The 144179-nt window shown below is 44.8% G+C and overlaps 1 long non-coding RNA gene across 2 annotated transcripts; it reads left to right on the top strand.

The window, feature by feature from the left end:
• The first annotated feature begins 13484 nt into the window (after nucleotides 1-13484).
• LOC148149058 (uncharacterized) lies at nucleotides 13485-90671 on the top strand. 2 transcript variants are annotated; one of them, XR_015758318.1, is made up of 4 exons: nucleotides 13485-13602; nucleotides 15407-15577; nucleotides 89696-89755; nucleotides 90438-90671. It is a non-coding gene; the product is annotated as an uncharacterized LOC148149058 (long non-coding RNA). The 2 variants fall into 2 exon arrangements; XR_015758319.1 differs by lacking the exons at nucleotides 13485-13602; nucleotides 15407-15577 and adding an exon at nucleotides 67915-68313.
• Nucleotides 90672-144179: the final 53508 nt, after the last annotated feature.

Genomic DNA, 144179 nt, shown 5'->3' on the forward strand with positions numbered 1-144179 from the left:
GGAGAAGCAGCAGCCATGACCTGCCACCAAACCGGGAGCAAACCAGATGACGAGAGAGAGTAACCGGGACTGCGGCCCACATCGTCCTACCCACTCAGCCCAGACTGAATCCGAGGGAGGAGCCTGCAGGCACCACAAGGGAAAGCCTCCAGGGAAATACACGGGATACGTTTAAAAATGAATTAACACTAAATAAAAGTGGGACAATCCTTCCTATCAAGTTGCGAAACTTGAAAGGGTTCAGCAAAGATTTACAAAGACGTTGCCAGAGTTTGTTTCATCTTTGGATGAGAGTATCATTGCCCAGAGTCAACCACCTTGCTGTGGGTCTGGAGTCACACATAAGCCAGACCGGGTAAGGATGGCTGTCTTCTTCCCTAAAGGACATTAGTGAACCAGATAGCTTTTCTGACAATTGATTCACAGTCATCATTAGATTCTTAGTTCCAGATGTTAAATTGAATTCAAATTCCACCGTCCACCATGGCTGGATTCGCACCCAGGTGTCCAAAATGCTCGCAGGCCCTCAGGATTAACAGGCCAGCAATAAAACCACTCGCCATCACCTTCCCTTGAGGGGCTTATGTTATAGGGAGGGGCTGAACAGGCTGGGGCTTTCCCCCATGGACCAGCCTGTGACTGCTGTCTTCATTTATTTCAGCCACGACGTTAAGAAGCAATTGTGACCTCCTTATGACCCTGAGAAGTCAAAGTGCTTAGTGTGCGCTGATGTTGATGTCACTGCACATGGGATGTGGTGAAGTAAGCTATACATCCCAGTACACAGCCTTACATTCCATTGATGTCACTGGTCCGGTCTGTGCAGCAGACATTTTGGATAAAATCATAGAATTCCTACAGTGCAAAAAGGGGCCAGTTGGCCCATCGAATCTGCATGATACTCTGAAGAGCATCCCTTCCAGACTCACTCCCTCACCCTGCATCCCCGCATTTCCCATGGCTGACTCACGGAGAATTTAGCATGGCTAATCCACCAAACCTGCACATCTTTGGAACAGAACATAGAATCTTACAGTCTAGAAACAGGTTACTCAGCCCATCGAGTCCACACTGACCCGAATGAAGAGTTATTGCTCAGGAAAATAAATTGCTATTGAAGAGATTACCAAAGAATGTTTTCAACCTGAAACATGGATGATGCTGCACTGACGTTGCACTAAGTTCGAGAACATTTCACTGTCCTTGCAATTATACAATTAAATAGCTTTTATAACCCATTGCATATGCAAGTTGCATTTTAAATTAGTCTGTTGTATGAAAATTACACAGCACCATTCTTTCTGACTGACTCAAACAACCATTGCCCATTTATAACAGCCATTATAAACGTAATAAAAATGGGCAGCATTGACTGTAAAGCATTGGGGATGTGTTGAGATTCTAAAAGTTATTACTTAACATACAAGCCTGTCTTTGTTTCTCCTGTCTTTGATCAGCTGAGACCAAGGTGGTTTAATCAAACATAAAACTCGTACAGTAAATGTTCAAAATGTGAACTGTGTGCAAAGCCATCCAGTTAGATTGTTTTAAGTGGTTATTGTCTCTGAACTTAGTTACCAGACTGCAGTTCAGGCGACAAACCAAACAAATAGTGCTCAACTAATATTTCCAAACTGGTTCTCAGTTATCATGTTGAATGGTGACCCACTTGAACATGCAGAAGGACTGACATAATAAATGGAAATAAAAATCAAATTCTTTCACACTAGACCAACCTTTATTCTCTGTACATTAGCAATGTCGCCAAAACTTCTTTCCTGTGCACCAGCCTTTATTTCTCTGCTTAAGTTCTTCAGTTCATTCCACATGCTCTTCCTCATAGTTTTCCTCCATTTTGTAAAATTCCCTTCAGTGTGGAAGCAGGTCATTTGGTCCATAAAGGTCACACCAAGCCTCCCAGACCCTTCCCTGCATTTCCCATGGCTAACCCACATAGCCTCCACACCATGGGGGAACTTAAGCAAGGCCAACCCACTTAACTAACACATCATTGGACTGTGGACGAAACCAGAGCACCCCAAGGAAACCTCACACCAACACAGGGAGAGTGTGCAAACCCCAGACATACAGATACCTGGGGATGGAATTGAATCAGGGTCCTAGGTACTGTGAGGTGACAGTGCTAACCACTGAGCCACCGTGGATCCATTCTCTGATCGACTCATTTTGGGGAGGAAGGTCTGAACTGGTTTTCCTGACTTCTGAGACCTCTGAGAAATGAATCTGTGCTTTCAATTGTTCAGGAATTGGGAAGAAAAAAATTGTTCGGTAGATCAGGAGTAAGCCTGTAGTCAGAATTGCGCAAGTACAAGTTTGATTTCTCTTAAACAGTAAGAGACACAGTGGCTCTCGGAGAAGCAGAGTGTGAGCTAACTGAAAGGACTGAAACTAAAAAACAACGTTGTGCGAAGAGCTGAAATAAATATAGAGAAGGTTGGAGAAACTCAGCAGCATCTACAGAAAGAGGAAAACAGCGTTAGCATTCCAAGTGCAGTGCGACTCTTCTTCAGAAATAAAAAAAAAAGTTTCCCCAGTTTTCTCTGTGTTGTTTCAGATTTGAAGCCTGCATCCTATTTTACTTTTATTACCCTGATGAACTGGTTGGATGTTTTTAAACAGAACCGAGTATACTGTGTCCCAGGCTGTTATCAAGTGGTCAGATGAGTGATGAGTGCTGTTATTGAGTGTTGCTTGTGAAAGTTATCTGTGTTGTCTCAGCTATTTAAAGTGCAATTTATATTTCCTACTGAAAGCGGTTTGCCTGTTAGTTCATGTTTAACATATGTTGATTTTAGTTTGATTGCTACAGAGGTGAGATCATGATGTTGTGGCAGTCTCCCTGTCATGTAATCTAGAGTCCCAGACTGGGGGGGGGGGGGGGGGGGGCGTGATTCCAATTTAAATTCAATTTACAAATCCTGGAATTGAAAGCTAGTCTCTATGATGGATTGTGAAACCCATCTGGTTCAGGGAAGGAGATTTGCCCGCCCTCACCCGGTCTGATCTGTGTTACTCTGGATTCTCAGAAATGTAGTTGATTCTTAACTACCCTCTGAAATGGCCAATTAGGAATGGGCAACAAAGTCATGTTGAGATTGTACAGGACATTGGTGAAGCCTCTTAAGAGACATTGAGACCAACAGCGCAGAGACTGGCCCTTCGGCCCAAACTGGTCTATGCTGACCAAAGTGTCCATCCACGCTAACCCCATTTCCCTGCACCATCTTTCTAATCCTTTCCTATCCATGTATTTGTCCAAATGTCTTTTAAATGTTGTGAATGAACCTGCCTGAGCTACTGCCACTGGCAGTTCATTCCATATATGTACCACCCTCTGTGCAAAAAAGTTGCCCCTCAGGTTCCCTTTTATTCTTTCCCCTCTAACCCTAACCTGATGCCCTCTAGTCCTCGATTCCCCAACCCTGGGAAAAAGACTGAGAGCATTCACCCTATCCCTCCTTCTCATGATGTTCTGGAATACCATGCCCAGTTCTGGTCACCCAGTTATAGGAAGTTTATTATTAAGCTGGAGAAGATTCAGAAGAGATTTACCAGGATGTTGCCAAGTATGGAAGGTTTGAGTTATTGAAAAAAAAGCTGGATAGGTTGGAACCTTTTCTCACTGGAGAGTAGGAGGTTGAGAGGCGACCATATTGAAGTTCATAAAATAATGAGGGTTATAGATTGAATTAATGGCAATTGTCTTTTTCCTAGGGTGAGAGATTTCCAAACTGGGGGTCACATTTTTAAGGTGAGAGGAGAAAGATTTAAAAAAAGACCTGGGGGCATTTTTATTTTACACAGAGGGTGGTTTGCATGGTTTTCAACTCCCTGAGGAAATGCATACAATTACAACATTTCAAAGACACTTGAATCGATACATGAATAGGAAAGATTTGGAGAGATGTGGGTCAGGAGCAGGCAGGTGGGACTAGTTTAGTTTGGGATTACGTTCAGGATGGACTGGTTGAACCAATGGGTCTGTTTCTATGCTGTATGGCTCTATGACTCTAAATCTTGGTCTAGCTAGTGACAACAATGTTGCATGAAAGAATAAGAAAAAAATGAGCATTTTAAGAAAAGGATTTAGGCTCATTGGTTCCTGCAATTGGGGTTGTTTGGGAAGTTTAGTTTCATCCTTTATTGGAGGATTTTAACATTTTACATTCACTAAACTGTGAAAAAGAGTTTCTTTGCCAATCTGATCTTAACCTATCAATATTAGAATATTGATATTGATTTCGACCTACAATGTGGAAACAGGCCCTTTGGCCCAACAAGCCCACACTAAAGAGTACCCCACCCAGACCCATTCCCCAACCTTGTTAATCTACATTTCCTGACTACTGCACCGAACGAAAGGAGAGAGTGAGGACTGCAGATGCTGGAGATCAAAGCTGAAAATGTGTTGCTGGAAAAACGCAGCAGGTCAGGCAGCATCCAAGGAGCAGGAGAATCGACGTTCCTGAAGAAGGGCTCATGCCCGAAACATCGATTCTCCTGCTCCTTGGATGCTGCCTGACCTGCTGCGCTTTTCCAGCAACACATTTTCAGCTACTGCATCAAACCTACACATCCCTGAACACTTAGGGCAATGTAGCATGACCAATTCACCTAACCTGCACATCTTTGGACTGTGGGAAGAAACACGCAGACACGGGGAGAACTCCACACAGACAGTCAGCCAAGGGTGGAATCAAACCCAAATCCCTATGACTACAAGGCAGCAGTGCTAACCACTGAGCCACCAAGCTGCCCAAGTAGCTTGCAGACGAGTATCAGAGCTCCAATTTGCAACCCCAGTTTCTCCAATCATGTCTCAAAGCTGAAATCACTCAACCCTGTGACTACACTGGGAAATGTCCTTTAAATACTGTAATATCCTTCGAAAAAGTTGATATAACATCTTGGCTCCAATCAGTTCTGTGGCAGATAACTCAAGTTGGAGCAAAATAACAGCCGGGTAAGAGAAAGTGTGGAGTTCAAAGTGCCAATGATTGTTCTTCCTGTTTGTTCAGCGGGATATCCTGAGAAAGAGTGAAGGAATTCCGAAAGCCAGTGGCTTTCCAAATATGAAATTCTGAGAAATGACAGCTGAAGCATGACCAGCATCAATCCATCCAGAGAAAGTAATTGCTGGTAAAGAAATGAAAAGTTTGACTGCTTTTAATCTGCCGACTTGTTTCAAAATACTTTCCAAAATTGGAGCGCTCAAAGTTTTGTCTTCCCCACAAATATGCCCTCTTGTGTTTGTCTATTCAACAACATGGAGGGGAAACTGGCAGATTTGAGAAGCTTGTTGCATATTCCACTTTCTCAAGGCAATTATGTTATTGTACAGGAGTTCAGATGTTTTATTAAAGAGAGATTGCTGGTGCCCAAGGTAAATGCTTATTCACATAACATTTAGCTCCATGCATTTCAATTTAACATACATTTAAATTACCTCGGAGGTAGTTAAGAATCTGTGTTCTCCAACTTTTTAGTTGCAGTCTGTGAATCATTGTCCCTTGTTCATGTTCTCTTCCAAGATGTCTGGATAACTAGTCCATCCTATTAATGACACAAAAACAGACATTGCTGGAAAACCTCAGCAGGTCTGGCCGTGTCTGTGGAGAGAAATCAGAGATAAATGTTTCGGGTTGAGTAACCTGTGTTCTGACGAAGGGTCACTGGACCCAAAACGCTAACTCTAATTTCTCTCCACAAAAGCTGCCAGATCTGCTGAGATTTTCCAGCAATTTCTGTTTCCATTTCTGATTTCTAGCATCCACAGTTCTTTCGGTTTCCAGCCTATAAATGATTTTCTTTTCATCGAAACTAATGCACATCCCTTTATCTTCTTCCTGTCTCCTCTCTCCAGTGAGAAGTGACATTATCTAACTGAGCTCATCTAATTGCTTGCTGTTTTCTTGCTGCTGCAGGCAACAATCTGAAAGCCTCTGTTTTATCAATAAAGTTCTCACCATCTTGCAGTTCATGTACTTTTGATATTTTTAACAACATAGTAATATGGTTTGGTTTGATAACTTCCTTGAATACATTCTGTGTGAGGCTTAATCTGAATCTGCTAACCTTTAGTAGCATTTTCACTATTTCCTTGGTGTTTAACAATGTTACTAATGGCTTATAATTTTAAAATGTTTGCAAGCCCATGTAGCGGCTAGTGTTTCTTTCTCAAATATAACGTACCATCATTCCATCTCTAGATGCGTGGCAAAATGGCTCTTGCAAATTTTCACCCATGTCCTCTTGTGGTACTATTGGCATATTTAACAATGTAGTGATTTGACTTGATCATTTCCCTGCATGCTTTCTGTTGAAGCACCGTCTCATTTTAGACCTGACCTGAATCTTCTATCGTCGGTGGCACTTGGAATAGCACCACCCCTCACCCATGGGGCAATGCATCAACCACTACTCTGAATGGTAGTTCAGGATCACAATGAGGTAGAATTCCTCACAAGATAAACATTTCTCTTATATTCTCATAAGGCTTCTGCTAAGTTTTGCTCCAGCTCTGCACTCAATCATCCCAATGGTCATTTTATTTGTGTGATGTGGTAAGAATTTGCCCAGTTGGTTGACCATTTCCAAGAACCCATGTAGCTCTGTAGATTTCTGAATGATTGGAACAGTTTGACCGCTGTTGCTGCTCTGAGGTTCGGCTGTAATGCCTGGTGCTTGAACAACAATATGTCCCAACAACTTGATAGTCAGCCTGGAGAATCCTCATTTCTTGTTCAAAATTGGTCTAACTGCCATCAAAGTTTTCAGGACTACTCTTACCCTCTCAAAATATTCATTTTGCATTCCATCATAGAATCCCTACAGTTGGGAAACAGGCCCTTTGGCCCACCTAGTCCACACCGACCCTCCAAAGAGCAACCCGCCCAGGCCCATTCCCCTCCCCTATTACACTACATTTACCCCTGACTAATGCACCTAACCCACGCATCCCTGAACACCATGAGCAATTTCCCATGGCCAATCCACCTAACATGCACACCTTGGACTGTGGGAGGAAGCAGGAGCACTCAGAGGAAGCCCACGCAGACACGGGGAGAATGTACAAACTCCACACAGATAGTCGCCCAAGGCTGGAATCGAATTTGAGTCCCTGGTCCTGTGACGGAGCAGTGCTAACCACTGAGCCACCATGCCGCCCTCAGATATCGTAGAATCCCTACAGTGTAAAAGCAGGCCATTCAGCCCATTGTGTCCACAATGACACTCTGAAGAACATACCGCCCAGACCCATCCCACCCCTGTGACCCTGCATTTCCCCTGGCTAACCCACACATCGCTGGACACTACAGATAGCTAGTCTATCCTATTAATGGCACAAAAACAGAAAGTCCTGGAAAACCCTCAGCAGGTTTCCAATGGGAGACAATTTCCCATGGTTAGTCCACCTAAGCTACACTGGACTGTGGGAGGAAACCCATGCAGACAGGAGGAGAATGGGCAAACTCCAGACAGACTGTAACCTAAGGGTAGGATCAAACCTGGGACCATGGTGCTATGAGGCAGCAGTGCTGACCACTGAGCCACTGAATTGCAGATTAGGGAGCAACCCATTTGGCAGATAACGCCTTTGAATTCCTCTAAGATATTTGACATTGTTCACTAGATTATTCCAGATACAGGAAAGATAAACGTGTAAAGCAATATTGTATAAATGGTATAATGAATGTCATTAAGTATTTAGATTCTACATTCAATGGTAAATTCCAGAAACCATTTTTAGCACTGGGTTTGGAGAAAATGGTCCTCTTTGTCAAACTGCGGTTGACATGGTGGCTCAGTGGTTAGTGCTGCTACCTCACAGTACCACGGACCTGGGTTCAATTCCAGCCTTAGGCAACTGTCTGTGTGGAGTTTGCACGCTCTCCCTGTGCCCGTGTAGACTTTTACCCACAGTCCAAAAGTGTGCCAGTTAGGTGAATGGGCCATGCTAAATTGTCCCATAGTATCCAGAGATGTGCAGGCTGGTTGAGTAAACCATGGGAAATGCAGAATTATAGGGTAGGAGGTGTGCTTTGGAAGGTTGGTGTGCACATGATGTGCTGAATGGCCTGCTTCCACACTGTAGGGATGTTATGAATCCTCCTGCTGATGTTCAGGAATGTCTCTCTCTCTCTCTCTTTTCAGCTTCACTTTGTTGTGTGAGGTTCAGACAAATTCTTAGGGAGCCATTTTGGAACTGGTACCAATCAGGAACAGCACATCTCTGGCTCGGTCATGAGCGAGATCCCTCCTTGTGAAGCGTTACCAGATATGTTTAGTCATGAATAGGCGAAGTGACTTGGCATCGGCTCTCTGGATTGTTTTACAAGCTGTCTTTGCCTTTCACTAGGCCACGAACAACTTTACAACTTCAGTTCTGAATTGACCTCTTTCTTTGCTGCACTGACCTTGGAAGTTTATCTCAGATTCATGCACACATTCCTGCCCAGTCAAGAACATCCTTGATTTTGAATCCCATGTAAAATCTCGATGACTGTTGTAGTGCTTGGTCAATCTATCTATCTGCTCTAACCATCTTGCATTTACATGTAGCTGAATCCAACTGGAACAGAAGAGTGGATGATGGAACTGTTCCTTGACTCAGGCGAAAGTCAGAACTGCAGAAGCTGGAGATTAGAGTCGAGAGTGTGGGGCTGGAGAAGCACAGCAGGTCAGGCAGCATCCGAGGAGCAGGAGCATCAACGTTTCGGGAAAATGCCGTTTCCTGACTCAGCCAATTGCTATATCTGACATCACTGATACACTTGCCCCTAATCATGATATAAGTTATCAACAAATGTATCTGTGCTCTGTTCTGACTTCTGCAACCACTCCTTAAGTTCTCTGACATTGTGTGCAGAACTGAATTAAGTATCGAAATCTCTCATGACCACCTTGGAAGCAGTTACCTCTTCATGGATCACCGGACTTGCAATGTTAGCTTTGCTGCTGGTTGCACTGAGTAGTTTACCAACCCGGTTCTTCTTCTGCCAAATCTGAATTGTTCTTGCTTTGACAAATTTGTCTGCATCAATTCTGCCATTTCTCAGCTTATCACAGGCCTTTCACCTGTTCAAAGGATCCCAGTTGGCCCTTGGAGCTGTTCCTTGGAGATGTGGTAAGAATTTGCCCAGTTGGTTGACCATTTCCAAGAACCCATGTAGCTCTGTAGATTTCTGAATGATTGGAACAGTTTGACCGCTGTTGCTGCTCTGAGGTTCGGCTGTAATGCCTGGTGCTTGAACAACAATATGTCCCAACAACTTGATAGTCGGCCTGGAGAATCCTCATTTCTTGTTCAAAATTGGTCTAACTGCCATCAAAGTTTTCAGGACTACTCTTACCTTCTCAAAATATTCATTTTGCATTCCATCATAGAATCCCTACAGTTGGGAAACAGGCCCTTTGGCCCAACTAATGCTATTGTAAGGACAGACTGACGGGCAGAGGTGGTGGGGTGGCCATGTTGGTAAGGGATGATATTCAGTCCCTTGCGCGGAGGGACCTAGAATCAGGGATGTAGAGTCAGTGTGGATAGAGCTGAGAAATACTAAGGGTAAAGAGACCTTCTTTGGGAGTTATCTACAGGCCCCCAAACAGTAGTCTGGTTGTCGGATGTAAGTTGAATCAGGAGCTGAAATTGGCCTGTCGCAAAGATGTTACTACAGTCTTTATGGGAGATTTCAACATGCAGGTAGACTGGGAGAATCAGGATGGTATTGGACCTCAAGAAAGAGACTTTGTGGAGTGCCTCAGAGATGGATTCTTAGAACAGCTGGAGCCGACCAGAGAGAAGGCAATTCTGGATCTGGTATTGTGCAACGAACCAGAATTGGTCAGGGACCTCGAAGTGAAGGAGCCATTGGGAAGTAGTGACCATAATACAATAAGCTTCAATCTGCAATTTGAGAGGGAGAGGGTACAATCGGAAGTGACAATATTTCTGTTGAATAAAAGGAACTATGGAGCTATGAGGGAGGAGCTGACCAAAGTTCAATGGTGTAATACCTTAGCAGGGATGACCGTGGAGGAACAATGGCGGATATTTCTGTGTATAATGCAGAAGTTGCAGGATCAGTTCATTCCAAAAAGGAAGAAAGATCCTAGGAGGAGGCATGGGCAGCTGTGGCTGACGAGGGAAGTTAAGAAACATATAAAGTTAAAAGAGAAAAAGTATAACATAGCAAAGGTAAGTGGGAAAACGGAGGACTGGGAAGCTTTTAAAGAACAACAGAGGATTATTAAGAAGGAAATACGCAGAGAAAAAATGAGGTACGAAGGTAAACTGGCCAATAATATAAAAGAGGATAGTAAAAGCTTGTTTAAGTATGTGAAAAGCAAAAAAATGGTGAAGACTAAAATTGGGCCCTTGAAGACAGAAACAGGGAAATATATTACAGGGAACAAAGAAGTGGCAGAAGAATTGAATAGGTACTTCAGATCTGTGTTCACCGGGGAAGACATAAGCAATCTCCCTGAGGTAACAGTGGCTGAAGGACCTGAACTTAAGGGAATCTATATTTGCCAGGAATTGGTGTTGGAGAGACTGTTAGGTCTGAAGGTTGATAAGTCCCCAGGGCCTGATGGCCTACATCCCAGGGTACTGAAGGAGGTGGCTCGAGAAATCGTGGATGCGTTGGTGATTATTTTCCAGAGTTCGATAGATTCGGGATCAGTTCCTGCGGATTGGCAGGTGGCTAATGTTATACCACTTTTTAAGAAAGGTGGGAGAGAGAAAGCAGGAAATTATAGACCAATTAGTCTGACCTCAGTGGTGGGAAAGATGCTGGAGTCTATTATAAAGGATGAAATTATGACACATCTGGATAGTAGTAACAGGATAGGTCAGAGTCAGCATGGATTTATGAAGGGGAAATCATGCTTGACTAATCTTCTGGAATCTTTTGAGGATGTAACTCTGAAGATGGACGAGGGAGATCCAGTAGATGTGGTGTACCTGGACTTTCAGAAAGCTTTTGATAAAGTCCCACATAGGAGGTTAGTGAGCAAATTTAGGACGCATGGTATTGGGGGCAAAATACTGACTTGGATTGAAAGTTGGTTGGCTGATAGGAAACAAAGAGTAATGATAAACGACTCCATTTCGGAATGGCAGGCAGTGACCAGTGGGGTACCGCAGGGATCAATGCTAGGACAGCAGCTTTTTACAATATATGTTAATGATATAGAAGATGGTATTAGTAATAACATTAGCAAATTTGCTGATGATACTAAGCTGGATGGCAGGGTGAAATGTGATGAGGATATTAGGAGATTACAGGGTGACCTGGACAAATTAGGTGAGTGGTCAGATGCATGGCAGATGCAGTTTAATGTGGATAAATGTATGGTTATTCACTTTGGTGGTAAGAACAGGAAGGCAGATTACTACCTAAATGGAATCAATTTAGGTAAAGGGGCAGTACAGAGAGATCTGGGTGTTCTTGTACACCAGTCAATGAAGGTAAGCATGCAGGTACAGCAGATAGTGAAGAAGGCTAATAGCATGCTGGCCTTCATAACAAGAGAGATTGAGTATAGAAGCAAAGAGGTTCTTCTGCAGCTGTACAGGGCCCCGGTGAGACCACACCTGGAGTACTGTGTGCAGTTCTGGTCTCCAAATTTGAGGAAAGACATTCTGGCTATTGAGGGAGTACAGCATAGGTTCACGAGGTCAATTCCTGGAATGGCGGGATTACCTTACACTGAAAGACTGGAGCGACTGGGCTTGTATACCCTTGAGTTTAGAAGACTGAGAGGGGATCTGATTGAGACATATAAGATTATTAAAGGATTGGACACTCTGGAGGCAGGAAACATGTTTCCGCTGATGGGTGAGTGCCGAACCAGAGGACACAGCTTAAAAATAAGGGGTAGACTATTTAGGACAGAGATGAGGAGAAACTTCTTCACCCAGAGAGTGGTGGCTGTGTGGAATGCTCTTCCCCAGAGGGCGGTGGAGGCCCAGTCTCTGGATTCATTTAAGAAAGTGTTGGATAGAGCTCTCAAGGATAGTGGAATCAAGGTTATGGAGATAAGGCAGGAACAGGATACTGATTAAGGATGATCAAGCATGATCATATTGAATGGTGGCGCAGGCTCGAAGGGCAGAATGGCCTACTCCTGCACCTATTGTCTATTGTCTATTGTCCCTTCATTGGATCTATCTTCCCAAGCCATTTGATTTTCAGTGTCTGCATGGCCAGCTCCTTCTCTTTCACTGAGCTAGTCCTTTGTGTGATTCTCCTGTTGCCTCATCCTGCTGCTGGGTCTCTCATCCACCATGACCATTTGCTTTTGGTGGGGGGGGGGAGTGGCTTGCCTCTGCTTCACAGAAGCTACTGGAAATGCATTCAGAATACATTTACCACATAAATGAATTGAGCAGCTTGCCTTAAGGAAAGTCTAGGTGGGCTCAACCTGTATCATAGAATTATAGAATCCCTGCAGTCTGGAAGGGATACACAGGCACACACGCTTGCTTATCAACCTGTAAAACCTTTCTGCGTACTATCGACAGGCCGTAAGCGTGGAAGAGCGTCCTGGACAGCTACCTGAAGTGGCAGCTTCAGGGCAACAGTCTCCCTACATTAAAAGACACCATCCATAGCTCTTGGTCATGTGTACCCTCAACCCGAGACACTACCTCACGTCATATGAGAAAATTCACTATTTTAAAAATAGTTAAAAATCACACAAACCAGGTTAAAGTCCGACAGGTTTACTTGGAAGCACTAGCTTTCGGAGTGCTGCTTCAACCACTTGTGCTCCAAAAGCTAGTGTGCTTTCAAATAAACCTGTTGGGCTCTAACCTGGTGTTGTGTGATTTTTAACTTTGTCCAGCCCAGTCCAACACAAAAGAAAATTAAAAATAGTCCTTTGTGCTCAGGGAATGAACTCTGATTTCTTGCAGAAGTCTTGTTTCTTTTACTTTGCATGGAGACGAAAATTGTCAGTCCCTAACTTCAGAGAGAAACAGAAGTCTGTTGATGCAAAGGTTTATTCTTCCACCAGCACCACACTTCCACCTCTCAGCCAAAGTAAAACCCAATTATGAGGACCAAACTTTAAAGTCAAAACGTTTAGAAAACAAAGTAAGGCAAAATGGAGCTGGTGTTGGTGAAATGAGGGTAAAATGTGAAACTGGCTAAAAGATTAAACACAAAATTGGCATTCGTGGCTGAAGGATTAAATACGAATCTGGCATTGGCGACTCAAGGGTTAAATTTGATTCCTTTTAACTAATGGTATGTCCTAGCCATCAGGTCAGCAACCTCACTCTCACACCCACTCTGTTTACACAGCTTCCAACAGTTCAAAAAGCCAAAGGCAGATCACAAGCAGAGAGCTGAGCCAAAAAAATCTCTGACACAGGGTTATAATCAGCGACGTCTGAAAGGTAAAACCTTTGCATCTGCTTTAAAACGTGTTCAGACTGGACCACTCAGAGCGACAGCAGAGCAAGCCTGCTTGTGAGGATGGGCAGATGCCCATTCTTGTGGGGTCATCAGGATTGACAAGCGAAAGGATCTAACTAAGCATGACGCAGATTGTGTGCCCATTGGGTTTAAGGTATGAGGGTGTGGAGTATGCAGGGATGGCTAGTGTGAGGCAGCTGTTTGCAGTCATTTAGCTCACGGCTATGAGTTACAACCCTGCCGGAAAATTACCACCAACTGACAGATCATACAGTGTGCCCCAGCTGTAATTTAGCCCTGAGAGGGAATTTTACATTGATCAGATGTAGAGATTTAAAATGACTCACATCCAAATGGGAGAATCTGGGCTGAAGGTTAAAAATCCACTGTTCAGCCTGTGCAAGCATTCTAGCCAAGACATTTAAAGACAGTGGAATGTTGATGAACCTGTGTGAAAACCCTTCATTTCTCTCCATTCATTACATCATGCTTCTGCTGCTTTGCAACTTCAAAGGGAACAAGTTACTCTTTGCACTGCCTTCTGATTTAAGGTGTTTAAAATCCACTTAGCTGAAGACATGGTATTATTTCTGCACACATCAGTCTCTGTGAGGTCAACGATGTGGGGGGAAGGGGGGACTACAAAGCAAGAGAAAAGTTTCTTTTTTTTTAAACAAGACAAACCCTCCTAGCGAACGCTGACAAACTGGCAAGAAACGTTCCGACATATCCGCTGTCACAAGGCGAGAACTGAGCAGACCCCAAATGGTGATGAGTCTGTAATTATAATTTTCCTTTACTTTTCCGAAGAATCAAACCCGTGGACAACTGCAGCTATGACTGGTAACATCCCCGAGCCATTTTCACAGGGCAGGAAGCGTTGGTAACCTCTGTTATGGTAAAGGCTGAGATGGCAAAGAAAGCATTAACTGTAACTAAAAGTAAAGCCTGTCCCACTGAGCTGCAAAAGTCCGGAAGAAGATGTGCGATTTTAAACAAGTACAGAGTAAAACATAAATATTACTGTAGAGAGTCAATATCCTGAAAGAAAAGGTATTTCCTTCACCACAATCACCGTGTATCAAGGCCCACTGTTTTTATATTTAAAGGGAACCATCGTGTTATGTTAGAGTTGAGCATGTGATGATAGTTTTGAACACTGAGACTAATTGTAGACCAGTGTCAGCACATGTTATGGGGCAGGAATTAGGGGTGAGTTGGGACACACAGGTAGAGGTATTAAACAGGATTGGACTTCCACTTGTTTAGTTTTCAACCACATTTCTGATGTTAGAAAATCGCCAGATTCATTCAAATAGCCAATCAGGAATTCATCCCCCCCCCCCAAAAAAAAAAGCCCCAAACAGCTGGGCATGCTAGAAATCAGAAACAAAATAGGAAATTGCTGGAGAAACACTGCAGCTCAGGCAGTGTCAGTGGAGAGAAAGCAGCGTCAACGTTTCGGGTCCAGTGATCCTACTTCAGAACAGAAGAAGAAGGGTGTTCTGAGGAAGGGTCACTGGACCCGAAACGTAACATCAGCTTTCTCTTTGCACAGATGCTTCCTGAGCTGCTGAGTTCTTCCAGCAATGTCTGGAATTGATCTCATCTTTTTCTCAGTGGGAGCAGCTATTGCAGAGGACGTTCAGCAGTTCACTGAATGCATTCACTAAGGTGTTGGGGGGTACACAGTTGATGGTATTTTTCAAAGTTTTGTTTCGAAAACGCGTATTTGAAATGTCTAATGAAGCACTGCCCCATTTTAAACACCTAGATCATCAGTGACTCCCAGATTAGGTGCAATGTGGATTGGGGGCAAAATATAACTTGGCATTAAAAAGAGCCAACCTTTTAAAAAGCACTCCCTGCTATGTTCTATTTCCTAAACTAACTGTTAATGTCTCTCCTAAATCTAACGTCTGGGATGCAGTACTAAAGCTCTACTTATTTTTTTACAGGATGTGGTGTGGCTGACCAAGCCAGCTCATCCCTAACTGCCCTTGAGAAAGTGCTGATGAGCTGCCTTCTTGAACAGTCCAGCTGCATCAACAGTACCATTAGGGAGGGAACTCCGGGACTTAAGACCCAACGGCAATGAAGGAATGGTGATGTAGTCTGAAGTCAGGGAGGTATGTGACTTGGAGTGGAACTTACAAAAAGTGGTGATTGACCCTGTACTTGGTAGAGGTCATGGGTTTATAAGGTGCTGTCTAAGGAGGCTTGGACAACTTCTGCCGTGCATCTTGTACATAGTACACACTGCGGCTACAGAGCATCGATGGTAGAGGAAGTGAATGATGAAGGTGCTGGATCAGCATTATCCAAGCGGGCTATTTTGTCCTGGATGATGTCAAGCTTCTTGAGTGTTGCAGCAGCTTGCCCATCCAGGCCAGTAGATGATGGTCAAGTTTTGATGAGCCAGTTGCCCCTTGTTATCCTTTAAAACAAAATCCCTAAACCTCTTTTCTGCACCACTCTTGACTTCTATTTATTCCCCCATTGCTTTCACTATCCATTCACTTATTCTGTGATGCATCTTGCAATGACCGTTTATTAACAGAGCGTTTTGGGAACATATTCAATAGGAACATAGGTAGGATTCCCAGCACCATTTCTGAAAGGTTAGAAATTTCCTTTTCATCAAGCTAGGCTGGGATTGAATCTAATTCCAAAATATCTGGACCATTGTGCTTGCATTTATGTTAGTATTTTGATTTACCTTTGCCTGTCAAAGTTATCAAGTCCAAGGTTTCCACTGGTTATGTTGAGCCCAATGCTTCAAACTATTCTTTGTATCCCTTCCCTGCTGCACCCACTCACCCTCTCCTAACTCCAATATCCAGAAAAAGGAGAAGACACGACCATGGAGACAATTCCGTGTCTCTACGATCCTAATCCAACTCCTCAGGAGTACTCAGTTCAACCTGGGGAGGCCTAAGATCCATCATCCAGACATGATATACTTCCTGTTGCTTCCAGAAGCTGTGTGAGATAGGAACAATCTCCTAAATAATTGGGATGAATTCAGTCAGAAGTCACCCGACTAGGAGAAACGGAGGCATTCCCGATGAAGGGCCTATGCTTGAAACGTCGATTCTCCTGCTCCTCAGATGCTGCCTGACCGGCTGTGCTTCTCCAGAAGTCACATGACACCAGGTTACAGTTCAATAGGTTCATTTGAAACCACAAGCTTTCGGAACGCTGCCCCTTCATCAGGTCTTCCAAAAGCTTGTGTGATTTCAAATAAACCTGTTGGGCTGTAACGCGATTTCATGTGACTTCTGACAATCTCCAGCTGCTGTAATGCTTTTACAGAAGGGTTTTTTTTCCCCCCAGGATAGGAGAGTCCAAAACTAGAGGTCGTAAGGTTAAGGTAAGAGAGGAAAGATTTAAAAGGGACCTAAGGGGCAACTTTTTCACACAGATGGTGGTGCGTGTATGGAATGAGGAAATTTTTGGTACAATTGTAACATTTAAAAGGAATCTGGATGGGTATAAGAATAGGAGGGGTTCAGAGGGATGTGCTGGTAAATGGGACTAGATTAATTTAGGGTGTCTGGTCAGCATGGGTGTATCGGACTGAAGGGTCTGTTTCTGTGCTGTACAACACTGACTCTAAAACTAATCGGTGCTGCCATGGTGAGGTATTTGGAAGACATTTTGCCCATGTACGTAAACGCAGACATCTGCAATGATGTGATCAGCATTGCTATGGTGTCACTTCACTGCAAACAGCATATTGCATTACAAGCGTTTTGTAATGCAAATACAAAAATGACGTTTCAAAGATTTAGGTAATTGCAGCAAAAACACCTGCTCACTGCAAATTGCCACTTATCCAACAGCAACTCTGCTTTGGATAGTTTCAGACCCAACTGCTCCTGAATTGCATTCATACTGAGAGAAAAAAGCCCTCTGAAATTTCACTACCCTCTTCAAACACTTAGATAGACATTCAATCAAGTTTAAACAGGCTCTTTCCTAGTTCTGTGATGCAGTCATCGCTACGTTCAGCAGTGCCTTGGTGGTAATGTTTGGCTGTTTAACATTCACGGCCTTCGGTAAGATTGAAATGTGTCTGTCCAGCCACAGGACTGAACAAGCAGGCAGGCAGAGCTCAGAGGTAATCTTCAAAGAGAAAGGAGCCTGCGCAGGTTGAACATAGGTTGGTTCCCATGAGATTGTTGCTTGTGTGCAGCAGTGCATGCGCCTTTAAAGACACTATGCATTTAAGTGAATCACCAGTGTACTCCAAAGAAAGTGGGAATGTTGCTCACAGGAGTTTTAGCAATCACGCAGTGGGACTGGAATGAGTCTGGAACCAATGAATTCCTATAGTGAAGAAAGAGGCCATTTGGCCCAGTTGGTCCACACTAGCCCTCTGAAGAGTGTCTCACCCTATCCCTGTGTTTCCCATGGTCAAACCACCACATCCCTGGACACAATGGGCAATTTAGCATGGTCGATCCACCCTAGCCTGAGCGCCTTTGGTCTGTGGGAGGAAACCTGGAGGAAACCCAAGAAGACACGAGGAGAATGTGCAAACTACACACAGACAGTTGCCCGAGGCTGGAATTGAACCTGCTTCCCTGGCGCTGTGAGGCAGCAGTGTGAACCACTAAGCTCAAGGTCGGGGGGGTTGGGGTTAGGAGGCTGGCTGACTGAAGTTGGAGTGATTGAAGTGGCTGAAGGGAAGGAGGGTAGTTGAAGGGGAAAAGGTGTCTGAGGGGGGTGTTGGTGGTATCTGAAGCAGAGGGGTCACTGAAGACGAGGGAAGGTGACTGTCAAAGTTAATGATTGAAGTGTAGGGCGATTGAAAGAAAGGGAATCCCTGGAAACAGCAGAATGACAGCTTACAGTAGTCTCCTGGAGTTACGTAGTGCAAGCAGCTGAGTGGAAGTGCCTGGAGTCACTATCAGCCACTCCTACCATAAAGTCTAAAGACCCCTGTTGGAGGGTGTAGGCCAACCCTGTGAGCACAGCCTCAGGGTGAAAGGATGATCCTTTCAAACTGAGATGAGGAGGAATTTCTTCAGCCAGAGGGATGGCGAATCTGTGGAACTCATTGCCATGGAGGGCTGTGGAGGCCACGTCAGTGATTGCATTTAAGATGGAGGTAGCTAGGTTCTTGATTAGTAAGGGGATCGAGATCGCAGGGAGAAGGCAGGAAAATGAGAAGTATATCGAATGGCAGAGCGGACTTGATGGGTTGAACGGCCTAATTCTGCTCCTATATTTTCTGGTCTTGTGACCACACTGAGCCACTTCTACCGTGTGGTAAATTTGCTGATCAGGATTGGGTTGTGGCAGAGTGACGCTAATGGCAGAGGCTCAACTCCCACACCTGCTGAGGTTACCGTGAGGGATTCTCCTTCTCAATGATACAAATACAAGTGGTACACCTGATCAGGTCCTAGGGATTTACCCACTTTTATGTGTTTCAAGCCATCCAGCATTTCTTCCTCTGTAATAGGGTCTTTTTTCAAGATGTCACCATCTATTTCCCTACATTCTATATCTTCCATGTCCTTTTCCACAGTAAACTCTGATGCAAAATACTCGTTTAGTATCTGCCCCATCTCCTGCAGCTCCACATAAAGGCCACCTTGCTGATCTTTGAGGGGAAAGTGAGGACTGCAGATGCTGAGAGATCAGAGCTGAAAAATGTGTTGCTGGAAAAGCGCAGCAGGTCAGGCAGCACCAAAGGAGCAGAAGGGCTTCCTGAAGAAGGGCTTATGCCCGAAACGGCGATTCTCCTGATCCTTGAGGGGCCCTATTCTCTCCCTAGTTACCCTTTTGTCCTTAATGTATTTGTAAAAACCCTTTGGATTCTCCTTAACTCTATTTGTCAAAGCTATCTTATCCCCTCTCTCCCCTCACTGAGGCACGGTGACCCTCAGGTTAAACCACCACCAATTGTTTGCCTCTCTGGAATGAGACAGCAGCATTCTGATCTGGTAGACCGTGGCAACTTTGACCTTAGATTTTCTGAACAATCAGGTCAATCCCAGCCATCAGGTCTTGGCTCTACATTTGGTCCTGAGGGCCTGTTGACATCAGAAAGTAAGATAGAAACAAGGGCTGGGGGATGCCAATCAACCACAGAAGCCAGTCCCTGCTTTCAATTCGATCTTGGCCAATCTGAGATGTTACCTGGATTAAAATAAACAGTTGACCTGCTAATTACTGATCTAAATGTCCTTAATAGGGCTTAAGTCATGTCTTTAAGGGGAGATGGTGGTCTAGTGGTACTGGACTGTTAATCCACAGAAGCTGGCCCATGCTCTGGGGGACCAGGTTCAATCACCACCACAGCAGATGGTGCCAGGAATAACCATCTGGTTCACATCAGCATCCCTTAGAAAAGGAAACCGCTACACCTTACCTGGTCTGGCCTACATGTGACTCCAGACCCACAGCAATGCGGTTGACTCACAACTGCCCTCTGGTGGGCAATAAATGCAGGCCTAACCAACAATACCCTCAGCCTATGAATCAGTAAACAAAAACCTTGTGTGATTAGCACCCATGAAGAAGTAAGCAGCTCTCCCCTTTTAGTTGACATAACTAGCTCAAAAATAAGGCCTCACGGTCACATACTGTAAAATTAGCACTTGCTCCATGTCTTATTTCCATGATGTGATTGTGAAACATGCTTCAGTGTTTGTTTTCAACATTTAGATTGCATGAGGAGTCGGATCTGAAAGACTGCGATTGTTCCTGGGATTGTACATGTCACACTTTTGCTGGTGTGCTTATCACACTAGCCAAAGCTCAGTCATATATCACAGCACACCTCCATCCAGCTCCCCCACACGTCAGCAAGTCTTATGCTGGCTCATATTACTTCAGCGTACAAGGCACTACCGGCACATCAAAGCAGACTGTCATTAATTACCCTGCCAAATTAGCCAGATGTCATGACAAAACTCCATTCCAGCATCCACCCTGTTCATTGACCGACTTGCGACCAACAAGAAGATCATTGGAAACGGGACCCCACAGCTTTCATACTAAGGGTTTCAGCCTTTGGACTTGCAGGCTCACTTTCCCCTTTACACACTCCGCAGCTCACACAGGCTACTGCTCACAGGCTCACTGCTGCTGGAGAGTTTAAAATAAATGTGGAAAGAGGTTTTGTGGAGTTGGCTCTTGCAATCATGTCATCATGGCGGCTCAGTGGTTAGCACTGCTGCCTCACAGTGCTTGGGACCTCAGTTCAATTCCACCCTCGGGCCACTGTCTGTGTGGAGTTTCTCCCCGTGTCTGGGTGGGTTTCCTCCGGGTGCTCTGGTTTCCTCCCCCAATCCGAAGACGTTCAGGTCAGGGTGAGTGGGCCATGGGAAATGCAGGGTTACAGGGATAGCAAAGAGGGATGGGATTGGGTGGGATGTTCTTTGGAGGGTTGGTGTGGACTCAATTGGCCTGCCCCACGGTATAGGGGTTCTATGAAGCGTGATTGTAAAGTATGACGGTGTAATTCACTCATCAGTTCCCCATCACCATCCTGCATTGCCTCACTGTCCACAAACACTTTGATCTTAAAGTTCTCGTTCTCATTGGCCCTGCTCTTTTCTGTCTTTGTGATGTCCACAGGCCGTAAAGTCGGCTGAGAACTCTGAAATAGTTCAGCTCGTTGTATCTTCCACACACTCTTCATCCAACTCTTGTCTTGTGCTTTGTGTAATGTTGATCCCAAACTGTAGCATTCCCCTTTTCTCGCCAGTTCTCCGTCTTGCTTTGTACCTGTTTCAAGAGATTTGAGTACCGGAGCAAGAAGCCTTACTGCTCTTGTACAGGACCTTAGTGAGAGTATACCCAGAGTGTTACGTGCACTTTTGTTTTAAATTTAAGAAAAGGTATACTCGCTTGAGAAAAAGTACTTTGAAGGTTCACCAAATTGATTCCTGGGGAGGCCACTGTTGGAATATTGCATGCAATTCCGGTCTCCTTCCTATCGGAAAGATGTTTGTGAAACTTGAAAGGGATCAGAAAAGATTTACAAGGATGTTGCCAGGGTTGGAGGATTTGAGCTATCGGGAGAGGCTGAATAGACTAGGGCTGTTTTCCCTGGAGTGTCGGAGGCTGAAGGGTGACCTTATAGAGGTTTACAAAATTATGAGGGGCATGGATAGGATGAATAGGCACAGTCTTTTCCCTGGGGTTGGGGAGTCCAGAACTAGAGGGCATAGGTTTTGGGTGAGAGGGGAAAGAAATAAAAGAGACCTAAGGGGCAACTTTTTCACACAGAGGGTGATACGTGTATGGAATGAGGAAGTGGTGGAGGCTGGTACAATTACAACATGTAAAAGACATCTGGATGGGTATATGAATAGGAGGGGTTTGGAGGGATATGGGCCGGGTGCTGGCAGGTGGGACTAGATTGGGTTGGGATATCTGGTCACCAAGGACAGGTTGGACCGAAGGGTCTATTTTCATGCTGTACATCTCTATAACTCTATGAATGGCAGAACAGTGGCTCACAGTTCTCCTTCATAGCGCCGGGGACCTGGGTTCAATTCCAGCCTCAGGTGATTAGATTGGATTACTTACAGTGTGGAAACAGGCCCTTCCACCCAACAAGCCCATACCGACCAGCCGAAGCGCACCCACCCAGACCCATTAACCTACATTTACCCCTGCACCTAATACTACGGGCAATTTTGCGTGGCCAGTTCACCTAACCTGTACGCTTTTGGACTGTGGGGGGAAACCGGAGCACACCCACACAGACACAGGGAGAATGTGCAAACTCAACACAGTCAGTCGCCTGAGGCGGGTATTGAATCCAGGTCTCTGGCGCTGTAACGCAGTAGTGCTAACCGCTGTGCCACCGTGCTGCCCACCGTGACTGTGCAAGCTCCACAGAGACATTCTCCCCGTGTCTATGTGGGTTTCCTCCAAGTGCTCTGGTTTCCTCCCATAGTCCAAAGATGTGCTGCTTAGGTGAATTAGCCATGGGAAATGCAGGGTTGTAGACGGGTGAGTCTGGGTGGGATGCTCTTCGGACTACTGGTATGGACTTGTTGGGCTGAATGGTCTGTTTCCACAATGTAGGGATTCTGATTCTAGAATGCAGGAGGAACTCAGCAGGTCTGGCAGCACCTGTGGGGATCAGAAAACAGAGTTAATCTTTCAAGCCTGACATGACTCTCCTTCAGAATTGAAGGAGCTGGAAAATGGGTGCATTTTATATTTATTTTATCAAGATGGAGATGGAACGAGGAGATCATTGGTGTAGAAGCCAGCACAGATGACAAAGGGGTTGATAATTTGGTGAAAGAGAAACAAAGATGTAAAAGAGGTGCAAGTGAAGGGGTCAGACGGGTCAGCATGGCTCCTCCCGGATGAGGGTTAAACACGACTCAAGCAACAGGGGGAGGAGAATGTAAGAAAAATGGAGAACAAAGGTCATGAGGTCAGGGTCTGAGCCAAGCAAATGTCCTACCTGCCCGGATGACAACTTCTCTGGTACTGGAGGTAAATATTTTGCTCCCAGTGGTGGTGGTGTAAGAGATAGAAGGAGCATTTAAGTAGACTGAGAGATAATGTACTCAAATCCCACTGCCTCCACCTCACTGCCAACTTCCTGAGAGCTGAGGGTCTCACATGGCCAAATAAGGATGACCCAAGATCCTCAGCCCATCACTGCTGGGATAAACCAGGTGTCCAGGTGGGTCTGACTCCATACAGCATTCCTGAAAGCGGGAAGCTTACCAGTTTGGAGACTGGGCCCTTGATCAAAGGGTTCCCAGCACCTGATTGAGGGACTGGAGATAAGGCTAGCAGGTACACACTGGGAGCCAGCCACCTGGCCTTGCTTTCAACCCCCTACTGTCCATGCTAATCCCCACCCCTCCCCCAATCTAAACCGCACCTTCTCCCTCCAACAGCCTGGACATTGGTGCTGGGTTTTCCCACAAGTTCTGAGACTCCAGGAATGATGTACTTCCAGCAGCAGCCTGGTCCTCCTCCGTGAAAGGGGTAGCCAAGTCCTGTTTGGCTGACAGCTCCCAGGAAGCTGAATGTTTACCCCGGCGACCACTGAGTTCACCTTCATCTGATTACACACCCCGAAGCACTTCAGGGTGTTTTAATGGCTTGAGGGGGCAATGTAAACTCAAGTTATTATGACTGTTGTTCCCCATTTGGCTATACATATGGATAATTACAGGACCCCCGATGTTGGTTCAAATCCACCTGCACGTTTGGGCGGTATGGTGGCTCAGTGGTTAGCACTGCTGCCTCACAGTACCAGGGACCCGGGTTCGATTCCAGCCTCAGGTGGCTGTCTGTGTGGAGCTTACATATTCTCCCTGTGTCTGGGTGATCCAAAGGTGTGTAGGTTAGGTGAATTGGTCATGCTAAATTGCCCATTGTGTTCAGGGTTGTGGAGGTTAGGTGCGCTAGTCAGGAATAAATGTACGGTAAGGGAATGGGTCTGGATGGGTTGCTCTTTGGAGGATTGGTGTGGACCTGTTGGGCCGAATGGCCTGTTTCCACGCTGTACGGATTCTAAGAAAATTACCATGATTCATTAAGGTGCCTGTTTTTGTTTCCCTGGGAATTTTATTCATTCTCGTCTCTAATTTATTTTATTGAAACACAGTCATCAGTTGTACCCAAAGAAAGGTAAAGGCGCCATTGTCTTCCCTGACGAGTCATAGAGATGTACAGCTTGGAAACAGACCCTGCGGTCCAGCCCGTCCATGCCGACCAGATATCCCAACCCAATCTAGCCCCACCTGTCAGCACCCGGCCCATATCCCTCCTATCCCTTCCTATTCATATACCCATCCAAATGCCTTTTAAAGATTGCAATTGTACCAGCCTCCACCACATCCTCTGGCAGCTCATTCCATACACGCTTCACCTTTGCGTGAAAAAGTTGCCCCTTAGATCTCTTTTATATTTTTCCCCTCTCACTCTAAACCAATGCACTCTAGTTCTGGACTCCCCGACCCCAGGGAAAAGACTTTGCCTATTTACCCTATCCATGCCCCTCATAATTTTGTAAACCTCTATAAGGTCACTCCTCAGCCTCCGACGCTCCAGGGAAAACAGCCCCAGCCTGTTCAGCCTCTCCCTGTAGCTCAAATCCTCCAACCCTGGCAACATCTTTGTAGATATTTTCTGAACCTTTTCAAGTTTCACAACATCTTTCTGATAGGAAGGAGCCCAGAATTGCATGCAATATTCCAACTTTGGCCTAACCAGTGTCCTGTACAGCCGCAACATGACCTCCCAACTTCTGTACTCAGTACTTTGACCAATAAAGGAAAGCGTACCAAATGCCTTCTTCACTATCTTATCTACTTGCGACTCCATTTTCAAGGAACTATAAACCTGCACTCCAAGGTCCCTTTGTTTAGCTCCCGAGGACCTTATCATTAAGTGTATAAGTCCTGCTAAGATTTGCTTTCCCAAAATGCAACACCTCGCATCTGAATTAAACTCCATCTGCCACTTCTCAGCCCATTGGCCCATCTGATCAAGATCCTTTTGTAATATGAGGTAACGTTCTTCGCTGTCCACTACACCTCCAAGTTTGGTGTCATCTGCAAAGATATTAACATTACCTCTTATGCTCACATAATCATTTATATACATGACGAAAAGAAGTGGACACAGCACTGATCCTTGTGGCACTCCACTGCTCAAAGGCCTCCAGTCTGAAAAACAACCCTCCACCACCACCCTGTGTCTTCTACCTTTGAGCCAGTTCTGTATCCAAATGGCTAGTTCTCCCTGTATTCCGTGAACTCTAACCTTGCTAATCAGTCTCCTATGGGGAACCTTGTCGAACACCTTACTGAAGTCCATATAGATCACGTCTACTGCTCTGCCCTCATCAATCCTCTTTGTTACTTCATCAAAAAACCCAATCAAGTTTGTGAGACATGATTTCTCGCACACAAAGCCATGTTGACTATTCCTAATCAGTCCTTGCCTTTCCAAATACATGTACATACTGTCTCTCAGGATTCCCTCCAACAACTTCCCCACCACCGAGGTCAGGCTCACTGGCTTGTCCTTACTACCCTTCTTAAATAGTGGCACCACGTTAGCCAACCTCTAGTCTTCCAGCACCTCACCTGTGACTATCGATGATACAACTATCTCAGCAAGGGGCCCAGCAATCACTTCTCTAGCTTCCCACAGAGTCCTAGGGTACACCTGACCAGGTCCTGGGGATTTATCCACCTTCATGTATTTCAAGACATCCAGCACTTCCTCCTCTGTAATCCTTCATGGTAACATCAGGAACTGAGCCCACGCTAAGCTGACCAACCTCTGGACTCAAATAGTGAAGAGTAGAATGCAGTTAAACATTTCTTCTAATATTTAAGAGAGGGAGCGCAAAGGAATTTACGGTGGTGTGCAGAGCCAGACAGTGTAAATAATGCTCTGTCATAATGACAACCTCCATCAGTCACAATTACTTCCAAATGAGACAACCATGTTAATTCGGCATTATGGCCGAGGGTCTTGCAGTGCCTTGTACTCTTATATATAGATCAGAAGATTCAAGTTCAAATCCCACATACCCCAAAGGTATCATATTGAGTCCAAGCCGTCTTTTTTACAAATTTAATTAAATTTACCTGACTCTTTAAACTGGATATGAATATGTGTAACAAAATATATCAATTTGGATCACTTCAGAACGGCACATACCTGACCTTTAAAGATATTAGTGGTTGCAATATCAAGATTCAGGATGTGTAAACCAGAGGCATAGACCAAAGCTCTACAACTCTAAACCCAACCATGATAACTGTTGAATTTATTTTTTCTAAGCCTGATCAGAGGTGTTATTACACAGCCAGTAGCAGGTGGACTTGAACCTGGACTCCTCGTCCAAGGGTGGGAACACTACCACTGCACCACAAGGGGGCCTCTAAGAAGGATTTTTTAAAACTTTTTTTTTCTAACCAACCTGCTCAGCGATGTTATTAAACACCTCCAGAGCAGTTGGGATTTGAACCCAGCTTCCTGGTCCAGGGGCAGGGACACTACCACTGTGTCACAAGAGGGCCAAACTGTTGAATTTAAATTTTATTAAACAAATTTGGAATATGTCAAGAATGATGACCATGATTGTTGCAGCGACCTACTTGCTTTACTGATGTCTTTTAGGAGACCTCCCATCCTTCTTTGGTCTGGCCTACAGTTGACTTTTAATTGCTCTCTGATATGGCCGAGTAATTCATGGAGTTGTACCAAAGCACAATTCTGTTCTACAGCAGGGTATAACCAGATGGAGCACACAGCATCGAATCAGAGTCTCTGGATCCCATTATAGTCTCATAGCCATCAGACTGAATATGTGTGAGATGGAATGTCTTCCTGATTTCGATGTACCATCCTTCCTCAATTAATCAATCAACAATCCCTCCTGGTTGCGGATCACTTGAAAAGCAAAAGCGCAGAGACAACTCTAGGGTTGGGACTTCCACATCCACCGGAAGAGGGGCTCAGTAATATTAGAGTAGCATTAAGGCTGCAAGCAGACTATCTCAAACTGTTGCTAGGGAATGAGTTGCTAAAGTGCAGAATTTGGAATGGGGACTAAAAGCAATGGCTTTCAGCTTCCCAATAATTAACTGGAAGAAATTTCTGCTTGTCCAGTCAGGAATTGCTGGAAAAGCTCAGCAGGTCTGGCAGCATCCAAGGAGAGAAATCAAAGTTAACGTTTCAGGTCGAATGAACCTTCCTCAGAGAAGCAAACTGACGATTGGACATTAGAGGAGCGATGGTGGCTGATGGAGGGCTGGGAGGTCCTCAGCGGACATGTGAAAGCGAACATAGTCTCACTGATTGATGAGAAATAGGAGGAGGCCACGGGTGGATCCTTGGGGTCAGCAGAGGTCAAGGAGTGGGAGCAGTACAAGAAGCCATTGCAAGTGTTTCTCTGATGACGCTTAGATAGAAAAGAATCGAATCATGCAAGAGCAGTCCCACCCAGTTGGATGACAGTCAACAGGCATCAGAGATTAATTATATTGTCAATCATGTCAAAGGCTGTGAATAGGGCAATGAGGGAAGCGTTAACCTTTGTGACTGCCACTTAGAATGTCAATTGTATCTTTGATAAGAGTCAGTCAGTACTGTGACAGGGCGTGAAACACACATCAGAGCCAAACACAACTATGAGTATTATTCTATCACCTAACACCACATTAAACAAGAATAATTGAATAATTCTGCAGTCAGCTCTGCTCTCCCTGCTGCAGGAAAGGTGTTGTCAAACTTGAAAAGGTTCAGAAAAGATTTACAAGGATGTTGCCAGGGTCAGAGGGTTTGAGCTACAGTAGAACCCTAGTATCTGCGGATTTGGTTTCCACGGTTTCAGTTATCCATCTACTGGGCCCAAAAATATTACACAGAACATTCCAGAAGTAATTCCATGGGCGGCTGGAGAGGTGGGTTTCCCAGTTAAATGACAGGGTTCGCTACTATCCGCGGTTTCAGGCTTCCACAGTAGGTCTTGGATATGGGGGGGGTCACCTGTATAGGGAGAGGCTAAATAAGCTGGGGCTGTTTTCCCTGGAGGATTGGAGGGTGAGGGGTGACCTTATAGAGACTAATAAAACCATGAGGGGCATGGATAGGATAAAGAGTCAAGATCGTTTCCCAGGGTAGGGGAGTCCAAAACTAGAGGGCATAGGTTTAAGGTGAAAGAGAAAAGATTTAAAAGAGACCTAAGGGGCAACTTTTTCACACAGAAGGTGGTGCATTTATGAAATGAGCTGCCAGTGGAAGTGATGGAGGCTGGTACAATTACAGCATTTAGAAGGTATCTGGATGGGTATATGAATAGGAAGGGTTTAGAGGGAAATGGGCCACCTCTCCAGCCGCCCATGGAATTACTTCTGGAATGTTCTGGAATGTTCTCCCTGGATGCTGCCAGACCTGCTGAGCTTTTCCAGCAATTCCTGACTGGACAAGCAGAAATTTCTTCCAGTTAATTATTGGGAAGCTGAAAGCCATTGCTTTTAGTCCCCATTCCAAACTCTGCACTTTAGCAACTCATTCCCTAGCAACAGTTTGAGATAATCTGCTTGCAGCCTTAATTTAGCCTATCTGGTCAGCATGGACGAGCTGGACCGAATGGTCTGTTTCCGTGCTTTACATCTCTATGACTTTATGACTCTATGACACTCCAGTGTCACCTCCAGGCAGTACAGGTAGCAGTGACTAATGACACAAGGAATGAGATTTGTCAATCTTCCTCGAGGTTCCCAAGATAAGAGTTGCAACTTTTTGCTTTCTTGATTGACTTGTGTAAATGTTTCATGTTCTTGCCAACAAAGAATGTGGAACAAGGAGTTTAACTTTGTTTTCCAAGACTTGCACATAATCAGAGACGAACAATTCCAGAGCAAATTTTGAAATTATATGAAGAAACAAAAAAAAAATTGCCATTCTCTTTAAATGTGAGATAGAACTACTAGATTTGAAGAACATGAGAATGGCAGTATAAAGAAACTTTTAAAAAGCACAGTGATGCATCCCTTACATTATACTTTGAACAAAGAGTTTAAATAAATCAATTGGTTGTCATTTTTAGTTATTCAAGTTGCCTTGTGTTGGACCTCCAGGAAGAATATTTTAGTTTTCTGGAAATAAAAACATCCAGGATTCTGTCAGGTTGGCGGGGGAGGGGCTCTCCAACAAGTTACAGATTGAGTGGGGAGTCCCTGTCATTTCCATTCGGGAGGTCTGACAGAATTTCAGGCACATAAGTGGCCACCTCAGAGATCTTACATGATTAGATTACTTACAGTGTGGAAACAGGCCCTTCAGCCCAGCAAGTCCACACCACCCCGCCAAAGCCCAACCCACCCATACCCCTACATTTACCCCTTACCTAACACTACGGGCAATTTAGCACGGCCAATTCACCATAACCTGCACATCTTTGGACTGTGGGAGGAAACCGGAGCACCCGGAGGAAACCCACGCAGACACGGGGAGAACGTGCAAACTCCACACAGTCAGTCGCCTGAGGCGGGAATTGAACCCGGGTCTCTGGCGCTGTGAGGCAGCAGTGCTAACCACTGTGCCACCGTGCCGCCCACAAAGGAGTGGAGGACCTGTTCGCTGACAGTGTCCAGCCAATCAGAGCGCAACAGCACCTCGCTGCCACCCAGTGCCAGCAGGAGCGATGGCAGATGCCAGCAACCCAACGAGGAGAGCCTCAGGGTGCCACACTCTGGGGGAATCCTATACTCAACTCCACCCCCTGGAGGCTGTTGGAAAGCCTGACCAAATTTGTTGGGTGGCTTTTGACAGGCACAGGAAAACCACAAAGAATGCATTTAATCCCTAAATAGTGTGCAGCAGTATACAGCCAGATTTGGTTTAGATTAGGAGACTGCCTAGGAAAAGGGAAAAGTATGAGGAAGGACAAGACATCTGAGTTGCCGTGGTCCATCTGTGCTGGCAAGCAAATTTCCTTCCCTCAAGAATAATAGAGTCATTAGGACATACATGCCTTCTTCTCCTGTATTTGAAATATTTTTCAAAGTACTAAATGCTCACAGCACCAGGGTCCCAGGTTCGATTCCAGCCTTAGGTATGGAGTTTGCACATTCTCCCTGTGTCTGTCTGGGTTTCCTCTGGGTGCTCCGGTTTCCTCCCACAGTCCAAAGATGTGCAGGTCAGGTGAATTGGCCATGCTAAATTGCCCGTAGGTTAGGTGTGTCAGTCAGAGGGTAATGGGTCTGGGTGGGTTACTCTTCAGAGGGTCGGTGTGGACTTGTTGGGCCAAAGGGCCTGTTTCCACACTGTAAGGGAATCTAATCATCTAAAAAAGTAATAAACGCAGTGTCATGTCCTCTAGTCACCATGGTACACAGGTTTACAGTAACATGCTGAATAATTAGAGGTGGAATGTAGGTTTGTTTCTTTAAACAGCAGGTCATTCTGATTTCGGATGCACTGGATGCAGCAGATTAAAATGTAACTTTTGAGAAGGATTCGGACAAATTTTTGCCATTGAAAAGTTTACTGAACCTTTCGGAAAGAACGCAGGACAAAGTGGATGGCTTGTCGAAAATGGTCAGCAAAGCATGATGGGTAGAAAAGCCTCAGCCTGTGCTGCCTGGCATGGAACTTCAACCCTTGACCTTTGAACTCAACTGTGGAAACACAATTGAGTCAAAGTTTGTGGGTTCCTGAAGGCATCTTCTGGCTTGCCTCCTCCATGCACTGTCGAAGGAATGCAACTCTAATTGTCAGAGATGCTATTTCTGGGGTGAAATATTAAACCAAGGCCCTCTTCATCTGTTCAGGGGAACATTGAAGATCTCAGAGCACTATCTAAAGAGGAGCAGAGAATTCAGCCAGTTTCCTGGCCAACATTCAATTCTTCATCCAACCATGTCATTCCTCTCACTGATGTTTGACAGTCTTTGATCTGGAGAAAGTGAGGACTACAGATACTGGAGATCAGAGTCGAAAAGTGTGGGGCTGGATCAGGCAGCATCCGAGGAGTAGGAGTATCAACATTTCAGGCATAAGCCCTTCATCAGGAAATGTCTTTGATCTGGGCCAACCAGTTGCCACATTGTTGTCTAAGACAATAGTGTCTCTACTACAAAAGTAATATATTGAGTCAGGAGTTGTAACTTTTAATGATCTTGTTGCTTCCATCCTCATTTCCATCAGTCCACAGTGATACTGTACTACCATGCTTTGTACTTCCCTTCTATGGGGTGGTTGACCAGAAGCTTCTCTTACTTTTACTGATTTTGTCTGAATTTACAACCTTGTTGGTCATTGCTCGAAAAGAAAGGTCTGACATAGGAATCAAATACGGAACTTTTGGTCATGAGGTAGGGATGATACAACTTATCCACAAGACTGTTTTTACTTTTGCACTAAATATGGCAAACGTTTCCTGACTTTCTTTGGCAATCTGACCTCTCCCAAGTATCTGGAAGGTGACTCTGTGAGACTTCCCATCATTAATACTGTCAGCTAAATGAGGAACCACAATCACAGGTCACAAATTAGAACTTCCTAAATCGGTGCTAAACGTTCAATAAAAACCCAAAAGAACTGCAGATACTGTAAATCAGACACAAAATCAGAAATGGCTGGAAGAGCTCAGCAGGTCTGGCAGCATCTGTGGAGAGAAATCAGAGTTAACATTCTGAGTCCAGTGACCCTTCTTAACCTGGGAGTGGGAAGGCGTGTGGAGGAAGGGAGAGTTCACTGCACAGATTCGGATTGCACTTTAGCAGTTTACGATGGAGATCTTGGGGCATTGTGGGGGGGGCATTTCTGTTCCTGAGACAGGTTACACTAACAGGACTCAATGACCGATGAAGGTGCATTCATAATGCAGCCTGGCACATCCCTCCAACACATGGCAGCGGCAAGTGAGAAGGGCAAGAGAGAATCCCAGGCAGCCACATGATGGAAAGGAAGTTGGGGTCTCTACTATCACAACCACAGCTCTGGACAACATGCATAAAAAGGTGCAGTGTTGCCTCAATAACTTGAACTCCTCAGTCGAGCTATAACATACCATCACAGTCTATTAAAATTACAGAGATATGACACTCTGTTCTCTCTCCACAGTTGCTGCCAGATCTGCTGAGTTTCGCCAGCATTTCTGTTTTTGTTTCAGATCTCCAGCGTCCACAGTTCTTTGTTTTATCTAAATTACTATTCCACACAGCATGACATCTCTCCTCTGTTGCAAACAGTAGTTGACATGTTTCTGGTCCACACAACCCAGTCTGCAGTTTTAAAGAAAATGCTGTTTTCTCTGTCCTTTCGTTGTTTTGCTATTGCATCAAGTGTTCACTGATATTCCTTGATGTAGAAAGTACAGCACAGAAATAGATCATTCAGCCCAACCAGTCCATGTTGGCTTTTATGCTCCACACCATCTTCCTGCCTTCAAGTCAGGAGTGTGATGGACTACTCCCCACTTGCCTGGATGAGTGCAGCTCCAACAACAAAGAAGCTTGACACCATCCTGGACAAAGCAACCCATTTGACTGGCAACACATCCACAAACATTCACTCCCTCCAATACCAATGCTCAGTAGTGGCAGTGTGTACCATCTCCAAGATGCACTGCAGAAACTTCATAGAATCCCTGCAGTGTGGAAACAGGCCATTTGGCCCAACATGTTCACACCTACCCTCCGAAGAATAACCCACCCAGACCCATTCCCCTACCCTATTTACCCCTGACTAATGCGCCTAACCTGCACAACCCTGGACACTATGTAGCATGGCAAAGTCAGCTAACCTGTACATCTTTGGATTGTGGGAGGAAACCGGAACACCCAGATACAGGGAAAATGTGCAAACCCCACACAGAGAGTCACCTGAGGTAGGAATTAAACCCAGGTCCCTGCAGATACAGGGAAAATGTGCAAACCCCACACAGAGAGTCACCTGAGGTAGGAATTAAACCCAGGTCCCTGGCGCGGTGAAGCAGCAGTGCTAACCACTGAGTCACCGTGCCACCCTCGGCCAGTACCTTTCAAACCCACAATCACTGCTACCTAGAAGGACAGTAGGACCTGCAAATTCCCCTCCAAGCCGTTCACTATCCTGACTTGGAACTATTCCTGCTCATTCAATGTTGCTGGGTTAAAATCCAAAGGAATTCCTTCCTAACAGCACTGTGGAAATACCTACATCAAATAGACTGCAGCAAATCAAGAAGGGTGCTCCCAACCACCCTCCCAAAGGTTAGCCAGTGAAACCCACCTCACCTGAATGAATTTTTAAAAAGTCATCCAAACCATCAGCCTGACATACTATTTCTAAAAAATACTTTCACAGAAGTAGTCATGAGTTGGAGGTGCCGGTGTTGGACTGGGGTGGACAAAGTTCAAAATCACACAACACCAGGTTATAGTCCAACAGGTTTATTTGGAAGCACCAGCTTTCGAGGCGCTGCCTGTTCATCAGCGGTGAAGAGGCACTGCTCCAAAAGCTAGTGCTTTGAAATAAACCTGTTAGACTATAACCTGTTGTCTGATGTTTAACTTCACAGATGTAGACGGGCTATCATTGGTTGTCCATCTTTAATTGCCATGGAGACAGAGGTGGGCAGCTGCTCTCTTCGACCACTGCAATTCCAATGCCTTTTCTCCCCTGCCATTCCTTTCTGGATTCTCTTAAATGCATCTGCGCAGTTTGCCTCAAATATTCCCAAGTTTCACATTCTAACTACTGTCTGTTCAAAGAAGTTTCCATCAAACTTGCTGTTGGATTTCTTAGTGCACTTCTCATAGCTATGGGCCCTGATGTTGCAACTACCAAAACCAGCAGCTTTGTTCCAGTTCTATATTTTCTGTCACTTTGTCCCTCAGTAAGAAAGTCGCGTTGCTTTGATTTAGCAATGTGAACAAAGAAATTTCAAAGGAGAAAAGGCTTTATTTCCTCCCCAGTCTCTGCTTTTCAATCTCAGCTGTATGTAGACGAGTACAAGATGTTACTTTCCATTAACAGCCTCAGGATATTAAATAAAGAAGAAATATGGCCTGAGCAGTTATTGCAACAGAAGCCATTTAATGCCAAGTAACTTCCTGAACTCTGAAGTAGATCATGATTATAAATTATGATGATGTTGTTTAAGTATCTAAAAGGGTACTGTCACAATAAAAAGTTGACAGAAAACACACTGGTGTTCAAAACAGCGAAGAGCCTGTGTTTTTTTCCCCCGGTACGCAGATGCCACCTGCAAGTTATACAATGGCACATGTTGATGCAAACTGCATCTTTGCAAATAAAATTATAGAATTGCACAGCCCGGCCCATCATATCTGTAATATCTTACCGAATCAGCAACTCTCCTTATACTGTTCCCCTCCCTTCCACCTGAAACACTGCACATTGGTGCCTTAGTATTACAGTGGGAGGAAAACATTTGCAAAGTAATTCATCGTGAGGATAAAATTTCTTTTAAAAACTAACAGCATCATTGCAGTTTTCCAGCCATACTTTACAAGGGTTTTGATGGTGATTATCTGCAGTGGAGTTATTTAGTTAATGTATCACAATTCTTTTGACTACCATCTAGGGGGGAAGAATTCAGATTTGATTTGATTTGTTACGGTAACGTGTACCAAGGTACAGTGAAAAATGCTATCTTCCATGCTTTACAGGCAGATAATTCTATAAAAGTTCATCAGCGTAACAGAATAGAGTGTAGGATGCAGTGTTATAGCTCTGAGACGGTGCAGAGAGAGGGATCAACATTAGCATTAAAGAGGTTGATTCCAGAGTCTGCTAAGTTTCTTTGTGAACCTCCTGTGCAGTGTAACCTTGTATGACTTGCTCTGTCTAAGCACCCTATGATATGTATGTTTTTGTTTGCTATGATCTTCACAAAGCTTTTCACTGTGACTACAATAAATCAAATCAAATCAAATCTTCATTCAGAGCCTATATCAACCCCCAACTTGCAGCTTTTAATTCATTTTGATGGATACTCATGATTTCAGAGTGCCTCCTGTTGTGTTATGCCTCATGATCAGTGTGTTAATGTGCCTTAAAGAGACATGCTCAAGTCATGACTATAGCATGTGACCTGAAGGTGTAAAACCTCATACTTCATCTTACCCCTGGATCATGACACACCACCGGAATCACGATCCTCTGTTGTAAGCCAATGGCTTAATATATGCACAAACAATTACGTGCTTGAGGAAGGTAATACTCGTACATAATACTTAATTGTAACAAACATCTATTGGATTCTACAATACCATGATATCCGAGACCAAGTTGCTAATTTTACAGGACTAGCAAAAAGTTGCCAGTTTTAACATAAACACTGCTGCAATCTGCAAACCCATGCCATGGTAGTGACAGGGGCATCAATAAAAGACTCCAGTATCTTGGTGGTAGGCATTCGGAACATTACTTGAAGACCAACTGTTTTGGACAATGGTGAATTTCAACAAAGCAGGAGTTCCTCAGATGTAAGCAGTATCTGTTCATGTTTGATTCTCTCAAGCAGTTTTTTGCAGCAAAATCATGCTTACTGTAATACTACAACCATTAGAAAGTCATAATTCACAAATGGTTACATGTAAAAAGGCAAGGAGGTTGTCTCTTGCAAGAAAAAGAAAGTTTATTGCTCTTGGTTCAAAACCCTGGCACCTCTACAATGCCCTGATGTTAAAACTCTCACCCTTTATTCAAGTACCATTGTGGCTTCGCACTCTGTCTATCGTCACAGCCTCCTCCAGCTGCACAATATCCACACTGCTCTAATCCTCACCTATTCAGCATCCCCTCTTGTAATAACTTCACCTTGTGCTGAGACCATCAGGCTCTGGCACCCCTTTTTGAAGCCTTCTTTAAGACCTCATCACTCCGATGTTCATGGAGGAAGTGAGGACTGCAGATGCTGAAGCGTCAGAGTCAAAATGTGTGGCACTGAAAAAGCACAGCAGGTCAGGCAGCATCCGAGAAGCAACAGAGTCGATGTTTCGGACATAAGCCCTTCATTCGTCTAACCACCCACTATCCTTTCTATCTACAGGTAAGTGGGAAAACTGCAAATAATTCAAGCAAAATGCCTATTGATTCCCTATGATTAGCAAAGTTCAAGTCAGGATAGTTGGCATTACGTATCATAATGAGGATGAACCGACAATCTTCCTTTCCCTCCTCTCACAACTCACCTGCCTATTCTAAAGGAAGACTTGCAATTACATAGCACCCATCACATCCCCAGGGTGTCTCAAAGTGTTTCACAACAAATTGCATTCTCTTCTTGCTGCCAACTTACTCTGCCCACTCTTCTGGGGATAATTTGGCCGATCAATTTTGATGTTTTGGTTCGTAATATTTAAACGCCAACTGGATCGTTTGAATATCGCCTCTTTCTTTTCCCCTCAATTTCCTGAAACTTTCCTCACAACCGATTTGCAAAATCATAATCCCGCCCACTGTCAAGACCAATTCCTTTTTATATAGCTCCCTGCTGTCATTATTCTCTTTGAAATCATTGCCGGCTCTCTGTTCTGCTTTTCTCCAATATTTCCAGAGCGTCTGAAAATATTAACCAATGATTTCATGTTCCATTCTCTTTGGAGTCATAGGACATATCTGAATGGCTCCAAGACCTTTGTAAATATTTAATTCCGTGTCTTCTTTTATAACACAAGACCCTTTGACAGCGGAATGTGGAACTTGCTACCACATGGAGTAGTTAGGAGGAATAACATAGAGGCCTTTAAGGGGAAGCTCAGTAAAGTACTTTAGGGAGAATGGAATGGAATGAAATACAGAAAGGTTCAGAAGAAGTACAGTAAAAAAAAGACTAATTTGGCAGTTATCTGCCAGCACAGGATTTGGGCTGAATGGTCTGTTTCTATGCTGTAAATTCTACTTAAGTACTTTTGAAATGCAATTATTTTAAGCCAAGTAAGTGTGGCAAGAAACATTACCCACCACGAAGGCACCTAAATCACTAAATGACCAGATAGTCTATTTCTCAATAACCTTCTAAAGGACAGCAGTGACTCCATATCCAACACAAATTTAGCAATTCCAAAGTGCACTGGTTTCTGATAAAAATACTTCCTGGGAACATACCTATCACATTCCTGTGTAATTTTTGTGTATTATTCACCTATTGAACTTCCATAAATAATTTTAATAATCTTATTTATTAGTAAATGTCTAACGAAGTAGAAAAGTAAGGGGTAATCCAATAGTAGATCCTAAGGTAATTAAACAGTATGAAAGGATGAATAGAAAGAAACTATTCCAATTGGTGGTAAGTCTAGAACAAGGGCCTTAAATTAGAGTTGAAACTTTATTGCTGGAACAGCACAGCAGGTCAGGCAGCATCCAGGGAACAGGAGATTCGACGTTTCGGGCACAGGCCCTTCGTCGAATCTCCTGTTCCCTGGATGCTGCCTGACCTGCTGTGCTGTTCCAGCAATAAAGTTTCAACTTTGATCTCCAGCATCTGCAGACCTCACTTTCTCCTTAAATTAGAGCCCTTTAAAGTGCATTTTTTCACAGAACTGGCATGGGACACTGAACCCCTTCACCCCACAAGCTCTGTTGAGGTTAGATGGTCAAGTAACAACTTCAAAACTGAGATTGATAGATGAATTTCAGAAATGGGTATTACGCATTACAGAGCCGAGGCAGACAGACAGAGTTAAACTACAGATCATCTACCACCTAATCAAATCTAATCAATCTAAATAATCTGAAGGAACTGAATGGCCAAATCCTGTCCTTGTATGCTACATTTCATTTCAAAAGTTTCAATCGCGTTCCCTTTAACTCCTTCTTGTTTCAAAATAAATGGCCCAAACTCTTAAAACTATTACTCATAAAGCAGAGTCTTTAGACTGGCAGCAATGCCTCAGTTGAACTTTCTCAGGAGACTAAATACCATTCACTGAACCGGACCAAAATACTTTACTGATGGAGCCTCTAGTTTGTTTATTGCAGTACTTTTGGTCTAAGGGGTCATGTAGCTCAGTTATCTCAGACAGATGGCTCGAATGAATATAACCAGAGCATAGGTTCAATCTCTCGCTGACTGAAATGGTCCTTGAGACCTTCCCTACTTCCTGTTTTGCCCATACTGGGGGTGTAACATGCACCATGATTGGCAACACTTGGTACATTGCACCAAAGGGTGAAAGCAGTCTCTGCCAGTCTGCCACTGCCAAGCTACCCAAATGTCTTGGATCTGTCTTGCCTCTGCAAAAATGTGAGGGACAGCAGTATACACCCTTTGACCCCTTCAACCAAATCTCTATGTAGCTTTAGCTGTAAAATGTATAACCTTGGAAATCACTTCTCGCTTGCATTCAAACATGATGAATCTACCAACGCACTGTTGGTTTGTACGTGCTTTATTAGTTCATCATATTATGTCTTATCATGATCCACTTGGGAAAGTACATGCTGACACTTGAGCACCATTACTCCTGGGGTCTGCGCAGAAGTAGAAAACATTGACCAGGTTTTGTTCAGAGACAGGATGAGAACAGAAAGCCTCCTCTTTCGCATGTGTTCACTCAAAGGATGTTGTCAATGCCACAAGAATATCATTTGTTGCCCAAAGGTAATTGCCCTGGAGGAAGTGGTTGGCTTTCTTGACCCACTGCAGTCCATCTGGTATGGGGGCAATTGCAGTGCTGTTAGAGAGGGAGCTCCAGGATTTTGACCCAATGACACTGAAGAAACGGCGATATATTCCCAAGTCAGGACGGTGAGTGGCTCAGGGGGGGATTTGCTGGTGGTGTTCCAATTGTCCTTCCGCATAGCAGCGGTTCTAAGCTTGGACAGTACTGTTGAAGGAAACTTGGTGGGTTTCTGGATTGCAGCTTATAGATGGTTCAGACTGTAAGCCACTGTGTGCTAGTGCTAAAGGGAGTAAACTGGGAATTCAGATGATGAGGTGCCAATTAAATGGGGTGCTTTGTCCTGTCCTTTTTATAATTTTAGGGAAATGGCATTGGCATTTGTTGCCCATCCCCCAATTAATTGATTGGCTGAGTCATTTCAGAGAGCTTTTGACCTGATTGGCTTACTGAGCCCTTTGAAAGGCAGTGATGAGTCAATCACATTGCTCTGAGCTCACATGTAAGTCCAGCCCAGCAGATAATGAACCTGATGTTTTGCATTGTCCATGAGAACTAACCTCTAAGTATTGCACTCATAAACCAATTAGTTCTTTCCGTTTTGATTCTCAATCTGCACTATTGTCCAGAAGTCATAGGACCTACTGAGCAATCTCAATCAGTCTGAGGATTCTGGGTAGAGCATTTAGGATGGAGATGAGGAGACATTCTTAACCCAGAGAGTGGTGAGCCTGTGGAATTCATTACCACAGGAGCTTTCAGTCTGTTCCTGCTAATGGCAGAACCCAGAGAGAGGGGGGTGATTGTTTTTATAATTGCTCTCTATCACTGAGCAGCTCGAGGGTGGGTCCAGGTCCATCCTGGCAAACAAAGAGCATTAAGAACAGTTCAGAATGTGTCTCAGAGGTTGTCACAATGAAGAACAGTTTCCTTTTGCTGGATATTGAAAGAATAGTGAGGTGGCTGGTTTGAACTGGTGCAGACTCGATGGGTTAAAGGGCCTTTTTCCTGTGCTGGGACTGTATTAGTTCATTCTCAGCCAGTAAGTTGTCAGTGACAAATGCAGATCTAATGCCCAGCCCTAGTTGCCCCTTGAGAAGGTGGTGGTTGATGATCTCACAGTGCCATGTGATGACCATGCTCCCAAGGAGCTCCACACAGTCTGATACAGAGCTGTGCTGGCATTTAAACTCTCCAGCTTGTTAGTAACAAAACTGGCACTGCATCTCCACCCCCTGATACCCTGGGACCTCTGAACATGGGCCCCCCCGTGAGCACACAGAGGCTTTGAGAGATTTTGAAAATCGATACACTGAGCATGAGGTTAGAAAGGGGGAATGGAAAAGCAGAAAATATGGATGAATTACAACTCAATGATGGGCTGATGACCAAGGTGTGGGTGACAATGGGATGGGGGAGTTAAATGCCTGGGAATACCAAGGATAAGTGTTGGAATTGTGGAAGTGGCTCTATAAGACCGTGAAAAACAGGAGCAGGAGGAGGCCATTCAGCCCATCGAGCCTACTCCACCATTTCATACGTTCATGGCTGACCTCGTCATGACCACAACTCCACTTTCCTGCTTGCTCTCCATAACCTTCAGCCCATTACTGATTAAAAATCTCTTGATCTCCTCCTTAAATTTACCCAGCATTCCAGCATCCACCACACTCTGACGGAGTGAATTCCACAGATTCGTGACCCATTGAGAGAAGTAATTCCTCCTTATCTCTGTTTTAAATCTGCCCTCCCCCCCCTTATCCTAACGCTGTAACCTCTCACTGTAGATTGCCAAAATACTGGATATATTTAAGAGGTGGCTAGATATAGCACTTGGGTCAAATGGGATTAAAGGTTATGGGGAGAAATCAGGATTAGGCTATTGAGTTGGGTGATCAGCCATGGTAGTGATAAATGACGGATCAGGATTGAAGGGCCGAACGGCCTCCTCCTGCTCCTATCTTCTATGTATGTTTCAATGTTTCTTCTAGGTTTCTAAGTGGCAATCGGCAATCCCAATTCTAGCAACAGATAGGAATGCTGGGGTAGTATGTTCGAGATGTCAAAAGAGCAGTGAGTCAAGCCACAAGTTTACTGGGCTGGTTAATGAAAGGAATTGAAGACACTGGGTGGGTCAGGCGGCCTCTGTGGTGAAAGGGTGACAAGGATAACCCTGAAACATTAACCCGAATCTCCACAGATGTGACCTCAAGTGTGGTGCGGCTTCCAAAGTTTTCTGACATGGTTTCAGATTTCCAGCACCCACAGCATCTTGCTATTTGTAGGATGTTTACCAGTGTTTAGGGGATCACATTCTACGATTCCATCAGTTTTTCCATGAAAACAGTACATTGGTGGTTTTGACCACGGGTGAATAGTTAAGGATACGGAATCGAAGTTGACAGATATCTCCACTAGTTTTCCACAGAGCCCCAACATGTGCCCCTTCACATCGTAATTCTGAGCATATGTTTCTACAAATAGTCTGTCATAAGTATCCTTTCACTGCAGCTTGGCAAATTAATAAGAGCTAGTTCCCTCAAAAAAAACAAGTTATTAGCTTTAGTTATGCAATGTTCTAATTAATAATAACCCTGTTTATTCTTTCATTTGCACAATGTTCTAATTACGTATAGTCTTTTTCCTTGTTTAACACAATGCTTTAATTAATTATATACCTCCTAAATAAAAATAACATTACAAACAGCTCCTAAAAGGCTTCATTCTTGCAGATATTTTATGCTGGGTATATAAGAATTGGACTTTTTTGAATGCGCGATTCATGTGAAAGCGCATTACTAGAACTTGGAAAATGCCTGAGCTGGAGTTAGATTCCACCCTGTTCCAGGATTGGGGTTGGAGGTCAGAATTCAGGGCTGGAGCATAGACTTTAGACTGGGCTAAGGATTCAGGGTCAGGACCAGTTAAGGGTTTGAAAGGGCTGAGTTTAATGTTATATCTCACCGTTACTGTGTCATTATAGCTTTAAGAGATGTGCTCAAGATATCATCACTGCATTGTGGCCGTGACTTGAGCAGATAAATGTCTCAGACTCCATCTTAACTTGAAGCATGACATGCTGATGGAAGCATGCTGCTCCTTTAACTGAATAGCTTGATGTTAGCCCAGATATAGATACCTAAATATGAACCTAACCCTAACCTTAACAGTATGAATGTCGTACTTGTACATATCAGTGAGGTGTAATAAATGTCTGTTGGATCTTTCAATACCATGTTGCCCACGTCTTAGAATCCTATATTAAAAGGGTTAGTATAGGTATTGCCACATCACTTAAAGATACCCTGCTGGGGGCAAAATGCACATCACAGAATTCGTGACAGGATGCCAGATGGAAAAGTAGAGTAAGGTTTGGGATTAGAGGCCAGTTTGAAGATTGGGTTCCAACGGGTTGACTAGAGGTTGGAGTGGTGCATCTGTGCAAAGCACGGTCTAGAGGGATACATTTTCTTTAAACATGGCCTCCAAACTTTGGGAAGCAATTTTTTTTTTCAAAAAGTCACCTTGTAGGCCACAGGTGATCTGAGGATCATTATTTTTAGTACAAGTGTAATTGGTCAGGCAATTTCCAAAAGGGCTGTCCAGGAAGCCAGTCTGCCCCTCAATGCGGGCCACCCCATTTGGTAAATGACGCAGTTCCAGATAGGACTTCTTGTTTATTATGTTGGGGGTCTCAATATCCAACCAGTTCACACTTACAAAATCCAAAACAAAATATAATGCAAGTCTGTGAAGTGTTAAGGTTAGAGGCACCAAATTCTGCCCTGACTCCTAAGTAACTATGCATCTGATTACCAGCCTGACTTCCCCAGTATACCTTCAATTCACTACTGACCTGCTTAATGCTTCACTCCTTCCAATACCAATTCCAGCCCAACTATACCCCCATCTGACCTCTCTTGTTCTGACTCTCCCTCTTGACACCTTACCCCCTCAACATCTCCCCTCTAACACCAGAGCTGTCCAACTCACTCCCGCCTCCAATGACTCAATCTTTGTCCCAATGCCCCAACCCACGCTGATGCTCCCCACCAACTGATATGCCAACCTATCCTGAACCCACTCCTGCCCAACTCCCTCATCCATATAGCACCATGTACTCTTTCCAGCCACGTTATTTTGTTGCCAGTTTCAAGGTTGTTCAGTCATTGATATCTAGATAGCTTCACTCGCCTAATAGTCCTCTGTTCTATTGTTGACGAAAATCTGCAGCCTCGTGTGAATATGTTTCAGTGCCTAACCACCACAGGAACTAACTAAACAATAAGAACAAAAACAAAAGAAGAGATCTATCAAGCCGGATTTTAGATTGGTATCTAGCTTGTCCGGGAGTACCATCAGCTGGGAACATCACAAGGACACAACAGGCCAGGTTACAAGCAGTTTTCTCTTAAAACAAGCATTATCACCAGCACTTCCCCGTTATTGACTTAGTTATGAAACTGACTCAAATATTCAGGCACATTGAAGGTATATTTTTAATCCCCAAAAGACATAAATAGTGATAGTCTCCATTTGTCAGGAGTATCTTACTCATAAATGACTTCTGCGATTTAATTCATAAGCACTGAGCCTGTGGTTTGGCACATGACCAGTACAGGAGCTGTTCTGAATAAGTGACAGATGAAACTATCGGCAGTAATATTCATTATGAACAAGACATGTACGTGGTTAATACCAGGTTCTTTAAAAAGAATTACAAGTTATTTATATAATAACCAATGAAGGCCCTTTTATATGATATTGCTCATACCAATAAATGTCTTTTTTTCTTGGCTCAGAATTGATGGTGAGTGTGTCATTGTCCAATAGGTGCTTGGGCCGGTGATTTACCAGACTTTATGGCTCATCTGAAGACTGAGCGAGCCCAGTTCATGTGATGCTTTCCTCTCTGGCTTGCCACCAATAGATGCTGGTTTGCAGTCAGGTGGGAAGAAACCTCTGTCAGTGGGAAGCGAAGAGTTATTCTGGGTCTCCACATCTGCGGGCACACACTGACTGCCCAAGGTGTCCAGGAAGAACCTTGAGAAGTTCCAGTATCCTATTTCCGAGGCTACTGAGCAACCTGGGCACCCGACATAATGTCGGAAATGTCTGGTGGGTGGAGGAGATGACACTCTGTGGAGACCGTCGAATTTTCCAACTATTAATAAGTGGAGAATCAAGAGGGTTCTTTAAGGAAGGATTTCCCTCCATACACACACACACACCACACAGATACACACACATAGACAGACATGCGCACACGCACATTCTCACACTTACAGACAGACAGACATGCACACACAGATACACACACTCACACAGACACATGCAGACACACATCGACACACAAACACACTAACAAACACACAGGCACACACGTGCATGCGCTTATGCGCACACACCCAACACACCCTCACACACATAAAGACATACACAGACACACACAAAGACACAAACACACACACACCCCTCCTCTCCGCATCCAGTCCCTCCCAAAGCTTCCTATATTTGTCACAACCGAACAATCCATACGGCCCCATGATCAGAAACTGGAAACTCCACATTAAATGTGACACATTCAATAAATACAGCCAGTGAAGGCATGCCAACTCTCTGAAAAGGGTATTTTTTTAAGTGAGGGGAGCTGGCATTTATAAAGGTGAAAACAAAATTGACGCAGGGTACAGAACGGCAGTTTGAGTTACTCTAATTGAGTTCCCAGCCATCAACAAATACACACAACAAGACGAGGTTGGATAATGGGTGTTTGTACCAGCACAGGCTGGGGCAGCTTAGGTCCCTCTAATAGAGACAATGGTTCTGTATCCTGAGGGAGACACTGATCCACATTGGGAATGGGGCAGCCAAGGAGACAAGTCTCAAATCTATCTCAGCAGGAACACAAATTGAGCTCACACTTTCATTCTGAACCACATACCAGCCATCCAGGGTAATCATAGCCTGCTGTCACCCTACCCTCAACCTTACCAGGTTAATCGGACTTAACATCTCGGCTTGAGTGTCTCTTCCTCAGAACCGAACACTTGACTTCAGATTACTCGACCCGAAACGTTAACTCGGATTTTTCTTGACAGATGCTTCAGACCTGCTGAGCTTTTCCAGCAATTTCTGTTTTTGTTTCTGATTTACAGCATCCTCAGTTCTTCTGGTTTTACTTATCAGGTTAATCCCTCACATTATCTCATAAAGTAGGAGGTGGAACTGCTCTCTGCATTACAGCTGGTACACAGGACTCAAAGCCGTAAGGCACACTTGCACAGAAACATACCATCGACGATAACACTGATGTATGTGGATGTTTGCTGTGCACAATTTTCATGGCCAAATTTCACATATTGGACATGATCACATCTCATTGGTACTTCATTGGCTCCTGGGTTGTTGAAAGGTGCTATGGAACTACAAGACCCTCTTATAGGAGCTCCAGCAGAATTTGGTCTATCATATTAATCCATTGTGACAGCATCTCCCCTGACCAAGGAGTAAAGATCAATGTTCCATCAAGTGAAATGTTTCTGAATGTTGCCATTTTCCAGAATCAGGGCAAATTCCAAAGGAAGAAAATAGTTGAGGTGAAGGATGACATATCAGTAATTAATTCTTTCTATCTGTGTTACAAGTGATCAACTCATTAGTACAACTACAAGTTAGATTGTGCCTTTAACATTATATAACATCCCAGGGTGCTTCACAAAAGCATTGTAAAAGAAAGCACGATACTGAGCCATATAAGGAGATATTTGGTCAGATGACCAACAGGCTGGTGAATGAGTTAGGTTTTAAGGAGAAAATTAGGTGGGGGAGGCAAAAGGATAGAGAGAGGGGATTCTAGAGCTTGGGCCCGAGACCTCTGAAGGCATAAGCATCGATGGGAAAGCACAAAAGGTAAAAACGAAAGAAGTAGAGATGTCTCGGAGCATTGGACTCAAGGTTAGATTACAGGACATAGAATCATAGAATCACTACTGTGTGAAAGCAGGCCATTCGGCCCATCGAATCCACACCAACCCTCCGTGGGAGGAGCAAACCCACAGAGGGGTTTGAAAACAACCATGAGAAGTATAAAAGGAAGATGCTGCTTAAGAAGGAGCAAACGTAAACCAAAGAGCACAGGTGTGTTGGGAAGGAGATTTGGTTCAAATGAAGACACTGAACCAGTTATGGATGTCCTTGAGTTTATGAAGGGGGGAAGTAGAGGAAGTGTGTATTGGATATTCACGTCTAGAGGCAACAATGGCTTGAGTGAATGTTTCAAAATCTGCCGAACTGAGACAACGGCAAGACTGGGAAATGTTCCTCAGGGGGAAATAGACTTCTGGTCATTCGCAACGATATAAGTATAGGGTCTAAATCTCACCCCAGGTTCAAGAGGAACACAAGGGTTGTGAACAGACTGGCTCAACTTCAGAAAGAGGAGTTGAACAGACTAATCAGTGATCCTTAAAGAGAACATCAGTACTAAGTTTTATTTGATATCTTATGGCAACCGAACAAAATTAGTGTTTCCTGCTCTGCTTGACAAAGTAGCTGTAAATGTTTTCAACTGCCTAGAAGTGGTGGGAAATTAGAATAAAGAGATGAAGTAACAGGTATTAATTTGGACAGCGATGCTTGGCTTGAGGGGTGTTCTGTACAAGGTTCTCCAGGGTTCATTATCTAGACCACACCTATTTCTGATCGATCTAATTGGTGACCATCCAGCAACACTGGTTCAGACATATCACATTCCTTCTACATACTGCATCTAACCTCATCACAATCCACTGGATAATGGCTTGGAAGCTAACTTAACTGGACATTGATTTAACTCTGAAGTTTTTGCTTGGTTTTATGGTGTGGGAAACACTCCATTCACCCAAAATCATGTTGCCCATAGTATTGAGGAGAGGGGACGATGGGAGAGGTCATGGAGGTCTATTTTTGGAGTCTTCATTTATATATCTGTAGGATATCAGTGTAAGATATCCTTAGGATTAGTATTAGAACACAATTGATTCCATCAGGATTAATCAAATAGGCATAATTACTCCAACTCACTGAAGTTAAAGATGTCCAGCCCTTTGTAAATGTCAGTGGAGTTGCAGTGAAGGTGCACAGAAAGTGAGATCAACATTAAATTTAAAATTTGAGCAGTCCATTCAGAAGTCTAATAACAGCGGGGAAGAAGCTGTTCTTGAATCTGTTGGTATGTGATTTTAAGCTTTTGTATCTTCTGCCTGATGAAAGAGATTATAACTGGGGTGGGAGGGGTCTTTGACTACGTTGGTTGCTTTCCCAAGGTAGTGCGATGGAGTCAATGGATGGAAGGTTGGTTTGTGTGATGAACTGGGCTGCGTTCACAACTCTATGTAGTTTCCTACGGTCCTGGGCAGATCAGTCCCCATACCAGGCTGTGATGCATCCATATAGGAGGTTTTCTGTAGTGCATCTATAAAAATGGCATTTCTCTGGGTTATGTAGAGGTGATGCTGGATTCTATGTGCTTTGAACTGTTTGCTCCATGCTTCTGTTTTGACTTCCAGCTCTTTCTACAGCTCGGTTACTTTTCCCTCAGTCTACACGCTGGCTTAATCTGTCAAGTACAATGATCATCCACGTTTGACAGAATCGCATAATCAAACACAGAACAATTGAAATGCCAGGTACATTCCTGTGTTTCTAACCATTTCTAATAAAGAATAACAATTTGCAACACACACAGGAGATGAAAACAGTGGAGAAAGTTTGATGCAAGTATCCCCCTAGTGAGAATCCTGTTCGCAGGGACCATGAGCAGTTCACATAGACCCCTAGAATTTTCCTTTCAGTAATTCTGCAATGCTATTAGTGTTGTTTCATCTCAAGCTGAAGATGCCAACCACAGATCTCTGATTAATTAAATTCTGGGCATGAAGGCAGAACAGTAGAATCCAGACCTTGCACATCAGTACAGAGGAATCGAGAGTGGGATAGTGTTCAGATTAGAATGGTGCTGGAAAAGCACAGCAGGTGAGGCAGCATCCGAGGAGCAGGAAAATCGATGTTTCGGTCAAAAGCCCTTCACTAGGAATTGACGAAGCCCTTCTGGTGAAGGGCTTTAGCCCGAAATGTTGATTTTCCTGCTCCTCGGATGCTGCCTGACTTGATGTGCTTTTCCAGCACCACTCTGATCTAGACTCTGATCTCCAGTATCTGCAGTCCTCACTTTCGCCGAGAGTGGGATCATGTTCACTTTCAGTTACTGGGTCAGAAGCGCATAAAACCAGATTATAGTCCAACAGGTTAATTTGAAATCTCAAGTTTACGGAGTGTTCTCCTTCGTCAGGTAAAGTGAAGAAAAACACACAAGACACAGAACTTATAGGCAGAGAGATCAAATGGTGTGAGTGAAGTGTCAACAGCTGAATAACAAGTGAAGGGATGATCTATGGTCTGATTAATTGAGGCAGAGAAATAATTGCAAAAAATTAAAAATAAGGTAGTGCTGGAAAGAAGCCAAATTGTTGTAATAACATGATAGGTGTAAGAGGTGCATGCTGAGGGTCTAACTAATGCAAGTAATTCAAAACTGTACAAACTAATAAAGGTAGACAAGTTATCAAGATGATGGTGTCAAACCAAGATAGTAAGAAAGATTTTATAGATACAGAACAATATGGCAGGATTACTGGGCCATGAGAAAATGTTTTAATCGTGAATCGTGAATAGAAAGTAATTGCAAATAGGATCTTACTGAGGTGTGAATACACTACAGCAAGCAGAAACATAGAAAATAGCAGAAGCAGGTCTTTCTGCTCTTTAAGCTTACTCCATTATTCAATATGATCATGGCTGGTTTTCAACTCAGTCCCCTGTTTCCACTTGACCCTCTTCATATCCTTTGACCCCAAGAGCAATATCTAACACCTTCTTGTCTATAACTGAAGATCATCTTAAGCACTGTTTCAAATTCAATTGGTACACAAGTGCAGGATGATAGAATATAGTTTAGCATGTTGTCAGGATACATGTCTTCACACATTCAGTCCCTCAACAAGCTATTTGGTGGGATCACAGATGTGAATGATCTGGAGTAAACCTGTATCAGCCAAAAGTTGTTGCAATTGTCTACAGCAGAAGGAATCATTGCTGGTTATGCAGCGATGAATTCAGTGAGGCAATGGCTTCCCTACTTTTGTCCATTTAGAGCAAAGGGGAAGGCAAAAGATAGTAACAAGACAGAAACTCTGGAACTTTTCCAGGAGTCGGCATAGACCGATGAGACCCTGTGAGGGTCCATTTTGTAAAGTGCCCGACTTTGGGTTTAGTTCAAGATTTTTGTTTTTGTTTTATATACAACAATCCCTCAATGGTCCTGATCATTGGAAGCTCATGATTTATTTCTGAAGTAAACGATGGTTATAATAATGAGTTATGCTTTTACTAAAAGACAAACAGTAAGGGTGCGAAATGTTTATTGTGATGTGCTTTACCCCTGTGGTGCACGTTCACCACACCATGATATTTCTGTTCTACTGCTCCTTGGTGATGTACTATTGGAGAGAATAAACACAGAGCTAGCATGAGGGGTCTGTTTCAGGCCTGTTTGGGGTTTAGCTGACCACTTGTCTCAATATGTGCCAGACCCTAGACAGTCCTGCCTGTGTGCTAGGAATAGCCAGTGCTTTTTTTGGCCGCAGGGGGTTGCTTGCTTTGGGGGCCTCCTTTTTTCATTTTCCTTCACAGGAAAAGATAAACGTGCACTGAATGAACAAACACTGTGGTTTCCAGACAGCGTTGCTGTGTTATGATCTTAACGCAGCTCAGCCGAACAGGGAAGTACCTCAGTGAGAATGGGAGGCTGTCACGGGAGGAAAGAAGAGCTATTAAACTCTTACTGCTGAAGGAGATCACAAAAATAAGGAGAGGATGAAGCCAGAAAGGGAGCTGAACACGAGGTTGAGAGTGAAGCATTAATGTATCAGTTGAGTGCCAATGGAGATTGATTTAGCCATGAAGATGTTTTGATTGCAAATGTGAACAATGACTATGAAGATTAAGGTGATTGCTGTACATTCCCATACCAACTCCTGCCAACTGTTGTTGGCATAGGGCATTGCCACCAATCCTGATTTTGATATTCTTCTAAAGGCTTGTGTGCTTAGCAGTGCTAGAGTGTAATCGACTTGTAAGTCTTATCAAGAAGAGGCATTTGTCTTAAAACGAGATTTAGTTTATTGTGCGATAGTGACGGTTAAAAGTTATATTGGTCAATTAGACATAAAGACAACCCCAAACCAGAAATAACAGACCTGACCACATAAGGATCGAAAAGTAGACACCCTAGGTCCCATCCAGAACTATGTGACATCACCAGGTTGGATAAAGCATGATTCAAACATGGATGTTAACCTTTTAAGGGCTATTCCCTTATACATCTTCACCCAAAGCTTTTTTTCTTCCCCGTTTTGGTTTATATTTACACATTCAGGTATTCTACTTTTTTTTTGACATTCAGCACCACCCCATCTTTCTCCAGATCTCCAATGTCACAAATTGAAGGAGCTTGGGCGTTTCAGGAAGTCCTACGATCACATTTGGAAGTTTAGTAAATTTTTCTTTTGTTTGAGGCCTATTGACCTTAATTCCGATTGTCTGCAAACCATTGCTCCACTGAAGAACTCTTCATCGCTTGACTTCCTTTCACAGAGGGTGTTTCTTTCTGCTCAATCCCCTAATTGGTCCATTATCTTCCCTATAGGATCCTTGATTTCCTGAAATTCATTCACAGAAGTCCAGTTGTTTCCCCATATTATCATGTTAAGGATCTTAATCTTCTGCATATCCCTCGCAGAGGATGGCCTAGTGGTATTGTCCCTGAACTGTTAATCTAGTGACCCAGGTGATGCTCCTGGATTCAAATCTTGCTAGGCAGATGGTGGAATTCAAATTCAATTAAAATATAATCTGAAATTAAGGGTTTAGTGATGGCCATGAATCCATTGTCAATTGTTGGGAATAACCCATCTGATTCATTAATGCCCTGTAGGGAAGGAAACTGCCATCTTTAGGTGACTCCAGACCCACAGCAATGTGCTTGCCTCTTAACTGAGCTTTGGGTTGGACAATAAACACTGACCCAGCTAGCAATGCATGAATCCTGTGAATGCAAAATTCCTGTCAATCCTGAGAAAACAAAAGTGAAGGATGATCAGACTTTTAAAGCGAGTAGGCAGTTTCTCAATGTATCCTAGATTTTCAGAGCAGGCAATGTCATCTTTTAAAACTTGTGATCATTTGTGGTCTGGCATCCATGGACTTGTACATTATTCATTTTGCCCAATCTAATCTTTACTCCCAATCTGCTGATACATCTGCATTGAAGATAGAAAGCTCTTCACTTTAGTTTATTGAGCCATTTGGACATTGTCTTTTGCGCTCTGTGGATGTCTTGCTGGTGAACTAGGCATTTTCACGTCCTCTGTCATGGTCTAAGAGAACTCCTGTTTACTGAGCCTTATCTCTGTCATCGGATCTAACAAATCCTCTTCAATGGATAAAGGATCAGAAAGTTGCTCTAAAATATCAGTCAGCTTGTCAACTGACAACAAAGTCAATTCTGCAATATCAATTTCATCAATGGGCTATTTTTCAATCTGAGCAATGTCTAATTGATTCTGTCTAATCTTCAGTTAAAGCGTAATCAATGGGCTCAAGTGGATGCCTTGCTCATTGTTCTTCTACATCCTCTGGCAAACGTTGCTGATTTTTGTCATCTGAATTTTCTTTAATGATGACAAGAATCATTTCTGCCTGCCTTGGAAAGTCACAGACATCTTTCAGGTTGATAATTCTCCCACACCAACACCAGTAACCTCAGTAGATAATTTGATTTTGGGTTCCATCATAAATATAGGAAGATGATATAATCTTCTACTATTAACCTCTCTTCTGGTTGTTCTCTTCCACAAGGATGTTGGGTTCAAGACAGTTCTGAAGGCTTAAAAGTGAGAAATGTTGATTGTGGATGTTATAACCAGTTTTCAACTCTCTTGCAATTTTTGTGTTACATTATTACTCGATCTGTACCTCTATGTTCGAGAGTTATTCAACATAGAGCGTATAGACCCATGTTTGCAGCCTCTAACTTCTGTTTCTTCAAGCATGGTATTTGACCTGACAGGACACTCAATCCAATTTTAAGCTTAAAATGAATGACCATGAATAAGTGCTCTCTAATTCAAGTTGGTTGAATAAATAATTTTTGTTACAAATGCCTCTGGTATTTTTTCCAATGGTAGGTGTCTCTGTATTGCTTGCTGTGCGTTTCTCCACCATTTTTACCATCAAAATAGTGATTTCTCACTTCCTTCTGTAGTCTTGCCTGGGGTTTCCAGCCTTGTTGTGGAAAGATGAATATTCCCCTAAGTTTCAATGTGAAAAGCACAATATACATTTCTATCCTTGTTTTTTTTTTCAAACAAGCCTCTATGGTTGAACCTTTGATGAATCTTCCTGCCAAATCCATGGTTTTAAGCTGCTTACTTCCCAATGTGATCAAATTCTTAAAATACTTCTGGCTTCTTCTGTTTTTAACTTGACCTATAACTTGACAATGTATCAGTTCCTCAATGTTGCCAAAGCTATGGCCTCAGTATTAACCAAGCCTATTGGGGGATGGCACAGTAGCTCAGTGGTTAGCACTATTGCCTCACAGCAGCAGGGACTCAGGTTCAATTCCAATGTTAGGCAACTGTCTGTGTAGAGTTTGCAAATTCTCTCCACGTCTGTGTGGGTTTCCTCCCGCAGTCCAAAGATGTGCAAGTTAGGTGGATTGGCCATGGGAAATGCAGGGTTAGTGGAGTGCATCTGTGTTGGATGCTTTTTAGAGGGTCACTGTGGACTCAACGGGCCAAACAATCTGTGTTCACACTGTTGGGATTCTAACTTACTGGCCCTAGACTTTATTACTGTAGCCATACAGCTTCCTATAATGGAGACAATAAATTCAAAGTGGAAGTACCTCTTTACCTTTTATCCTGACCAGTCTGTTGCTTTGTACCTGCATTTAAAGATTTTCTTTCCCCCTTACCTGCAGTGATCTTTACAGTTATTCACAGAGCCTCTACAGAGTCGATCCTCACAATTGGGACTTCCCTTCCAGAATTTTCCTGGAACTGTGACTAGTCTTTTTCAGTCTTCTCCTAGCCCACCCTGTCTTCTCTCTTCCTCCTGAGCTGAAGGCTTTAGCTATGTCTTAAAATGCAAATAGGTGAATGTTTACCACAACATGTGCCCTGGATTGTTGAACGTACAGAAGTTTATTTGGGTGTTGGGGCTTAGTGGTTGGATGAAAGATGGAAAGGACTCCATTCTGTTCAGAGATTCCTATGTTTAGTGCTCATCCAATTGAATTTCCTGCACAATTGTGCATTACTTGCAATGTATGAACCTATAGCATAGAAACAGACCCTTTGGTTCAACTCGTCCATGCCGCCCAAGTTTCACAAACTAAACTCACCTCACTTGTCAGGAATGATGAAGGGCTTTTGCCCAAAACATTGATTCTCCTGCTCCTCGGATGCTACCTGACCGGCTGTGCTTTTCCAGCACCACAGATCTCGACTCTGATCTCCAGCATCTGCACTCCTCACTTCCTCCCATATTTCTCTAAACCATTCCTGTTCATGTCCAAATATCTTTCGAATGTTGCAAGCGCACTTGCATCTACCACGTCCTCTGGCAGTTCATTCCACGTATGAACCCACCCTCTGTGTGAAAAACACGTGCTCACATTTCGAGAATGAACACGGGCGAAAATTCCGACAGGTGGGTAACAGGCAGAAAATTCCCATTCGTCAAACCATTATCTCACAAAAAGTCATCTCCTTTTGTATTATTATTTGCAAAATAAATCGAAAAAGAATTCAGAACAAAGAGGCTACCATCTCCCTCATCTCTCCATAAACAGCAGCAGAACTCTGAGCGACTGCCATAAGTGCCGAAAATGAATGTTGGGAAAGGGTAAATGGCAGCCTGAGCGTTCCAAAGGACATTCTGTCCTTTTTGGCCGTGAGGCATTATTGAACCCAAATTGACCATGCTGGGATAAATCCTCGCTGTTTGAACTTCTGCTTAACATTGGCCCACGATTTCTCTCCTTATAAGTCAGTCAACAACCCAACTGTGAGGGAGGACATCATTGAAGATGAGTTATTCATGGGAGCACTGTTGAAGTGATTTTCCAGGAATCACCTGGGAATGAGCAGTAGCTTTGAAGACTATGCGTGAAATTCCAACTCTGAACCAGGGCGATATATAGTCCAACAAACTGTACATTGTAAAGAACAGAGGTGTCCTGAGCATTTGTAATTTGTGACTTGTATGAAGTCCTGACAAATGTAGTATCATCATGTCCTATCCAGAACTGCTTGGAGCTTTGGCCAAAAGCAACATTGGCAAGTCCACTGTAAAGGGACCATAATTCTGCGTTATGTCAGATATGGCAACAACATAAAACATTGCACATTTAAAAGCTCCTAAAATTACTTCATGTAAGTAAGCCCATAAATAATGCAAGTAAGCTAAAGAAAATGTCAACATGTTGAAAATCACAGTTACTCATGCAAGTTTAATAATTCATCTTTCCTTAAGAAATTTCACAGTTACTGCCTTGCTCGCAAACTGAACTCCTGTCTGTAACCTGAACGTGTGAAATCCCAGAGAACTCATTTCCTCCTTATTTCAGCTCATTTCATTCCTCCACATACTCAGTCTCTTCCCATCAACATCTGTAACTTCTCTGATATGTTGCACCACTTCAATCTTTTTAGTTTCCTGGAAATAACCATTTTCTTCACATTTTGAGCATCCAGTCCCTCTCCACGTCTGTCACCCATTTAAGACTCTGGTCTTTCTTTTCTGATTGGATGCCCAAGGACCTACCATTGCCCTTGGTTGTTCTTCCATTGAACAATTGCTCCCTTGACTCTACTCACATCCTCCAAACAAAAGGCGTTGCTATGGGAACATTCCTATCAATGCCAGAATCTATGTGGACATGTCTGAACATTATTTGTTCTCATTCACCTCAGGTTTCCACCCACACCTCAGTAGATTGGACACTGCTTAATGCTATTTCCCAATCTCTTCCCAAACTGGAAAAAGTCATTAACCTTGTCTCCAATGCCCGCCCTTCCCTTACCTTTATATGATCCATCTCTGACTCTGCCTTCCTTTTTCTGCGTTCTCTCTTCCTCCATTTCCAATATGTGGCTTTCGACCAATATGGAGGGAGGTGATATCCTAGTGGTACTGTGGGACATTCATTGAATTCAATTATTTCAATAGTAATCTAGAATGAAGAGTCTAATAATAATGAGTCGACTGTCAGGGGGAAATCCCAACTTCTTCACTAATGTCCTTTAGCAAAGAAAATCTGCCATCTTACCTGATCTGGCTAACGGGTGACTCCAGACCTACATCAATGTGATTGATCCTTAACTGCCTTGTGGGATGGCTTAGCCAGTGAGATCCACATTCCATGAATGATTAAAAAAAGGAAAACTCTGTGCTTGCTGATTCCCAAAGCTATCTTGACTGCACAGGTGTTGTACAAATTGGGTAGTTTTTGGAGCATGCTCTGCTTTTATTTCCAAATTCCAGCATTTGTAATTTTTTTTTGTGTTTGCACCCTTGTGGTCCTGTTCGATTCCAACAAGAACATTGCATAATGAGGGCCAGAAACCTGGTATGCAAATGAGTTTGTTAATTTGTTGTTCTTTAACAGTGAGAAGGAAACTGGAGAGCGTGTGTATGTGTGGGCTATGTGTGTCTGTGTGTTGTGTGTCTGTATGTGTATGTTTGTATGTGTATATATGTCTCTGTGTGTTGTGTGTGTATATCTGTGTGCATGTGTCTGTGTGTTTATGTGTATGTGTTTATGGGCGTGTGTATATGTATGTGTTACGTATGCTGTGTGTGTGTATGCACTGTGTATGTATATCTATCTGTGTGTGTGTGTGTCCATGCGTGCATACGTATATGTTGTGTTTCTGTGTGCGTGTGTGTTTGCCAAATTGACAAGTTATGACTCACTCTGTCTATAATTACTCATCAACAGTGAAATGGTCTTCGTGACTTCACCAAAAAACAAATACAAGTTCCCACAATGAGATACATTAATTTGTGCATCTGTGCTCTCGACAATGCTTTTCAAAATGGTACCTGTTGTAAGTAGCGATTTATAAACATTTCACTGTACTCATTTGAATCCATATGACAATAAAGCTCACTTATTCTTCAAGTCTAGAACTTTACCACATCTTTGATAAAGGGTTTAAGAGATGGGGAAGCGGCACACCAGCATGAGAAGGTGGGGAACTGTGAGGAAGAGGAGGACATTCCCCCATCGTCTTCCCATTGCCAATGCTATCTTCTTCATGGTGGGAATGAAAGCAGCTGAATAGATTGCCAGGACCCCAATGCATTCACTGAACAGAGGGCTGCTTCCCATACCTGCAGGACCTCAGGGTTCTTCAGCTTCGGAGAGGGGACTGTCTGTGAAACCAGGCAACCTTGTGGTGACCCCCAGTAAGGGAACTCCATGTTGCCGTCTCCTGGAACAATCATTTTGTACAGCATTCCCTCCCCCTCCCTGACCTCTGGTGCCTGTCTGCCTAACCCCCAGCTCCATCCAACCCTTTTTGAAGTGCCTCAGACCTTGAAGCAGTTCTCCAACCTCCCTCCATTCAGCTGCAACCCCCAGCAATGGGCACTGACCTTCTGGCTAGGCCAGCTCCCTGGGGGTATGTGACCACTCTCAGTAAAAAGCATTTCCCTCCATCCCCCAACCCAACTCCCAAACCCTACACTCCCAAAACCTGTTTTCCCCCCCAGTTTCAGTTCCAGGGGAGGGACTTTGGCATTATGTGAAAATTCATATTAGTCCAGATGGAAGTTCTTAGTGCTTAGTCGTTTACATTAATCAATGAAATGTGGATCATTGCCCAACCCTAATTGCCCTTGACAAGGTGGTGGTGAACTGCATTCTTGAATTTGTGCAGTGCATGTGCTGAATATTAACCCATAAAGAGGATAGGGATGGAATTCCAGGACTTTGACCGAGCGACGGTACGGGAATATATTTCCAAATCAGGATGACAAGTGTCTTGGAGAGGCACATGCAAATGGTGGTGTTCCCATGTATCTGCTGCCCTTGTCTTCCTCAGATGGAAGTGGTCGTAGGTTTGGAAGGTTCTGCCTGAGGATCTTTGGTGAATTTCTGCTGTGCGTCTTGGAGCTGGTACACGCTGCTTCTGCTGCACATCAATGGTGGGGGGATTGGATATTGTGCCAATCAAGTGGGCCACTTTTTCCTGGATGGTGTCAAGTTTCTTGAGTGTTGTTGGAGCTGCAACCATCCAGGCAAGCATGGAGTATTCTATCACATTCCTGTCATGTGCCTTATCGATAACAGACAGGGGTTGGAGAGCCACAAGGTGAGTTACTCGCTGCAAGATTCCTAGTTCCTGACCCACTCTTGTAAACACACTTATATGGATAGTCCAGTTCAATTGCTGGTTAATGGTCATCCCCAGGTTGTTGATCATGGGAGATTCAGCGATGGTAATGCCACCAAATTTCAAACGGCAATGGTTATATTCTCTCTTATTAATGCCTGGCCCTTGTTTGGCGCAAATGTTATTTGCCACTCATCCGATGATACATCTGAAATAAATATTGCTTTCATTCAGTCTTCAGTATGTTTGCAACTTTACCCCCTTCCCTCAGCCAGTATTAAATACTGACTCTTTCAGCAACATTGACCTATCAGTATTTCCCAAAAAAAGACAAACTTTTGAAACTTTTCGTCGTGCACTCCTCAGGACAGACGAAAGCATGTAAAATTTCAAAAGGAGCAACAATTTAAACTGCACAAGACAAGGGGTGGTGCTGTTTGGTTAGTGAATTAATTCAGCTTGTTTGAGGAGTTGCCATGATGAATACACTAAGGAACTACAGTGTCCGAAATTTTTGCTCAATTCAAAATTTGTTAAATTCAAAACTACACAGCATCTGGACATATTCCTTTCCCCTTTCTGAATCAGGGTCATTTTGCATCATATCTTACGCAGCATAAATTATAGTTCCTCTTGAAATTCTGCCTTGTGTCTGTCTTGATGAATACAAGATGAAAGAAGGGGCTAGGTCTAGTTTTTAAAGCTAAAGTATTCAAGGGTATGGGGAGAAAGTGGGAACAGGGACTGCGTTGGATGGTCAGCCGTGTTCATGTTGAATGGCAGAGTGGGCTCGAAGTGCCGAATGGCCTACTCCTGCTCCTACCTTCCATGTTTCAGTGAAAAGTTTCAACAGCGGTTTGTAGCAATATTCAGTTTTGTGCGACTGACTGAATAGTGACTCTGCAGATAGCACCCCAAGAGACAAGACTCTGGTTTAAGTAGCATTGATAATGCTCACGAGATGACACTGGAATAATAATTGCAATCATAATGCAGATCTAACCTGTGGGGTGTACTGACGAGTGTAAAACGGGCGGTGGTGAGCGTGCAGTCTGATGCAAACTAAAATATCAGGAGCTAGGTTACACAAGCTGCAAACCCTCTTTTCACACTCTCACGTAATGCCAAGATCCACCCTGGTATATTTGTTTGTCTATTCTGAATGTTTGTATGGCTAAAAATACACCCAAGATATTCCAAAATGACACTCCTTTCGCAGACAGTCTTGAATTTGCTCAGGCTAGGATTACATGCCTTGCCAACTATCCATACCCTTTTTTTTCTGGTACAGTTAAAGCCATTGGCAAAAAACACAAGTTATTTGTCATTACTGTGCTACCCCACCCCTATCCCCAACCAACCTTATTTCATCAGTCATCGTGGTTCCTTGTGTTAAAGCTCGTGGGCTCTGACTGAGCAGATCGAGAGGATGAGCTCGACCATCTTTATGCCCTTGCCGCTGACTCCACTGTTTGCTGCACAGTGCGTTTCTAAGCTGAGCTCCACTCACACTCTCTCCCTCATGCCCTCTGCTTGCAACTGCTCCTTGCCAATCCAGCCAAAATCAGCAAACCTGACATCTGGGGGAAGCCCAGAGCAAACATTCAGCAGGCAAAGCAACGTCTTCCAGGCTACGGTGCAGTATGCTACCAAGTTGGACCTGACACACTCGACAAAACAAATTTCGTAATATTTGTTGTCTGCAGCATTTCCTAATCTAACGCTACTGGCCTTGACACTTCAAGTGCTCATGTCAAAAATAGAACATAATCAAATGATTCCAACTTAATTCATATTTGGCACGTCTATTCCACTCCAAGGTCTTAAAAATCTCAATTCGACAGGGACTATACCTGTCTGCTTGGAAGCATGCCAGCAGATTTCTGCCAAAGTCAAGAGTCAGTGTGTAGCGACTTCTCCACACATCCATCAAGAAAAAAAAACACCTTACATTCATATAGCACCTTCCATAACCTCAAAACTTTCCAAAGTGCAATTAAGTACTTCTAACGGACATCTCCGTATGTGGGAAAAGCAGTGGTCCAGTATGTGCACAACAAGGTTTAACGAGCACCCTTGAGCTAGCTGACCTAACCAATGGGTTAGGCATTGGTTGAGGGATAGGCGTTGGTCGGTGCACCAGGAAGACTTCTCTGTTCTTCTCTGTTCTCTGAATCATGAGAGGGCAGACGGTGTCTTTATTTAACACCTCATCAGAATGACACACACTGGACCACTCACTCCCACTCAACATGTCCACTATACAGCATCAACGTCAACTTCTCTAATTTCCTTATCTCTCCTTCCCCACATCATTCCAGATCCAACCCTCTTACTCAGCACTACCCTCTTGACTGTCCTAGTTGTCCATCTTCCTTCCCAGCTATCCGTTTCACCCTCTCCTTCAGTCTATCACTGTCAACCCCAACCTGCACCTCCCTATTACTTTCCCAGCCACCTTTCCCCCACACCCACCTTCCTATTTATCTCTCAGCCCCTTTGCCCCACCACATTCCTGAAGAAGGGCTTATGCCTGAAACGTCAGCTCTCCTGCTCCTCAGATGCTGCCTGACCTGTTGTGCTTTTCCAGTGCCACGCTTTTCGACTGACTCTCCAGCATCTGCAGTCCTCACTTTCCCCTCAGCATCGCACCCAAGCATCAACTCAGATGGTGTGCTGAAATCTCCAGAAGGGACTGGAATCATTCTGGCCTGCAAACTCACAACTGACACCATATACAGTCAAAAGAAAGCCAAAAGCAATTGACCAATGCTGTTTCGGCCTGAAGTCAGCAGTTTCAGTTCATAAGCGATTGATTTATGGAGGGGGGGGGGCAAGTCATATTCGGAGCTGGTATGGGGAGCCAATATAGTCCTTGCCAGGAAACCATTGATACTTGAGCTATCTTTGAAGACCTCTGGTACAGTCAGCTTGGTTTCTCACACATATGTGTGAAAAGGAATTTCCTTTAGCAAGCCCTCGCTTTACTCTATGCTGAGCCAACAAAAACCATGGAACTAATATTTGGAATGGGAAATTCCTACCCGTAGGAAGTACTTAGAACAGGAAGTTACTGTCCACAATTACATTGGTGGTTTGCATGTGCCCTTGCCAATGCTGGCAGTTTTCCACCGTTAGACAGAAATGAATAGGATGGCAAATGTCTGATCTGTTCGTTTGGCAACTTAACTAAGATGGAAAGGCTGTTACATGCTCCTTACTGAACTCTGTCAACATTGTTCCTTTCTATAAAAAAAAACGGCCTTGTGCTAAAAGATCACCAAGTTCAAATTAACGTGAGATTCAATAGCCCTTCCAAACAAGCAATAATATTTAATGGGAAAACATTGTAAAGACAGAGTAAAATCAGGTTCCCATCAGTGATAAAGTAATGTTAGGTACAGTACAGACACATTCCATTGACCAAGGTGAAATTCAGTGATCACTTGTTGAAAAGTGGAATGAGGTAAAAGTTACATAAAGGCTTGATTTTGACTGTGATAATCTTAATACCAGATATGATAAAATCATGGTACTTCTTACATCACCAATGGAATTTGTGTTTATTATGGGCATTTGCCACATTTTAAGCTTATATGTTACAATATTCATAGAATCCTTACAAGAGGGAAGCAGGTCATTTGGCCCATCGAGTCCACACTGACCATCCGAAGACCAACCCACCTAGACCCAATTCCTATTTTATCCCTGTATTCCCCATGGCTAATCCACCGAACCTGTACATTATTGGACTGTGGCAAGAAACCAGAGCAGCCAAAGGAATCTCATGCAGACACCGGGAGAACTTGCAAACGCCACACTGATAGTCACTCAAGGGTGGAATTGAACCCGGATTCCTAGCGATGTGAGGCAGCAGTGCAAACCACTGAGATACTGTGCCACCCTATTGTTAATTATGAATTGTGTAGTATAAGGAAATGTTTATATGTTTGTTTCCAGCTATATCCAGGATTTTAGTTCTCTGGTAATCCTTCGCAAGAGTTGTGGGAGAAAGTGAGGACATCAGATGCTGGAGATCAGAATCAAAAGGTGTGTTGCTGGAAAAGCGCAGCTGGTTAGGCAGCATCCAAGGAGCAGGATAGTCAACATTTCAAGCATAAGCTCTTCATCAGGAATGCTGCCTCGGATGCTGCCTAACACCTGTGCTTTTCCAGCACCATACCTTTTAGCAAGAGTTATGCCCTTTGGAAATTCTCTCTGTCATGCCCATCCATATATCCAGAACTATGAGTGGGTCTGATGTCAGTCAAGTTGGCCTTAATGACTTTGAGTATTCCCAGGGCAGAAGGCTCTCTAAGCTTACATCATAGTGGATCTGAAATTGGGACATGTTCATGTCCAAAGGGATATGGGTGTCTGTATTCCAAGGAACTGAAAGCTCATATGCAGATGCATCAAGCAATTAGGAAGCTAGGTAGCATGTTGTCCTCTTTGACAAAATGATTTGATGAGGAGTAAAGACGTTGTGCTTCAGTTGTACAGAACCCTGGTACGATGGTACCTGGAGAGTTATTCCAGTTTTGGTCTTCCTGATCTCAGAAAAGGATTATTAGATTAGATTACTTACAGTGTGGAAACAGGCCCTTCGGCCCTACAAGTCCACACCGACCCTCCAAAGAGCAACTCACCCAGACCCATTCCTCTACATTTACCCCTTCACCTAACACTACAGACAATTTACATCTCTTCCAACCGCGCCCTCGACCATGACCCCACCCCTATCACCAAACCATCATCTCCCAGACCATACAGAACCTCATCACCTCAGGAGGTCTCCCACCCACAGCTTCCAACCTCATAGTCCGGGAACCCCGCACTGCCCGGTTCTACCTCCTTCCTAAAATCCACAAGCCTGAGCACCCTGGCCGACACATTGTCTCAGCATGCTCCTGCCCCACTGAGCTCATTTCTATCTACCTCAACACTATCCTATCCTCCCCGAGTCCAGGAACTCCCCACATACATTTGAGACACCACCCACGCCCTCCACCTCCTCCAAGACTTCCGTTTCCCCGGCCCCCAATGTCTCATCTTCACCATGGATATCCAATCCCTCTACACCTCCATCCGCCATGACCAGGGCCTCCAAGCCCTCCATTTTTTCCTCTCCAGATGTCCCCAACAGTACCCCTCCACCGACACTCTCATTCGTTTGGCCGAACTGGTCCTCACCCTTAACAATTTCTCCTTTGAATCCTCCCACTTCCTCCAGACCAAAGGGGTAGCCATGGGCACCTGTATGGGTCCCAGCTATGCCTGTCTCTTTGTTGGCTATGTAGAACAGTCGATCTTCTGTAATTACACCGGCACGACTCCCCACCTCTTCCTCCGCTACATTGATGACTGCATTGACACCACCTCATGCTCCTGCGAGGAGGTTGAGCAATTCATCAATTTCACCAACACATTCCACCCTGACCTTAAATTTACCTGGACCATCTCTGACACCTCCCTCCCCTTCCTGGACCTCTCCATCTCCATTAATGACAACCGACTTGCTACAGACATTTTTTACAAACCCACCGACTCCCACAGCTACCTGGATTGCACCTCTTCCCGCCCCACCTCCTGCAACAATGCCATCCCGTATTCCCAATTCCTCCGCCTCCACCGTATCTGCTCCCAGGAGGACCAGTTCCACCACAGAACAGACCAGATGGCCTCCTTCTTTAGAGACTGCAATTTCCCTTCCCACATGGTTAAAGATGCCCTCCAACGCATCTCACCCACATCCCGCACCTCCGCCCTCAGATCCCACCCCTCCAACCGTAACAAGAACAGAACGCCCCTAGTGCTCACCTTCCACCCTACAAACCTCCGCATAAACCAAATCATCTGCCGACATTTCTGCCACCTCCAAACAGACCCCACCACCAGGGATATATTTCCCTCCCCACCCCTTTCCGGCTTCCGCAAAGACCGTTCCCTCCATGACTACCTGGTCAGGTCCACGACCCCCTACAACCCACCCTCCCATCCTGGCACCTTCCCCTGCCACCGCAGGAGTTGCAAAACCTGCGCCCACACCTCCTCCCTCACCTCCATCCAAGGCCCCAAAGGAGCCTTCCACATCCATCAAAGTTTTACCTGCACATCCACCAATATCATTTATTGTATCCGTTGCTCCCGATGCGGTCTCCTCTACATTGGGGAGACTGGGCGCCTCCTAGCAGAATGCTTTAGGGAACATCTCCGGGACACCCACACCAATCAACCACACTGTCCCGTGGCCCAACATTTCAATTCCCCCTCCCACTCTGCCGAGGACATGGAGGTCCTGGGCCTCCTTCACCGCCGCTCCCTCACCACCAGATGCCTGGAGGAAGAACGCCTCATCTTCCACCTCGGAACACTTCAACCCTAGGGCATCAATGTGGACTTAAACAGTTTCCTCATTTCCCCTTCCCCCACCCCACCCTAGTTCCAAACTTCCAGCTCAGCACTGTCCCCATTACTTATCTGGACTTGTCCTACCTGCCTATCTTCTTTTCCACCTATCCACTCCACCTTCCCCCCCCAACCCAACCTATCACCTCCATCCCCTCCCCCACTCACCTATTGTACTCTATGCTACTTTCTCCCCACCCCCACCCTCCTCTAGCTTATCTCTCCATGCTTCAGGCCTCTGCCTGTATTCCTGATGAAGGGCTTTTGCCCAAAATGTTGATTTTACTGCTCCTCGGATGCTGCCTGAACTGCTGTGCTCTTCCAGCACCACTAATCCAGAATCTGGTTTCCAGCATCTGCAGTCATTGTTTTAACTACTGCAGACAATTTAGCATGGCCATTTCACCTAACCTGCACATTTTTGGACTGTGGGAGAAAAGCCAGAGCACCCAGAGGAAACCCACACAGGAACAGGGAGAAGGTGCAAACTCCACATAGACAGTTGCCTGAGGCAGGAATTGAACCCAGGAGGTCATGTTGCAGCTGTACAGGACATTGGTTAGGCCACTATTGGAATATTGCGTGCAATTCTGGTCTCCTTCCTATTGGAAAGATGTTATGAAACTTGAGAGGGTTCAGAAAAGATTTACAAGGATGTTGCCAGGGTTGGAGGATTTGAGCTATTGGGAGAGGTTGAATAGTCGACCTCTCCCAATAGCTCTGGAGTATTGGATGCTGAGGGGTGACCTGATAGAGGTTTATAAAATCATGAGGGGCATCGAAAGGGCAAATAGACAAGGTCTTTTCACTGGGGTGGGGGAGTCCAGAACTAGAGGGCATAGGTTTTAGGGTGAGAGGGGAAAGATATAAAAGAGACCTAAGGGGCAACTTTTTCACGCAGAGGGTGGTACGTGTATGGAATGTGCAGCCAGAGGAAGTGGTAGAGGCTGGTACAATTACAACATTTAAAAGGCATCTGGATGGGTATATGAATAGAAAGGGTTTGGAGGGAAATGGGCCAAATACTAGCGAATGAGACTAGATTATTTTAGTTAAAAATCACACAACACCAGGTTATAGTCCAACAGGTTTAACTGGAAGCCCACTAGCTTTCGGAGCGACGCTCCTTCATCAGGTGATAGTGGAGGGCTCGATCGTAACACAGAATTTATAGCAAAAATTTGCAGTGTGATGTAACTGAAATTATACATTGAAAAAATGATTGTCTGTTAAGACTTTCATCTGTTAGAATACAGTGATAGTTTCACTTCTTTCATGTGTAAATTACAAAACCCATTTTTTTAAAGTTGCATTCTCGGGTTAGCTGTTAACAATGGTGATAGCTAGACAATATGTTGAAGGTGTTAGCGCCCCCGTGTTCTCTGTCTATGACCTGATGTTTAGATTGATTCTAATCTAAAAAGTGAGATAACAGAGTTTTACATAAATTCATGCCGTTTCTGAGCTCAGAGTTCTACATGAATGTATGCAGTTTTTGAGCAAAGTGCAATGTAACTCTGAAAGTACAAATTCACCCCACAAAATATATGTGTGCATGTGTGTCTTTGTCTGTCTGTGTGTATGTGTGTGTGTCTGTCTGGGGTGGGGGTTGTGAGTGTGAGAAAGTGTATGTGTGTGTATGTGTGTGTGTGTATAATGAGTGCAGAGTGTCTTAAGTCTGTGAGGGGGTGCATGTGTGAGTGTGGGAGTGTGTGTGTCTATAAGGGTGTGTGTGGGTGTCTGTGTGTACCTGTGTCCGTGTGTATGTGAGAGTGTGTGTGCGTAGGAATATCTGTGTGTGTGTGCGTAGTGCAATGGTGATCACCTGTAATGTGACATGAACCCAAGGTCCCGGTTGAGGCCCTCCCTATGGGTACTGAACTTAGCTATCAGCCTCTGCTCGGCCACTTTCCTCTGCTGCCTGTCCCGAAGTCCACCTTGGAGGATGGTCACCCGAAGGTCCGAGGCTGAATGTCCTGGACCACTGCAGTGTTCTCCAACTGGGAGGGAACCCTCCCGTCTGTTGATTGTTGTGCGGTGCCCATTTATCCGTTGTCATAGCCTTTGCTCGGTTTCCCCAATGTACCATGCCTCCGGGCATCCTTGCCTGCAACGTATAAGATAGACAACGTTGGCTGAGTCACATGAGTACCTGACATGTACAAGGTGGGAGGTGTTCCCACACGTAATAGTGGTATCTATGTCCACAATCTGACACGTCTTGCAGTGTCCACCGTGACAGGGTTGTATGGAGTTGTCCTGAGAGCCGGGCAGTTTGCTACGAACAATGATCTGTTTGAGGTTTGGTGGTTGTTTAAAGGTAAGTAGTGGAGGTGTGGGGAAGGTCTTGGTGAGGTGCTCATCCTCATTGATAATGTGTTTCAGGTCACGAAGAACATGGCGAAAGTGGCCGAGCGGGTTGGGGTGAATTTATACGGGGGGGCTAACTTTGTACACCCTAGTCCAACATCGGCATCTCCAAATCAAGATATCTGGTCGACGTGGAGGAGTTGGACCGAAGGGTCTGATTCCCCATGCTGTACATCTCGATGACTCTATGAGAAGGGTCAAGCCATTTCGAATGAAGATGAGGAGGGATTTTTTTTTCACTCAGGTGGAGAACTTTTGGAATTCTCTACCCAAGGTGACTGTTCAAGAAACAGGATGATAGATTTCCAGATCTTGATGGTGTCATGGAGTATGGAAATAGCGCACGAAAATGGCATATAATTAGGTGATCAACCATAATCCAATTGAATGGCAGAACCGACAGGGACTGACTGGACCAATTTTGCTCCTTTGTCCTTACAGTCCTACAAGTATTCCTTGTGCCTGTTCATATTCATTGATCCAACCAATGGGCTCACGCGTCGGAAATATTCTGTCCCGATGGATTGGCACTGCTAGGTTCCATAGCCATTTAAACTTTTCAATACCATTTTGCACTGGGTGTTTGGGAAGTGGGTTCAGGGGAAGCAATAGCCCATTGCATAAATGAAAACAATTATAAATCATTTATTCAACTACAAAGAGTTTTTTTAAATTTCAAAGCATATGTTATTCATAAAATATCTTTATAATACACATAGTCGCAGATATAGTACAATAGATTCTCAAGGAAACAATCAAACAATGAACTTTGACTTCATTCAAACAAACCAAACGTATCTCTTACTTGAAGGAGGCTGTATTTAAATGCATTTGCGGCAACAACAACAGGGTCTGATATAAATCTTCATATAGCTTTGGCAGAAAAGCGTCAGACAGTGGTCTTTCCCCACTGCGCCTTTGCCCAAGCTTTAGTGGGTCTCTCAGCATGTAGCCCTGGACCTTGGAATGTGTCAGTCTGCAACACTCGGTCAGGGTCAACTCCTTGTCCTGGAAGACCAACACGATTCGGGCAGACCAGAGAGCATCTCTCAACAAGCTGTTGGCCCCCCCAGGCACAGTCTATGTACATCCTGGGGAGCAAGATAATCATAAGTCAGAAAACAGCCCAAGTTCTGTACTCATGTGGGTTGCTTTGGCCACAGGAGAGCTTAGCTTGCAATCCATAGCACGTCTTCCTTTTGATTACCACTAATCGACAGATGTAGTGAGACAGTCAGCGAACTGTAGTTCCTGGGTGGTTTGCATAATCGCGAATGTTGAGCGGGAAGCAGCACTCTTAGGGGGCAATGCTTTCTCAGTCCACCTCACACACCAAAAAGATTCGGAACAAATTGATGGCACATTATTGGATCCGTGAACTTGGTTGTCTTTATTACAAGTCTTACAAGAAGGAGAAAGTGAGGACTGCAGATGCTGGAGATCAGAGTCGAAGAGTGTGGTGCTGGAAAAGCACAGCAGGTCAGGCAGCATCCGAGGAGCAGGAGAGTCACCGTTTCGGGCATAAGCTCTTCATCAGGAATGGGGGGGGCACAATGTGGCCTAGAGATAAACAGGAGGCAGATGAGGCTGTGGGCAAGGTAGCTAGGAATGTGATAGGTAGATGAAGGTGGGCGGTAGTGGTGAAAGGTCAGAGGAGAGGGTGGAGCGGATAGGTGGGAAGGATGATGGATACATAGGACAGTTCAAGAGGGCGGTGCTGAGTTAGAGGACTGGATCTGGGATAAGGTGGGGGTAAGGGAAATGAGGAAATGGATCCCATGTGGTTGGAGAGTCCCAAGGCAAAAGGCAAACAACACCAGACCCTCTTTTGATATTTCAATGAGGGACAAGTTTTAATTTTGTTGTCAGCACTAAAATTAATTTTGGTCAGTCTGCACTGAAATACAGAGCCCCTGATAAAATGTCAGCAGCCACACAGCCACAAAACAGATAGTTTGTGAAGTGATGACTGTTTGGTTGTATTTCTGAAAAAACTGACTTAAGCTTCCGTCATGACACTTAATGGATAAGTACATTGTGTAGTTTGGTACCAAGCTGCCCAGAGTTGCTTTGATTCACAGCCTGTGTTGAGATATCGAATCTCAAGTAGAAATTAGAGTTTCTAGGTTGTTCTCAGAACCTCAAGGCAAGGGAGGAGAGGTTGAAATCAGAGAGGGATTCTGTTCCTGATTACTATCTCCTGACACTTGATCAAAAATGGGTGTGTGTGGATGACATGTAAGGACATGGTCAAATTCAGGTGCGTTGCCGCCCACAACCAAATGCCCAGGCCTAAAATTCACCGTGCGTGCACACATCTGAAGGACAGTAATGAGACCAAAGCCTCGGGGGTAAACCAGTCCCTGTGAAACCCTAACCCTGCAAATGCCTGCGCCATCAAGTCAGGTTGAAAATTTGAAAATGGAGGCAGGATCTTCACCCAGCAACGCTGTCAAATTCCAGAATCATTTTTTGGTAAGCACTCCATAATCCATTTCTAATTACCCTGAGAATTTTTATTATCTGCCTGTCAGCAGCTGATTGAGTCAATTAAACTCATCCCATCACTACATCCAATGTGTAGTCGGTGTCATAATTGCTGCAATTATTGAAAGTACACCCACATTATTTATTCATGAGCATAAAGATGAATTCAGTTCTTAAATATGGCAATGCGCAGTTAAAGCTTCTTATAATATTTTGCCTGATGGGAATTTTGGCATTTATTGCTGAAAGAATAGACTATAAAATTGGGACAGTGTTTCTGCAACTGTACAAAGCATTTGTAAGAGCGTACCTCGAGTATTGTCTATAGATTTTGGTCCCTTACTTGAGGGGAGATGTAGATGCATTGGAGGTAATTCAGAGGAGATTCAAGGGAGCAATTCCAGAGATTGGGAGGTGGGGACGTTGTCTTATGAAGAGAGATTGAGCATTTTGAGCCTATCCCCTCTGGAGTTTAGAAGAATAAGAGAAGACCAATATAAGATGCTGAAGGGGATTGACAAAGTAGACATAGAGCAATCCCTTGCGTGGGATCTAGAATGAGAGGTCTTAGTTTTACGATAAAGGGTGACAGGTTGAAAACAGGGATAAGGAGGAATTGCTTCGCTGAAAGGGTGGGGAGTCTGTAGAATTCACTATCCCAGAGTGCAGTGGAGAGGGAACAATTCGAAGGAGGAGATGGACAGATTTTTAATTCGTAATGGGTTAAAGAGTTAAGGAGAGCGGGCAGGAAAGTGATATTGAGGCTGAGATTTATCAAATGGTGGAACAGGTTCAAGGGGCTTACTCCTGCTCCTAGCTCTTATGTTTTGAAGGTTTTGGTACCTTTTGTGATTATTCAGGTTAGTCACGACTAAGCAACGCCTGAATATTTTTAGAATATTGCGTGATTCACTAAATTCACGCTTGAACTGTCGCGCCTTTTTCTTTATAATTACTACATGAGCCTACAGGTAAAGTCAGACATTTTCCTTTACAAGTACTGTCCGTGACTTTGTCATTGTTTAGGAATTAACAGTAAAGCAAAACTATTAATTGTACCTGATTTGCAAAGTTCATTATTTTAACCCTTAAGTGGTTGCCTGAGCTCTCAGGAATGGTAGGAATTCATGGCGTGGGATTTCCTCCTGGCAGGTAATAGGGAAGGGTGTTGCATATTAATGAGATGAGATGTGCAGTTAATGAGGTTGATCACAATCAGCCATCCCCATTAATAGGCTACTCACCGCTGCCCTCGCAGGAACCCTGTCTCAACATCTGGGACTTCATTGGAAAGTGCAGTCAGTTGTCCCCAATGTCCAGCCAATCGTCCCCAATGTCCAGCTAATCATTCCCAATATCTGGAACTTCATTGGAAAGTGCAGCCAATCATACCCAGTGTCCAGAGCGGCCTCACTGGGCTCCTTTCCTGATATTTCCAGGTTTCATGTCAATGACCACATTACTCAGGACCTAATTCGATTCCATCCAAAGTCTCCTATCCTTGTTTGTAATTCTTACAAAAGTCTTAACGGGTAGCATGGTGGCTGAGTGGTTAGCATCACTGCCTCACAGCACCAGGGTCCCCAGGTTCGATTCCAGCCTCAGGTGACTGCCTGTGTGGAGTTTGCACATTCTCCCCATGTCTGTGTGGGCTTCCCTGGTTTCCTCCCACAGTCCAAAGATGTGCAGGTCAGGTGAATTGGCCATGCTAACTTGCCTATAGTGTTAGGTGTATTAGTCAGAGGGAAATGGGTCTGGGTGAGTTACTCTTCGGAGGGTTGGTGTGGGCTGAAGGATCTGTTTCCACATTGTAGGGAATTAATTCCTGAAGAAGGGCTAATGCCCGAAACGTCGATTCTACTGTTCCCTAGATGCTGCCTGACCTGCTGCGCTTTTCCAGCAACACATTTCCATCTCTGATCTCCAGCATCTGCAGACCTCACTTTCTCCTCCAATTAAATCCAATATCAACAGCAGCCCCCCACTTCTGATTTTAGTCAATGTTTTCAATCCCACAAACCTCCAAGATATCTGTGCTCACTAATCCTGGCCTTTAGACCATCCCAGAATTCAATGACGCTATCTTCAGTGATCATGCCTTCAGCTGTCTCGGCCATCAGCTCCAGCATCTACTTTCTGCCACTCTTTGTTTTTATTCATTTGGGATGTGTGTATTTATAGCAGTCTTCACTTTCTCTAGTTGATATGGATTTCAAGTGTTCTCATTTCCCCTCCCTCCACAATATCCCAGTCCCAAGTGTCCAACTCGGCACCACTCTCCTGACCTGTGCATCACCTTTCCCATCTATCCACCCCAACTCCCGTCTCCGACTATCACTTTCTCCTTCACCTTCATCTACCTATCACATTCCCAGCTACCTCCCCCCCAAACCCCAATCCCCAATCCCCTCCCATTTATCTCTCAGCCCCTCAGCCCACAAACCTCATTCCTGATGAAGGGCTTATGCCTGAAACGTCGATTCTCCTGCTCCTCGGATGCTGCCTTGTCTGTGGTGCTTTTCCAGTAACACAGTCATGTGTGTATTTATTGCCCATTCCTAATTGCCCAGAGGGCAGTTAAGAGTCAATCCCATTGCTGTGGGTCTGGAGTCACATGTCAGCCAGACCAGGTAAGGATGGCGGTTTCCTTCCCTGAAGAACATTCGTGAACCAGATGGGTTTTTTCCAAAAATTGACAATAGTCATCATCAGACTCTTAACTCTAGATATTTATTAAATTCAAATTTCACCATCTGCAATGGCAGGATTTGAACCCCAGTTCTCAGAACATGGCCTGGGTCTCCGGATTAATCATCTAGTGATAATACCGCCATTACTTCCCCTCTGCCAAGCTGGACCCAACCAACGCCAAAGTCACCAGTCCTCTGGCGCCATCCTTCCCCGCTGGACCAATGTCTCCTCTGCCAACCAACAACAAGGGAGTTCAAGCTGCCATGTTTGATATGTAGCAGTCTGGAGTTAGAGACAGGGATGATGGAGGTTCCAAAGCCTTTGGCTGACCATAACTCTCTTACTGCCTGTATTGGAAGAATTCACAATTGGAAGCATGCGACACGCACCCTTTATCTTCCTTGCCCATCAGGTCCTGGAGCAGGGTTTGGAACCCAGAGCTTGAGTTCAGTGGTGGGAATGGAACTCACTGCATCACAAGTCCTCCTTGGTATGTGCAGAACAATTTAATCTCAGTTTTGGAGATAAGGTTTGAGTGGGAGGTCAACCCTCAAATATGCAACATGGGTGGCAAGTATGGCTATGGTAACAGGAAGGGTGACAACTGGAACCAAGAGGGGTGCACCTGATGGGTTTAAACGAAGAAGAAAATTTGAGTTGGGCATTATCACTGGCATATCTTCTCCAACAATGTAGAGGCCATTGATTCCAATCCCAGGTCCTGTGCTCACCCCAGCAAAGGACTCGACAGGGTAGATGCAGAAAAATTGCTCCACCTTGTGGAAGAGCGTGGGACCTGAGGGCAAAATCACACATGGCTGTTGGGATTGGCTCATTAAGTGCATTCGAGGTTGAGATGGACAGATTTGTAATCAGTGAGGGTATCAGAGTTTATGGTGGTGACGCGAGAAAGTGGAGTCGAGGATTTCCAGGTCAGCACACGATCTCATTGACTGACGGAGCAGAGTCGATTGGGCCCAAATGGCCTAGTTTACAGGCTCTTAATGTGTGAAAGGTTGACCGGTGTCAATTAAAGGAGATGTGAGCATTCAAAAAACGTCTCAAATCTCTATGACCTCTGCCCGGCCAGCAAGCCAGCTTGCTAAAGCAGTTAATGACCACACGGATTTTAAGCTTGAGTTTGGAGAAAATCTGATGCTCGTATTGAGGATCTAAAATCTGGAATTAGACCGTTGTCCGGAGTAACCATTTTCATGCATGCTTTTATTGACAACAAAAGGGCCTCTTAATACAAAGTAACATAACAAAATGGCTTCAGGCTGCAAATTAACACTGTGTTTAAAATTGCTTCTCACCCTGCTAAGGGCTGCATTCCTGTCTTGCTGAGCTATCTGAATCAAAGATGAAGCAGAACGATGGACCCTTCATAGCATGGAATTAACTAAGCTAGATAGGACATTACTAACCATTTCAGTTAACCTTGAAATGCAGGTGGAAAGAGATAAATGCGTTGTAAACAACTTTCTTTTCCAGAAAATATCATTGGGTTAACCTGCTGTCCATTAGCTCATTTATTACATTTTATTGGATTTATTCTGTAATTAAGGCTGTACTATTTCTTAAGAAACATATAAAGATTGCCTTTGTTCTAAGTGGAAGTGCGCAGTTTCACTAAGGAACGCAGAAGCTTCTAACCTCTGTCTTGCTGGACAAAGTTGTGCCCGGCGTCATAATAAACTGAAATCTTGCCGAAGCAGACCACATTCCTTTTGATTATTAGACCGATCGTAGAATCAAGAGACCCCTCCCAGGGTGTTGAGATCTTCAGTATTGGCAATGAAAACCCTGGCAGCAAACCATGATGCCCTGGTCCTCTTATTAGGCTCAGCTCCAATATAAACGTTGAAACGGCAGGCCCAGGCAGGGTTGCTCAATACGCAGAGCAGCCGGAGATCAGAAGGCCGAAGACTGCCCCACAGGAAAGCTAACCAAGGGCAGTCTGACCAGTACACCATGTGGACCAGTGCCTGGAGCTGTGTTGGGTACCCGGGGACCGGAGGGTGTGGGGGGAGTCGAGTTGTCTAATCACCAATTTTTATTGTGCGTTGTTTTTGGCTACGTTGTGTTTTGTAGACTGCTTTCTCTTGTGCCTGGGTGCGGGCGATGTGTGAAGTGTTTGAAATTATATATTGTGGAATTTTGCCTGCTGTAGACATTACCCTGAGGGGCTGAAACAAACTCCTCTGCGGACTTTAGTCCTTGTGGTACCTTCTAAAAGGAGAGCGAGCTGAGTGAAAACTCCATTTGTTTTATGTCGTGTTGTTGTTTTGTGAGATTTCGGGCACCCCATGGTTGTGTCCTTGTTTCTCTTGTGTATTGTTAATGCTGCATTGTATTTTGCATAACTATGAATAAGAAAGAAATTGAAGTGTTCATTAATGCACAGACACTGCGCACAATCATTAAGGAGAACACATCGACATGCAGTTGTGACATTTGCGAAGAGTGCAATTTACTGAAAAGGCCCTGTTTAATGTTGTGTCTATTGTCGAGAAAAGTATTGGACCTGTCTTCTTGAGGAAGGAAAATGTGGAGGAGTAAATTGATAAAAACCTTTAAAATTAACAAAAACAAGGGATTTGTTCAAGTGAACGTGGAGAATGTGTTTCCACATCTGGAAAGGGGTGTGATTAGAACCATGAATATGGGGCAGACGTTCATAAGTGTAGTCAGGAAGTCCGCTGTCAGCTCTTGGACCGAGTGTTTAAGAGAAAGCTGGACAGAAACAAGAGAAGAAGGAACAGGAGGACATGTTGATGGGTTGAGGCAAGGAAGGAGATTTGTGTTGGACATTGCCATTGGCATGAAACATTTCACTTGAATCCATTGTGTTGCTGCTCACTGAGGGAGTGTGAGTCACCATGGTAACATGCATGTTTGACATGGAGCAGTCTGGAGTTATAGACAGTGATGATGGATTTTCCAAAGCCCTTGGTTGACCATGACTCAGCATCTCTCTTACTGCCTGTATTGGAAGAACTTGCACATGACACGCACCCTTCATCTTCCTTGCCTATCAGGTCCTGGAGCAGGGTTTGGAACCCGGAGCTTCTAATGCAGAGGTGGGAAGACCTCTTCGGCACATGCAGTACATTCAATTTAAGCTCAGTTTTGGAGCAACACAAACATAGATTTGAGTTTGCACAAATATGCAACATGGGTGACAAGTGTGGCTATGGAAAAGGGGACAACTAGGTCCAAGAGGGCACACATGACAGGGTACACCGAGGGATGCACCACTTAAAACGCAGCACTTTTAGCTGACTATTTATGAGGCCATTTTGTACATAAAGATGTCAGTAATAGTTGTAAGAGGCACAAAAAAAATGGGGAATTGTATCCGAAACATTTTGGCTCTGGTGCTTTTGCTATTTGTGCTCTTGTCCTTCTGCCAATCGGAAGTTTCTCTCTGGCTACTCTGCCTGTGATTGTGAACAGTCTCCTCACAAGCTTCTCTTCTCTCAAGAGCTTGGCTCTTGTTTCTTCAAACTGTCCTTCATTTCTGCAGAACAGCCTACAACGGGCAGCACGGTGCCTCAGTGGTTAGCACTGCTGCCTCACAGCACAGGGACTGGGGCTTGATTCCACCCTCGGGCGTCTGTGTGGAGTCTGCACGTTATCTCTGCGTCTGTGCAGTTTCCTCAGCTGCTGTGGTTTCCTCCCCCAGTCCAAAGATGTGCAGGTTAGGTAGATTGGCCATGCTAAATTGCTCACAGTGACCAGGGATGGGTGGGTTAGCCTTGGGAAATGCAGGGTGATCGGGTAGGGGATTGGGTCTGAACAGGCCGCTCTTTGAAGGGCTAGTGTGGACTCTATGGGCTGAATGGCCTGCTTCCATACTGTAAGGATTCCATGAACAGAAAATTGACAGATTAGGGTTACTGCACTTTCTGATGCTTTCAGTTTCTCCATTTGAATGTATTTAGGTCTTTGCATTTGCAGACTTCCACAGCTTATTAGTATTCTGTCAGCAATCTTCCTTCCCTTTGCAAATGGCATCCTGCAGAAAGTCTGTGGGGGAAGAGAACAGAGACAATTTTTGCCTCACTACATTATTACCTCTTTATCATTAGCTGTGACCCATGCCACATACTTCAGCAAATTGATTCTGCGATGGGAGAGTAACTGGTAGCTCTTTCATTTTAATTGGTGGGTCAAGGGTCATAAACTTTGGAATTCCATATTAAATTTGATCAAAACACAGCGTTTCTCCGGTCAATGTTACTTAGCACTGTCTCATTCCAAAAATTCTGAGTCTCTGATACAGTACGATTAGAAGCAAAGATGTAGAGACCCATTTTTGCGCATTGTTGAAGATGTGACCACCAAACAAGAAGCATTCAGGTTACCATATAGAGCCTCAAGCCTTGAAGTTTGTTTAAGCTGTGATTTTAGAAGTTAAATGATTTTATGTTATTTGTATATTATAGTAACAAGTGTGCTTCTTCTTCTCTGACGTATTTATGAGTTTTCTTCTAATAATTTTGTCCCGTGGTTCCACAGCAGGGACCCTCGATACTATTGTACTGAATCATTTTGCTAGATACTAAACGTGACTTAACGTTTCCTCTGTTTCTTTCAGTGTAAATGGGATCTTTCTCCAGAATTGTGCAAGAAAGCTAAACAGACAGTGAAAATGTTTTGCTGCTTCCACGTAATTAACTACAAAATGAAAACGCCCTAATCTGATTGCAGCCAAACATTACTGTTTCCTTGTACACTCCGGTTACAGCTTTGGATGCCTCCCAGTGCTTTTGCCTGGTCAGGTTTTCTTTATCAGTCATACTTCTGCATAGGGGCCTGGGACACCTTACCACTGTAACAAAGCAAATGAACAAGAGGAGAACATTCAGCCCCTCAAATCATTCCACCGCTCAAGGAGATGATAGCTTCCATTCTTGGCTCCACATCCCTTTGCACTCTTGGCCAATAAACATCTACCATTCTCACATTTAAAAGCTATCTGAACTTTATAGAGGTAGACAACCCTTTATCTGAAATCCTAAAATCCGAAAAGCTCCAGAGTCTGAAGGCTTTTTTGTGAAGTTGTTTTTCTCATTAACGTGGTTGTTTGGCGTGCAAACAGTTAACCCAAGTCATAGAGTCATAGAGATGTACAGCATGGAAACAGACCCTTCAGTCCAACCCGTCCATGCCGACCAGATATCCCAACCCAATCTAGTCCCACCTGCCAGAACCTGGCCCATATCCCTCCAAACCCTTCCTATTCATATACCCATCCAAATGCCTCTTAAATGTTGCAATTGTACCAGCCTCCACCACTTCCTCTGGCAGCTCATTCCATACACATACCACCCTCTGTGTGAGAAAGTTGCCCGGAGGTCTCTTTTATATCTTTCCCCTTTCATCCTAAACCTATGCCCTCTAGTTCTGGGCTCCCTGACCCCTGGGAAAAGACTTTGTCTATTTACCCTATCCATGCCCCTCATAAAGATGTAACGTGTGGGGGCGTGACCCAGCACTGGCAGGCCTCAATTCTGTCTCAAGGTCCGTTTTGTCATGAGTCATGCTCCTCCGGTAAGATTTTTAAAAATTTCACCATCAAACTGTCACTTATTCTGAAATTCGAAAAATTCTGAATTCTGAAAACCAGCTGGTCCCAGGCATTTTGGATAAAGGATGGTGCACCTGTGCTAGTATTGGTAGGAGAGTATGCCGCATAAAAAAACATTGACAAAGTCATCATAGTCTTTTTAGAGCATAGGGCTGCTGTCTTGTCAAAGAAGGAGATGACTGACGGTGGTTTAACCTGAGGGTCATCACGCCTCGGGCAAGGGGAGAGATTGAGAAGGAGAGTCCTTCATGGTAACCCCAGTTGGTGTAGGAATTGAACCCACAATGTTGGCATCACAACCCAGCCATCAGAGGAAACCAACTCCATTGTTGGCTATATCTCTATAATGTGATGTAGAGCTACCTAAATTATCATCCTCATTCTTGATGAAGGGCTTATGACCAAAACGGCTATTCTCTGCTCCTCGGATGCTGCCTGACCTGCTGTGCTTTTCCAGTACCACACTCTCAACTCTAAGTTATCATCTGAATGGCTTCACTCTAGCTTTAAGGACATGCATAGTCGATATGTTCGATCAACCTGTTCAGGTAAGTAGGTCTGGGACAAGTTGGATTTGAATGCAGTTTTGCATAATCCAGAGTTAGGGACACTACCACTGTGCCACAAGATGCTATTGTGTACTACAATGCAATAGGTGTGTATTAATGACATGATGATCACGGAATCCCTACAGTGTGGAAGCAGGGCATTCAGCCTACCAGGTCCACACTGCCTTCCCCCCCCCCCACCCCTCACCAAGAACATCCCTGCAACCCTGCATTTCCCATGGCCAATTCACCTAACCTGCGCATCTTGGGATTGTGGGAGGAGAGTGGAGTACTTGGAGGAAACCCACAAAGACATGGGGAGAATATGCTAACTCCACACAGACAGTTGCCTGAGGGTGGAATCGAACCCGGGTCCCTGATGCTGGGAGAAAGCAGCCATTTTGCCACCCAATGATGTATGAGAAAATGTAACGTTGACATCAACCATCACATGCTCTTGTGACTCTTCGAAGGGGATTGAGTAACCTGTAGAGTTGTATTACAGAGACAGTATGATATGTAATGATGTGTAGATGGAAGAGTTTGTTCAAACTCACAAGAGTCAGGCAAAAGTTCATTCAGAAAGTTAGAAGGTATGAGATACAGGGAAATTTGGCTGTCTGGATTCAGAATTGGCTGGCTGAAAGAAGACAGAAAATGGTAATGAATGGAAAGTATTCTGCCTGGATGTCGGTGACAAGTGGTGTCCCACAGGGATCTGTTCTTGGGCCTCTGTTCTTGTTAGTTTTTATAAATGACTTGGATGAAGAAGTGGAAGGGTGGGTTAGTAAGTTTGCCGATGCCACAAAGGTCAGTGGTGTTGTAGATAGTGTCGAGGCTGTTGAAGGTTACAACATGACATCTGGAAAAGCACAGCAGGTCAGGCAGCATTTGAGGAGCAGGAGAATCGACGTTTTGGGCAAAAACCCTTCATCGGGAATGGGCCTTCATCCAGCATTTGCCTGGTTACAACATGACGTTGACAAGATGCAGAGCTGGGCTGAGAAGTGGCGGTTGGAGTTCAACCTGGACAAATGCAAAGTGATTCATTTTGGAACATCAAATTTGAATGCTGAATACAGGGTTAAAGACAAGATTGTTGGCAGTGTGGAGGAACAGCAGGATCTTGGGGTCCATATACATTGGTCTCTCAAAGTTGCCATCCAAGTTGATAGGGTTGTTAAGAAGGTGTATGGTGTTTTGGCTTCACTAACAGGGGGAATGAGTTTAAGAGCTGCAAGGTTTTGCTGCAGCTGTATAGAACCCTGGTTAGACCATACTTGGAATATTGTGTTCAGTTCTGGTCACCTCATTATAGGAAGGATGTAGATGCTTTAGAGCGGGTGCAGAGGAGATTTACCAGGATGTTGCCTGGATTGGAGGGCATGTCTTATGAAGAGAGGTTGAGCGACCTCGGGCTTTTCACACTGGAGAGAAGAAGGAAGAGAGGTGACTTGATAGAGGTGTACAAGGTAATGAGAGGCATCGATAGAGTAGATAGAGACTTTTCCCCAGGGCAGAAATGATTGTCACGAGGGGTCACAATTTTAAGGTGATTGGAGGAAGGTATAGGGGAAACATCAGAGGTAGGTTATTTACGCAGAGAGTAGTGGATGCGTGGAATGCACTGCCTGCGGTGATGGTAGAATCAGAGACATTAAGGACATTTAAGTGACTGCTGGACAAGCACATGGAAAGCAGTAAATTGAGGGGTGTGTCGGTTAGGTTGATCTTAGATTAAGATAAACGCTCAGCATAACATCGTAGGCTGAAGGGCCTGTACTGTGCTGTATTGCTCTATGTTCTAAAAGTCACTCTGAGGTAGTGCAAACACGGAGATGCAACACACTCGCAATGGAGACTTTAAACTCTAGAGGAGCTGTCCTAAACTCTGCAGGATGGAACCCTTAGTCCTTATTCCCATTGGCCTGTAACCCATTCAGGCTGATCAACTAAGGCTTGTATCAGTTATGACAAATCAGACCAACATGTGCCCTTGACTTGGACCTGTGGAAACCAATGGTTTAAATGGTTTATTTCCTTCTATCTTGTTAATTGTTTTTGAAACTCCAGTAGCCAAAAAGGGAAATGAAAGTTGTTGTTAAAAGTACATTTTAGCATCATATATAAATTGCTGCTATTTAGGGTTTTATTCAGAGAGTCACAGAGCACAGAAACAGACTTTCAGTCCAACCAGTCAATGCTGAACATAATCCCAAACTCAGCGAGTCCCACCTGCCTGCTCCTGGCCCAATCCCTCCACACCTTTCCTATTCATGTACTTATCCAAATGTCTTTTAAATAATGTAATTGTACCCATATCCACCATCTCCTCAGGAAGTTCATTTCACGCACGAACTACCCTCTGTGTAAAAAACTTGCCCCTCGTGTTTTCTTTTAACCTCTCTCCTCTCACCTTAAAAATATGCCACTTAGTCTTGAAATCTCCTATCCTAGGGAAAAGACGTGACAAAAAATATTTTCTATTAGTTGACTGAATTCCCCATGATGAAAAAGTGCAGAGTCAAGCGCAGGGTAAGTGAAGCAGCACACTGTGAGACTTAGAATCGCTTTTTAATTAGAATGATATGGGGTGTTTTTCTGCCTTCTCCAAGTGATATCAAACACCGCACCAGCTAACCAATATGTTTAAAGTAACACAAAGTAAAGATGTATTCATAAGTAGTGAAGGTGCAAAATGTAGGTTAATTTTAGAGTGCCAGTCAGGGCTAGCAGCTATTGTGCCAAAGCATGGACAGACAATGAAGGTGAATGACCCCAGTAAGAAATGGGGAAGACCCATGTAACACCACATAATCCCATATAGTATGGAAGCAGGCCACTCAGCCCATACCAACCCTCCAAAGATCATCTCCCCTAACCCCTAACTGCATTTCCCATGGCCAATTCACCTAACCTGCACATCTTTAGACTATGGGAGGCAATCCACTCAGAGACAGGGAGAACATGCAAACCCCACACAGACAGTCACCCAAGGCAGGAATCGAACCTGGATCTGTGAGGCAGCAGTGCTAACCACTGTGCCACTGTCTAGCTTAGCATCTGCTTGACCCAAACATCAATTCAACCTCGTAAACATTTTGTGCAACATGCACACACAATCTTTACTGTCTCTAGAAGGACAGTACCAAGTCTCTTCATTGCAATTATTGGACAGAAACGCCATTATCAATCCACTGGAGGCCATTGTGCTGTGACCTTTGCCTAGTTAACGCCATTAGATTGTAAACTGATGATGAAAACATGCATCAACTCTTCTTTGAAAAGCATCTGGACAGACCAACATCAGCATCCCACATGCACAATAGAGTCACCAGTTGACAAATGGAACTGGACCCTAAGTGTTGAAATTTTATCCAGAATATTTCTTGGACATTTCAGTAGGGAAAGCACATAGGAGATCTTGAGATTTTAAAATTGCAATAAGGGAAATGCTGAAGATAGAGGTGTTTCTTACACAGCTTGGTTAGTGTCCAGTTTGTCAAATGCAGTAATCTTTCCTCAACTTTCCTGGAACAAAATTACATTTGGATAACACCAATAACCAAGCCGTGGTATTTACCAGGCTAACTTCACTCCTTCTGCACCTTCCCCACACACTCAGAGCAACTTGTGTGTAAGGCAAAGGAAACCTACAATTAGATCTACAGAAACAAGACAAGATTCGGGTAAGTCCACAGTATGTATTTCAAACCAAAAGCCCTAGAGGGCAGAGCTATCAATCACCTCGGAACAAGTACACAATGGAACATACAGTTGTATGGATTGACATGTCGAGCGGGCCCTCACAGATCACCTGTTTACTAAGATCTGTAAATTTTTCAACTTAATTAATGCCTAACACAAAGCCTCTGTCAGTGATGGATATACACCATTCGGTTGGATCACAATGCTATTGTTTTAACACAATCTGATCTAGGTGTTTGTGCTTGGCAATGTACACATAGGTACCTCTGAACAAAAACGATAGCAGGTTGTTAGAACCAGCCAAAAGCTCACCATCTGTGGCCCAATGTCCATCACTGCCAGGTTTCTCGGTACCAAGAAAGCTAATGTGATGGAACACAGAGTTCATTGACCTTTAAACTCCCACCAGGTGGAAGTTTTGTGATCTTCCTGTGAGATTCTTCCAGGTCGGTGCCATGAGACAAAATGCAGGTTATTTCCAAATTGTTAAATTTCACTTTTTGTTTATTACAAATGATCAGCCAATTTAAATTTACCACAGGACATCTGTCCATTCCATTCTATTAACCGTATCTTTTCCAATTTAAAATCGTATTCAAGCACTCTGTTTTCTTCTGAATGTTACCTACAGGTTGTTCTGCTCTAACACACGTTTTTGTTAATGCGAATTCCCTGTAACCCTTATTGATGAATTGGGGACACTATTTCTAAAGTGTGAACTTTTAAACGTGCATCGCCATTTGAACACTTTCTCAAGCACAATTTTTCTATAATGCGGGGTTGCACAAGAACACAACCATTGCGTTATAGGAATACTTGTATTTCAAAATTGGCTAAAACTCTGTTATCATGGTAATGCATTTTAGGCGAGACCATGTCCTTAGTTGGAACTAGAAAGGCTACTAGCACCTGGTTTGTTGGAAAGATTGTCATTTTATTTAACATTCTTCTAATTATTTATATTATTAATTACAGCATGCAGTTGTACACGGAATCATCTCTCCCCCAGAGTCTGCTGTCTTCTGGTCTATTTCATCACTATTGATGTAATCTAACCATATATATCTTTGTGTATTAACCATTTACTCTACAGTTGAGGTACTAATAGATAAGAGCTCCTGATGATTATGCATCCTACACTGAATGGTTCATAATTTGGCCACTTCCTGGCATTGTCTCACCTGACAAATTGCTTCGCAATATCAAATTGTGCTACATAGTGCAAAATAAACAGATCCATTTGTGTTGTGTTGTTCATGAGCACAGGATATCCCAAAATACTGTTTAATCAATGAAGTACTTTCGTAGTGTTGTCTCTGCTGTAATCTAGAAAACACAGCAGCCAGTTTGATCACAGTCCATTCCCATTAACAACAATGTGATAATGGACAGATTATCTGCTTTTGCGATGTTAGTTGAAACATTGGTCAGGACATATATTCCCAGTTCTTCTTCAACACAGTACAATGGTGTCTTTTATATTATGTGAGAGGGCACATGAGGCATTGTTTTACGGTGTCATTCAAAAGACAGCACCTCAAACAGTGCTGCACTCATTCAGTGCTGCATTGTAGTGTCAACCTTGATTTCTGTGTACAGGTTCTGGAGTCAGACCTAAACTGACAATCTTCTGGGAGAAAGTGAGGACTGCAGATGCTGGAGTTCAGAGCTGAAAATGTGTTGCTGGAAAAGTGCAGCAGGTCAGGCAGCATCCAAGGAGCAGGAGAATCGACATTTCGGGCATGAGCCCTTCTTCAGGAACAAGGGCTCATGCCCGAAATGTCGATTCTCCTGCTCCTTGGATGCTGCCTGACCTGCTGCACTTTTCCAGCAACACTTTTTCAGCGTTGACAATCTTCTGACCAAGCAATGAGAGTGTAACTAGCTGAGCCATGGCTGACACACAGAAATCAAGCCTTAGAAGTGGTCATGTATTTGCAAGTAGCAGTTAATGGTTTGGTTCCAACATGTAACACATGCTGCAAAGAATCTGCGCAACACTTTAGTACACCTCTTGTCAATATTGCCCTGACTGAAATTGCATTCCATATCAACTTTCATAACCACAGCTTGGCTTTAAAGCACTTTACCATGGATGCTCAGTAGCAGCAGTGTGTACTATTTACAAGATGCACTGCAGAAATTCACCAAAGATCCTTCAACAGCTTCTTCCAATCCCACGACCACTTACATCTAGAAGGATAAGGCCAGCAGATATATGCGAACGCCACTACCTTCAAGTTCCCCTCCAAACCACTCACCATCCTGACTTGGAAATATATTGTTGTTACTGCTTCTGGGTCAAAATCCTAGAGTTCCCTCCTTAACTGCAATGTGGGTAACCCCACAGCACATGGACTGCTGCGATTCAAGAAGGCGGCTCACCACCATCCTCTCAAGGGCAACTAGGGACGGGCAATAAATATTGGCCTAGCCAGTGACACTCATGTCCCATAAAAACAAAATGAAGTACTTCTGATGTGAAGCCACTGTTGAAATGTGTGCATATTAACATAGCAATTACTGCTAACAGAGATCTCACAAATAGTCATGCACAAGATAACAATAATCAGAACATTTGGAGTGTGTCCAGTTCTGGTCTCCCTCTGATCAGAAGGATATTATTAAGCTGGAGAGGGTTCAGAAGAGATTTACCAGGATGTAGCTGGGCATGGAGTGTTTGAGTTATGAAGGTAAAAACAATGACTGCAGATGCTGGAAACCAGATTCTAGATTAGTGGTGCTGGAAGAGCACAGCAGTTCAGGCAGCATCCGAGGAGCAGTAAAATCGACGTTTCAGGCAAAAGCCCTTCATCAGAGTTATGAGCAGAGGCTGAATAGGCTGGGACCTTTTCCACTGGAGCGTAGAAGGTTAAGAGGTGACCTTCATAGAGGCTTATAAAATCATGATCAGGTGAACGCCCTTCCCTAGGGTGAGGGATTTCCAGACTAGGGGGCATACTCATAAGGTGAAAGGAGAAAGATATTAAAAAGACCTGAGAGGCAATTTTTTTTACATAGAGTGGTTCCTGTGTGGATTGAACTACCAGAGGAAGTGGTAATGCAGGTACAACATTTAAAAGACATTTGGACAAGTACATGGAGGGATGTGGGCCAACCGCAGGTGGGTGGGACTAGTTTAGTTTGGGATTATGGTCGACATGGGCTGGTTGGACCGAAGTGTCTGTTTCTGTGCTGTGTCACTCTATAATTCTATAATTGTCTTGGTCTTCTTAAAAACGGTGCCAGGGAATCTCTCATCTACACCAAAGAGAATACCTGGGGCTTAAATTTTACAGTATCAGCATGTTAAAAGTCAAATTCCACCTTTAAAATAATAAAGCATTTCACAGGAGCAATATTGAGCCCAGGTCACATGAGATTTGTGTTAGATGACACATACGTTTGGTCAAAGAGTTAGGTTTTAAGAAGTGGCAGAGAGGGTAGATAGAGAAATAGATAGGTCCCAGGCAACTGAAGGCATGGTCACCAAATGGTGAAGGGATTAGCCACAGGGAATCGTCAAGAGGCCCGAATTAGATGAGCACAGATACTTTGGAAAATTGCGAGGCTGAAGGAGATTCCTGAGATACGTAGAGACACGGCCATGCCGAGATTTAAAAATAGGAATAAGAATTTTAAAATCAATACGCTGATGGATAGAAGGGAAAAGTTGATCAGTGAAAGCAGGGCAATAGGTGAATGGGATTTGCTCCAAGTTAGGATGCAGGAAGCAGAATTTAGATGCCCTCAAGCTTGCAGAAGTTGGGATATGGGTGATCAGGTAGGAACACATTGAAATAATGAATCAGGAGGTAACAGATGTATGAACAAGGGATTCAGTAGCTGATAAGCTGAGACAGGAAGGCAATGTTATGGTGTTGGAAATATGTAGTCTTCATGATGGCACAAACTCAGCTCCCAGCAAAATATAATACTGAGATTCTCAAGTCATGTGTCTGGGCTCAGAACATCGCCAAGGAGAGTGATGGCATTTTGAGTGGAGAACATAATGGTTTCAATATTCCCAGCATTTAATTGGACCAATGCTCTGTCCTTTCATATACAGTCGGTTCTGATATAATGTGATAGTTCCGTTCCTGTGCAATCTTGTGTTACAAGAAAATTGCATAATAGCTGCACCACTTGAACCAAGGGGGCCGGAATCACGTTATAGCCAGTGCAAGTAAAGAAATTTCACATTCTACAAATAATGTTCTGAATTCTTCAATCGCATCAAAGCCAATCTGCACTGGAGAAACATTCATTATAGCAGCACCGACTGTATTGCAGAGACAATACGTACTTGGTACACTATATGTCTGATATAGAGTCATACAATTATTCAGCACGGCAACAGACCCTTGGACACAACCAGTCCATGCTGACCATGTTTGCAAACTAAACCACTCCCACCTGCCTGCGCTTGGCCCATATCCCTCCAAACCTTTACAATTCATGTACTTATCGAAGATGAGTGAAGAGAGGGCATGGTAGAGGATGTTATCGAAAAGAAAACATTGCCAACAGTGCAGCATTCCCTGAGTCCAATATAGGAAATAGGAAAAGGTTACTCAGCCCATTGAACCTGTGCTGTCATTCAATTAGATTGGGGCTGATTTTCTACCTCAACAGCATTTTCCAGCACAATCCCCATATCCCCTGATACCTTTGATATCTAGAAATGTATCGGTCTCAACATGCTCAATGGTTGAGCTTCAACAGCCCCCTGGGATGCAGAATTCACCCTCTGACAGAAGAAATTCCTCCCCAACTCAGATATCTTATTCTTCAAGGAGAAGGTGAGCACTGCAGACGCTGGAGATCAGAGTCAAAGAGTGTGGTGCTGGAAAAGAACAGACAGACAGGCAGCATCTGAGGAGCAGGAGAATGAACGTTTGAGCAAAAGCTCTTTGCCTGGAATGACAGGGTGGCCCAAGGAGGCTGTGTCCCGGAGATGTTATGCCTATCTTACTACTGCACCTACTTGCGGAATGTTTCAGAGAACATCTCAGGGACACCTGCACCAACCAACCTCATCTCCTGTGGCCAAACACTTCAACTCCCCTTCCACTTCGCCAAGGATATGCAGGTCCTGGGCCTCCTCCATCGCCAAACCCTTACCACCCAACGCCTAGAGGAAGAACACCTCATCTTCTGCCTCGGTACCCTCCAACCACATGGGATCAATGTGGATTTCACCAGTTTCCTCATTTTCCCTCCTTCCACCTTATCCCAGATCCAACCTTCCAACTGGGCACCGCCCTCTTGACCTGTCCCACCAGTCCATCTTCCTTCCCACCCTCCTCTCCGACCTATCACCTTCACTCCCTCCCACCTTCGTTTATGCACTCTCAGCTACCTTCCCCCCAGCCCTAACCCCCCCTCCTATTTATCTCTCAGCCCCCTTGGACCTCCCTCATTCCTGACGAAGGGCTTATGCTCAAAACATCGATTTGCTTGCTCCTCGGGCACTGCCTGACCGGGTAATCCTACCCATCCCAGTTTTGTTGAACTATCACTAGGGCAACTACATGCTTCCTTAGATAAAAAGATCAGAATTCCTGATGCAACTCCATCAAAGCTCTTTATAAAAGCTGCAAGGCTTGGGGAGGTGATGGTCTAGTGACATTATTGCTGGACTGTTAATCCAGAGAGTCAAGATTAGTGTGGCGTTGGAAAAGCACAGCAGGTCAGGCAACATCCAAGGAGCAAGAAAATCGGCGTTTCGGGCAAAATCCCTTCATCAGAAATGAGGCTGGAAGCATTGGGGATGCAGAGATAAATGGGAGGAGGTGGGGCTGGGGAGAAGGTAGTTGAGAGTGCACGAGGTGGATGGAGGAAGGTAATAGGTCGGAGAGGAGGATGGAGCGGATAGATGGGAAGAAAGGTAGATAGGTGGAATAGGTCATGAGGATGGTGCTGAGCTGGATGTTTGGAACTGGGGTAAGATGGGGGCAGGAGAAATGAGGAAACTGGTAAAGCCCACATTGATGCCCTGGGTTTGAAGGGTTCTGAGGTGGAAGATGAGCTGTTAGTTCTCTGGGGACTCATGTTCAAATCCTGACATAGCAGATGGTGGAATTTGAATTCAATTAAACAGAAAATCTGGACTTAAAAGTAATGACATCTGTGAATGAATTGTCAGGAAAAATCCATCCAATTAATTAGTTTCCTTTAGGGAAACTGTCGTCTTTACCTACTCTGGCATGTGACTCCAAACCCACAGCAATTAGCCTCTGAGTAATTATGGATGGGCAATAAATGCTGGCCTTGCTGGCGATGCCCTCATCCCATGAATGAATTGAATGAAAGCATCCTTACTGCTGTACTCACATTATCTTGCAATAAAGGCCAAGATACCATTCGCTTTCCAAATTGCTTGCAGCATCTGCACGCTGGCTTTAATTGCCTTGTGGAGAAGGATGCACTGATCCCTTTGAGTATCAACACTAATATAGAGTGAACATTTAGGGCACCAGTTCTGCTTTCAAGGTGCATAGCTTGGAATTTCCCTCCTCCACAGACCTATCTTGTTGCAAAGGGCTTGATAACAAGAATTTCTGTTTGGGGAGGGCAGCACTAGGGTTGCCTTGAGTGATCTTGGAAGCAGATTAGATGTGCTTTTGGGGACTGGGGCAGAATTGTTAGCTGGGCTATCTAATCCTTGTATCGCTTCTTAAAACTGTCAATTAAGAAGTGAATTCTGCTGAGTTAAGTGCTTTTGGGGATTTTAAAACTGAACCAATCAATCAAATCGTTCTGTTAGAATTGCAGGAAATGATTAGATCATTTACGGTGTGGAAACAGGCCCTCTGGCCCAGCAAGTCCACACCGACCCTTCAAAGAGCAACCCACCCTGACCCATTTCCCTCTGATTAATACACCTAACACTATGGGTAATTTAGCCTGGCCAATTCACCTAACCTGCACATTTTTGGACTGTGGGAGGAAACCCCATGCAGACACGGGGAGAATATGCAAACTCCACACAGATAGTTGTCCAAGGTAGAAATTGAACCCAGGTCTCTGGCACTGTGAGACAGCAGTGCTAACCACTGTGCCACCATGCCACCCATTACTGTGATGGTAATAGTTTTATTTTCTATGATGTGATGTCAATCAAAGCCGGGCAGGCGTGGGGTTTCGTGTACTCTAACTGGAAGCTGTGCCTGATTTATATTTCTTTAATAAGGGGTTGGATAGATTAGATTAGATTAGATTAGATTAGATTACAGTGTGGAAACAGGCCCTTCGGCCCAACAAGTCCACACCGACCCGCCGAAGCGAAACCCACCCATACCCCTACATTTACCCATTACCTAACACTACAGGCAATTTAGCATGGCCAATTCACCTGACCCTGCACATATTTGGACTGTGGGAGGAAACCGGAGCACCCGGAGGAAACCCACGCAGACACGGGGAGAACGTGCAAACTCCACACAGTCAGTCGCCTGAGTCGGGAATTGAACCCGGGTCTCTGGCGCTGCGAGGCAGCAGTGCTAACCACTGTGCCACCGTGCCGCCCACAAATTATTTACATAATTTCAGATCACGACACACAAATAAACATTACCTACTCCTAAACAGCATTTATGTTTTCCCCATAAATTCATGACTCCCACATTGGAGGTTAAGGCCCTTGGCCCATTAAAAATGGGCTTTATTTGAACTCATTAGGTTCAAAGGGCCCTGCTGATTCCAGCCTGCATGATTCTTGACTCACCTGCTGCCCCCTCTTGGCTGAAACCAGACAAGGACTTGCGACCCACCATATCTAGAGGCCTTTGGAGTCAGTCAGACTCCGAAAACTTGGCCCCTCGTCCAGGGCTTTGAAACCAAAGACTTCAGGCTGAAAGATCAAGGGTTCTACCACTAAGCCAAGCCTGACACCTGTAGTGTAGAGCTTGAAATACAAGACTGCAAGAGAGGGAAGTTTTGGAACTGTCACTTGTGTTACATGTTAACGCCCCCATGTGTATCGTAGATCTGGAGGGGTCAGTATGCAGTATGTCAGCCTCAAGGCTGAATCCTGTGGACTTCAGTCCTGCCCCAGGACTTGTTGATCATATAACATCCTTTTGTGCATCCGTTCAAAACGATGAGCATGCTAATCATTCTGCAACATTCCCCAAATGAGGACAAAAGTGTGTGAGGAGATACATTTTCTCACTCACACTTCAAAGAACAAAGAAAATCTACAGCCCAGGAACAGGCCCTTCGGCCCTCCAAGCCTGAGCTGATCCAAATGTACTGTCTAAACCTGTCGGTCAATTCCTAAGCATTTGTTTCCCTCTGCTCCCCATCTGTTCAGACGCATCTTAAATGAATCTACTGTGCCTGCCTCTACCACCTCTGCTGGCAACACGTTCCAAACGCCTACCACCTTCCATACCAGGCAACATCCTCATAAACTTTCTCTGCACCTTCTCCAAAGCACCCACATCCTTTTGGTAATGTGGTGCCCAGAACTGTACACAGTATTCTAAATGCAGCCAAACCAATGTCTTGTACAATTTTAACATGACTTGCCAGCTCTTATACTCAATACCCCAATCAATGAAGGCAAGCATACTATATGCCTTCTTGACCACTCTATCCACCTGTGCAGCCAGCTTCAGGGTACAATGGACCTGCACTCCCAGATCTCTCTGCCCATCAACTTTTCCCGAGGCTCTTCCATTCATTGTATAATTTGCTCTATAATTAGACTTGTCTAAATGCATCACCTCATACTTGTGTTTCCCCTTTCAACTCTTCCTTATTTTGTCATGTACTATTTGAATGCAGAAGTATTGACCCATAATCATTGCTTTTGAAACAGCTCTATGGTATTACTCAGCTGCCCTGGATTGGATGGTTGGAGTGAGATAATTCTACCAAGGTCAGTATCCTGTCACCAAGTCACCCTTTGTTTACATGCGCACAGTAAGTGACACTGACCCAGCTAGCTCAGAACCAGCTCTTAGAATGAGCAGAACCCCTTACACTCCTGTTTATTTTTTTTCTCTTTTTTTTCTTTTTTTTTAAACCCCCACACTACCACCTAAGTGCGGTAGTGCTTATTTTATCCCCAGCACCCATGGTGTGTGTGTGCAGGTGTGAGACACAGTGAAAGACACAAAGTGCACGAATCTTTATTCAATTTCCACCACCAGGAAGATAGGAAAACACCCGGGTGGCCAGTGACAAACACTGCCCTTCACATCAAAGGGGAGTGCTGTGTGATCAAAACAGTGAAGGGGAGGGTAGGGACTAAATCAAAATAGAGTTGGAGGGAGAAATGATGCACTCCACTCCCTGCGGCGCCCACCTCTCCCTGAACAACTTACACTCCTGTTTATATCTGTCAGCCAGGGCTCCCTGATTGGACCAGGTTAACAGCCCCAGTCAGCAAATCCATTCTATGACATCCACTTGGCTAACTTTGTTCTAATAACTACAAGATAGTAACTCCCTAAACATTAGCAGTTTTCTCCAAGAACACCAGCTGACAGCCTTTCATGAATCTCCAATGAGCAATTCTTGCTTTGATGGTGTTATGATGTCTTTCTCTGTATTAGCAGTTTGGACACCTCAGAACTTCATTTGCAATTCCAGTAGCATTGACTCAACACTGAGCAACATTGCTTCCTGAAGCTTATCGTAAGAAAAGGCAATTGGGTCTCAGACAGTCCTGTCGAATGGACCCACGGCCAAGATTGTCAGTAAAAATCTAGAGGAGGATCTGCACAACGTAACTGTAACTCTGTAACGTATTTTGTCAGCTGCATTTATCTGGGCAAGTGAAAGTAAAATGTAAAATTGGATTATACCTCCGTTTCAGTTATGGGGCGAAGATAAAGCTACTGCATGGAGGAATAAATGGAGCTTATTGGATGAATATCTCACAAACTAAAGCAAAGGTAAAGTTGCCATAGTCCCAGAGGACCATGTAGGGGGCATTGTGAAGAGATCCTAGTTTGATTCATGGTGTCTGTTAAGTTACTTTGACTGACTGGAGGTGACAGATAATCTCAGACTTTCACATCCTTAGAGTCATAGAGTCACCGAGATGTACAGCACAGAAACAGACTCTTTGGTCCAACTTGTCCATGCCAACTAGATATCCTAAATTAATCTAGTCACATATCACTCTAAACCCCTCCTATTCATATACCCATCCAGATGCCTTTTAAATGTAATCATTGTACCAGCCTCCACCACTTTCTCATTCCATGCACGCACCACACTCTGCACGGAAGCATTGTCCCTTGGGTCCCTTGTAAATCTTTCCCCTTTCACCCTAAACCCATGCCCTCTAGTTCTGGACTCCCCGACCCCAGGGAAAAGACTTTGTCTATTTACCCTATCCATGCCCCTCATGATTTTATAAACCTCTATAAGGTCACCCCTCAGCCTCCGACATTCCAGGGAAAACAGCCCCAGCCTGTTCAGCCTCTCCCTGTGGCACAAATCCTCCAACCCTGGCAACATCCTTGAAAATCTTTTCTGAACCTTTTAAAGTTTCACAACATTCTTCCTATAGGAGGGAAGCTAGAATTGCATGCAACATTCCAAAAGTGGCTGAGCCAATGTCCTGTACAGCTACAAGATGACCTCCCGACTCCTATACTCAATGTTCTGGTGAATAAAGGAAAGCATACCAAATGCCTTCTTCACTATCCTATCTAACTGTAATTCCACTTTCAAGGAGCTACGAACCTGCACTCCAAGATCTCTTTGTTCAGCAACACTCCCTAGGACCTTACCATTAAATGTGTAAGTCCTGCCCTGATTGAGGCCTAGAGCTGGAAAATCAGTCGGTGCACATGATCATGTTTAGATGTGATGGCCGTGTAGTCTGAATAGTGGTAAATATCCACTTTCCAGGGACACACACTAACAGATATCAATGGTTCGCTATTGTTCCTGCACAATAAGCCTGATACAGGCTTGAAGAGGAGGCAGGAGAAAGTGAGGATTGCAGATGCTGGAGATCAGAGCTGAAGATGTGTTGCTGGAAAAGCGCAGCAGGTCAGGCAGCAACCAAGGAGCAGGAGAATCGACGTTTCAGGCATGACCCCTTCTTCAGGAGGCAACACATTGAGTAGTGAAACAACAGAGGTGAAAGCTGAAAGACAAAATAAAACTACAAGGCTTTGGGGTAGCCTTCAGCAAAATGCCTGTGGGTAGAGTGAAGGCCGACTCTCTTACATTTATCTGGTACAGCAGTTCCCTTAAGAGCCATGAACAGTATCAGGGTTGGATTTAGTTGATGGCTCTCAGTCAGTCCTTTCAAATTGTTCTCCTCCACAGGAAGCTAGTGGATCATTTTTGAAGAAATACTCATGCTAACAGTAGGATTAAAGTTCAGCTCACTGCACCTGGGTTTCATTTCACTGTCTTGCACCTGTTCCCCCTCTAATGGGTGGAATAATACATCCATTTCCTTCTCCTCCTTTACTCTACTCACTGACAACTGTCGCATTCTTGCTATAATTACAAATAATACTGCTCATTTTTTCTCTCTGCTACTCCATCACTGCCTCGTGATTTTATTCCTATTGTGTTTTGTTCTCGACACACACAGATGTTTTGAATAAGCTGTTGTAAAGCTCAAATACCCAACTGCAGACCTTGACCCCTTGTACACACATCCGAATTATAGCTCTTTCACCGAAGAGAGGTTTCTCTTCAAGTCTGAGACAACAATTGACCAGACTCTTGTAACCCAATCTTTTTTGTTAAAATGAAATTTGAAGGGTTTCTCGACAATGAAATGATTGCAAAGCAATCTGGTTATAGACACCTTACATTTACGGGCAGAATGATGGAAGCAATAATTCCTCTGGAGTTCAGCATGTTCTTTCATCCTTCCATCTTCCCTTAGACTCTTTGCTCTGTGATTTTGAAAATCTTAACTAAAGGAAGCAAATCTTTATTTTAAGATTGTTGATATCTGCAAAAATTCATTAATTGCAAGTTTTGTGTATAGATGGAAGTTAGCAGGTTAATTAGCTACAGGCCAATGCTAAAATTGGGACTTATCTAGTTTACAACATGCCCATTGTCAGCAGACCTGTAAGGCACAACAGTGTCCAGAGGCACACAGGCTCATCTGGAGAAATGATCTTCGCTGGCCATTTAAAGCACAAAGTGAAGGGTCAAAGAGTTCTGAAGAACATAAGATCTCATGATGCAGTTGTATAAGACTCTGGTGCGGCCGCATCTGGAGTATTGTGTGCAGTTTTGGTCGCCATACTATAGGAAGGATGTGGAGGCACTGGAACGGGTGCAGAGGAGGTTTACCAGGATGTTGCCTGGTATGGTAGAAAGATCGTATGAGGAAAGGCTGAGGCACTTGGGGTTGTTTTCATTGGAGAAAAGAAGGTTTAGGGGTGACTTGATAGAGGTGTACAAGATGATTAGGGGTTTAGATAGGGTCGACAGTGAGAATCTTTTTCCACGTATGGAGTCAGCTATTACAAGGGGGCATAGCTTTAAATTAAGGGGGGGTAGGTATAGGACAGATGTTATGGGGTAGGCTCTTTACTCAGCGAGTCGTGAGTTCATAGAATGCCCTGCCAGTAACAGTGGTGGACTCTCCCTCTTTATGGGCATTTAAGCGGGCATTGGATGGGCATATGGAGGATAGTGGGTTAGTATAGGTTAGGTGGGCTTGGATCGGCGCAACATCGAGGGCCAAAGGGCCTGTACTGCGCTGTATTCTTCTATGTTCTATGTTCTATGTTCTATAAGAACTAGGAACAGGAGTACACCTTCTAGCCCTTTGAGCCTGCTCCACCATTCAATACGATCATGGCTGATCTTTTCATGGACTCAGTTCCACTTGCCTGCCCCCTTACCATAGCCCTTAATTCCTTAACTGTTCAAACATTTATTCACTTTAGCTTGAAAAACACTTACTGAGGAAGCTTCAACTGCTTCCCTGGGCAGGGACTTCCATAGATTTACAACCCTCTGGGTGAAGAAGCTCCTTCTCAATTCAGCCCTAAACCTGCTCCCCCTAATCTTGAGGCTATGCCTTCTTGTCCTAGTTTCACCTGCCAGTGGAACCATCTTCTCTATGTCGGTCTTATCGATTCCCTTCACAATTTATATGTTTCTGTAAGATCCTCCCTCATTCTTCTAAATTCCAATGAATATAATCCCAATCTACTCAGTCTCTCATCATAAGCCAACCCCCTCAACTCTGGAATCAATCTCGTGAACTTCCTCTGCGCCTCTTCTAGTACATCCTTTCTCAAGTAAGGAGACCAAAACTGCACACAGTATTCCTCACCAGCACCCTGTATAGCTGCAACATAACTTCCCTGCTTTTAAGCTCAGTCCCTTTAGCAATGAAGGACAACATTCCATTTGCCTTCCTAATTACCTGTTGTACCTGCAGACCAACCTTCTGTAATTCCCGCACAAGGACACCCCAGTCCCTCTGCACAACAGCATGCTGCAATTTCTTACCATTCAAATAACAGTCCTTTTTACTGTTATCCCTACTGAAATAATTGACTTCATATTTATTAACATTGTACTCCATCTGCCAGACTTTTCACCGTCCTCTGCACAGTTTTCTCTACCACTCTAAGACTCATATGGGAAATCATCATAAAATGCCTACAGATTGGAGGCATGCCATTTGGCCTATCGGGTCCATACCAATGCTCCAACGAGCATCCGACCCAGACCTACCCTCCCCACCCTATACCTTTGATTGATTGATTGATTGATTAATTGATTTATTTACACGTGCACTGAAGTACAGTGAAAAGCTTTGTTTATGAGCAGATCAGGCAGATCATAGTAAGCAAGGATGTACAGAACAAATGATGAACTTAAGTTTAAAAGTGTAGAATGGTTATAAGAAATTTTAGAGTCAGATCTGCTGTAGGGAGAGTCGCACAATATTGGTGCCATCTTGTCGCCATTTCCCAAACATCCTTGGACACTATGGGTAATTTAGCTTGTCCAATCCACCTATCCTGCACATCTTTGGATTGTGGGAGCGCCTAGAGGAAACCCATGCAGACATGGGGAGAATATGCAAAATCCACACAAGAGGATGGAATTGAACCCGGTCCCTGGCTCTGGAAATGTTAACTCTGTTTCTTTCTCTCCACAGATGCTGCCAGTCCTGCTGAGTGTTCTTTCTTATTTATTTATTTTGTGGGATGTTGGCAGCATTGGTGGGGTCAGCATTTGTTGCCCATCCCCTAGTTGCCCTTGAGAAGGTGGGGGTGAGCTGCCTTCTTGAATCGTTGCAATCCATCTGCTGTGGGTTGACCCATAATGCCGGTAGGGAGGAAATTTCAAAATTTTTACTCAGCTACACTTATGAAAATGGCGATATATTTCCAGGTCAGGATGGTGAGTGGGTTGGAGGGAAACTTGAATGTGGTGGTGTTCCTGCATACAGTGCATGTTGGTGTATTGTGACAATTGTGTTCCTCTGTAACCTCACACAATAGAAAATCATGTTGTAGAAAATCATGCTGAAGAAAATCATGCTGTAGAAGATTGCTGTAGAAAAACTCTACACCCATTTAGTAGAAAGTTTGCATTATCCAAACAGCGTCCACAATTCATCAATCGCATTATAGCCAATTTGTGCCAACTAAATACGTGTTATACCAGAATGACCTATATCTGCTGCCCCTGTCCTTCTAGATGGAAGTGGTCATGGGTTTGGAAGGTGCAGTCTGAGGATCTTTGGTGAATTTCTGTGAGGTTCTCCAGTGCTTTCTGTTTTTATTATAGAATTGAAGAATTATTGCCTGGCTGTTAATAAGTTGTGATGTACGCATATGCCAACTCATTACATTGTAATGAATATTGCTGCCACGATTTCAATAGGTATAGGAATCTGCAGATCTGTTTGTGTTGTATGTGTACCTTGCTGTAGAGTTCAGCTGTAAGAACTTGATGTAAGAACAAGAACAAAGAGCAAAGAAAATTTACAGCCCAGGAACAGGCCCTTCAGCCCTCCAAGCCTGAGCCAATCCAAATGTACTGTCTAAACCTGTCGGTCAATTCCTAAGCATTTGTTTCCCTCTGCTCCCCACCTACTCATGCATCTGTCCAGATGCATCTTAAATGCATCCACTGTGCCTGCCTCTACCATCTCTGCTGGCAACGCATTCCAAACGCCCACCACCCTCTGTGTGAAGTACTTGCTGCGTATATCCTCCTTAAACTTTCCACCTCTCACCTTGAAAGCGTGACCTCTCGTTATTGAATCCTTCACCATGGGAAAAAGCTTGTCTCTATTCACCCTGTCTATACCCTTCATGATTTTGTAAACTTCAATCAGGTCCCCGTCAATCTCCTTTTCTCTTGTGAAAATAAACCTAACCTACTCAACCTCTCCTCATAGAAAGCACCTTCCATACCAGGCAACATCCTCGTAAACTTTCTCTGCACCCTCTCCAAAGCACCCACATCCTTTTGGTAATGTGGCGACCAGAACTGTACACAGTATTCTAAATGCAGCCGAACCAATGTCTTGTACAATTTTAACATGACTTGCCAGCTCTTATACTCAATACCCCGTCCAATGAAGGCAAGCATACTATATGCCTTCTTGACCGCTCTATCCACCTGTGCAGCCAGCTTCAGGGTACAATGGACCTGCACTCCCAGATCTCTCTGCCCATCAACTTTTCTCAAGGCTTTTCCATTCATTGTATAATTCGCTCTATAATTAGATTTGCCTAAACGTACTGTGTGAATATTATACAGTACTATAAAATGTTAATCTGACTATATTTACTTCAAAACTTCTCCCTACAGTCCCAGCTGCATAACAATGGAGCTGGAATCATTCCCTTTAGTTTTTAAGAGTTGTGTTTTTAATACCTATCTATTTGCGAAAAGAGTTCTGGTCAAGACGGCCACAAATCACTGGAGATGATTTCGTAAAAAATTATTTGCAAGTTCACCAGCACAACGGCAGAGTCTCCTGAGAAAGATCCAAGGTTATGACTGTGATCTTGGGTATAAACTGCATAATCTACTGGGCACATGGCAACATGGCAGCCGACCTGGTGAAAACAGAAGATGTACCTTTGACTCTGCAAGTTGACTTTGTTGATACCGAACTTGAAGATGTGCTCCAAAACGCAAACACTCGCAGCTACAGGAAGAAACTGCTGAAGTTTCACATGATAGAAACTGTGGAAAAAACATTGTCAAAAAATGACCTGATTCAATTCAGCATGCCCATAAACACTTGAGACCATCTTAGCCTTTTCAAGGCGAGCTGGGAATCCTCCCAAGGAGTCACACTTAAAAGATGGCTGAAAATCACACCAGAAACCTTGCTACCTGATGCTGTTCAACAATGTCATCAGTCACACATGGGCCTCACACACCACACTCTTGTCCAATAGATTGGACAAGAATGTTCACCAAGAGAGTCGGTGTTTTGGCTGAGCATCAGCAGTGACATGGGAACCATGTCAAGAGAATATGCCAAGTCAGCACTGATGCTGCATGACGTATCTGAACATCCTTGGTCCAACAATTTTCACGTCCGTGGAAGTGACCAGCTCATCATCATGAACAGCTCTACCAAGTATCCTGTCACTCATCAAACATACAATACTTCAAGTCCAACTGCCAGGCAAACTCTAACTCCAGTTTTAATTTATTTGGCACCCCGAGAGGGGTCATTGCAGATAATGGCACATAATTTTTCTTGACTTTCTCTCCACATTGTCATGGGTCTATCTGAATGCATGATTCACACAGTCAAAAATCCAATCCTCAAATGTAGACTGACCAAGCAAGATTGACACATTGCAATGTTACATTTGAGAGCAACATCTCTGAAAAAAATCACCAGTTGGGTTCACCTTCGGCATTATAGTATATAACATGTCCTCAGAGTACTTCTTTGTAATTCAAGAACAACTTGTAAAGTAGACTCTGTTGGACTTTAATCTGGCGTCATGTGACTTCTGACTTTGTCCATCCCAGTCCAACACTGGGACCTCCACCTCTATATCCTGGGGGTTACCATTGACCAGAAATCAAACTGGACTAGCCATTTAAATACTATGGCTACAAGATCAGATCAGAGGCTAGGAATCTTGCAGGAAGTAATTCACCAGTCTTAGTCTATCCAGCATCAAGAAGGTACGATCAGGGCTGTGATGGAATGCACTGCACTCCGTTCACATCACCTATTAAATCTGTGTCAGAACTTGATAAAGTTTTATTGCTGCAGTGTGTCAGGTATCTTTTATATCTGTTGTGTTGATTGCTGTGCCCTGGTCTTTTCCTGGCACATGCAAGGTTTGGCTGTTAACACTGTTTATTAGCGTTTTGTGATTTGAACTGGAGAGTTGTTGAAATAGCAATGCTTTAAAAATTCATGGTAGCCAGCTGCTATTGTCTGTAGTTGTTTTTATTTCCACATGTGGTACAAATAATACTTCAGTTTCGTAATTTTACAGCTTGGATGATTAAAGGTTAAATAATATAACATGTGTTTGAACTCTCAATGGCTCTTATTTTTACTGTGTCTGATATATTATTCCCAATTTAGACTCTGCTTTAACCTGAGAGGCCTGTGCTCAGGCACATTAACCTGACTAAAGGCAAACAACCTGCAAACTATAAGAAATCTGTGGAAAATGAGAAGAAATGTTCTTCCTGTGAGTGCTACGCTCCAAGAAAAGTCTGTTTTCCGCATCTCATCCACTTGCCATTCCTATGTAGAACTATATGAACTAAACAGTGCACTTCAGGATCACTTAATGATACTACCAGGCTAAAGCATTGCAGTTTATCTTGAATTTAGGAAAATAAAGCAGCTTCTGAAATTGGGGTGGTACAGTGGTTAGCACTGCTGCCTCACAGCGTTCGATTCCAGCCTCAAGCGACTGTCTGTGTGGAGTTTACACATTCTCCCTGTGTTTGCATGGATTTCCTCCCACAGTCCGAAGATTGTGTGGGTTAGGTGGATTGGCCATGCTAAATTATCCCATAGTGTCCGGGGGGGGGGGGGGTTAACAATGGGAAATGCAGGATTACAGAGATGGGGTGAGTCTGGGTGGGATGCTCTTCAGAGGGTTGCTGTGGACTTAATGGGCTGAATGGCCTGCTTCCGCACTGTGGGGATTCTATGCAACCAAAACGAGTCAAATTCAGATAATGTGAAAAATCCATGATATTGAGGTGCTGGTGTTAGTTTGGGGACTGGATGAAGTTGCACAACACCAGGTTATAGTCCAGCAGGTTTATTTGAAATCACAAGCTTTCAGAGTGCTGCTCCTTCGACAGGTGAAGCAGAGGGATGCACACAGGTGCAGAATTTATAAGCAGAGAGATAATGGCACAATAATTCCACATAATTAATCCGTGCCTATGAGCTTCCTGCCACACTCCAGAATGTTGCACGGGAACACCAAGACAACCCATTTGTCTGCATTGACGACATGGTGAGTTGTATCGCTGTTGGCTAAAGGCAACACGCTAAACAGGAAAAGTAAAGGCAGAAGGCTGGAGATTAAGAGGGGATTTGAGGAAACTTTTTTCTCACACAGAGGCTGGAACGCACTGCCTGGGATGGTTTTGGAGGTGGATTAACTCCTATCTTTAAAAAGTACTTGGATGAGCGCTGAAATGGATAGGACAAGTGCTGGAAAGTGGGACGAGCATCGATTTAGCATGGCTTTGGTAGACTCGATGGGCTGAAGGGTCTGTTTTGTGCTGCATGATTCGATGATAACTGAGATTTTTCAGACCCAGCTCCCGACATTTTTCAATGTCGTTTCCTGTACCAGGTGAATCAAAGTAAGGCTTGGAAACAAGTTGAATGTTTTGGAAGGTTGAGGTGATGGTGGGGGGGGGGGTGTAATTGAAACGTACAGGATACTGAAAGCCTTGGAGTGAGTGACACTACCTCAGAGAGAGGGGATGATCCTTTCAAACTGAGATGGGGAGGAACGTCTTCAGCCAGAGGGTAGTGAATCTGTGGAGCTCATTGCCACAGAAGGCTGTGTGGAGGCCAATCCATTGAGTGTGTCTAAAGCAGAGATAGATGGGTTCTTGATGAATAAGGGGATCAAGGGTTATATGGAGAAGGCAGGAGAGGGCGGCACTGTGGCTCAGTGGTTAACACCGCTGCCTCACAGCACCGGGGACTTAGGTTCGATTCCAGCTTCGGGTGACCGTCTGTGTGGAGTTTGCACGTTCTCCCCGTGTCTGCGTGGGTTTCCACCGGGCGCTCCGGTTTCCTCCCACAGTCCAAAGATGTGCAGGTCAGGTGAAGTGGCCGTGCTAAGTTGCCCATAGTGTCAGGTGCATTTGTCAGAGGGAAAATGGGTCTGGGTGGGTTACTCTTCAGAGGGTCAGTGTGGGCTTGTTTGGCTAAAGGGCCTTTTTCCACACTGTAGGGAATCTAATCTAAGTTGAATTGGGTTGAGAAATGTATCAGCCATGATCAAGTGGCAGTGTTGACTTGATAAGGTCAATGGCTGAATTCCACTCCTTTCTCTCCTATTTCTTGATGAAGGGCTTATGCCCGAAACATCGATTCTCCTGCTCCTCAGATGCTGCCTGACCTGCTGCGCTTTTCTAGCACTGCACTCTCAACTCTGAATTCCAGCATCTGTAGTCCTCTCTTTCTCCTATCTTACGGTCCATGTTTCACACATTTACTGCTTTTGTGCCTCTTCCTTCGGGATTCTTTGCTTCCATGAAATAAGTGGAGCCGCAGGGTAAGAAAAAGTCTTCAAGTTCAGTCCGATCGTGATGAAAAATATGATGGCTGCGTTTTTGTTTCTAACACAATCTGCAACAGCCGTCAAACTTAGGAAGCTAAATCATTCAAGTGAGAAACGTGACTGGTGAGAGTGAAGAGATGGGAGCAAAATCGGGTTCTCTAAAATCTCTGCTTAAGGTGTATTTGGGGCCAGATCTGCTGCAGTTTGACTCACAGTGATTTCACTCAAATCTCTTTCCTTTCCAAAGTGTCTTGTGATTTATAGCTGTACCTTTTGTGTCCCCAATTTGATCAGAACCCTTGAACCTCGTTTGCTATCCCGGGCGATCCCTGATGAAATTCGGGCCGAAACCTCCACACAGACATTACCCCAAACTATTGTCATCTTCAGAAGTACCCTGCTCAAAACAGTCTCCTCCTCCAATCGAGTCTAGACTCATGAACAGGAAGCAAAGTTGGCAACTGGAATGTCTGCAAGACAGGGTTTAACACTTGCTCGTTCTTGAAAGAAAGTAAACGGAATCCTCCTGTGTCTGACTAATCTCAGAACACCCAGACGAAGCATTTGGAAAAATATCATCTTTCCCAGGCAGGAAGTGCAGGTGTTACATTAAAGGGCTGCTAGGGGAGCTGTTTTGGAACCAACGATTGGATTTATAACTCAATTTTTTTTTACAAATTTATGCTTCATGATTAAAAACATGTTGAACGCAGACTTAATTACCACCTCTCGTGTTTTCACTTCAGTTTCTTGCAGTTGAAGGATTCGTTCATTGTTAGAAGAATTTAAAGTATAATGAGTCAAACTCTGTCACGATAGCAGATGACAAAATGTATTTGTATAACAGTTGACGGTCTGCATTTTAGATATTAGATATTGAATGTGTATTTTCACCCTCCTATTGCTGTTCAGTCATTCTCTGTGAGTACTTTGTTTGAAATACTTAACAAGGATTATATTTAGCAGGATCACACACAATGAAATTTGGCACAAATGGCAATCATAGAATGACAGAAAAGTCATAGGACTGAAAGAGGCCATTTGGCCAATTGTGAATCCACTTGAACTCCGAATAAGCAACTCACTGTGTATCATTTTTCGCCTATCATTGGTTGCTCAGTTGAGAAGGTGATATTGAGCTGCTTTCTTGAACCACTGCAGCCAAGATAGAGTCATCGAGCACGGAAACAGGCCCTTTGGTCCAACCAGTCCATGTCGAACCCTGTCCAGCCCCCAGCTTAATAATACCCTTCCTATAACTGGGTGACTAGAACTGGACACAATATTCCAGAAGACATCTCACCAACATCTTGTTTAACCTCATCACAACTTCTCAACTCCTAGACTCAAAGGACTGAGCAATGAAGGCAGGCATATTACGATGTCCTTAGGGAGGGAATTCCCCAATTGTGACCAGTGACAGTGATATATAGTTGATTCAGGATGGTGAGTGGCTTGGAGGGGAATTTGAAGGTGGTGGTATTCCCATGTACCTGCTACCCTGGTCCTACAAGGTGAATGTGGTTATGGATTTGGAAGGTGTTGTTGGAGGATCTTTGATGAGTTTTGGCAGTGCATCCTGTAGATGGTACACCCTGCTGCTACAGAGGAGTGGAGGGAGTGGATGCTTGTGGATGTGGTGCCAATCAAATTGTCCTAGATGGTGTCAAGCTTCTTGAGTGTTGTGGAGCTGAACTCATTCAGGAAAATGGGGAGTTTGAGATAGGCAATGGTCTAGTGGCATTATTGTGAGACTATTAATCCAGAGACTCAACTAATGTTCTGGGAACCTGGGCTTAAATCCCACTAAGGCAAAAGTGAGGACTGCAAATGCTGGAAAGCAGAGTTAAGGTTAGAGTGGTACCTTCACCACACTCCTGATTTGTGCCTTGTAGATAGTGCAGTTAGAAGGTGAGTTACTCACTGCACTATTCCTAGCCTCTGACCCGTAGCCACTGTGTTTATGTGGCTAGTCCAGTTGAGTCTCTGGTAAATGGTAATCACAGGATGTTAATAGCGGGGGTTTCAGTGATGGTAACGCCATTGACTGTCAAGGATGGTGGTTAGATTGTCCATTATTGGAGCTGGGCATTGCCTGGTACAAATGTTGCTTACCAAATTCCTGATGAAGGGCTTATGCCTGAAACGTTGATTCTCCTGTTCCTCGGATGCTGCCTGACCTGCTGTGCTTTTCCAGCATCACACTCTCGACTCTGATCTTCAGCATCTGCAGTCCTCACTTTCTCCTTACTTACCACTTGTCAACCCTGGATATTATTCAGAGCTTGTTGCATTTCAGAAGGAGGGATGCCTTACTGCAGTTGTACAGGGCCTTGGTGAGACTGCACCTGGATTATTGCATGCAGTTTTAATTTCCGTACTTAAGAAAGGTTATACATGCCATCGAAAGAGTGCAGCAGACGTTCACTCTGTTGACACTGTGGATGACAAATGTCTAGATTAGAGTGGTGCTGGAAAAGCACAGCAGGTCAGGCAGCATCCGAGGAGCAAGAAAATCGATGTTTCTGGCAAAAGCCCTGCATCAGCCACTGTGGATGACAAGACTTTCTTTTGAGGAGAGATTGGTTCAGAAGGATGAGATTGATTGATTTATTGTCACATGTACCTAAGTACAGTGAAAACCTTTGTTTATGAGCAGTATAGGCAGATCATAGTAACCAAGAATATACAGATCAAAAAGACTTCGACAAAGACCTACAGGCGACTTTGCACAGGGTATGCGCCAGCAAGATCAGCAATATTTGAGGCTACAGAGTTCATTTCACAATTTAATAATGGCTGGGAAGAAGCTGTTCTTGAACCCACTGGTGCATGTGTTCAAGCTTCTGTATCTTCTGCCTGATGGAAGAGGTTGTGGGAGACCATTACTGAGGTGGGATGGGTCTTTGATAATGTTAGCAGCCTTTCCACTGCAATGAACCGTGTAAATGGAGTCCATGGATGGAAGCTTGGCTTCCAGGTGGCTTGAGCTGTGCACACTGCCTTCTGCAGTTTCTGACAGTCTTGGGCAGAGCAGTTGCTGTACTAAGCCGCTCTGCATCCTGCAGAAGTTGGTGAGGGTCCTTACGGACATGGAGAAAGTGAGGACTGCAGATGCTGGAGACTTGAGTCAAAAAGTGTGGCGCTGGAAAAGCACAGTCAGTCAGGCAGCAGCCGAGGAACAGGAGAGTCAAATTTTCAGGCATTCATGAAGAAGGGCTTATGCCCAAAACTTCAACTTTCCTGCTCTTCCGATGCTGCCTGGCCTGCTGTGCTTTTCCAGAGCCATACTTTTCGACTTGGTCCTTATGGACATGCAAACTTCCTGAGCCACCTGAGGAAGAAGAGACATTGTTGTGCCTTCCTCACTGTCGCATCCAGAGAGGATCAGATTGAAGCTCATTAAATTCTAATAGGGCGAGACAACTTCGATGCAGGAAGAGGTTTAGCTTGGCCAGTGAAGTTTAGAACCAGAGGACACAGTCTCAGGATACAGGCTAGGCTATTTAGGACTGAGATAAAGAATTTTTTTTTTTAACTCAGAGGGTGATGAACCTGTGGAATTCTCTACCACAGAAGGAAATTGGGTCAATTCAATAAAGAGGTTGATACATTTTTCGATATTAAAGGCATGAAGGAGTATGGAGAGAAAGTGAGACTGTGATGTTGAGATAGAAGATCAGCCATAATTATACTGAATGACAAAGCAGGCCCAAAGGACCCAAGTCAGAAGATAAGTGCTAGGAGCAGGAGTAGGCCACTCAGCCCCTTGAGCCTGTACTTCCATTTGAAACGAGCATGGCTGATCTCATCTCAGCTCCACTGTCCTTGTTGCTGTCCATAACCTTTCAAACCCATTACGAATTAAAAATCCTAAAGCTATGACCTCTCATTCTAGATCACCTGCATCATGAAGCCTCCTTTCCACATCTACTTTGAGCATCTTAATTAGATTGTAGAATCCCTACAGCATGGAAACAGGCCATTCAGCCCATCGAGTCTACATTGACCCTCTGAAGAGCATCCCATCCAGACCCAGCCTCTTACTCCATCTCCGTAACCTTGCGTTCCCTACAGCCAATCCATCTACCCTGCACACCTTTGGACTGTGGGAGGAAACCGGAGCACCCCAAGCAGATGCGGGGGAGAACATGCAAACTCCACACAGACAATCGCCCGAGGGTGGAATCAAACCCAGGTCCCTGGCGCTGTGAGGCAGCAGTACTAACCACTGAGCCACCGTGCCAATAAACCATTGCTTCTCAGTTTTCTGAACTCTGGAGAATGTAGGCCTAACCTGCTCAATCTCTCTTCATAAGACAAACCGCTCATTTCTGGAATCAATGCAAATACCCTTCTCGGATCTACCTTCAATGTAACTCCATCTCTCCCCCAAGTAAGGGGACCACAATTATATGTGATGGCTTACTCCTGTTTGTACTTTCTGTGTTTCTAATCATGCATCATGAACACGCCTTGCCTGACCAACAAGTCATGGAGTGGGACTTGAACTCAGAGGTAGGGACAATACCAGTGCACCACAAGATTTCCTGTCAGCAGACTTTAATGAGATAACTAATTGGACCATTCCATCCCATTTGCACTGACACAAGTGAAGTCTCACAGCACATTATTTAACATAACCTGCCACATTACAACTACAAACACACACACGAATACCCATATCTAATATTATTTCCTCCTCATAAATCTAATTCTGAAAATATATTGCACCACACCATAAAAAATAAATCAAAACCTATCAGATTTTCCTTTAACAGTAACAATGTGCGGTGCATAATGTATGGTGCACAATGAGTTATGAGTCAGTAACATCGGATGTCAGGAGTCACAAAAGCAAAGCTCTGATGATTTATTTTTGTGAGGCGTGTTCTTGTCTGAAAACACTCATATTTTGCAGTTTCTCCTCTTTTTTTTCCTCACTAAGACACTTTAGAGAGGGGCTGGAGCTATCCAGTTCTGGAAAGAATACAACGGAAGATAAGATAAATGAGAAAGTAACTTGAAGCTTAGGGTTTAAGTACCAGATGGTAGAAGGAAGGAAAATGTGAAGGAATAACATAATTCTTGGTTTGAGATCTTGGGGAAAGAATTTGGCTGTGAGCAAAAACCATGGCTTAAGAATTCTCCTTCTTGTTTATAAACCTCTCCATCGCCCCACTCTCTATTTCTGTAGTTTACTCCAGCATTAAAACCCCCTCAGAAATTTGCACACTAATTCTAGCCCCTGAGTAATCTAATGATAATTATTCTACCATTGGCGGACATGCCTGCAGTTATCGTGAACTAAGCTCAGTAATGGACTCCTTAAACCTGTCCATCCTCCAATTCCTTTTCCTGACTCAAGAGAGCCTCAAACTTGGCCTCCTAGGCCAGACATTTGGCCACATCTGACCCTGATGCTCCCTCCATAGCTTAATATCAATCTCTGTTTAGAATGCTCATGTGAACTGCTCCAGGATGTTTCATATAGTAAAGGTGCTATATTAATGCAAACTGTTGTTGATATGAAACAGCCTTGATGCCAATACCCTAACAAGGTAGGGAGACAGAACTGCAAGTTATAGCCAAGGATGTACAGGATTGGAGTCAGGATATTGATCAGCTCTGAACTAATTAGTGGTATATCTTTTATAATGTGAGGTCTACACTTGGTGAGCAAACGGCAGGCTCTGTTAAATATTTATAACATGCAGAGGCTGGTAAGGCAGATATCTTGCTCCAGTCCCCATTCCCATGTGCTTTCATGACACTATGTAGTAGCTATACACATTAGATTAGATTAGATTTCCTACAGTGTGGAAACAGACCCTTCGGCTCAACCAGTCCATACCGACCCTCTGAAGAGTAACTCACCCAGACCCATTTTCCTCTGACTAATGCACCTAGCACTATGGGCAATTTACCTGGCCTGCACATCTTGGGATTGTGGAAGGAAACTGGAGCATCCGGAAGAAATCTACGCAGACACGGGGAGAAAGTGCAAACTCCACACAGACAGTCGCCCGAGGCTGGAATTGAACCTGGGACCCTGGCACTGTGAGACCAATAGGAAGCATCATTTTCTTTACTCTTCAAGACCTTGGCTGAAGGGGCTGAAAGGCCTCAACCTACGCATGTTGATGCACTAGAAACTTAGAAGGAAAAAATATAAAAACATCTAACTAAAGAAAAACAAGACTTAGTTCCAACTCATAGTAAATGGCGAAAAAGTTAAGGTCCATTCCATTAGGGCTGCAGCTGAATATAGTGTGCATTTCCCATGTAACATATATGAAACTTTATTGCTGGAACAGCACAGCAGGTCAGGCAGCATCCAGGGAACAGGAGATTCGACGTTTCGGGCACAGGCCCTTCTTCAGGAATGAGGCCTTTCCTGAAGAAGGGCCTGTGCCCGAAACGTCAAATCTCCTGTTCCCTGGATGCTGCCTGACCTGCTGTGCTGTTCCAGCAATAAAGTTTCAACTTTGATCTCCAGCATCTGCAGACCTCACTTTCTCCATGTAACATTTATGCATGAGTCACCCTAGTCTTAGAGACAACTGGTGGTGATCTCACTTGAGGGTCACTATATCTCAGGGGGAGGGAGAGGTTGAGAAGGGGAATCCTTTATGGTCACCTCAGCCAGTATAGGAACTGAACCCACACAGTTGGTATCATACGTGTTTAACCGAGCTAAACGCAGCCAGTGAAATGCCCTGGCCAGTGAAGCAGTTGAAGGTGCCTCATTGAATGTTTTTAAGGCAAAGAAATTTTTGAACAGTAAAGGGTTATGGTGAGAGGGTGGGTAGGTGGAGCTGAGTCCATGAAAAGATCAGCCATAATCTTATTGAATGGCGGAGCAGGCTCGAGGGGCCAGATGGCCTACTCCTGATCCTAATTCTTATATTTCTTAAACCGACCCCCATCGCCACATTAGAGAAAGGATGTGACTGCCATGGTTGGGTTACAGAATGATTCACCAGGACGTTACCTGGGATGGAGTGATTCAGCTGTGAAGAGAGCCCGGATAGGCCGGGGCTGTTTCTCTGCGAGCAGAGAAGGCCGAGCAGGGATTTGACTGATGTCTTTGAACCTCTGAGGGTTAACAGGAGGATAGTCCTGAGTGGAGGGGTAGTAACTAGATGGCATGGTTTCCAGTTAAACAGCAGGAGGCTTTGAGGGGACTTGAGGAAATGCTTTCTCACTCAGAAAGTGCTGGTTATCTGAAACTCATTGCTTGAAAGGATGTTAGTGGCAGGAACCCTCAAGTGTTTTAAGAACTATTTCAATGGTCTCTTGAAATGCCAGAGCATACAAGACCACAAACCACGAATTGGAAAATGAGATTAGAATAGGTGGATATTTGTTTTGTGGTCTTAGTGGGCTGAGGGCCCTCTTTCTCTGGTATAAAACCTATGACTCTTATCATATCGTTCAGGTTCCATACTCATTGAAGAGCTTTACTGACATGAATGTGAATAGGGCCTGCACCATCATAGAGAGTGGATTTCCCACACTATTCCATGAACTTCTCAGAATACTTCACTTTATCCCTTAAAATATTAAACACAGCTGATTGTTTGGAGAGTCTGGAGGCCAAATCTAATTACTCATTTTGCAGAAATATTTAGGTTCTAAACTCACAGGGAATCCAGATGCACTACTGACAACTGTGGTGTTTAAAACTCTTCAACTCCCCCTCTCACGCCCCCAAGGGCAGACAAGTCCTGGGCCTCGTTTACGGCCAAATCCAGGCCACCACCAACTGGAGGAAGAACGCCTCTCCTTCTGCCTTGAGATCCTTCAACCACACGGCATCAACATTGACTTCACTGGTTTCCAAATTTCCCCTCCTCCCACCTCATGCCAGATCCAACCCTCCAACTTGACACAGCCCTCTTGACCTGTCCTATCTGTCCATGTTCCTTCCCACCTATCTGTTCCACACTCCCCTCTGACCTATCACAATCATGCGCCACCTGCCATCCACCTTCCAAGCTACTTACTCCTCAGGCCCACCCTCCTATTTATATCTCAGCCCCCTTCCCCCACCCCACATTCCCCCGCTCGCTACACCGTGGGACTCTGCCTGCACTCGCTCCACGTGGGAATCAGCCGGTGCTCGCTACACCGTGGGACTCTGCCGCGCTCGCTACACCATGGGACTCTGCCGCGCTCGCTCCACCGTGGGACTCAGCCCGCGCTCGCCACACCGTGGGACTCTGCCTGCACTCGCTACACCGTGGGACTCAGCCCGCGCTCGCTCCTCCGTGGGACTCAGCCTGCGCTCGCTACACAGTGGGACTCTGCCTGCGCTCGCTACACCGTGGGATGCTGCCGGCGCTCGCTACACTGTGGGATTCAGCCTGCGCTCGCTCCACCGTGGGACGCTGCCGGCACTCGCTACACTGTGGGATTCAGCCTGCACTCGCTCCACGTGGGACTCAGCCCGCGCTCGCTCCACCGTGGGACTCAGCCCGCGCTCGCCACACCGTGGGACTCTGCCTGCGCTCGCTACATCGTGGGACTCAGCCCGCGCTCGCTCCACCGTGGGACTCTGCCTGCGCTCGCTCCACCGTGGGACTCTGCCCGCGCTCGCTCCACCGTGGGACTCTGCCTGCGCTCGCTACACCGTGGGACTCTGCCGGCGCTCGCTACACCGTGGGACTCAGCCCGCGCTGGCTATACCGTGGGACGCTGCCTGCGGTCGCTCCACCGTGGGACTCAACCCGCGCTCGCTCCTCCGTGGGACTCAGCCCGCGCTCGCTACACCGTGGGACCCTGCCGGCGCTTGCTACACCGTGGGACTCAGCCAGCGGTCGCTACACAGTGGGACTCTGCCTGCGCTCGCTACACCGTGGGACGCTGCCGGCGCTCGCTACACCGTGGGACTCAGCCCGCGCTCGCTCCTCCGTGGGACTCAGCCTGCGCTCGCTACACAGTGGGACTCTGCCTGCGCTCGCTACACCGTGGGATGCTGCCGGCGCTCGCTACACTGTGGGATTCAGCCTGCGCTCGCTCCACCGTGGGACGCTGCCAGCACTCGCTACACTGTGGGATTCAGCCTGCACTCGCTCCACGTGGGACTCAGCCCGCGCTCGCTCCACCGTGGGACTCAGCCCGCGCTCGCCACACCGTGGGACTCTGCCTGCGCTCGCTACATCGTGGGACTCAGCCCGCGCTCGCTCCACCGTGGGACTCTGCCTGCGCTCGCTCCACCGTGGGACTCTGCCCGCGCTCGCTCCACCGTGGGACTCTGCCTGCGCTCGCTACACCGTGGGACTCTGCCGGCGCTCGCTACACCGTGGGACTCAGCCCGCGCTGGCTATACCGTGGGACGCTGCCTGCGGTCGCTCCACCGTGGGACTCAACCCGCGCTCGCTCCTCCGTGGGACTCAGCCCGCGCTCGCTACACCGTGGGACCCTGCCGGCGCTTGCTACACCGTGGGACTCAGCCAGCGGTCGCTACACCGTGGGACGCTGCCGGCGCTCGCTACACCGTGGGACTCAGCCTGCACTCGCTCCACGTGGGACTCAGCCCGCGCTCGCTCCACCGTGGGACTCAGCCCGCGCTCGCTCCACCGTGGGACTCAGCCTGCGCTCGCTACACCGTGGGACTCAGTCTGCGCTCGCTCCACCGTGGGACTCAGTCTGCACTTGCTCCACCGTGGGACTCAGTCTGCGCTTGCTCCACCGTGGGACTCAGCCCGCGCTCGCTCCACCGTGGGACTCAGCCTGCGCTCGCTACACCGTGGGACTCAGTCTGCGCTCACTCCACCGTGGGACTCAGTCTGCGCTTGCTCCACCGTGGGACTCAGTCTGCGCTTGCTCCACCGTGGGACTCAGTCTGCGCTTGCTCCACCGTGGGACTCAGCCCGCGCTCGCTCCACCGTGGGACTCAGCCCGCGCTCGCTCCACCGTGGGACTCAGCCCGCGCTCGCTCCACCGTGGGACTCAGTCTGCGCTCGCTCCACCGTGGGACTCAGCCCGCGCTCGCTCCACCGTGGGACTCTGCCTGCGCTCGCTCCACCGTGGGACTCAGCCCGCGCTCGCTACACCGTGGGACTCTGCCTACGCTCGCTACACCGTGGGACTCTGCCTGCGCTCGCTACACCGTGGGACTCAGTCTGCGCTCGCTCCACCGTGGGACTCAGCCCGCGCTCGCTCCACCATGGGACTCAGTCTGCGCTCGCTCCACCGTGGGACTCAGCCCGCGCTCGCTCCACCATGGGACTCAGTCTGCGCTCGCTCCACCATGGGACTCTGCCTGCACTTGCTTCACGTGGGACTCAGCCCGCGCTCGCTCCACCGTGGGACTCAGTCTGCGCTCGCTCCACCGTGGGACTCAGCCCGCGCTCGCTCCACCATGGGACTCAGTCTGCGCTCGCTCCACGGTGGGACTCTGCCTGCGCTCGCTCCACGTGGGACTCAGTCCGCGCTCGCTCCACCGTGGGACTCAGTCTGCGCTCGCTCCACCGTGGGTCTCTGCCTGCGCTCGCTCCACCGTGGGACTCAGTCTGCGCTCGCTCCACTGTGGGACTCTGCCTGCACTCGCTTCACGTGGGATTCAGCCTGCGCTCGCTCCACCGTGGGACTCAGTCTGTGCCCGCTCCACCGTGAGACTCAGCCTGCGCTGGCTCCGCCGTGGGACTCAGTCGGTGCTCACTCCGCCGTGGGACTCTGTGTGCACTCGCTCCACCGTGGGACTCAGCCTCCAGTGTACTTCCTATTAAGCCCCATCCTAGGATCTTTTTTATTTCAATCAAGCCATTGCTTGGTTTTCTAATTTTGCATCATCACAGGCCCTCATCATCAGTGTCAGTTCCTATAACGGGAACTATGCAGGACTGGTACCTTTTCGCTGTACTCCTGCACTCAAAGGCATGTGTCAATAAAGTCTAAATCTAAATGTGAACTCTATCAACATCTTTCTTGAAAGTCTCCAATGTTTAGGGCTTCAATAGTATCCCGCGACAGAGAATTCCACAAGTGTCTACCATTTTCTGGGTGAACAAATTCCTACTCATCTCTATCTTAAATGTCAACCCCTTATCTTTAGACTGTTACACTGGATGCTGGGTTTCCTGATCAATATGAACCTCCTTCCTGCATCGACTCTGTCTAATCCTGTCATAATTTTACAGGTTCCTATGAGATTCCTCCCTAGTTCTTCTAAACAAGTGGTGGAGGCTGGTACAATTGCAACAATTTAAGAGGCATTTGGATGGGTATATGAATAGGAAGGGTTTGGAGGGATATGGGCTGGGTGCTGACAGGTGGGACTAGATTGGGTTGGGATATCTGGTCAGCATGGATGAGTTGGACCGAAGGGTCTGTACATCTCTATGACTCTATGACTCTATGTAGGGTGAACCAACACAGTCTCCCTCAGGATGCCAGTCACACCATCTCAGAACTCAGTCTGGTAAAAATTCATTGCACTCCCTCCACATTGAGAACATCCTTCCTGAGATAAGGAGACCAAAGTTACGCTCAGTGCTTTGGGTGTGGTCTCATCAAGGCCCTGTATAATTGCAGCAAGATATCCCTCCTACTGTACTCAGACCCTATGATGGCTAACCTACCATTTACCTCCTTCACCACCTGCTGTACTTGCTTGGGTAGTTTCAGCGACCTGTGTATGATGCCACTGAGGTCTTGTTGCACCTCCTCTTTCTGAATCGATGGCCTTCAGATAATAATCTGTCTTCCTTTTTAAGCCACTAAGCTGATCCTTCATTCCAGTACGCATCACTATCATTAACACCGACAAACACTTGCTAGTTTCTGGATGCACATGTAACACCAGAGTCAATAGATGCAGAGCTGGAAAAGCACAGCAGGTCAGACAGTATCTCATATATTCTGATGGGACTCGGCCTGTGCTCGTTCTGCTGTGAGACTCAGCCTGTGCTAGCTCCACCGTGAAGCCCGAAACATTGACTTTCCTGCTCCTCTGTTGCCATGTGATCCGCCAAACTTTGCCAGCCTCACATCTATTGACCCTGGCCTCCGGCATCTTCAGTCCTTATTGTCTCCTGCACACATGACACACCTGCAATTTTGAGTTTAACGTGAGGAAATAAAAAGAAGCAATCACATTTTAACTCCAGCGAGTGAAGAGCATTGGATTGCCAAATGTGAGTTCACTCCTGTTTTATCCCCAGATGGTCAGACAGCTCATCACTTATTGGCCTCAGTTGGCTCACTTTTATTGTGGGAATAGTATTTTGTTATATAATATAAATAATATATTTGAATATGTTATGATCCATGAGTTGTTAAAGCGTGGTGCTGGAAAAGGCAGAGCAGGTCAGTCAGCATCCGAGGAGCAGGAGAGTTGATGTTTCGAGCACAATCCCTCTTCAGTACATATCATATGCCCGAATCGTCAACTCTCCTGCTCCTCGGATGCTGACTGACCTGTTGTGTTTTTCCAGCACCACACTTTATCAACTCTGACTCTCTAGCATCTGCAGTCCTCATTTCCTCCTACGTTATGATTAATAAGATTTAATATATTATTATTATTGCAGGAATAGAGAATTTATAAGGTGTGGTCGGTCACTCTGTCATTCAATTAGATCTGGTTGTAGTCTCAAAACATCATTCCTAACCTCTGCCAAAACCCTTTAACTCCTTTCTGTGTGAAAACTCTATTTCCTTACGCCTTGAATTAATTCAATGGCTCCACTGGAAGAGAATGCTACAGACCAACAATTCCCTGGGAGGAGAACTTTTCTCACCTCTGAAGAGTTCCTCTCCTTTCTATCCTCAACAGGGGACACTCTTATTCTTAAATATTACCTGCTACAGTAGTTCTAGTCTCACCCTTACCAAAGGGAACAGTTTCCAGTTTACATCCTGTTAAGCCTCTCCTACGATCCTATATGTATCTCTCAGTTTTCTAATCTCCTACCTGTACAGGCCAACCTGATCATGGATGTCAGTTCCTATAATGGGAACTATGTAGGACTGATACTTTCAATCCATGGGAGGAAGTGGATTTATAATTGATTTGGCTTAAATCTGACTTCCAGTCTAACTCTGAGGGTGCAGTGTCATTAATTTGTTTTTAAAAATTGTTCACGGACTGGTATTTATTGCCCATCCACTTAGAGTCATAGAGTCATGGAGATGTACAGCGCGGAAACAGACCCTTCGGTCTAACACTTCCACGCCGACCAGATATCTGAAATTAATCGAGTCCTTTTTCCTAGCACTTGGCCCATATCCCCATAAACCCTTCCTAATCATGTACCCATCCAGATGTCTTTTAAATGCTGTAACTGTACCAGCCTCCACCGCTTTCTCTGGCAGCTCATTCCACACAAGTTCCACCCTCTGTGTGAAAAGGTTGCCCCTTATGTCTCTTTCATATCTTTCCCTTCTCACCCGAAACCTATGCCCTCTAGTTCTGGACTCCCCTACCCCAGGGAAAAGACTTTGTCTATTTATCCTATCCATGCCCCTCATGATTTTATAAACCTTTATAAGGTCACCCCTCAGCATCCGATTCTCCAGGGAAAACAGCCCCAGCCTATTTAACCTCTCCCTATAGCTCAAATCCTCCAACCCTGGCAACATCCTTGTAAATCTTTTCTGAACCCTTTCAAGTTTCACAACATCTTTCTGACAGCAGGGAGACCTTCTTCCTCTTTGTCATTGCAGTATACAAAATACCAGCTGTTAGATCAATATGTTTGGAATGAAAACTCGTTGAATCAAAACCCTCACTACAGCATCAAAAGAGGTCACTACCAGAAGGAAAATCTGGTAAAATTTGAAAAAGACACACTTACTGATGTGACTCAATGTGTTCCTCAATGTGGAGATCTAGTGCGGTTGTACCTTCATTTTCAAGTTTTCTGAACTCTTATTTTGTTTGGTCAGAGTATCGCAACTATCCCATTTATTTGAAAGACTCTCCCTTGGATTTCCCCACATTCTTATTCTATTTTATCCACTGTCCTTTTTAAAGGTTTTGCTTCTATTGTTGTTCCTACAGTGCCTCACATTTGTAACAACATCTTGAATCATGGAGTTCATCCAAACCCATTGTTTTTCTGGTTAAGTTGCTCATTTTCTAGTAATCACTACTAGAAAAGATATCCCCATTACCTTATGGAAATCCTGTAATATTTCAAGCACATCGATCAGATCTTCTCCGAATATTCCAGTGTCTCAGTTATTTACTAATGACTAACACCTCTCATTTCATCCAGGGCTTTTAAAATAACTCTACAGAGGCTGGTATCCCATCACCAAGTCACACAGAGAGTCCTTGACACTGATCCAGCTCCCTCACAGCCAGCTCTCAGGGTGAACAGAACACTGACACTCCTGTTTACTCTGAGAGACAGGGCTCCCTGACTGGGCCAGGTTAAAAGCCCCAATCAGAGAACTCATATTTCATGAGGTCCACCTGGTTGAACAAATTACGATCACTACAGATTTGACATCTTTCTGAAAGTAGGGAATGCAAAACTGAACATTTGGTGAAAATGCTAGATATTTATAGATTTTCCTGTTGCCTTCCTAGCTACCTTCCATCAACCCCTCCAGCCCCACCCTCCCATTTACTGCTCAGCCCCCTTGGGCAGCCCCTGCCCACATTCTAATGAAGGGCATTTGCTTGAAGCATCGACTCCCCTGCTCCTTGGATCTGCCTGACCTGCTGTGCTTTTCCAGTGCCACACTTTTTGACATAGATTTTCCTGTGCCTAGAATTGTTTGGGGTCTATTTGTTAACACTTCTATGCCTAGCCTTTCCTGGACCCAGCTTTTTATTTTGTATGATCCCCAACATCTAAAATTCCCAAGGTTAAGGGTTTTTTCAGCCTATGCTTTTCTGGATATTCTTGCAGCCTAGAGTTTTCTGTTAATGTGTAGATTTTTCAATAGACACTCTTAGGCATAATCTTCCCTTAGTCTAGATTTTCATCCTGTTTTTGCATATCATTGATGGAAAATCTGCAAGATTCAATGTTTCAGCCCCCAATGCAATGAGGAGGCAATGACTTTATGGCATTATCACTGGTTTGTTAATCCAGAGAGATGAAAGTGAGTACTGCAGATGCTGGAGATTAGAGTCAAGGTTAGAGTAGTGCTGGAAAAGCACAGCATCCGAGAAGCAGGAAAATCGACATTTCGGGCAAAAGCCCTTCATCAGGAATGAGACCCAGGTCATTTTCTGAGGAGCTGGGATCGAATCCCACTGTGGCAGATGGTGGAATTTGAATTCAACAAAAATCTGGAATTAAGAGTCTGTTGATGATTGTGATACAATTGTCAGAAAAAACTCATCTTGTTCATCAAAGTCATTTAAAGAAGGAAGCTGCTATCCTTACCTAGCCTGGCCTACATGTGACTCCAGACACACAGCAATGTGCGTGCTCTTAACTGCCCTCCATACAATAAATGCTGGCCCAGCCAGTGGCGCCCTCATCCCGTGAATGAATTTTGAAAAAGCTCATACAAACTTTCCAGGTTATCCTGGAGTGCATCAGACCATCGATGTTGTTTCTGAATTGCGAAAGTTATTGCTCAATCGAGGAATATGGTTTTAGCCTGTTCAAAACCCTCTTTGTTAGCAGAATGGCTAAGCATTGATATACACTGCCTGAAGTCATACCATTTCTTGTTATCACCAGAAGTGACAGTAAATTTATCACAGCAGCAGGCTTAAAGATAACGCTACAATAGAGAATGGGACAAAGATGCAAAGGCTCCATTATGTCTGTGAATTGAACAAGATTTAGTTCAGCTTCGGTCACTCAGTTGAACTGGGGGCTTGGTTCAGTCTCAGAATAATAACAGAGGATGCCAGTGGGTGTTCGACATTTTCCCTTGTGCTGTTGTACATCAGTTCAGAATTCCCAGCATTTTCACTGCCTCAGTGGAACGGTGTTTGCTTTCTGTTGTTCCATATTCTTATTAGACGCTGTAAATTGTTTGACAGCAATAAATCTGGCAGAGGATGCCATCTGCTTAACAAAGTTTCTGCTGAGTTCTACAAAATCGATCATATTTTTGGAAAAATTAGAATTTGTGTGTCCGCTACCATGTCCAATTTGACTATACAGGGATTCAATGATAGGCTGTTTTAGGGAGGCTTTTGACAAACAGGTAGTTCATGATGTCCTAGACCTGTAAAAGGCCTGATTTGTTTCCTTGTGAATCCCAATCTTAATCACAATCCAACCGACTGAACTAAGCCAGAACTGTGGGGTGGCATGGTGACTCAATGGTTAACACTGCTGCCTCATAGCGCCAGGGACCCAGGTTTGATTCCACCTTTGGGCAACTGTCTGTGTGGAGTTTGTACATTTTCCCCGTATCTACGTAAATTTCCTCCGGATGCTCCAGTTTCACCCCCACAATCCAAAGATGGGCAGGTTAGGTGGATTGGCCACGCTAAATTGCCAGGGATGTGCAAGTTAAGTGGATTCGCCACGGGAAATGCAAGGATAGGGTAGGGGTTGGGTTTGGGTGGGATGCTCTTTGGAAGGCCAATATGGGCTGAATGGCCTGCTTCCACACTGTAGGGATTCTATACATATTATGGTATAGAGCAGGCAATTGGAGTTAATGTAAAAAGCCAAACCCAATTTTAATAGACAATTGTTCCAATTCTTTTGTTCCAATTTTTCATGTTTCTTTATGATTTGAAAGTAACACTTAAGTCGGGAGTCAAGATAAAATGGAATTTAGACCACTGTTTATGGAACGTGAACTTTCCTTATTGAATTGGCTATAACACGATTCTGGCCCCATTCGTTGAAAGGCACGGCCATTGCACGATTTTCTTTTAATGCAAGACCGCACGCCAACGCGTAATATCAGAACCGACCGTACACATGTTGCCTGGTCAGAGATTCCTGTAAGCAATAGTGAACATAGCAGGGATTATGGGTGGGTTCTTATGGAGGAGATGGGGACCTTAATGGCCAACTGAAGGACCTCCCTTTTTCAGACAGGCCTTGTTGAAAAGTGTGGTGCTGGTAAAGCACAGCAATCAGGCAGCATCCAAGGAGCAGGAGAGTAAATGTCTTGGGTATAAGCCCTTCATCATGCCTTGTGGCCACTCAGGCAATAGGCAGCACATCAGGAAAGCCTTCAGCTACAACCTGTCAACCAGGATCAAGGGCCCTGGGGTCAGATGGGATCCACTACGATCTGCTGGTCAATCAGAGGCCGGTAGCTCCCTGCACTCAGTAGTGCCATCAGTACCAGTGGCTGGTGACACCCTTCCCAGGTGACCTTGTACAGAAAAGATGAGCAGCCATTCACAATATAAATTAATGATTTAAATGAGGGGAGCTAAATGTGATATCTCCAAGTTTGCTAACAAAGTTGGATAGGAGGGTGAAATGTAAAGAGGATGCAGAGATGTTGTGATTTGGACAAGTTGAGTGAGTAGGCATACGTGTGGCAGATGCAGTATGATGTTAATAAATGTGAGGCTGCCCACTTCAGTAGCAAACTCAGGAAGGCAGATTTTCTGAATGGTCCCAAACTGGGGATGGTGAAGGTGCAGTGTGACCTGGGTGTCCTTGTACACCAGCCGCTGAAAGTAAGTACGCAAGAACAGCAAGCGATGAAGAGGACTAATGGTACGATGGCCTTCATAGCAAGAGGATTCCAGTACAGGAGCAGGGATGCCTTGCTCCAATTGCACAGAGGAGAAAGCGAAGACTGCAGAGGCTGGAGATCAGAGTCGAGAGTGTAGTCTGGTAAAGCACAGCAGGTCAGGCAGCACCCGAGGAGCAGGAGAATCGATGTTTCAGGCCTAAGCCCTTCATCAGGAATCCTAATGAAGGGCTTATGCCCAAAAAGTCAATTCCCCTGTTCCTCGGGTGCTGCCTGACCTGCTGTGCTTTTCCAGCACCACACTCTCAACCCCAATTGCACAGAGCCTTGATGAGACCACACCTGGAATATTGTGCAGAGTTTTGATCTCCTTATCTGAGGAGGGATGCTCTGGCAATGGAGGTGCAGCGAAGGTTTACCAGACTGACTCCTGAGGTGGCAGGGCTGATGTATGAAAAGAGATTAGATCGGTTAGGACTTTAATCACTGGAGTTCAGAAGAATGTGAAGGGATCTTATAGAAATCTCTGAAATTCGAACAAGACTTGACAGGGAAAATGCAGGAAGGATGTTCCTCATGATCAGGGGAATCCAGAACCGACAGTGCAAAGCAACTTAAAGTGTTCTGGGCCTGCTCAACCTTTGCTAAAACTATGGGTGTGAATATGGTTTATAACGCAGTGTAGATCTTTCCTTTCTGGGAGCAGTGATTCCTCAATGGTATTCGTTGGCTGTCCATGAACATAATCAACTCAGTAAAATCTAAGCATCTAACTGGATCTCGGTGTGCACGGTTTAAACAAGATTAAAAGTAAACAGGTCTTTTTATAGATATTAATCAGAACTCACAGTCCTCTCTGTTACCCTGAATATGGTGTTGAAACACTTAATGATTTGTGGGTGGTTTTTGTAAAAATATAAATGCAGACATTTTTGCTGAGTCAGCAGAGTGCTCACCAATTACGGGCACATTTCACAAAGGAAACATTTATTAAATATGGGGATTCCAAAACTTTGGTTGAATGGTATTTTCCACCCTCAAAGCATAGTTTAATGAAATTTCAGTCTACTATTAGTATTGTACCTTTTCCAAACTGCAGGCTGTGTAAACAAGGAACCCTTTCAGTGCACACGATGGCTCCAAGGGCTAAAAGCACCTTGTTTGATACCATGATGAATGCAATAGAGGAAGCAGATTAAAGTTGTGTGAATTTTTCTCCTGATAGATTTAGAAACTGTGATAAATGAAAGCTGCAATACCTGTCACACCTAATACTGCAACCAATCTTTTCCTCGTTAAGTTTAAAGCATGACGTCAGTTAGTCCTGTTGCCTGTTAATATCATTGCTGTTTCATGTGCTATTTCTGGTGACCCATACCTCTTGTTGTATTGTCTCCACTGACTGTATCTCTTTCAGGTGGCCGTGTGCTTTTAATTACACTATAAGCTCGAAATGTGAGCAACTGGTATCAGTTATTTTCTAAGTGGCATCATTTAACATGCACAGGATGGCCCGACCTCAAATAAAGGGAACCAATTCAAGTTGAAAATAAAAAGTCACTTCAGACTTGAAATGTTACCCCTGTCTCTCTCTCTCTCTCTGTCTGTCTTTCCACAAACACTGTCAGCCTTGCTGAGTTTCTCAGGCACCTTACAACAACACAGAGTACATGAGTAGGCCACTCCGCCCTTCACAGCTGCTACACCATTCACCACAATCACAGCCGATCATCCAACTCAGTCCCCTCTTCACGCTTTCCCTCCATAAAATCTTTTTTTTTTCATTTTGTTTCTTCAGCATACTGGTGTGTTTTGATTTTGTTACAGTAACTAAAGAGGGTGTTTTTGAAGATACAAACAGTCAAGATCATATTATCCCTACAGTGTGAAAACATGCCATTTGGCCCATTGAGTTCATAATGACCCTCCAAAGAGCATTTCACCCAGACCCATTCCCCTACCTTACTCCTGTAATCCACCTAGCCTGCACATCCTTGGACACAATGGGCAATTTCCTATGGCCATTTGGAATCCCCATATTTAATAAGTGTTTCCTTTGTGAGATGTGCCTGTAATCCACCCTAGCCTGCACATCCGTGGACAAAATGGGCATTTTAGCATCCGAGGAGCAGTAAAATCGACATTTCTGGCAAAAGCCCTTCATCGGGAATACAGACAGAGTGCCTGCAGGGTGGAAAGATAAGTGAGAGGAGGGTGGGGGTGGGGAGAAAGTAGCATAGAGTACAATATGTGAGTGGGGGAGGGGATGAAGGTGATAGGTCAGGGAGGAGGGTGGAGTGGATAGGTGGAAAGGAAGATAGGCAGGTAAGACAAGTCATGGGGACAGTGCTGAGCTGGAAGTTTGGATCTGGAGTGAGGTGGGGGAAGGGGAAACGAGGAAACTGGTGAAGTCCGCATTGATGCCCTGGGGATGAAGTGTTCAGAGGAGGAAGATGAGCAATTCTGCCTCCAGGCGTCGGGTGGTGAGGGAGCGGTGGTGAAGGAGGCCCAGGACCTCCATGTCCTCGGCTGAGTGGGAGGGTGAGTTGAAATGTTGGGCCACAGGTAGCCCTGGATTATACCTCTTCCCACCCTACCTCCTGCAAAAATGCCATCCCCTATTCCCAATTCCTCCGCCTCTGCCGTATCTACTCCCAGGAGGACCAGTTCCACCACAGAACACACCGGATGGCCTCCTTCTTTAGAGACCGCAATTTCCCTTCCCACGTGATTAAAGATGCCCTCCAACACATCTCGTCCACATCCCGCACCTCTGCCTTCAGACCCCACCCCTCCAACCGCAACAAGGACAGAACCCCCCTGGTGCTCACTTTCCACCCTACCAACCTTCGCATAAACCAAATCATCAGCCGACATTTCTGCCACCTCCAAACGGACCCCACCACCATGGATATATTCCCCCCCCACCCTTTTCCATCTTCCGCAAAAACCGTTACCTTCGTGACTACCTGGTCAGGTCCACGCCCCCCAACAACCCACCCTCCCATCCTGGCACCTTCCCCTGCCACCGCAGGAATTGCAAAACCTGTGCCCACACCTCCTCCCTCACCTCCATCCAAGGCCCCAAAGGAGCCTTCCACATCCATCAAAGTTTTACCTGCACATCCACCAATATCATTTATTGTATCCGTTGCTCCTCATGAGGTCTCCTCTACATTGGGGAGACTAGACGCCTCCTAGCAGAGCGCTTAGGGAACATCTCCAGGATACCCGCACCAATCAACCACATCGCCCTGTGGTCCAACATTTCAACTCCCCCTCCCACTCTGCCAAGGACATGGAGGCCCTGGGCCTCTTTCACCGCCGCTCCCTCACCACCCGACGCCTGGAGGAAGAATGCATCATTTTCCCCCTCGGAACACTTCAACCCCAGGGCATCAATGTGGACTTCAACAGTTTCCTCATTTCCCCTTCCCCCACCTCACCCCAGCTCCAAACTTCCAGCTCAGCACTGTCCCCATGACTTGTCTTACCTGCCTATCTTCCTTTCCACCTATCCACTCCACCCTCCTCCCTGACCTATCACCTTCATTCTCTCCCCCACTCACCTATTGTACTCTATGCTACTTTCTCCCCACCCCCACCCTCCTCTCACTTATCTTTCCACCCTTCAGGCTCTCTGCCTGTATTCCTGATGAAGGACTTTTGCCCGAAACATCGATTTTACTGCTCCTCGGATGCTGCCTGAACTGCTGTGTCTGAACAGCACCACTTTAATCAGAACTCTGGTTTCCAGCATCTGTAGTCATTGTTTTTACCTGGGCAATTTAGCATGACCAATCCACTAGCCTGCACATCCCTGCGCACTATTGGCAATTTAACATAACCAATCTACCCTAACCTGCACATCCCTGGACACTATGGGCAAGTTAGCATGACCAATCCACCCGAGCCTCCACATCGCTGGACAGTGTGGGCAAGTTAGCATGACCAATCCACCCTAACCTGCACATCCCTGGACACAATGGGCAAATTAGCATGACCAATCACCCTAACCTGTACATCGGGACACTATGGGAAAGTTAGCATGACAACCTACCCTAACCTGCACATCCCTGGACACAATGGGCAATTTAACATGACCAGATTCTGGATCAGTGGTGCTGGAAGAGCACAGCAATTCAGGCAGCATCCGAGGACAGGCAAAATCGACGTTTCGGGCAAAAGCCCTTCACAGGGCTTTTTCCCGAAACGTCGATTTTGCCTGTCCTCGGATGCTGCCTGAATTGCTGTGCTCTTCCAGCACCACTGATCCAGAATCTGGTTTCCAGCATCTGCAGTCATTGTTTTTACCCAATTTAACATGACCAATCCACTCTAACCTGCACATCTCTGGACACAATGGGCAAATTAGCATGACCAATCCACTAGCCTGCACATCCCTGCACACTATTGGCAATTTAATATGACCAATCCACCCGAGCCTGCACATCGCTGGACAGTATGGGCAATTTAGCATGGCCAATCCACCCTAACCTGCACATCTGGACACTATGGGAAAGTTAGCATGACAATCTACCCTAACCTGCACATCCCTGGACACAATGGGCAATTTAACATGACCAATCCACCCGAGCTGCACATCGCTCGACAGTGTGGGCAATTTAGCATGGCTAATCCACCCTAACCTGCACATCCCTGGACACAATGGGCAAATTAGCATGACCAATCCACGCTAACCTGCACATCTCAGGACATAATGGGCAATTTAGCATGACCAATCCACCCTAACCTGCACATCCCTGGACACAATGGACAATTTAGCATGACCAATCCACCCTAGCCTGCACATCGCTGGGCATTATGAACAATTTAGCATGACCAATCCACCCTAGCCTGCACATCGCTGGGCATTATGAACAATTTAGCATGACCAATCCACCCTAGCCTGCACATCGCTGGGCATTATGAACAATTTAGCATGGCCAATCCACCCTAGCCTGCACATCTTTGAACTGTGGGAGGAAATCAGAGCACCCAGAGGAAACCCACGTAGACACGAGGAGAATGTGCAAACTCCACACAGAACCCGGGTCCCGAGCACTGTGAGGCCATAGTACTAACCACTGAGCCACCGAGCCACCATTGCTTTGCTATTTCAAAATAAACTCAGTTTTCTCAGGAAGGTTGTTCCTTTCAGATTGAATTCAATCCCAGCCTGAGATGGCCACATTCCATGGGTGAATAAATAAAAATTATTTTGATCTTCTGACCAATAATGGGCCAAAATATAGGAATAGAATTTCCATGTCATTCATCTTGGATCAGCTGGGTGAGGGTTGGAGGGGAAGCGGGATACAATGAAGACTTGAATCGCAAAGAAATTCAAGAATGTGTTCTTACAACACATCTTTCCGTTCCAAGCTTATTCAGTGAATGTTGTGGACGAGCTGGTGTTGGACTGGGGTGGACAAAGTTAAAAATCACACAACACCAGGGTATAGTCCGACAGATTTACGTGGAAACACTAGGTTTTGGAGCACTGCTCCTCCATCAGATTGAACCTGTACATCATTCTGATGAAGGAGAGGTGCTCTAAAAACGACTACTTTCAAATACACCTGTTGGTCTATAACCTGGTGGTGTGTGATTTTTAACTTTATTCAGAGAAGGAATTGTAGTGAGCCAGGCAAGGAGATCCAAGAAAAGTGACCTAAAGCTTGGTCAAAGGGGTAAGTTTTAAGGAACATCTTAAAAGGAAAGAGAGTGGTAAGAGAGTTTAAGGAGGGAGTCCTGTGGAGGACATGATGTTTAGATGTCTGAAGATAGAGACGCCACAGGATGGAATGAAGGACGTTGGTGATGCTCTGAAGTTAAGAAATGGAGGAATGGAAGGGTCTCGGATGGTTGTGGGACTGGAAGGTGCCAAACAGTCAACCCTCAGGAAAATGAGGGAGGGATGCCTTGGCATGGGGGACAGTAGGAGGCAGTCTAGAGCACACTCCAAGAACAGTGTGGCAGTGGGGTTGGGGATGGTGGCTGGCTGTCCAGACTAGAGGAATGGGAGATGCATTGGTGAGGGTGTGGGAGGGAGATGTGGCAATGGGGAATTGGTCACAACTAAGAGGGAGAGGGAGAGAGCGGTACTGCTCCGACTGTTGGTGCAAGCCAACTGGAGGTCAGGTCAATGCACGTGTGCAGACATGTAGTGGGCATGCATTAAGGAGCATTTTAACAGATTGACGAGAATCTGCATTACTTGCTGTGCTTTTCCAGGACCACTCTAATGTTGACTCCATTATCTGCAGACTTCACTTTCACCACAGTGTACAGAGAGTCAGGGGCACTGTGAAACAGTCTGGGAGGCAGTGTACATAGAGTCAGGGGCACTGTGAAACAGTCTGGGAGGCACTGTACAGCTCATCAGGGGCACTGTGAAACAGTCTGCGAGCAGTGTACAGAGGGTCAGGGGCACTGTGAAACATTCTGAGCTGTGCACAGAGAGTCAGGGGCACTGTGAAACAGTCTGGGAGCTGTGTACAGATAGTCAGGGGCACTGTGAAACAGTCTGGGAGCAGTGTACAGAGTCAGGGGCACTGTGAAACAGTCTGGGAGCAGTGTACAGAGAGTGAGGGGCACTGTGAAACAGTCTGGGAGGCAGTGTACAGAGAGTCAGGGGCACTGTGAAACAGACTGGGAGCAGTGCCCCTGACTCTCTGTACACTGCTCCCAGACTGTTTCATAGTGCCCCTGACTATCTCTACACTGCTGAAAATGTGTTGCTGGTAAAGCGCAGCAGGTCAGGCAGCATCCAGGGAACAGGAGAATCGACATTTCGGGCATAAGCCCTTCTTCTATCTCTACACTGCTCCCAGACTGTTTCACAGTGCCCCTGACTCTCTGTACACTGCTCCCAGACTGTTTCACAGTGCCCCTGACTCTCTGTACACTGCTCCCAGACTGTTTCACAGTGCCCCTGACTCTCTGTACACTGGTCCCAGACTGTTTCACAGTGCCCCTGACTATCTGTACACTGGTCCCAGACTGTTTCACAGTGCCCCTGACTCTCTGTACACTGGTCCCAGACTGTTTCACAGTGCCCCTGACTATCTGTACACTGCTCCCAGACTGTTTCACAGTGCCCCTGACTATCTGTACACTGCCTCTCAGTCTGTTTCACTGTGCCCCTGACTATCTGTACACTGCTCCCAGACTGTTTCACAATGCCCCTGACTATCTGTACACTGCCTCTCAGTCTGTTTCACAGTGCCCCTGACTATCTGTACACTGCCTCTCAGTCTGTTTCACAATGCCCCTGACTATCTGTACACTGCCTCTCAGTCTGTTTCACAATGCCCCTGACTATCTGTACACTGCCTCTCAGTCTGTTTCACAATGCCCCTGACTATCTGTACACTGCCTCTCAGTCTGTTTCACAGTGCCCCGACTCTCTGTACACTGCTACCAGACTGTTTCATAGTGCCCCTGACTATCTCTGCACTGCTCCCAGACTGTTCCACAGTGCCCCTCACTTTCTGTTCACTGCTCCCAGACTGTTTCACAGTGCCCCTCACTCTCTGTATACTGCCTCCCAAACTGTTTCACAATGCCCCTGACTCTCTGTACACTGCTCCCAGACTGTTTCATAGTGCCCCTCACTCTCTGTTCACTGCTCCCAGACTGTTTCACAGTGCCCCTCACTCTCTGTATACTGCCTCCCAGACTGTTTCACAGTGCCCCTGACTATCTTTACTCTGCTCCCAGACTGTTTCACGGTGCCCCGACTCTCTGTACACTGCTCCCAGACTGTTTCACAGTGCCCCTCACTCTCTGTACACAACTTTCAGACTGTTTCACTGTGCCCCTGACTCTCTGTACACTGCTCCCAGACTGTTTCACAGTGTCCCTGACTATCTGTACACTGCCTCTCAGTCTGTTTCACAGTTCCCCTGACTCTCTGTACACTGCTCCCAGACTGTTTCATAGTGCCCCTGACTATCTCTACACTGCTCCCAGACTGTTTCACAATGCACCTGACTCTCTGTACACTGCTCCCAGACTGTTTCACAGTGCCCCTGACTATCTGTACACTGATTAGATTAGATTAGATTACTTACAGTGTGGAAACAGGCCCTTTGGCCCAACAAGTCCACACCGACCCGCCGAAGCGCAACCCACCAATACCACTACATTTACCCCTTCACCTAACACTACGAGCAATTTAGCACGGCCAATTCACCTAACCTGCACATCTTTGGACTGTGGGAGGAAACCAGAGCACCCGGTGGAAACCCACACAGACACTGCCTACCAGACTGTTTCACAGTGCCCCTCACTCTCTGTACACTGTTCCCGGACTGTTTCACAATTCCCCTGACTCTCTCTACACTGCAGTGTACAGAGAGTCAGGGGCACTGTGAAACAGTCTGGGAGCAGTGTACAGAGAGTCAGGGGCACGGAAACAGTCTGGGAGCAGTGTACAGAGAGTCAGGGGCACGGAAACAGTCTGGGAGCAGTGTACAGAGAGTCAGGGACACTGAAACAGTCTGCGAGCAGTGTAGAGGGAGTCAGGGGCACTGTGAAACAGTCTGGGAGCAGTGTACAGAGAGTCGGGGCACTGTGAAACAGTCTGCGAGCAGTGTACAGAGAGTCAGGGGCATTGTGAAACAGACTGGGAGCTGTGTACAGAGAGTGTGGGGCACTGTGAAACAGACTGGGAGGCTGTGTACAGAGAGTGAGGGGCACTGTGAAACAGTCTGGGAGGCAGTGTACAGAGATTCGGAGCACTGTGAAACAGACTGGGAGCAGTGTATAGAGAGTCGGGGCACTGTGAAACAGACTGGGAGGCTGTGTACAGAGAGTGAGGGGCACTGTGAAACAGTCTGGGAGGCAGTGTGCTGCAGTCAGTGCCAATGTGAAGCTGACGGGGCGAGATAGAGGAGGAGCTTGTGTTTCTGATACTTGGCTTCCAACCTGGCTGGGTCTCGTGCTGTGTTCTCCGCTGACACACCCTCTCCGTAACTCCTTGTCCATGAGGATCTCTGATCCCAATCCGCAAACCAGTCTGCCACTTTACCCTTATCAACCACGGCTGGAGTACATGCCTCCAATCAACTAGGGCAGCTTTGGACTGCCAACACTTGACTATGTGTGCACAACTGCTTTATTAACATGGCAGTGGTTCCAGGGGCCCTGAAATACCCCAGCAGTAACAAGAACTTCCAGTTGTGGTGAGTGGGAGAATCGGGCTTGTGTTGGACAAGTAGGGCACCAAAACGTCATGGTAGGTCATTGATGAGGCATATTTGGGAGGGCCATGTGAGAAAACCCACAAAGTGTTACGGAACAAAACCTGTCATGACACTTGACAAAATGCCGTTTTGTCGATTTCTGGTAAATTACGGAGCAATTTAGCATGGCCAATACGACAGAACCAGAGCACCAAGAGGAAACCCACACAGACATTGGGAAGAATGTGCAAACTCCACACAGACAGTTGCCCGAGACTGGAATCAAACCCGGGACCCTGGCGCTGTGAGGCAGCAGTGCTCACCACTGAGCCACCATGCTTTCCTACACCATTCCCCCTACTTCCAAACATAAAAATATGCAACCAGACCAGAGTTTACATTGCATTTTATTATGGACCAGGCCAGACCCCCTCAAAATGTTTTAAGAATATAGCCCAGACCCTAACTTTTTCTTATTTTAAAGGCAGATATGAAGTGGTTATTTCAGGTGTGGTGCAGCTGGTCAAACCACTCAGCTTTAACCAAAGCAGAATTTATTTAAACACTGCAGTTGAAACATGAACAAAAGAAATCGGAATTTAGAAAAATTTAACGACTGGGAAACATAACTAATCCAATACAGCAACTACTACTAATTAACTGTTTGAATCCAGTAACATCCCGTAAACACACCCCTTGGCAAAAAGGAAAATTCAAACACTGATTCTTACAGGCAGGAGGGAACAACATCCAGAGAGAGATTTCTGACAAAGTCAGAGGAATTCTTTACTGAAGCTTGCAACTCTCCTGGGCTCTCACCTCTTATGACTGCTCTAGCTAAAAGCAAACGAGAAAAAAGCTGAGCTGGGAGAACTGACCACTCCCCTTCCATTGTTATACTCAACCCTTCGGCCTTAATTACCTCTCTTCAAAAAACTCCAAGGACAAGATAACCTTTTTAAAGTGGCAGCATTGTCACAATTTTTACTTAATTTCAATTCTGGAGGTTCAGCTAAGGGAAATCTCAGACAATTCTCTAAAAGGGTACAATCATTGATTCCCATAGTCTGTAAGAAGACATTGTAATAACAATTCATGTCTCATTTGCTATAGGAAACTTCAAATATTGTGAGGTGGTGTGGAATGTTCTTGATGCAGGAGGCTGAGAATGGGTAAATCCTCCACAAGTAAAAAATAAGTCAAATGTTTGCTTGCACAGGTATGTGTTGCTGCTGTAATGTTGCATTGATACTTACTCTCTGTATAGATGTGTATCTGTTTCATCACTGTGGGCTAATGTTCCCAGTGTGGCAAGCTGACAATGGAACAGTGTGAAGGACATTCTTGGGGGATACTCAAAGGATTCCATTCTCCAAGCCTGAGCAAATAAAGTCATGGAGGTTCTACAGTGCAGGAAAAGGCTCTCCGGCCCATTGAGTCCATGTTGGTCATAGACAACCACTGAACTATTCTTGCCCCATTTTCCAGCAATTGACGTTGTATGCCTTGGCACAATAAAATGACTTATTTTTGAAAAATATCTCAGATATTCAAAGTCACATGAGACCCAAAAAGCAAGAGTCATGGAATCCTAGCACAGGAGGAGGCTAACAGTCCAGTCTCGTTATCCCCATGACCCTGCAAGTTCATTTCTCTCAAGTGTCTCTCCATTTTCCTTTTGAAATCATTCATTGTCCCCATTCCCACACTCTTGCAGGAAACCAGTTTGGGGATATTTTCACTTGTTATGTTTTTTTTCTGATTCATTCATCTGATGGGGGCATTGTTCTACAGGCTTAGCATTTATTACCCATGCCTAATTACCCATTACCACAGACTGGAACCACATGCAGACCAGACCGGGTAAAGACAGTAAATTACCTTCTCTAAAGGAATAGGCTGGGGCTATTTTCCTTGGAGCGTTGGAGGCTGAGGTGTGATCTTATAGAGGTTTATAAAATCATGAGGGGCATGGATTGGGAAAACAGACAAGGTCTTTTCCCTGCGGTGGGGGAATATAAAACTAGAGGGAATAAGTTTAAGGTTTTAGGGGAAAGATTCAGAAAGGATCTAAGGGGCAACATTTTCACACAGAGGATGTTGTGTGTATGGAATGAGCTGCCAGAGGAAGTGGTAGAGGCTGGTACAATTAAAAGGCATTTGGATGGGTATATGAATAGGAAGGGTTTAGAGGGATATGGGTCAAATGCTGGCAAATTGGACTAGATTAGGTTGGGATATCTGGTCAGCATGGATAAGTTGGACCAAAGGGTCTGTTTCCATGCTGTACATCTCTTTGAGTCTGTGACATCAGTGTACCAGATAGAATTTTACAACAATTGACATTGTTTACATGGTCACTGTAAGATTTTTAATTCCAGAGCATTTTTTTGTATATTGAATTCCAATTTGATAATCTGCCTTGGCAGAATTCACAACCACCTGATGATAGAGCCACACTTGAAAGCTACTGATTCCAAATAAACCTGGTGTTGTGTGATTTTTAACTTTGTCCAGCCCAGTCCAACGCCGAGACGTCCAAATCAAAAAAGAACATGGGGTCGTGTTGAGATCCAATTCGAATATGTCTCCAGGGAGAAGAGAAAAAACTTTCATTCATGTAGGGCCTCTCACAACCATCCAGTTGTGAGAGGCCCTACACAACAATCGTCCAGCCAATATAGTACTTTTTTTGTAGTGCAGTTGTATGGTTGGAAACGCAGTGCCAATTGTCACAGAAAAAAGTACTCAAACCACTGTGCAATGACGATCAAGCAATCTGTTTCTCGTGATGTTGATTGAAGGATAAATTATTGATACCCAAGTTAACTGTACTAATAGTCTTCAACCTTTCCCTCCATCCAAGCTAGCAAATGGTTTTACACTTCATCTAAAAGACAGTGCAGTCCTCCCTCAACACTGCACTGGAGCATTAGTCCTCATGTTAGTGTTTAAACTGAGGGGAGAGTCTGGAACCCAGAGACGTGAGGTTCAATGGCCGTGCTATCAACTGAACCCCAATAATCAAAATAATGAGAATAAACTTAAGAAAGAAAACATTACACATTAAAGAGAAGCAAATTTCAGAGCTTCAGCACCTATCAGTAATCAGTAGCATCAGTGATTAAATATTACACCAAATGAGGCAGAATATTCCCAGAAACTATTGAGTCCTAGCAAGTTTTGAGAAGATTTGTAGCTTAGGTTAAGGTTCTGAAGCTTCATCCGGAGGTTCACTGAAGATGTTACCTAGTATGGTGACAAAATGTCTGAAAATGAACCTTCCAGCTCTGCGAGCAAACTTACATCCAGAACTATTGAGTCCTTTTGCGTCATATGTTAGATGCTGCACAGGAATAAGAGACTATCCATCGAGCCTCAGTGTGTCTGTTGTCTCAAAGAGGAGGCTAGGCTGGAGGAGCTTCTCACAAGTATAATGCTGAGGCAGCAAATATCCCACTGTTAAAGCAATAGTGGACTCTTCCCAAGTTTGACTGACAGAACCTGGTCGATGTCCCCTCCAGCAATTTGTGGATATTTTGTGGATTCGGAGTCTACAGCAAAGGCAAAATACTGTGGTTGGTGGAACTCTGAATTCAAGAAACAAAAATGCTGTAAATACCCTGGAGAGATTTCCAGTGAAGCTGGTCGGCATTCTTCAAACTGAGCGCGTCTTTCTATTTCCAAAGATGTTTGCCAAATTGTCTGAGCATTTCTAGAAATTTCTGTTTCAGTTTTGATACTCAATTGTCATCCATCTTTAACGATATGCAGAAAAATGGAAGCTGTCAGTCAAGACTGTTGCCTTTGCCATCCATTTAATTACTGAATTGTCAAATTTTATTCCATTCAGTGATTTAAGAACCTGCTTGATTTTAAGCTGATAGTATCGAGAATGCCAAGACACAATGACAGCTTGTGGGGAGTAAGTGTCAGTCCAGTAATGGAGACAGGAGGACAGAGCAAGTGGGATTTTGACAGCGCCCTGGCAAAGATTCACAGGAATATGACGCATTTTGGGCCTGAACTAAACAAGATCAGAAAAGCCACTAACAACAACACGTTAAAAAGCTGTTGAAGCATCTAATTCTGGCTGGCAATTAGCAGTTGTGGTCAACCATCAATAGCTACAGGAGCCCAAGACACTAATTCCATGTCCACAAAGTTGTCAGTACTACTTCAGTCATGGCTCCATTTTAAATAAATGTCTATTCGCTGATCTTGGTAACCTCTTGATTTCTGACTTGCAGATCTGCTTCACACCCATCCGTCAATTTGTGGATAATTTGTGGATTGAGACGATTGTGCAGAGTCTAAAGCAAATTTTTGAACCCACATTAAATATTGGGCTTATTTTTTCAGATTTTTAAAAAATGAAATTGAACATAAATAATTCAGGCAAGTGCCGACAAAATACATTGATTTTGGTATATACGTGGGTCTGGAGGGCAAATCAGCCTGAAATTATAGGCCTTCTGTTTTTTCTAATAGGTTTTTATTGTATCATTCTATGATTTTTCATTTCTCAAACATTTTCTGTTGTGTCATTTACAAATCCAGTGTCAACTATCTGACTAAATTCAAAATGTTTTAACTTCAAATTGATAAGTATTAGTTAGTTCCATGTATCACCAAGAAGAATAAGCATTGCATTAAATATCATTAGCAACCTTAAAGGTGCAAATTATTACCATGGTGGGGGAAGGGGCTTATAAACATATTAAGAACAAAAGGGTAACTAGGGAGCAAATAGGGCCCCTCAAAGATCAGCAAGGTGACCTTTGTGTGGAACCACAGGAGATGGGAGAGATATTAAACGAGTATTTTGAATCAGTGTTTACTGTGGAGAAGGACATGAAAGATACAGAATGTGGCGAATTAGATGGAGACATCTTGAAAAATGTCCACATTACAAAGGAGGAAGTGCCAGATCTCTTGAAACACATAAAGATGGATAAATCCCCAGGACCTGATCAGGTGTAGCTTCGAACACTGTGGGAAGCTAGGAAAGTGATTGTTGGGTCTTTTGCTGAGATATTTGAATCATCGATAGTCATAGGTGAGGTGCCAGAAGACTGGAGGTTGGCTAACGTGGTACCATTATTTAAGAAAGGTGGTAAGGACAAGTCAGGGAAAGATAGACCAGTGAGCCTGACATCAGTGGTGGGCAAGTTGTTGGCGGGAATGCTGAGGGACAGGATGTACATGTATTTGGAAAGGCAAGGACTGATTAGGAATAGTCAATATGACTTTGTGCGTGGGAAATCATGTCTCACGAATTTGATTGAGTTTTTTGAAAAAGTAACAGAGGATTGATGAGGGCAGAGCAGTGGGCGTGATCTATTTCAGTTAGGCATTTGACAAGGTTCCCCATGGGAGACTGGTTAACAAGGTTAGATCTCATGGAATACAGAGAGAACTAGCAATTTGGATATAGAACTGGCTCAAAGGTAGAAGACAGAGGGTGGTGGTGGAAGGTTGTTTTTCAGACTGGAGGCCTGTGACCAGTGGAGTGCCACAAGGATTGGTGCTGGGTCCTCTACTTTTCGTCATTTATATAAATGATTTGAATGTGAACACAGGAGTTAGAGTTAGTAAGTTTGTAGATGACACCAAAATTGGAAGTGTAGTGGACAGTGAAGAAGGTTACCTCAGAAAACAATGGGATCTTGACCAGATGGGCCATTGGGCTGAGGAATGGCAGATTGAGTTTAATTTAGATAAATGTGGGGTGCTGCATTTTGGGAAAGCAAATTTTAGCAGGACTTAGAACATAGAACATAGAAAAATACAGCGCAGTACAGGCCCTTTGGCCCTCAATGTTGCGCCGATCCAAGCCCACCTAACCTACACTAGTCCACTATCCTCCATATGCCTATCCAATGCCCGTTTAAATGCCCATAAAGAGGGAGAATCCACCACTGCTACTGGCAGGGCATTCCATGAACTCACGACTCGCTGAGTAAAGAATCTACCCCTAACATCTGTCCTATACCTACCACCCCTTAATTTAAAGCTATGCCCCCTCGTAATAGCTGAGTCCTAAACCTATACACTTAATGGTAATGTTCTAGGGAGTGTTGCTGAACAAAGCGACCTTGGAGTGCAGGTTCATAGCTCCTTGAAAGTATTTTGTAAATGAGGTTAGTTTTGCTTGTTGTCTGTATAGGGTCAAAATACCTCGCAAGAGCTGTAACAAACATTACATTGGACAAACAGGCTGAAAACTAGCCACTAAGATACATGAACGTCAATTAGCCACAAAAAGTCATGACCCAGTCTCGCTCATTACCTTACATACAGATGAGGAAGGACACAACTTCGACTGGGACAAGTCAAAAAGAGGTATGCACAAGAATTCCTAGAAGTATGGCATTTCAACCGGAACCCTATCAACAAACACATTGACTTGGATCCCATTTACCACCCTCTGAGAAAAAGAGCAGGAAATGACATCACCACAGGAAATGACATGACCACCCAAAATGCCAACACAAGGAAACCTAAACGTGTAAGTAGAAAGCAGGCCATGCTACCAGTACTTCATCCAGAGGCTCATTAATGATATTAACTAGTATGGTGACGAAATGTCAGAAAATGAAGCTTCCAGCTCAGCGAGCAAACCTATATCCAGAATTGATAAAAGCTATCTTGTGGTAAGAGTCCACTTGACATCCACTACACATCCAGAGAAAATGCATTCAAGATACTGATGCCATTGACCCCTATAAAATCATTCATGTTTTCAAGGTTATTAACTCCAGCAATATCAGTTCTCTTTTAAAAATCAAGGTTGGAGTGGGGAGGATGCAAAAGAAATGGTTCTCTTACTGGGAAAGATGGATGGAGGTGAAGCAGGTAAGAGTCCCATGCAAATCAGGAACCTAAGTGCCCAGGTGACTCCAATTGCAGACAGTCGGTGGTTTGGTGGGATGGGAAAGCAGGCCTAGTCCTAAGAACTACAAGACTGCTCTCTCACCAGAGAAAGGAAGACGTCTGGTGATGAGTCTGGTGCTGAAGGTCACCACATCTCACATATCAGGGATGAGATTGAGAAAGCAGGACCTTCACGTGACCTCAGCCCATGTCAGAATTGAACCTATGCTCAGGTTCTCATGAAGATCCCCTTGAAATAAAGGCTAGCATTCCATTTACTTCCCTGCTGAACTTGAATGAGGACTTTGTGATTCATGGATGAGCACTCCCAAACCCCTTGATTCGATAGCTTTCCATTGTCGATTGTCATGAAAGAGTCAACCCGGTTCTTTCATATCCCCCGCAGAGGGAAATCTCTGGACCTTATCTGGGCTGGCGGACATATCGACTCCAAACCCATAGCAATGTGAGTGACTCGTAAATGCCCTCTGGGTAATTCGAAACGGACAATAAATGCTGGCCTAGCCAGGGATGCCCATATCCAAAGAATGCATATTAAGTGAAAGGATGCTAATTGAGACTCGGGCCCAGCCACTTCCTGTTAATAGCCAGTCCTCCAGGACAGCTGTGATGCCTTGTTCATTTCTATAGCTGTGTTCCATCACGTTGAAAGGGGGTTCGCTCTCCACACCAGTGGTCCAGCAGCTGAAATGGACTTCTATTAATTTTTTTAAAAGTTGGAGAGAGTGAGTCTCCGGTTGTCCTCCCTCCTTCTCTCTCTCTCTTGCCTGTTGCTTCCTAATAAATGCTCCCAGCCTCATTCTAGATGAAAGGCTTTTGCCCGAAACCTGCTCCTCGGATGCTGCCTGACCAGCTGTGCTTTTCCAGCACCACTCTAATCTTGACTCTGATCTCCAGCATCTGCAGGACCCACTTTTGTCTTGTTGCTTCTTAAAAGCTCCTTAAATGCCCCAGAGAGAGCCCTGTCTGGCTACTCACTGGCCAGCTCTGCTGTTTACCCCACACAGTGCGAGGCTGATCTTGGCTCAAAAATCTGCCCTTTATTTCAGCCAGAAAACTGAAGCAGAAACAGCCAGGCCATTGACCTAGTAAGCCAGATAGCGAGTAATGAAAACAGGGGCGATGTGTCCTTTGGTTACGAATGAGGTCTGGCTGGTTTTGTGGGCATGCTGGTATAAAACCAGCAGCATTCAAGGACAAGCACATTGATGGAGGCTAACAAGAAGCAGAGAGAGAGAGAGAGAGAGAGAAACATGGAGAGAAAAACATACTTCTGAGCAAATAAAGGAAAATCTGGCAAGCTGAGCATAAACGTTTGGAAATTTGTTGTCCTCTGACAAAATTAATGCACCACCAATCTAATTAAGACATGATATATGGTGACATTGTAATAGAATACTACGCGCTCTCTTTTTATAACTTCAATAATTGATGGTTGATGTGTCAGCCAGCCACTGGTAACTATAACAACATAATCCTATCATTCTGGTAGGACTTGTTACTGTGAATCTTATAGCCCTCTGGAGCTTAAGCTGTTGTAAGAAGCACATGGAATTCATACAATCTGCTGGTGTTTGCTTCCTGCATTTGTTGTGTGTCTAAGGCGCATTATTTGTGTTTGCATCATCCCAAGTAAGGCAGTGACTTCAGGTTTCAGGATGGATTCACTGAACTGCACAGAGGCAGAAAGAGGGACAGCTCGATCACTGATGTGATATCAGCCATGATTCAAAATGAGCTACCTCTGATTAGAATCATGGAGCACAGAAATATGCTGGCCGTAATGAATAGTTCGATCACATTCAACAGATAGAAACTCCTTCCTGATAGATCAAAGCCCACATCTGAACGCAAGGCAACAGGCGTATTTTTTACAGAACCTTCATCAGCTTCCTCTGTTTTTTTCCCCAGCGGTAAGAGTGAAGCCTCTTTCAACTCAGTTAAAAATCCCACAACACCAGGTTATAGTCCAACAGGTTTATTTGGATGCACTAGGTGGACACAATCCTGATCCTCCACAACCACCTGGTGAAGGAGCGATGTTCCGAAAGCTATTGCTTCCAATAAACCTGTTGGACTATAACCTGGTGTCATGCGATTTTTAACTTTGTACACCCCAGTCCAACACCTGCATCTCCAAATCATATCTTTTAACTCATTGAGTGCAGGTTCTGAATGGGTTAAAATCTCAACCCTGTAATGACAATGCCCCCACGCTAGGTACAGTGCTTACCTCCTCCATCACTGTGGTCCCTGTCAATCAGCCGCAAGCTGGAATCGAGGGTGAGAAACATCTTCAGATCAGGTTACCGTGAAGAATTCTGATTGCTCGCTATTCACACAGGGTGGTTGGAAGGTTTCAGTGTCCAGGCAAGGGTGTTGATTTACTGCAAAACGTTAGCAGGAGGTAATAGCAATGGGTTCTGTCCAGATTTAAAATATCAAATTGCATGTTGACGCTGCTCACATCTAGCAATGTAAATGATTAATCCATTGATATGCCAGTGGTGTTGCTTTCATCACATTAGTCTTACACGGGATTTAAGTAGTAACATTTCAAACAGTACAGTGAGGTTTTGATTTAAATGGCCTTCATATTGAATGGGGACCTCTGTATTTCTGAATGAATTGCTCCTGTTAAACACCATCTTGCATCCACATTCATGAACAGATCTTCAGCATCATGCCAGAGCACTCAGCTCATTCAAACATATTCCACTGTTTCTGATACACCATTCACTCATCAAGCAAAGGCAAAATACCATGGATGCTGGAGATCTGAAACAAATGCAGCAAGTGCTGGAGAAACTCAGCAGGTCTGCCAGCATCTGCAGAAAGAAACAGAGCTAATGTCTCAAGCCCAGTATGATTCTTCTTCAGAGTCCACTGCTCATTATCCATTGTACACCAATCAAGGATTGATTTGCTCAACATCGATATATTCCTGTTCTCGCCATTGTGTGGCCTAGAAGGCTGAGGAATCATTTTCCCAATTTTGCAACTTTGACCCTGAGACGCACTCCTGAATACAATACTCCCTGTTGCCAATACCAGCCGCTCTCATCACTGTGACATCACACAAGTCTATCCCTGCTTCAGCTTATTCAGTCCATATCTGTATCAAGGAGAATGTGAGGGCTGCAGATGCTGGAGATCAGAGTCAAGAGTGTAGAGCTGGAAAAGCATAGCAGGTCAGACAGTATCCGAGGAGCAGGAGAATTGACGTTTTGGGCATAATCAATTCCTGATGAAGGGCTTATGCCCAAAACATCGATTCCCCTGCTCCTCGGATGCTGCCTGACCTGCTGTGCTTTTCCAGCACCGCACTCATATCTGTATCTTGGCTACCTTTGGTCTCGCCTGTTGTGATGATTTCCCGACAGCACTCCTACCCTCTGGAAACTTGCGACCATTGAAACTTCGCTGCCCACATCCAAAATCACACCCAATCCCATTCGCCCTATGTTTGCTAGCCTCCTTTGGCTGCCAGCATAGCAAAACCCAAATATTCAATTCCTCATCTTTGTTCAGGAATCCCTTTGTGGTCTAGAACCTTCCCATCTCTGTGACCACTTCCAGCCTCCAGACCTCTGAGGTTGTTGTGTTCCTCCATTGTTGAGATTTCCATCAGTAGAGTCAAACACCTTTGGCTTTTTCAACTTTAACTTATAATTGTCTCCCTAATCCTATTTGCCTCTCTATCTCTTTCTCTCTCTGCAACTTTGGGGACTCCTTAAAATCTAACTTTTTGCCCATGTGTATGCTCACTCTTCCATACCCCTCCTTTTGTCAATCCCTGTAGCCTTGAGACATTCTGTTTCATTAGAGGTGCTGCATAAATGCAATATTTGGTTGTACAGACTGGCATTCAGCTCACAGCAGGTTTAAATCTTTGAAGACTGGAACAATAAGCACTGGACGAAACCTGGGTGTGAATCATTTAACGAGTTTTCCATACCACGCTAAACGAGGGCATCAGTGGCCTCATCTTGACATGTGGAGCCCTCTGAGGTACGCCAACCTCTGCACTCCACAGGAAAGGTCAACTCTGTTCTCCATGTCATGTCTCAGATCTATACAAAGATAAGAACATAAGAATTAGGAGCAGGAGTAGGCCATCTGGCTCCTCGAGCCTGCTCTGCCATTCAATAAGATCATGGCTGATCTTTTTGTGGACTCAGCTCCACTCATCCGCCCACTCACCCTAACCCTTAATTCCTTTCCTGTTCAAATACCTGTCAGTCTTTGCCTTAAAAACATTCAGTGAGGTAGCCTCAACTGCTTCCCTGGGCGGGGAATTCCACAGATTCACAATCCTCTGGGTGAAGAAGTTTCTCCTCAGCTCAGCCCCAAACCTGCTCCCCCCTTATTTTGAGGCCATGCCCCCTCATTCTAGTTTCACCCCACAGTGGAAACAACCTTCCTGCTTCTATCTTATCTATTCCCTTCATAATTTTATATGTTTCTATAAGATCCCCCCTCATTCTTGCAAATTCCAATTAGTATAATCCCAGTCTACTCAATCTGTCCTCATAGGACAATTCTCTCAACTCTGAAATTAACCTCGTGAACCTCCTGTGCACCCCCTCCAGTGCCAGTACATCCTTTCTCAAGTAAGGATACTATACATGAATGCACGAAGCATTAGACATAAGATGGATGAGCTTGAGGCTCTTTTGGAAATTGGCAGATACGATATTGTGGGGATAACTGAGACGTGGCTTCAAGTGGACAGGGCCTGGGAAATGAATATTCAAGGCTACACGTGCTATCGTAAGGACAGACTGACGGGCAGAGGGGGTGGGGTGGCCTTGTTGGTAAGGGAGGATATTCAGTCCCTTGCGCGGAGGACCTAGAGTCAGGGGATGTAGAGTCAGTGTGGATAGAGCTGCGAAATACTAAGGGTAAAAATACCCTCTTGGGAGTCATCTACAGGCCCCCAAACAGTAGTCTGGATGTCGGATGTAAGTTGAATCAGGAGCTGAAATTGGCCTGTCATAAAGATGTTACTACAGTTGTTATGGGGGATTTTAACATGCAGGTAGACTGGGAGAATCAGGATGGTATTGGACCTCAAGAAAGAGACTTTGTGGAGTGCCTCAGAGATGGATTCTTAGAGCAGCTGGTGCTGGAGCCGACCAGGGAGAAGGCAATTCTGGATCTGATATTGTGTAACAAACCAGAATTGGTCAGTGACCTCGAAGTGAAGGAGCCATTGGGAAGTAGTGACCATAATACAATAAGCTTTAATCTGCAATTTGAGAGGGAGAGGGTACAATCGGAAGTGACAGTACTTCTGTTGAATAAAGGGAACTATGGAGCTATGAGGGAGGAGCTGGCCAAAGTTCAATGGTGCAATACCTTAGCAGGGATGACCGTGGAGGAACAATGGTGGATATTTCTGTGTATAATGCAGAAGTTGCTGGATCAGTTCATTCCTAAAAGGAAGAAAGATCCCAGGAGGAGGCATGGGCGGCCGTGGCTGACGATGGAAGTTAAGAAACATATAAAGTTAAAAGAGAAAAAGTATAACTTAGCAAAGATAAATGGGAAAACTGAGGACTGGGAAGCTTTTAAAGAGCAACAGAGGATTACTAAGGAAATACGCAGAGAAAAAATGAGGTACGAAGGTAAATTAGCCAATAATATAAAGGAGGATAGTAAAAGCTTTTTTAGGTATGTGCAGGGCAAAAAAATGGTTAGGACTAAAATTGGGCCCTTGAAGACAGAAACAGGGGAATATATTACGGGGAACAAAGAAATGGCAGAGGAATTAAATGGGTACTTCAGATCTGTGTTCACTTGGGAAGACACAAGCAATCTTCCTGAGGTAACAGTGGCTGAAGGACCTGAACTTAAGGGAATTAATATTTGCCAGGATTTGGTGTTGGAGAGACTGTTAGGTCTGAAGGTTGATAAGTCTCCGGGGCCTGATGGTCTGCATCCCAGGGTACTGAAGGAGGTGGTTCGGGAAATCGTTGATGCGTTCGTGATTATTTTCCAGAGTTCGATAGATTCGGGGTCGGTTCCTGAGGATTGGAGGGTGGTTAATGTTATACCACTTTTTAAGAAAGGTGGGAGAGAGAAAGCAGGAAATTATAGACCAGTTAGTCTGACCTCAGTGGTGGGAAAGATGCTGGAGTCTATTATAAAGGATGAAATTACTGCACATCTGGATAGTAGTAACAGGATAGGACAGAGTCAGCATGGATTTATGAAGGGGAAATCATGCTTGACTAATCTTCTTGAATTTTTTGAGGATGTAACTCTGAAGATGGACGAGGGAGATCCAGTAGATGTAGTGTACCTGGACTTTCAGAAAGCTTTTGATAAAGTCCCACATAGGAGGTTAGTGAGTAAAATTAGGGTGCATGGTATTGGGGACAAAGTACTAGATTGGATTGAAAATTGGTTGGCTCATAGGAAACAAAGGGTAGTGATAAACGGCTCCATTTCGGAATGGCAGGCAGTGACCAGTCGGGACCGCAGGGATCTGTGCTGGGACCGCAGCTTTTTACAATATATGTTAATGATATAGAAGATGGTATCAGCAATAACATTATCAAATTTGCTGATGATACAAAGCTGGGTGGCAGGGTGAAATGTGATGAGGATGTTAGGAGATTACAGGGTGACCTGGGCAAGTTAGGTGAGTGGGCAGATGCATGGCAGATGCAGTTTAATGTGTATATCCACTTTGATGGCAAGAACAGGAAGGCAGATTATTCCCTCAATGGAATCAATTTATGTAAAGGGGCAGTACAGAGAGATCTGGGTGTTCTTGTACAGCAGTCAATGAAGGCAAGCATGCAGGTACAGCAGGTAGTGAAGAAGGCTAATAGCATGCTGGCCTTCATAACAAGAGGAATTGAGTATAGAAGCAAAGAGGTGCTTCTGCAGCTGTACAGGGCCCTGGTGAGACCACACCTGGAGTACTGCGTGCAGTTCTGGTCTCCAAATTTGAGGAAAGACATTCTGGCTATTGAGGGAGTACAGCGTAGGTTCACAAGGTCAATTCCTGGAATGGCGGGATTACTTTACACAGAAAGACTGAAGCGACTGGGCTTGTATACCCTTGAGTTTAGAAGACTGAGAGGGGATCTGATTGAATCGTATAAGATTATGAAAGGATTGGACACTCTGGCAGCAGGAAACAGTGCCAAACCAGAGGACACAGCTTAAAAATACAGGGTAGACCATTTAGGACAGAGATGAGTAGAAACTTCTTCACCCAGAGAGTGGTGGCTGTGTGGAATGCTCTGCCCCACAGGGCAGTGGAGGCCCAGTCTCTGGATTCATTTAAGAAAGAGTTGGATAGAGCTCTCAAAGATAGTGGAATCAAGGGTTATGGAGATAAGGCAGGAACAGAATACTGATTAGGAATGATCAGCCATGATTATGTTGAATGGCGGTGCATGGCCTACTCCTGCACCTATTGTCTATTGTCTATTGTCTATTGAGATCACAACTGCATACAGTACTCCCAGGTATGGCCTCACCAGCACCCTGTATAGCTGCAGTACAACCTTCTTGTTTTTAAACTCTATCTCTCCCACAATGAAGGGCAATATTTCTTTTGTTTTCTTAATTACCTGCTGCACCTGCAAACTAACGTTTTGTATTTCATGCATAAAGATACCCAGGTCCCTCTGCACAGCAGCATGTTACTGTGCTACCATTTAAATAACAGCCCATTTTGCTGTTATTCTTACCAAAATGGATGACCTCAAATTTACCAATATTGTACTCCATATGCTAGACCCTTGCCCACTCACTTAACCTTTCCATAACCTTCTGCAAACTTTGCTCTATCACTCATCTTAGAGTCATCTGTGGACTTTGACACACTACACGTGGTCCTCAACTCCAAATTATCAATGCAGGTCATAAACAATTGCAGTTTTAATACTGATCCCTCAGGCACACCACTAGCCATTGATCGCCAACCAGAAAAATACCCATTTATCATCACTGATTGCTTTCTGTAAATTAACCAATCCTCTATCCATGCTAAAATATTACCCATAATGCTGTGCACCTTTATCTTGTGCAGCAACCTTTTGTGTGGCACCTTGTCAATTGCCTTTTTGGAAACTGACCTAAGTTTTCATGTGCTCAGTTGGTAAGTTATTTACAGTGCTTTAAAATATATATTCCATACTTTCCTAACTTTTCTCTAATTTTTCTGTAGCTTGGTGTACCTTTCTGAGTCCACGACTAGGAATAGTCAATCAACTACAGTGAGCATCAATAGTAAGCAGACTCACTTAAACAAATACAGGCAACTGAACACAGACTCCTCTTCTCACTGGTAGGCCAAGGCAGGAAATCCATTATCATGTATCCGGGCATGCTCCGATTACCCACCCAGCGTTGTCGTCATCAGTGGCTGGACTATATTGTGCAAAGAAAACCTCCCTTCAATCTGTCAGAAGTTGAAGTTAAGATCAGACTTTCAAAGGGGCGCGATGTGAAATGCTCGCCTGCCCAGATGCTTGGCATCCACAAAATGGATGAGTTTAAACTGTACAGATCTCTCTTGGTGAGGTTATAATCTGTAAAATCTCAATGCAGTTGCAGTGCTAAAATGGCAGATCTCACTCACCTGATTATCTTAAGTTACAACTTCAGTGAATGGTTTAAATGAGCAGACATGCATAATTTACAGGGTGTAATACCTTGTTTTGCTTTTGAAATATTAATGCATCATTTCTGTTTTCGCAGTCCCAAAACAAAGCTCCAGAACCAGGTGAGTTGTCAGTAACATGATCAACAGAATGTGGTTGCTAACGTTTTACTAATTTAAAATCAAATATAAAACTTTGAAAACAAATCTGATAACACGGCATTGTGAGCGAAAATGCTATTTGCCAACTGCACACAAAGTGTCCTGTCACCCACGACTGACAGTGTATTGTACACATCCTGATCCGATCTGTTAGTGTGGAACAGATATCAGCAGTGTATCCACTTGACTCCAATGAAAATAAACTGTAGAGCTGTCAAACAGGGTGGCGATCACATTGGATGTACAGCACAGAAAGAGGCGATTTGGCCCAACCAGTCCATGCCAGTGGCTATACTCCATTCAAGTAAATTTTTCATCTGAATCTTCCATTTTAATTAGTTATTCCCTCATCTCTCATCTGCTTGTTCAGTTTCCACTTAAATTTATCTATAGCACAGAAGCATTAAAAGCAAAGATCTGGAATAGGCAATTTGGCCCTTCAAACCGACTCCACCATTTGGTATGATCATGGCATCAATAGTCATAATCCTGGAATTCCTTCCCAAATGGAATTGTGGGTCAACCCACAGTAGATGGATGGCAGCAGTTCAAGAGGGCAGTTCATCCTCACCTTCTCAAGGGACAACTAGGGACGGACAATAAATGCTAGGCCCAGCCAGTGATGCCCACATCTCACAAATGAATAATAAAGAAAACATCCAACTCAGTAGCCTCTTTCCATTTTCCCCCCGTATTCTTTCATCCTTTTATCCCTAAGGACTACATCCAATTCCTCTTGAAAACATTCCACCACTTTCTGTGGTCAAGAATTCCAAAGCTCACCACACTCTGGGTGAAGAAATTTCTCCTCATCTCAATCCTAAATGGTTTACCCCATATCCTCACACTGTGGACACTGGTTCTGGGCTCCCCAGTCATCAGGGATATCCTTGTTGTTGAGGGAACAAACAAGAGAGAAAAAAAACACTTGACCTCATCCTTACCAATCTGCCAGCTGCAGGTGCATCTGTCCATGGCAGTATCAGTAAGAATGATCACCGCACTGTCCTTGTGGAGACTAAGTCCTATCTTCACATTGAGAATATCATCCATTGTGTTGTATGGCACTACCACCTTTCTAAGTGGAACAGATTTGGAACCGATCTA

The sequence above is a fragment of the Chiloscyllium plagiosum genome, unplaced genomic scaffold (assembly GCF_037043375.1).
Source record: "Chiloscyllium plagiosum isolate Xiang-an unplaced genomic scaffold, Cpla_swu_hap1 HiC_scaffold_10, whole genome shotgun sequence".
Classification (NCBI taxonomy): Eukaryota; Metazoa; Chordata; class Chondrichthyes; order Orectolobiformes; family Hemiscylliidae; genus Chiloscyllium; species Chiloscyllium plagiosum.